We start from the raw sequence: 134229 nt of genomic DNA, 5'->3' as shown, positions 1-134229 counted from the left end.
GTGTGTAAGCGCGCGTGTGTGCACACTGCTGAATGTGTAGGCCTCCTTGGCCCGTGCCCCCGCCCAGCACCCTTCCCACACTTGCGGGTGCCTGGGAGGGGGCCCGAGTGGGGGGGCCCGCGTGTGAGGGGCCCCGCCCGCCCGCACCGAGTCTGGAGGCTCCGAACATCAGGAGCACACACCAAGCATGAACGTGTGTCCATCTTGCCTAGTGTCCCTCCCTGCCAGGGCCTCCTCAGATGCCCTGGACTCATCAATAAACTCAGTTACAGGAATTTGTCTCAGGACTCTTGCATTTGGGATGAACGGGGATGGGGGGCTGGGGGGGAAATGGGGCGGGGGAACACGGGAAGGCACGGAGGGCTGCACACAGCGTGGGGGCAAACCATGGGCGGGGCCACGTGGAGGGGAGGGGGCGGCCTGGAGCCGGAACACAGAGTGGGGGGCTGCGGACACGAGGGGGGCGGGGCTCCTGTGGGAGGGGCGGCTGAGGGGGCCGGGACATAAGGAACCAGGCAAGCACCACGTGGGGGCTGGGGTGAGGGGCAGGGGGAACAAAGCGGGCCGTCAGCCCTGAGAGAGCCCCTCCCGCTCACGACGCCCAGGCCGCTCTGAGCTGCCGGGCAGAACCCCAAGGCCTGGTCTAGGAGGCTGCTTTCTAGAATCGTCCCAGGAGAGTGGGCTTGACGTGGGATCAGGCGAGCCACAGTACTGGCAGGAGGCGGGCCCCGCCTCCAGGAAGCCCACCGCCCCCACTCTCGTCCCCAGCCCTGCGCACTGGGCCGCGGCACAGCGGCCCCCCCACGTTCTCTGCTGTGGTGGAGCGGGGAGGGGGTGCTCAGGAGGCCACAGGCAGGAGATCCGTGGAATCTGCTCGGCTGCAGTGGGGGGCAGAGCGGGGCTGGGGGGTGAGCGCGCATCAGGCGGGCGACAGTGGGGTGCGTAGGAAGGGGTGAGGGTGACAGGGAAGAGGGGGTGCACAGAAAGAGCCTGCCTGGGGCTGCGTCCTGCTGGCGTCTGGCCTTGGGGGTGCGCCTGGGGTGACGGGCAGCCCCCATCTGCTGTCTGGGTGTGAGGCAGCAGCGGGCTGGGGCCGCCCCTCTGCCTCTGACCCCCTACCCCCACCCCAGGCTTCCCAGCTCCTGGGCGCCAGGCACAACGCTGGGAACCCTTGGAAGGAGGGCTGGGTCCTTGGCCCCTTCCCGTGCTCAGGGCAGTCAGGAAATGCCTTGCGGGCCGACTGACCGAGAGGAGATAGCAGAGGCCTGGGAGACCCCCAACGCGTGCCTTTCCCAGCGTCCGGGCGGCCGGCCCTTGGCTGCCCTGGCTCCAGCCCCGAGAGTCGCCCCCACCCCCACGCACTGCCCCCCCGCCCCCGGCTCCGTATCTGGCCTCTCGGGGCCCAGCTCCCCCCGAGGGGAGACGTGCAAATTCCAGGGCTGCAAGGGCGGACGGTCCCAGAGCAACCGGGCGGGTGGTCGGCATGGTGCACTGGGATGAAGGCGTTTCATGATGTGCTCGCCCATGGCGCACGTGGGGGGCTCCTGAGAGCCTCCTGCCACCTACCCCCGGGGGCTTTCATGGGCCCAAGCCGGCAGCTCGTGGGCAAGACCTGTCCCTCCCTGGGCCCATGGCCCGCTGGACTTGCCCCCATCGGTTTTGCCAGCAGGACAAAGAAATCCATCCTTGTAGTCTCTGAGAGCCAGTCTCCCCTGGAGCTCGGCAGAGCTGGCCTCAGAAGACAAAACCCAGTCTCCTGGGGCTGGAGGTGGTGTAGTGGGCGCCACAAGCGGCCGCAGGGGCCTCGAGAGTGACGGGCCGTGGCAGGGGTGAGCAGGGGGACCGGGGCTCTGAGCCCCTCCTGCTCACACCCGCTTTTCTGCTCCAGGCTGCCCCGGATCCTGAGGCTCAGCTGGGGGTGCAGGCGCTCCTCGCCAGGCCTGCCCAGGGAAACAACCCAGGCCCTCAGGCCCTGCCCGACCCCGCCTTGTCCACCCACCTCCTGCCCCGCAGACACCAGGCAGCGTCCACGCTGGCCGCCCCCCCACCGTCTACCCCACCGCCCCTGCTCTGCTTCCAGGCTGGTTGCCTGAGCAGCGATGAGGAGGCCCTGCAGGGGTGCAGGCAGCATGTGGGGAGGCCCGGGGTGGGCCTGGAGCCCTGCCGGGGCTGGAGAGCCGGTGGCCAGCGCAGCTCCCCTCTGGGGAGCAGGGACCCCAGGTTGAAATGTGTTTATCTCTGGCCCAGCCCTGCTTCCTGCCTTAGAGAAGGGGCCCAGAGGGGGCTGTGAGGCAAGCCGGGCCCCCACCCAAAGCCACCTTCAGATGCCCCTGCGCCGAGGTGGGTCCCCAGGCAAATAGGGGCTTGGATTCCATGCCCAAGCCTCGCAGGGGCCTCACACCTAGGCCAACCCGCAGTCACGCTGCTATGGCGCATTCAGGCTGAGCAGCCGTCCAGCCTCTGGCCTACGGAAAACAGGATTTCACACGTCTGTGTGCCCATGCTCCCGTGTCCACGCGTGTGTCCGTGTGTCTGTGGTCGACATGTACGCCCGTGTGTGTCCTTGTGTGTGTGTGTTCATCTCAGCACGTCCCTGTGGGCCTGTGTACCCGGCTCAGCTGTCTAGCTGTGTGCTCTCAGCATATATAGGCTTAACTGGCTGCCTCTCCGGGCTGTGTGTCCACAGGTCTTTGGATACAACATGAGTGAGGAGGGTTTCTGCTTGGGGTTGTTAACCAGGCCGGTCACGGTGGAGGGGCCCTGTCCAGTTAGGGGTGCTCTGTGGGGCCTACTGGCTTTTGCTTGGCCCTGGCTGCATATGTAGGCTTGAGCTGGGCCCAGATTTCATGACCTCTGGGCCCACCTTCAGGCCGAGATTGTGGACTCTGGGGGTGGGGTGGGGCCGGCCCTCCTTGTAGCCCTGAAAGGTGACAGGAGAATCTCCAGTGGTCCAAGAAGTGACACCCTACCAGAGCCAACGTCACATCTGGGGCCAGTGGACAGGTGTCCTGGGAGGCTCGGTGAGCAGGGTGGGCCTGCCACATGGCTTTGTCCCAGCCTGGACTCCAGGCTGCTCCAAGTGCAGGCGCAGCAGACACGGGCCTGGGCTGGAGGCTGGCAGGGCGATGCTCCTGGGGTGAGGGGGCCAGGAGGCTTGGCCCCTGCTCAGCCCCAGGACCGCATACCCGGCCTGGGCTCGGAGCCCTTTTCTGCAGCTCCTCCTGTGTTTGGGTCTCTCCATGTGTTGTACATTTGGAAAGACCCTGATGCTGGGAAAGACTGAGGGCAGGAGGAGAAGGGGACGACAGAGGACGAGATGGCTGGATGGGGTTTGGGTGGACTCTGGGAGTTGGTGATGGACAGGGAGGCCTGGCGTGCTGCAGTTCATGGAGTCGCAAAGAGTGGGACACGACTGAGCGACTGAACTAAAGTGAACTGATGCGTTGCACAGAGAAGCCCCCAAGCCAGGGGCCCCAGCAGAGAGTGCGTGACTCTGGAAAGGGCAGACAGAGGCGCTAGAAGGCGTGTGGTCAGCTCAGGCCTCCCCAGAGTCCATGGTGACCATGCTGGGCCGCAGCCCGGGCCACTTGCCCGCCTCCCTTCCCGGCCCCTCTCCCCGCACCTCTCCCAGACTGTGCCTGGTGACACGGCTGGCCCTTGGCCAGGGGTTGGGGGGGACCAGGGGGCCCCTTCCTGGAAGCCCACCTGCAGGCCGGCTTGCTGGGAAGGGCCCCTCCCCGCGGCCCCCCGCCCGCGCCGTTTCCTGGAAGCGGTCACTGAGGGTATTCTGTTCCTTGTCAGCACCATGTTGCATGAAGCAGACACCGTGCTCCAGCACGGAACACCTGGCCGGACACGAGCGGGCAGCTGGGGCTGCGGGGAGCGACGGGGGCCTGGGGCTGGGCCAGTGGGCCGTCCCAGCGCCCCCCGGCGGGGCCGTCCTGGGGGCCACGATGCTGCGGGCGCAGAGCTGAGGAGGGGGCAGGGGTGCAGGGGTCGGCAGGCCGCGGGTTCCCACGCTCTGCAGAGGCCTCAGCAGGCATGGAAGGCCTGCCAGGAGAGCCTGAGGGGGCGGAGGAGCGGGGTCAGGAAGCGGGGCCAGAGCGGTCACCCTGAACCGGGTAGGAAGAGGCCCCCGGAGGGAGGGGAGGAAGGGGAGGACAGCAGGCTGGGAAAAGCGCTCCTGGGGACAAGGAACCAGGAGGGGCCAGACGGGTGGGTGCCAGGAACAGGGCGGTCATGGCCGTGAGGGGACTCTGGGGACCCTGAGTCGCCAGGGGACTGGGCCGGGCCTGGGCGAGCTGTGTGCCGGGGGCACGGGGCTCACCTGACGAGCTGCGAGCAGGGTGGGGGGCCTAGGCAGGGCTGCGGGACTGGGCTGGGGACATGGAGCAGGCATAGATGTTCCAGAGAGATGCTACAGAGTGTGGTCTCGGGGCCCGTGACCTGCAGGGAGCTCCAGAAGATGGAGGAGGGTCCATGGGGTCAGGGGTGCTGCAGGGGCAGGGGGGGGCTCAGGGCCTCAGATCCGAGGACAGAGCAGACTCAGGACACGGGCGTCCCCACACTTCCCCGCCCTCCTGGGCATCTCTCACGTGTGGGCAGGAGACAAGGCTCGGGGGAGAAGAGCATCCCTTGGGTTTATTCAGGTGGCTTTCAGACTCTGCCCCATGCGTGGCGGGGCCCACGGGGTGCAGAGCAGCGCACACAGAGCCCTGGGGGCGCCCCGCTGGCCGGGAGTGACATCACCTCTATGCCAACACCGAGGAGCCGACAGCTTCCCGCCGGGCTTTATGGAGCGGGACCTGCCTGGCCCGGGCCTCCACCCACACCCCACGACACACACACACTGGCCCACTGTTCTGGGGTCTGGGGTCTGGGGGCCCCCAGGGCTCCACAGGGCTGCCTGTTCCTGCATCCGCTCCCCAGACCTTGGTGCTCCCCAGCAGAGAGCATGAGGGAGAGTGTGGCCTGGCCTCCACCTTCACCTCCCTCTGTCCAGAGAGACCTCTTAGATGGGCCTCAGGCCCAGCGTGGCACAGCGGGCTCCAGTGGGCCCCTTCCAACACCGGCTGGGCCCCCACAGACCTCAGAGAAGCCAGAAGGGACCAGCCTGTCCCGGCCCCTAGCTCTGGTGGACACCCAGCCTCAGACTGGGGGCCCCGAGGGGAGGGGGGAGAGCCACCATGGGGACAGCCGGCCCACCCAGCTTGCTGACGCCCCTGCAAGTGAGACCTCTGGGGCCTCCTCTGGGGTCGGGGGGCTGGCCGGCCCTCTGCAGCCAAGCCCCCCGTCTCCGGGAAAGTGTGGGGAGGCCCGGGACACAGGCAGGGCAGCGCCTGGCCCAGAACCCTTGTGTGTGACAGGACCCCTCAACAGAGGGGAGGCAGACTCTGCCAGGTTAGGGGACCCTAGAAGGCCTGGGGTCTGGAGGCCTGGCCTCAGAAACAGGCCGGACTTCCTCCATTCCAGGCCCCCGGCTGCCACACCGCCATGCAGGCCTGCGAAGGGCTTGGATTTAAAGCTTTTGCTCCACTAAGGTTACTCTTTCTTTCCCAAAGGTTTCTGGGACCCAGACAGGATGAGTTGGCCTAGCGTGGCTAGAGAAAGCCAGGCAGGAGGGCCCTCCCAATCCCAAGAGCCTGGTGGCCTGGGGCAGGCCCTGGAGCCCCCAGTCTGGGGTGGTGGACAGATGGGTGGGTGAGTGGCTGAGCGAGGCCGAGAAGGTGGGGGATGAGCAGGGAAGGGCTGGCGGGCGATAGGACGGCTCTGGGGCTCTCACCATCCAGGCCCAGCTCCACTCAGCAGCTTCCAGCCCCCGCCTCTCTGCCGTGTGCCCCCCGCCCCCCATCCCCGCCCACGGCCCTTCCTGAGACTGACCCTGAGCCCAGGGCTCACAGCCTGAATCCGTCTGTCCCTGCAGGCCCGCTGAGGGCCAGGGGCCTACAGCCTCTGCCCCCCGTTGGCCCGTCCGAGGGTGAACGACCTCACCTGGGACGTGGGGGCAGAGGGCATGTGTTCCAAGAGAGGCCCCCGAGGGGCACATGGCTGTTTGCAGGTCGGGAGGTGCCTGAGATAAAGAGGCTGTTTCTCCAGTGGGCTCGGAGCCAGAGGGGGCCGTGGGGCCGCCCCAGCCAAGGCCAGGCCGCTGCCTCAGGCGCCCCTCTGTGTGGAGCCCCGGGGGGAGCAGGAAGGGGTGGTTGCACAAGCGGACCCACGCTTGCCAACCAGGGGGACCAGTCCTGCCTCCCCCAGCAGCAGCCAGGCCTTCCCCCGGCTCCCAGGAAGCCCCCGCCCCGCAGCCGGCTAAGAGGGTCTCAGAGTATTAGCCTCCCACATGTGGGAGCCTGTCATGCGACGACTTAATTAAGGACAAATTTCACGGGTCCTGGATTTGGTGGGCACGGCCCCTGCCCACCGGGGCTGACACCCCGGGCCAGGGGAGGGGGCTGAAGGGGCTGGGGAGTGGGAGGCTCCAGGCCCGCAGGAGGGAGGCCGGGACGCTGGGATTAAGGGCTGACATGATGTGCCTGTCACGGATAAGTGCTTGTGTAGAGGAGGGGCGGTGGGGGGCTGGGTGGGAAGCGGGCAGGAGGGGTCTGCAGGAAATGGGCTCAAGAGCCAACCCTGCCCACCCGGCCGGCCGGCCTGGGAGCCTCTGGAGCGGCAAGAAGGCCTCGGGTCTGGAAGCAGACCCCCACCACAGGCCTCCACAGCCATCATGCGGGGGCCCGGGGAGCCACCCACACTTCCGCTCCGAGCCGAGCGTGGGGCCCAGCCGAGCCAGCCGGACGCCGTGCTCAGCCCTCCCGGGGGAGGCTGGGGCTGGTAGGAAGAGGCCGGCCGGAGGGCCGCGGCTGCCCAGCCTGGAGGGAGCCCACGGGTCAGGACGGGCCCCAGACGTCCCCGCTCCCTCGCCATCCATCACGGAGCTGTCACCCAGGAACGTGCTCCAGACGCGCTCCCCTCGGGAGGAGGCCCCAGGCAGGCTCCGGTCCCCCGCCCGCCCCCTCAGCACACACCCGCGCTCTGTGAACACGGTGCCCCCTTCCCAGCCTGGGCCCGTGACCCTGCTCTCATCGTGGACGTGGGCCCCCGCACAGTCCCAGCCTTCCCCCAAGGAGCCCTGGCCTCCTCCTGCTCGCTGGCGGCCTTGGTGGTGGTGGGGAGGCACCCACAGATCCAGACCGTGCTCCCCAAGCCTCGAGAGCAGGCAGCCAGTCCAGCCTGAGCCAAGAGCAAACAGCCCACCACGTCCAAAATGGCAGTACTGTTGCTCAGGGTATGCCCGCTGCTCTCGGGCCGGCCAGCCTGGGGAACAGCCCTTGAGCCCTGCCTCCCCCGGGCTGGGTCAGCTCGGGGGGCGGCAGAGGCCCAGGGTTGGTCCCACACTGAGCAGCCTCTGCCCAGGATCTCTGCCCAGAAACAAAGTAAGCCAGGGTTGAGGATGGAGGGGGAGAGGCCCAAGGGGGTGCTGGGCAACGTCTCTGAACTGGGGGGTTTCCTTGAAAAGGGGATGCCCCCGGCTGACCCTCAGCCCCTGCGACCTGGCCCCTGGTGGACAGAAGCTGCCCGCCTGCTGGGGGCGGCTGTGGGTCTGGTTTGCAGTCCCCCTAGGCCCTCACCCCTGGCACACCACACACAGTCTCCCTCTTTTTCAACACTTGCCCTCGGCAGACAACCAGCTTGGGCAGCCCGACCCTCCCTCAGCCAGCCCCGTGAGAGCACCCACTCAGCCTGGCCCGAGTCCTCTGTCCCCTCTGGGTCTGGTCACTCCAGACCAGGGGCACCCCATGAGGGATAGACCCAGCCCCTGCCCACCCCTGCCCACTGGGTGGAGGTGCTACTGGGTGGTCTGGGGAGACTTCCTGGGAGAGGGGCCGGGGGTCCCAGACTCAGGGTGACTCTGGTCTCCAGATGCCAGTTAGGAGTGTGCTTTGGCCTGCGGCCCCCGCCGCCAGAACCTCAGGCAGGCCTCGGGGAACGGTGTCTGCACTAACAGGAAGCTTCTCCTGCACACCAACTGCTGCCTTGGATTCCACAGGGAGGGGAGAGGACCCTGCACCCCACAGACCCTGAGGGGACCAGTAGGACGTGGGTGAAACTTGTTTGGACCCCACCTCTGGCTTTGTGTGCACTTGTGGGTGGGGGGGTCATCGCAGGCCCGGAGGGACAAACTCCAGCAGGAAGACAGCCCAGGAGTGTGAGCGCGTGAGAGGGGCCTGGGGGTGGACGGGGAGCAGAGGAGAAACCTCCTGGAAGGTCAAAGGCTCCCACGGCCGTGCCGAGAGAGGCGGGCTCTGTGTCATCCCACCACCCGCGGCCCACTCCCCGGCCCTGGCAGAGGGGGCGGGTCGGGCGGGCGAGGAGCGCGTGGTCCCTGGGTGCAGCCCCCAGACAAAGTCCTGGGCACTGACCTCCGAGCTCAAACAGGGCCGGTGGGGCCAGGCCCACCCCGGACGGACAGGCGGTCAGGGTCAGCACGTCTGCAGCGGAGGGAAGCGTGCAAAGTTGCTCTGGGGGTGGACAGGCAGCCTGTCGGCCACCTCGCCTCCCATGTCCCTCACACTGCGTCTAGCCCAAGGGTCTCCTGGCGTGGGGTGGGGGTCTCCTGCTGCCCGTGCCCCCAGAACAGCCCAGCTTCACGCTGTCACAGCAGTGCGGTGTCTGGGGGACACGGTGGGCCACGCCCCTCGACTCTTACCCAGGAGGACCCTCTCTTTCTGAGGCCTACTGCTCTGCTCAGCAGGGGCCCTGGGTTCCGTCCGGTGGGGAGGGCCTTGCAGCCGGGTTCCCAGCTCCCTGGGGTGCGGGGGAGGCACATAGCATCTCCATGCAGCATCGGGGCCATGAGGCCCCCCAGTAAGTGCCACCCCAGGCAGCTTCCCCAGGGGGTGCACAGCCTGCGAGCAGGCCGAGGTGGGCCCATGCACCAAAGCTGGCTCCCTTTTCCCCCGGCCTGTCCAGCCAGGGGGAGAAGCGGGTGTGTGTGGGAGAGGCAAGTGAGCACCGTTTCTAGACGCCGCAGGGCCACGGCAGGGTTCCAAGCCATCAGGCCGGCGGGGGTCCACACGCCCCCCAGACTGACAGCCCAGGGCTTGCTCACAGCTGCCCAGCGTGTCACAGCATGACCGTCCTGTGGGCAGTGGGCAGCGGGCAGGTGAGAGAGATGTGACGCCCAGAGGTCATGGTTTGGCCTAGGTTCAGATGACCCTGGGAAGGTGGGAGCTGGCATGGGTTCCAGGAGGAGAAAGTGTGGTTGCCCTAGCGGAGGCTGTGCTTGGCAGGGGGTTTGGTGGAGGGCAGCCCCCAGGAAGCCCAGAGCCTTCAGGTTCTGGAGCTCAGGAAGGAGCCTCCTACCCCCATTCACTGAAAATCCAAGAGCAGAGGTGGCAGCGGGTGGGGATCTGGGCCCCCCAGAGCCCGGGGCGTGTAGGTAACAGAGAGGTGTCAGGCCTCCGGGAACCCCAGGCAGCCCCTGGGCAGTGAGACTAGCTGGGCCTGCCTGGACCTGCCCTGGGACGAGGGAGACCCCCCTCTTTCCTGGCCACCTCCCCAGCCCTGGGTGCCCACGGGGGCACCCAGCCTCTGGAGCCATCTGTACGGTCAGGGAGGCCCCACCCTGGTGGGCCTTCTCAGTGGCAGGGCCCGTTCCGGGAGGCGGGGGGGCCAACCTGGCTGGAAGACCCTGGCCACCTGGACCCCCGGACGCTGCCTGCCTGCTGCTGCTCCCTGGGGACCTGGGGCAATCAGAGAAACGCTAGCAACACTGTTTATTTTCAAATGACACTTTTTAAGAAAAACAGCCTCACCCAAATGCTTGGCCCCGAGTCTGGAATGCGAGAGACCAACAGCTGTCCCCCCTCCCCAGCCCTCCGGGTGGGGGCAGGGGCGGGGGCCGTCCTGGGGGATGCCGTGTGCACGCGGGCACGGCGTGGAGCCGGCCCTGGGCCCCGGCCCTCCTCAGGCTCCCGTGCCCTCGTGGCCCCGACGCCCCTGGAGACCCAGCAGGGTGAGCTTGTCTTGGCCAGCCCACAGGCCCCAGCGCCCCAGGCCCGGAGCTCTCAGACACTCGCTCCAGCTCCTGTGTGCTCACATCCCACGCCCGGGGGAGCTGCAAGCTTCCAGTCCTGCTGGGCTCCCAGCCTGTGTCCACCACGGCCTGCAGCCTGACACAACCCTCTCTGCCCTCCAAGCCCGCACCTCCAGGAAGCCCCTGGGAAGAGCTCAGGAGGGCCTGTTCCCGGTGGGTAACTGGCAAATCCTTAGCCCCACAATCCGCCGCCTGCAGCAAGGCCCTGCCCACAGGCCCTCAGGCAGAGGCTGACCAGTCGGGCACACTGGGGCCCGCTGGCTCCACGGCTCCCGTCCTCGATGATTTCCAGGAGCCCCTCCCCAGCTGGCCCTTGTCCCCCAGGTGTGACCTCCACCCATAGGCCATGGGCTGGTCTGGAGTCCCACTGGGTGGCAGCGACTCAGTGAGGTGGCCCAGGGCCTGGGGCTGCTCCTGACCGGTGCTGAGTCCCTCCTGGAACCTGCTTCCAAATCTGGCTTCCGTGAGGCCCTCTGGCCCTTTCCGCCCTGCAGCGCCCAGCTCTTCCAGAGGATGCCCATGGTCTGGGGAGGGGTCCAGGGTGCTAGAGGGAGGCCCATGGAGCTGCCAAGGCTCCCTGGCAACCAGCCTTCCCTCCCCGGGGAGGAGACTGGCCCCTGGGTCCCCAACAACCCACCGCAGAGGGGCGGAGGCGCCCAGCTCTGCCCTAAACCATGGCTTCCGGCCTTGCAGCCCACAAGGCACTAAAGGCCAGCAGGTCCTGGGACATCAAAGGCCCCGGGAAGCTCATTGTATTGAATTAAGTATAAATGAGCCCGAGGCATGTGGCTTGCATTTCCCACAATTACCCTGCCCTGGGAGGGCTGCTGGGCTGGGGCAGGCTGGACCGGCTGGTGCCCAGGAACCCGCCCGCAGGGCCCCACTGCGGCCCCTTGCCCCTGGGGGACGCCCAGGACGGGGCATAAAGAAGCCCTGTAATGCGGACCCCATTTTGACCCATGAAGAGAGAGGACCAAAGGCCAGGATGGGTTGGGGGGGCCCCACACTCTGGGGCCCCTGCCCACACAGGTGGGCAGCACGAAACCTCCGCCGGGCCTGGTGCCCTCTGAGCCCAGGCTGGCCTCTGGGGTCGCCTCACACTGAGTTTCCCACCCTTGTCTGAGCACAGCGACCAGTGTGCCCTGCACTCAGGGCCACGGGGGACAGAGCGGGAACCCCTCCTGCTCCCCTTGGGGGAGCGGGCAGGCAGGCAGGCGCCGGGATACGGGGGCAGGGCCTTTTCCCAGGCACCTCTGGAGAACCGAGCGGCCGGGAGGGGTGGGCAGGGAGAGGAGGCCAGTGAGGACACAGGAGGGGGCCCGGGAGTCAGTGACCCAGGGGATTGTCTGCCGGGTCTCTGCAAAGCTGGCTGAGCAAACGCCAGAGCCAGGGGTCAGGGGTCAGGGAGACATGGCTGGCGGCCCCTGCGGGCCCCCTCTCCCTTTTCTGGAAAAAGCTTGTTTTCCAGGTCAAAATCCAACTCCGGATCCGCCCCCTCAGGGTCGGATGTTCCGGGCGGCCTGGTGGTCCTGGCGCCCTGCTCCTCCCCTCTCCCCATCCCCTGGGCCTGCAATCCGCGTGGTCACTGGTCCTGGGGGCCCTCTGTCCCCAGGAGAGGAGCCCGCCTCTGCCTGCGGGGGCGGTGTGGTTTTCTGCGGCTCTAGGGCTGCAGATTAGCTCAGGCCTGGCGGGGGGCAGCTGGAATCTCACATCCCAGTGCTGCCTCCGTGGCCCAGGGACGATCTGGTTTATGTAGGGTCATCAAAGCCCTGGCCGCCATGCTTGGTTCACTCTAGAGGGAAGCGGCGCCTCCCTGAGACCCCCCGAGAGGGGACGGGGCTGGTCCAGGCAAGCCGATGAAGCTGGTGCCGGCCAGCAGTGGGGGGCGCGGGTGATGGAGGAGGTGCCCCAAGCCCCCCGGGGCCCCCACGAGCAGCTGCTGGGCTTAGCCAAGGCCCCACTCCCCCTGGTGTGAATACCCACCACAATTAATCACGGAGGGCTTAGCCCAGGGCTGGCCGAACCTGTCAGCCGGCTCCAAGCGGCAGGGCCAGCTGCTGTTCCAAGGGTTCCCAGGGGCCAGACCCACCAGACAGCGGCCTTAGCTCCCCCCTCTTACCGGAGGGGCGCCCCCACTGAGGGCCCAAACTGGGGGGGCTCCAGCCCTTGAGGAGAGGGCTGGAGAGGAGACAGAGCTGGTGAAGGAGGCGGTCAGCGGGGTTCAGCCTTGCGTGCCAAGGACCCCACGCCCCGAACGCCCAGGGCCCGTCTCAAGCCAGGGCAGCCTGCGGGAGCAGACCAGGTCCAGGGTCCAGCCCCAGCAGCCTGGGGTCGAAGGTGTCCGATGAGATGCCAGCAGGAGGGGGCCAGCTGAGGGATGGGGACAGCTGCCCCCTTGGCTCGCCCGCATGGACGGGCCGCCTTCTCCCGCCGGAGCCCCGGCCGCCCCATCCGTCATAGCCCACCCAGGACTGCGTCCACCCCCCTCCTCCTCCTAATCCCCCGGCCGGCATCTTCCCAGTGCTCCAAGCAGTTGGACACATTTTCCAAATTCTCGGGCCACTGATGCTTCCTCCTCAAATTCCTCACCCCCCCCACCCCACCCCCGCCATGGGAAAGGCCGCGGTGCCCGGACACTTGCTCATCTTGGCCCAGGGAGGGGGAGGAGCAGCTGGCCGGGTCCGGCAGCTGTGAGGTGCGGGGGTGCCAAGGAGAAGAGCCCAGATTACGGGGGCGTCATGGGAAAGCTGCAAGGAGATGCTCCCCAGACCCCTCCTGCCCACAGCCCCGTTCCGCTCCTTCACAGGATTTCTGGCCTCCGAGTGGCCCCTGAGGGAGGCAGATGGGGCTCCTACAGGAACCACTGCGTCCAGCTGGCCACAGGCTCTGCCCCGAGCGTCCATCCGCCTGGGCAGAGCTACCTGGCTCAGGGCACGGGGACCAGCCCTGACTCCCACTCGTGGGACCCGGGATGGGCCAGCCAGCCCTGACACAGCCTGCAGGCAGGCTCCACAGACGGGGCCCTGGATGCATGGAGGGGGCCTCCCGCGGGGCCAGGCGCCCTCCTGGAAGGGGTAGCACGTGGTCTGGGCCACAGGTGTGCACAGGGCAGGCACTGCTGGGGGCTGTGACCACCCCCCAACTCAGGCCCAGCTCGAGGGTTCCGGGGCCCGGAGGACATATTTGCACAGGCACAGCTGGCAGTGATGTGCCCGACCCTGCAGCCCAGGGTGGGCTCCCTGCCGACGACAGGGGAGCAGGAGGGGCCCGACTGCAGACCCCAGGCCTCCTCTTGCACGTTTTTCCAGGCCCGCCCTGGTCTCCATCAGCCCAAAGTTGCACAACAACTCTGGATCCATCTGAAGTTGCAAGGCCAGCACTTTTCTGCTGGACGGCGGCCCGGGGTGGGCTGCAGCAATGCTCAGGTCTCGGGCCGCAGGCAGCGGCCCCTACATGGGCCTGGACCCTGGGCCTCCCCCGGGCTGGCTGGCCCCCCCTCGCTCAGCTCCCAGCGCTTCCACCTCGCAGCTCCATCTTGACCCTCTTCAGCAGCCATTTTCTAACTCTTCCTGTAATAAAAATCAGAATTCCATCTCCTGACTACTGGACAGAACCCTGAGGCAGTGTGGCATGGTGTCCACCTGGGCTGACTTCGACCTGCACCGGGCCACCTGAAATCTGCGTCCTGTGACCCCCTCGCCCTTGTTCGGGCAGGGAACCCTCTCCTCCTGCCTTTCTGAACTTCTCAGAGTGTCCCCCCCTCAACCCAGACTCTTTCCACATACACCCTGCAGGCCTAGTCAGTGCACCCAGATACTTTTCTGGAGGACAAATCCTCTATTTCCTGGGGGACGTGCAGAGGGAGCCCCGAGTGTGTCCCCACGTCCCACCCATCAGCGGCAGCTGCTGGCCTGGGCCCAGGCTGGGCCACTCTGAGCAGGCAGCGTGAGAGGAGACTCCCCGTGGGGTCAGGTGGAGCGGGTCCAGCGGCCCCAGGGCCAGGCCAGTGGGACACCCCCTTGCTGCTCAGGGGTGCTGCTCTCTGGGGAGGGTGGCGCCTACAGACAGTCCAGAGCGCATCTGTGTCACAGCCCCATGAGCGGTCTTTGCTTTATTGGGGTGAAATGTATGTAACAGAAGCTGTGCTGGGCTCATCTGTCAGGGCTGGGGTGGCGGCGGGAACCCTCCCATGTCTGGGCAGCCATCACCACCGCTCTGGGCTCTTCCAGCAGCGCCTTGACTCACCTGGCCTGCTGGAACCTCACCCAGGGAGGCAGACAGGGAGGGAGGCCGGTCAGTGTCACCTCCTCAGGGGCCACATGAGACAGAAATGTCAACTAGTCTCCCCTAGTCCCCAGGCTGGGTCATGGCGGCAGGACCCCAGGGGGATAGACCAGGGGGACATAGTGCAGGGGCCCACATCCGGAGGCAGGGGCCAAGCGACCCACTGCCGGATGAGGCTGGGGCCCGGCTGCCCACCTGCCGGCCAGAGGGTCGGCCACACGGCCCTGCCAGCAAAGGGGGGTCTCGCCTTGCAGCCGCTGGCTGTCATTAGCTGCTCCGGGGCAGGAGGTGGGCCCTGCAGCCAGCGAGGATCCAGGCTCGCAAGGGGCCACCTGGACCTCATTACCGTAAGCGGTCAGGTCTGAGAGTTGGGGGGGGACAGCCGGCCCCGCCCACACCCCTCCAAGCCCACACTGCAGCGGCTCTGTCATGGAGTAAAACAGAACCAGGCCCATCTCAGAGCCCCAGGAGGGTCCTGTGTGGGAGGCCGCGCCCAGCAGGGGACAGACCAGCATGGGCTGGAGGGGTGCGTTCGGGGGCGGTGAGCGCAGACTCTGGCCCGACCCTTGGGGTCCCTTTGGCAGCCCGCCCCCACCCCCCAAGGACCTGCAGTATTCGGCAGTTTACGCCACCATCAACGTCCTGTTTCTGACAGGTGGGAGGGTGGGAAGGGCCACAGTGCCCTTCCCGCCCACCTCACCCTGGGAAGGACCCTCCTGTCTCTCCCCCATCTCGCATCACTCCAGGAAGCCTCCAGCATGGGAGGGAGCCGGGAGAGTGCAAGGGGGACTCTGGGGCCCCCAGTCAGGCAACCCAAGACCCCAGCTCTGCAGCTGCAGGAGTTCCGAGTGCCCAGATCCCCTTGAGGTGAACTTCAGCTGACAGGAGATGCCTGGGTCCCAGGCGGGAAGGGGCCGGGGTCTGGGGAGGCTTGCAACTCCGGCACCCACGTGGAGCGGATATGCCCGGGAGGAAGGACCCTCAGGGCTGGGGACGGAGCGGCGGCCAAGAGAGGTCCTGGGAACTGGCTCAGAGGTGCACGCAGAGGGTCGCCACGCATCCCATCCCTCCGAACGAGCCCTCCTGGCTGACGACAGGAATATGCAAGACGGGGCCGCGGGGGCCTGCGGGCGTGGCGGTGAGGGCGTGGTGTGCCGTGGTGGGAGCGTGGCGTGGTGGGGGAAACGTGGCGTGGCAGTGGGAGCATGGCATGGCAGGGGGTGTGGCGAGACAAGGGGCGAGGCGTGGCAGATGGGGACGAGGCGTAGTGAGGCCGTGGTGCGTTGGGGCATGCCGTGCCATGGTGGGGGCGTGGCGCGGTGATGGGCGTGGCATGGCGGGTGGGGGCGTGGCACGGTGGTGGGGACGTGGCATGGTGGGTGGGGGCATGGCGTGGCGCGGGGCGTGGCGTGGTGGGGGGTGTGGCATGGTGGGGGGGCGTGGCGTGGCGATGGGGGCCTGGCGTGATGGGGGCGTGGTGTGCCGTGGTGGGGGCGTGGCGGCCTCCGAGCCCGCTAAGAAGAGGGATGGGAGCGCGGCCGGGCTCCTGGCATCGCCACCTCCGTGTTTGTACCCACTGAGCAAATATACACTAAATGAGACTCAAACAGGCACAGCCAAAGGAACGGCCGATTCTGTCCTTTCTTCTTAATCCCTTTGGCTTAGGGTTTCCCGGCCTGGACAGCCTGTCCGAGGGGAAGGCTGCCCAAGGGCACCCGGGCATCCGTCCGCGGACATTCAGGCAGTGACCAATCCCCGGCCGTCCTGGCATGCGCCCTGCATCGTGGGCCATTTCCCAGCCGGCCAGTGGGGAGAAGGCACTGTGGGTCCCCGGGTCTTGGTGAGATGGTCAAGGATGGACCTGTGATGGAGACCGGCGTGCGGCCATGTCCATGCGTGAAGAAGGCACTTGGGTTTGGACGGAGGACATCTTTGCCGTCCCTTCGGCCAAACCATGAAAAGCAACCCTCTCCCCCCATCCCCCAGCACCAAGCCGGAGACCACCTTGGGCTGGAGCCCAGCACGGCCACCGCCTCGTCTCGGCTATCCAGCTTGGGACAGGTCAGTTCCCAGATGTCCAGGCTGGAGCTAGTCCTTGAAGAGCCTCAGGTCCAGGCTGGCACAAGAGGGCCAGGTGAGGGCCTCTGTGGGCTCTAAGGATGTGACCGGGGGTGCTGGGGTGCCTGCTCTGGAGGGGGTGATGCCTGCCCTCGGCCATCGCTCCCTGAAGGAGAGTCCCAGAGTCCCACGTGGAGGCGGCCGCCCCTCTGTCAGCCCCCAGCTGGGACCCTGGCACCCAAGTATCCAGCCGTGGCCCCTGGGGGAGCTCAGCCCCACCCCGAATCAGGAAGTGTCCCCAGTCCCACGCAGTGTCAGCCTGTTTCCCCCCAGCCTGGCTTCCAGGAGGTAGGGAATGCAGCTGGTCCTCCAGAGGCTCCCTGGTCCCAGAAGGCTGGTCTATTCCACCCTCTCACACCCTGCTCCCACTGGACAAGTGGACCGCTGCCACAGGCCTTGCGTGGAGTCTAATCGGCCTCGGGGATAAGCAGACGCCATCAGGGAAAGGTCCCTGTGCCCCTCACCCTATTTCCTGAGTCCCCAACCCCACGGGGCTGGGGGGTCTGATTTAAGCAAATCATTAGCACCAGCTGAACAAAGGCGCTGGGGGTCGGGGCCCAGCCCTCCACCTTCGTCCTGCGCACCACCCCCCGCCCCCACTTGCTGCCCCGACTTGGGCCTTGAACGCCACAGTCCTGTGCATTTTGTGGGGTTTCTCCAGACAGCGTCCAGCCCCAGCTCCATGGACACAGACCGTCCCCTCAGGTGAGAGAACAGAGGCCCAGAGAGAAGGGGCCCGTGGCCTGGTGCGGTGGGGTCCGCAGTGGGCTGCAGGGCTGGGGCCCCGCTGGCCCTGAGGGCAGTGCTGTGCCACCCTGGTCAAGTGGAGGGTCCTGGGAAAGGGGCGAGGGTGAGGGGGCAGCTCTGGGTCTCTAGAAGTCTCCTCAGTGTCTCCTCTGTCTCTTCTGATTGAGCGACTCGACACCACCTGGCCCTTGGGATGAGGCCCCCTTCATCCGGACCCCGGTCCCCACACCCTGCCCTCAGCCTGGGAGGGAACACGGGGCAGCTCTGGAGACCAGTATCTGTCCATAACCCCGCCTTCCCCGCCCCAACCCCCATGTTGCCCAGGGACACCCCAGCCTCTGACGGGGCTGCCATGAGGGCCGAATGTGGCCAGGGACTCCCAGCCCGTCGCACGTCCCCCACCTCCACTGACAACCTCCGAGATACACACATCTCTTCCAGCTTTGTGTCTGCCGCTGGACGGGACCCCCGCTGCCCATGTGGATGGCAGGGGACGGGGGCGCCAAGGGCCCCCACAGCCACACACGGCTGCACAAAATGGCTCCCATCTTGCTTCCTCAGCAAGAAGGAAGATGCTGCTCTTTGGATGGACGGCTGCTGCCCACCCCGTGCCCAGCCCCTCCTCTCCCCTGGAGTGGCCGTCAGGACGCTCTTCCCTCGGCCACGGGGCTCTGTTCCCCGCCCCTCCCCACCCCAAGTCCTCTGCCTCTTTCAGGCTCGCGTTTGTCCCCTTCCCCAAGGCCCCGAGCTCTCTCTCCCCCAAATCCTTCCTCTTCTCCTCCACGTCCCCTTGTCCCCACGGAACACCCTCTGCCCTTCCCGAGCTCTCTCTCACACATGGTGCAGTTTCTGTCTGGCCTCCTGGCTCCCTCCTCTCCCCAGAGGTGCTCCGGGCCACCCCGAAACTCTCACCCCCTTCCTGCTCTGCCTCCCAGAGCAGCGGGAGGGCAGCAGGCGAGAAAGATGTAGTGAGACTCTGAGCTGTGACGGTGGTGGCCTAGGGGTCCTGGGGGTCGAGGTTGCTGACTGATGCCCAAGGAAGCCATGCCGGCGGGTGGGGACGGGTGCGTAAGCCATGGGGGCCAGGGGGTTTCTCTGTGGAACTGCTGGATGGAGAACCTCAGCCAGGGGCGGCTGCAGCCTGTCCTGGGACAGGGGCGGGTCTCACCTGGCGGGGCCGTGTCTGTCCTGGGCAAGTGAGTGGTCACCGCACTGGGGCCTGAGCATCTCAGGAGGGGCAGCTGAGCCCTGGCGGCTGTGGGGACCTTGTGAGTTTGGCCGAGGCCACCACGTTCCGGCGCCGGGTGAGGGCGTGCTGCCGCTCACTGCCACGTGACCCTGGGGCCCCGCTGAATTGCTCATGAGCCTCAGAACCTCGGTGGGATTGGACTTGGGGTCCCTGGAAAGGCAAGGGCACTGGGGATCCAGAAATAACGCGGTCCCCCAGCCAGCAGGGCCACGGCCTTACTCGAACAGGTCTTCCCGTCCCAAGAGACCTGCTGCCTTTGTCTGGATCCTGTTCCTGGGAGCCACGGCCGCCTGTGGGGCTCCAGGCGGGCCCAGGTGCCCTCCTCCCAGGGCTCGCCTGCCTCTCTCTGCAGCCTGGCCAGCGGGTGAAGGGGGTGGGTGCAGTGGGGAAGAGGGTGCCCTGGCCACTTTGCTCCCCCCAGGAGTGGGGGAGGGTCTTGGGGTGGCCAGGAGGGGCGAGGAGAGACAAGAACCCCAGAGAAGCGTGGCGGGAGGGCACCGGGGAAGATGGCTGGGCCGTTTGCTGCGTGCGGGGTTTGTAGCGAGCGCGGAGCTCTGAGCCCACAGGCCGGGCCCAGAGGGGACAGGAAGGAGGCGGCTGCCCGGCCCCGGGCACTGCTGCCCCGTCTCCCATTTCCAGGGCACCGGGGCCACCAGCCCTGGCGGCTCTGTGCCTGGGGCGGGCATGCCTGGTCACTCGGCCGGGCTGTCCGCGTCACCAGGGAGAGGGTTGAACGTCGACCCTGCGTCAGACGTCCCGGGCGGGTCCCTCACTCAGGCCTCCTCCAAGACCCTGCTCCAAGCACCTTTCCCCTGGGAGCTGAGGGAGGAGGAAGGAAGCGGATGGAGCCGGAGGCCCTGCCGGCCCCGAGGGCACCTTCCCACGTGCCCCCCCTCCTGCCCGTCCTCTGCCCCCAGTTCTCACGGGGCCCCCTCCTGATGGAGGAAGGCTTGACCTCAGGGCTAACTGGCGCCTGGAAGACGGGAGCTGAAGGGCAGGGCTCGGCCCCAAGGCAGGGTGGGGGCACTGGGGGGGCTCGCAGAGCAGCCCAGAGGCAAACCCCCAGGGTCTTCCTGCAGGAGGAGGCCTGGTGGGCACGGGAAGGGCCCGAGCATGCCCCAGTGGTCACTCTCAGTGGGTCACCGCGGTGAGAGTGGGCAGCACTGGGGCAGGAAGTCGAGAAGGGCCAGGAGCTACAGGGCCGGGAGGCGGGTCCGTCAGGGACCCCGAGGGAGAAAGAGGGGAGGGCTGGGACCACAGATGGGTGAGCTCATCTGGAGATGAGGTGAGGGCAGCGTGCTGGACCTCGGGGAGACCTCTTCTGTGTGCTGGCCGTGTCTGGGGCCGCGGGGAGGTCCCAAGAGGGAAGGGGGTCTCGGATCAAGCCCGATAATTCCATTCCCCGAGGAACAGGCTGTGAGGGGCAGGACGGAAGGCCCAAGAGGGACCCTGGCTGTAGAGGAGCGGCTGGGGAACCCAGGGCGGCGGGCTGGGCAGGGTGGGGGCCCCTCCGTCTCACCAGGAGGGGTGTGCGGGGCTCGGTGGGGTTGGAAGGAGGCTCCTGGGAGAGGGACTGCACCTGAGGCTGCCCCTCACCCTCGGGGGAGCGGGCAGGGGCCCAGAAGGCACAGGGCCACGTCCCAAGAGGGAGCAGGCCCACAGGCCGAGGACGCGGGCCTGGCCGACGTTGAGGATGCTCAGGACGTGGGGAGCCCATCTGGACTCGGGCCCCAGAGGCGCCGGCTGGCCTGCGGGCGATGAGGGAGCCCCTCTGCTCAGAGCTCTGGAGCTCGGGTGGGGCTGGACCAGCGGAGCCCGCAGCCCCCAGCCCACCCCGGCTGGCTGCCCCACCCCCACCTCCTGCCCGCCACCCGCCCTGGGCCTTCTGGATCCCATCAGGTGTCACAGCCGTCCGGCTGGGACATAATGAGGCAGGCCGGGGTCAGTGGGTGACCTCTAGTGGGCCCGACGTTCGGAAATCCCCAGATCGAAACGACCCAACCCACGAGTTTGAGACTAGGTTTCCCAAGTAGGCCCTTCAGCCTCCCGAAGACACAGTTGGGCAGGAACGCTTTCTGTAGCGGGGACCCCGACCACCGGGGCACAGCGCGGTCTCCAGCCCGAGGCTCCCTCAGCACACCTCTCCTGGGGCGGGGGGCGGGGGGTATAGGACAGCTGGCTGCCTGCATCCCGTGCAAACGCGAGTGTGGCCTCCTGGGGCTGGCGCCCAGGATGAAGAACAAGGTGCGATGCTAAAGCCCTGCAACCTCACGCCACCCCAGGCATCCACCCCGAGTCCAGGGACCGGCAGCTGGCAGGACTCGGGGGGCTGCAGGGGTTCTGGCCGTAGCCGAGCCCCAGCGAGGAGGTTTGTGTGGCCGGAATCCATAACTCAAGTTTGGGGAGGGGGAGGGGCGGCGCGGCAGGGAGCGAGACTTGACGGATGGCAAGTCCCTCCCACCCCCAGGTTCAAAGTCATTTTTTAGCAGACTTAACATCCTTCTTGTCCTCCCCTCCAGGTGTTATTTGGGGGAAAAAAAAACTTTTCAAACTACATGCTGAAAACTTCAGCATGAAAATTTAATGTCAGAAACACCATAATCTCTTTCCCAGAGATAAGACGCAGCCGTGCAAGGAGGGCTGAACTCGAGCCCTTAACCCGGAGCACCGACGCAGGCCGGAAGGCAGAGGCTGGGGGCCGGCTGGGGCTGGGGAGGGGGCTGAGCCCGGGCCCTCAGTGGCCAGGCGTCCACACGGCGGGCACGCTTGAGCACGATGGGAAACGCATGTGGCTGCTGGCTGCCCTGCTGGACGCGCCTGTGGCCACGGAGGCTCGGACGTCCTGTGATGCCTCAGCCCCTGCGTCAGACCCTGTTTTAGCCTCGCGCAGGGTTCAGGTTGCCGACAGCTGGGCCGGGAAGGGCAGCACAGCCGTCACCGCACACGACCTTTCCGAGCAGGGCCTGGCTCCCTCCTGGCCAACAGCGCCGCCCGTGGGGGGCATGACGCACGCACAGTTGAGAGACACCGTCTCCCACCCGAGCCCTGGCGCTGGGTCCACCCAGGCCGTCAGCCCTCCAGGGGTCCAGCCTGGGTGCGGCGGGTGCAGGGGCTCTGGGCTGCCCTGGTCGGCCCAGGTGTCAGCCTGCTGGGGGGCATGGAAGATGCCCCAGGCTGCCCAGACCATTGGCACACTCCCCACTTTGCAGAAAAGACCCCTCTAGGTGGTCCCCAGCGGTCTCTGCCCTGAACCAAAGCCTCCTCTTCAGCCCTTGGCCAATCAATGCCCAGGTCACTGCTCAGGCCAGGCCAGCACCCCAGAAAGGCGGGTGGGTGCTCCTTGGGCGTGTGGGTGCCAAGCCCCGGGCCGCATTCCTGGGGAGGGGGCTGTAGGAAAGGGCTTCTCTTGGGGGACAGGGCCCCCAGGCTGAACACTGGCCCCGAACGCACTCAGGGTGTGACACTGCGGCCTCGCCAGGCGGCCACCCTGGGACTCCCCCTACTCCAGGCATGCTCGGATGGCCCAGGATCCTGACAGCCTGAGTGGCAGGGGGACCTGCATTGGGATCACTGCATCCCTATTTTAACGGAAGGAGAGGCAGAGTGCTGGGAAGGAGCTTATCCATGAGCCATGGGGCCCAAAAGCCCCCGGAATCTGAGTTTGAAGCAAGCCAGGCCCCTTTCTTGACAAAGAGACAAGCCCCAACATTCTGGGGTGCCCTGAACCTGGGGGGCCTGGCCACCTGGCTCCAGCCCCTCAGCCCTGGTGCCCTGGCCCCCGAGTGGCTCCGGGCTCTGGGCCAGGCGGGGCAGGGCTGGGATGGGGTGCGCACATCCCAGGGCAGGGCTGGAGCGAGGCCAGCCTGCAAGCTCCTTCTCCCAAACTTGGCAGTGTCTCTCCGAGTGTCCCACCCCTCGAGGGGACGACCAGGAGTCAGGGGGCCACTCTGTTTGGGGCTGTTTGCAGCCCCTCCCGGAGTTGCCATGGCAACGACACGGGGTGCGGCCGGGGAGCCATACCTCAGAGGTGACTAAGTGTGTGTGTTCCTCCCGTTATAGCGCCCGGCGCCCCCCGCCCCCCACCTCGGGATGCACACACCTCGGGCCCCGGCCCCCTGCAAGAATGTTCCATGAGCCCCGTGGGCAAGCATGTGGCCCGCATGCCAGGCCCAGCGCGCCCGGCCGGCGCCTGGCCCCCTCCTGCCCCCGGGTCACCGCGCGGCCTGCGGCCTCTTCCTTGTTGCTCTGGGTCCCAGCTTCCTGCTGTGAGGGCCTTCCTGGTTCCCTACCCCTCTGTCCCTGCATACGGACCCCGGGCGACACTTCCCATCCTGCCTCCCTCCTGCCCCCCACGCCCTGTGGTCCCCCATGGCCTTGGTCCCAAGCCCGCCCCACAGTCAGTGGCCAGGGCTCCACCCAGGGCGGCGTCCAACACTCCGGCCTGCACAGGGTCTCTGGGTGGAGAGGAGAGATTGGGAGGACGTCGGCCGGCCCTGGGAATGGAGGCCAGGCCTGCCGCCAGGGCTTGGGGGTGGCCGGTGTGGTCACTTTTCGCTCCCCTCTGGGGGGCCTCTCTGGGGGCCCTTCCAGCACCCTGGCAAAGCCTGCATTCAGGGGAGCTGGGACCCGTTCCGGCCGGGGTCATCTTGACTGACGTGGACAGCTGCGACCCACCTCCCGAAGCTATTTGAATTTCAGCAGGAGCCGGGCGGGCTGGCACGCGGGCCTAGCATCCCGGCGGCAACTCGATATTTTCAGATAAAGGGCGTCGCTCACCACTCTCCTCACAGCTGCGGCTCCCCTTACCCCCTAAGCCCCAGAGGAGGCTCGGAACGCACAGTTTTCCTGTTTTGTACCAGCCGAGGGGCCAAGGTGGATTTAGCTGGGGTGAGGCCGGGGGACGGGGAAGCCGGGGACGCTCGGGAGGTGAGGACAGGCTGGGGACGGGAGTGGCAGCTGGTCTTAATCCCACTGGCCTCCTTCAGGACCGGCCCCGAGGGCCCCGTGCCCGACCGTTATTTTTAGGAGACACTTTGTACCACTCGGGCCATCTCTTCTTGGGGACACAGGACAAGCCCTATGTGCTCACGCAGCGGGCGGCCCCTGACCCAGGGAGACCTGGGTGCCGTGGAGGGGCGGGGCACGCCAGGTGTGGTCTCTGGGGACAAGCGACATGGCCCCCAGCACACTCAGCGGCACCTGCACCTCGGGAGGCGAGGGCTGGCGTCTGTCCTGAAGCCCCTCGAGGCCCGGGGGGAAGCCTGGCAGGGCGGTGGGAGGGGAAACTCATGAGCCCAGAGCTGAGGGACGCCTGGGGCCAAGGGAGACAGCAGGAAGGAGCCCAGGCACAGAGGGCCTTCTTAGGTGGAGGCAGAACCAACAGCAGCACGGAGTCCACTGAGGAAAAGCAGGGCGCCAGGCGGTTCCCCGGACCACAGGGCGGCGCAGCTGGGGCGCTGGGAGTGCCAGTGGCCGGCCGGGCAGCAGGCGGGAGCGTGAGGGGCTGGGGGCACCCCCAGGGACACTCTGTACGCGGGTTAGATTGCCCGCGGTCTGCAAGAGCAGAGTCCCTGGAAGTTGCTCTGGAGGGACCAGCAGCCAAGGCTCCGTGGGGGTCACGGGCCAGCGAGAAGGTCACGGGCCAGCGAGAAGGGATGTTTCTTAGACCAGCAGGACAGGTGGCGCTTCCAGGGCCATGTCTGATTCGGGGCCGCCACGCCGGGCGGTGACCAGGTGCCCACTTCCGGCACAGCCTCTCCCGACTGTCCCAGGCCTGGATGCCCCATGGGCCCTCCCACAGCTCCACTGACCTCCTGGGGCCTCTGCCGTGCCCACCCCGCCACTCCATGGCCATGTGCGGGAGTCACGCCCCAGGGCACCACACCTGGCAGGGACCCGGGGTACAGTGATGGGCAGCCGTGGGGACGGAGCCCTGGGCTGGGCAGGGGTCTGCAGGCAGACACGCATCCGGGTGGAGAAGGGTGTCGGAGAAGGACGAGGCTACAGCCCGGGCTTCCCGGCACCAAGGCCAGCAGCTCGGGGGGAGGGCCGGACGCCTGGGCCTCGAGGCCCTGACGCGCCAGAGCGAGGGGCCGCCCATCCCAGCACCCACGGCAGGCCTCAGTGGGGCTCGGAGCTGAGGGCCCACCCGCCGCGGTACCCCTCACTCAAACTCTCGCTCACACACGCGCACACACACCCGCATGATAAGCAGCCTTTCTCCCTCTGGCCTCACACGGCTCCCCCTCTGACCGCAGGCGTGGGGTTTTATTAGGGCTACAAATCAGATATCCCACGGTTTGGGGCTGACGCCGGTTTTTCTAAAAGTTATTTAGGGCTCTGGCCGCCAGCTAAGTCCAGAGAGACCCCAGCAGCAGCGTGAGCCGTCCCGGCTGTCAGGGCTCCGGCGTGGCCTGGGTGGGGGTGGTCTGTGAGGCCCACACCGCCTGCCTCCGATGGGACGCGAGGCTCAGCCCAGAGGCCGTCCTCCGAGGGCTGGCCTGCCAGGTGGTCGGCGGGCACCCTCCTGCCGCCTCTGTGTCCGCGGCCCAGAGGCTTGTCGCCAGGGTCTGTGGCCACGTGGCGTGCCACGGGGCTGGAGGAGGCACAGTGAGGGGGGCATCCAGAGAGCCGCTCCACATGCACATCAGGAGCGGGGCGGGGGCACAGAACCCCCCAACACCGTCGGTGCCGACTCCACAAGCATGCGGGCACTTGCGTGTTCTCCCGATCAAACAGCAGCATCTCCTGTTAGAGCCTGTGCTGTCCTCTCTGCCAGCTTCAGCAGCAGGAGGGCCGGCTCGGGGCAGAGGCTCGGGGCGTGAGCGGCTCCTGGGACTTGGGCTGGGAGGACTTAGGGATGGGTCACCCAGGAGGGCAGGCCAGAGGAAAGAGGGGCTGACTTTGTTTGGCGTGCAGAGTGGCCTGCTGGGTGCCCCAAACTGGGACGCTCCTCGAGGACACTCTTGGGAGTGCCTTCATGGAGACAGGAGCACCCACCCAGGGGAAAAGGAGGACCCCGGCGAGGTGACATGGAGGCCGGGTCTGAGGGCCCCCCTTGGAGGTCATGGGGGCCATGGGGTAGGGAGAGTCTGGGTGTGAGGGGCGCCCCGGCCCCAGCTCTGCAGAGGCAGGACCGGGGACACGCCTGCAGAGCTGGGCCCAGGCAGGGTGCAGATATGGGGGGGAAGGACAGGGTCTCCCGGGCGCCCTGGGGAGGAGAGCCGGCCGGCTTTCCTTCCCTCCGCCGCAGACTCAGGGGTCCAGACCCGCCTGAGGAGGCGGGGGCCAATCAAAGCCAGATGTGGGAGCAGCACAAGAAGTGTTGATCATTTTGAGCAGGGAAAGCCCTGGCCAGAGAAAGAACGAAGTGACCGGGGCAACAGGCGCTGGGGGCGATCGCAGGCACGAAAGAGCGACATGCGTGCCGGGCAGGGAGCCGGTGGCCCTGGGGTCCCTGCGTCTGCCTCGGGCTGTCCAGCCACACACGTGGGGCAAGGCTCCCCCTGGCCGGGGCGGGTGGGACGCTGGGAAGGAGACCCAGGCTCTGGGACATCCTGCCGTTTCTCCCAGGGAGCTGAGCGCCCCCAGACAAGCCGGGCGAAGTGGAGGAACTGCCCGGGGTGGGAGCACCCCGAGGATGGCAGGACACGCAGGGAGAGCCAGCGTGGCTCTGGGGGGAGGTGGGCACCTTTGTCAGGACGGGACTCGGCGTGGGTTACGAAGCTGAGGCAGGAGAAGAGGGCCGGAGCACACGTGGGGCTGGCAGGCCTTCCGAGGGCCGGAGCCAAGTGTGGTCTGCACCCGGGGTGTGGCACTGCAGGCAGGGAGAGGGGCCCGGGAATGCCGGCCCGGGGATGGCTGGAAGCCCCCTCCCCAGGCCAGCCCCCCGACCCTGCCCCTGGCCCAGTGGAGCTCCCAGGCCCCGGAGGTGGTGAGCTGGGGTGAAAACCCCATCCAGGCCTCTGCAGCCAGCCGCGGACTCAGCCCCTCTCCCCACAGCCTTTGGGGACTTTCAGAGGCTGATAAATAACCTGGGTGGTGGTGAGACAGGCCCGGCCTGCCGTGAAACATTCCAGGCTAAGCTCCCACCCCCCGAGCGGGGAGAACACGCACGCCGAGCACCCATGGGCAAACAGGACATGTGAAGTCCACTCCCGCACGCAGCGGAGTGTCCCTCAAGCTCAAAGAGGAAGGAAGCCCTGATACCTCCCGGCCTGGGTGGACCTGCAGGGCGTGACGGTGAGTGACAGAAGCCAGACACAGGAGATCATACCCGCCGGGACTCCACGGCCATGCCATGTCCAGACAGGCAGGTCCAGAGACAGAAAACAGACTCGTGTTGGCAGGGGCCGGGGCGGGTGCAGGGCTGCTCTGTGGGTGACACCAAACTGCTCAAAGTGATGTCAGCCATGGAGACACCCCCTCCTGAACACTCCGTGGAGGGGAGGATTGTAGGACTCGAACCGCACCTCCATAAAGCTGTTGGAAGCACAAAAGAACAACCCTGGTGGGCTCTTCCTTCCTGCGTGATATGAGGAGGGGGAGGCCTGGTCTTCGCAGCTGGGGGGCAGGAGCCACAGCCGCCATCCGCAGTGAAAACCGTGGCTGGGGGCCGAGGAGGCGGGGCCCACCCGGACCCCAGGCCGGGCTCTCCTGGGTGGCCTAGCCGACGTGCAGGACTGGGCGGCTGACCGGCCAGGGAGCACACACACTCAGGCCTTTGTGCATGGAGCTCAGAATTACACGGAAGTCGGGAGGGGGGGACCCCGCCAGAGGCCCACCGAGGCCCCTGATCTGATTTCTTTAGTCCCCTCTGTGTTTTAAGGCCTGGCAGGGGGCAGGGGGGGGGGCGCGGAGTCGTGGGGGGGGGCAGGCAAGGGCAACGGCTGTGTCCCTGTCCTGGGCCCCCCGGCGGGGCGGCCAGGGAGCCCACCCAGAGCACAGTGGACACAGCCTCCAACAGGCAGGCTTCCTTGGACTCAGGCAGGGGTCCCAGTGGCAGGAGGAGCAGTGAGGGGCCAGCCAAGCGGCGGGCACCTGCAGCGGGCGACTCCCACCACGTGCGTGGGTTGAGGACAGCGTGGGGCAGCCCCTGGGGGACCCTGGCCCTGGGAGAGGAAAACCAGACGCTGGCGGAGGGGCTGCCGCCAGATGGGTTTCCGCTCCATCCTGGCAGCCTTGCCTGGCGGGCGGGCCTCACCTGGAGCTGCTGGGGGGTCTGGGATGCATCCCGGGGGCCACGGGCCAGGCTTGCTGCAGCCGTAACTCAGCGGCAGAGGCCCGCGGACTCCAGGCAGGACCCAGCACTGCCCGAGGTGCCGAGAAAGTGGCTGCCCCAGCCCCCGCCCCCAGCCCCTCCCTTCGCGGGCTCGTGCGGTCACACAGTAGATGGGGTCTTGGGGGGCAGTGTGAAGGGCTCTCCCCGAGCGTCGGCCCAGGGTGCTCCCAGCAGGGCTGTCCCCACAGGGAAGGGAGTCCAGGTCCACTGCTGACGAGGACACCCCCCCCCACGAGGCTGACCAGCAGAGGCCCCAGCAGGCCCAGCCCAGGGGCTCCTGAGACCCCCGCAGGCCCTGTGTGTGGGGAGCAGAGGGGAACAAGCTGCGAGGCCTGCAGTCTGCAGCATTGCTGTCTCCCAGCTGTGGGGGGAAGTGGGAGCCGGGGTCTCGGAGAAGGCAGCATGGGGCCCGCATCCTGGGGCAGGGCCTCCCGAGGCGCCGGCTGTCTCGGTCAGCCTCCAGCCTGCAGCCGGCGAGGGGCGGGGGGGTCACACAGCCCCTTCTCCAGGCTCCGTGACGGGGGATGGGGCGGGCAGCCCCCCGGCCGAAGGCCCACTGGCTTCCTGTTCCTGCGCGGCCTGCAAGGCAACCCCCACTCCTGCCTGGCCACCCGCGCCCTGCCTGCCTCCCTCCCGCCTCTGTCCCAGCCGGCCCGTGGTCACGCCATCCCACCCGCCAGTCCTGGGGGTGCCGAGGAGACTGGGGGTGGGGGGCGGCCCCCTCCTCCGTGGCCGTGACCTGCCGATGCCGGGCCCTGGGGGATGTGGGGGCCCCCGCAAGCGCGGCGGCGGGCCGCCGGGCGGGGGGGCTCTGGGGGCCCGCATCCGGGGGCCGCCGGCTCTGGACGTGCAGCGGATGAAGGATGGGCTTCCTCCCCTGGCCTTGAGTCGGGGTCCTCGGGGCCGCGGGGCCCCATGAATTATCTCTCAGGAAAGCGCCGCTGCCTCTGCGCTCGGCCCCCTCCCGACTCCCCACCACGTTAAATCAGCGCTGAAGGCTGCAGCTTGCCTGGGCCTTCAGCCTCGGGCGAGGGGAGCTTCAAAGGCCCACGTGATGCCTCCGGGGTCCCTCGGGGCGGGGGAGGCCGACGGGCTGGCTCCCCACTGTCTTCCCCACGGAGGGAACGGCCCAGCCCCAGGACGGGCTTTGGGGACCCGGGAGGCCGCACAGGGGGTGGTCCCCAAGCCCTTGTGGCTTTTGCCCACCCCCCAACCCGGGGAGAACACAACCTGATTCCCAGAGCACCCGCGATGCCTCCCCGCTCATCTCCCAGACCCCCAGGCCCGCAGACACTCAGAGCCAGGCCCAGCTGACCCCCCGGGGGCACTCGAGGAGGCTTCCAGCGGCAGCCTGGTTCCAGGAGACACCATGCCGTGGGCAGCTCCTGGGCACCAGGCTCCTGGAGGCCCGGCCGCCTCTGCCCCCCGCCCCACGGTCCCCAGAACCCCTCCTTTCCTGCCTGCCCCTGGGTGCTGACCACTTCCCATCCGGGAGCCCTCGGCCGCAGCCAACTACCCAGCGGGGTCTGCTTCCTGCCGGGGACCCGCCTTGCTCTGGACTCAGCTCTGCGTCCTCTGGACCCCCGCCCTCCACGCCAAGACCCCCAACTGTGTCCCATGGGACCCCCCAGGCAGGCGGGCTCCCTCCCGTCACCCAGACCCTTGCCCTCAACACTCACTTTCTAATCCCCCACCACCAAACGGCATGAACACAGGCTTTTTAAATGGAGTGGCTCAGGGTGACTTCAGGGCCCGGGGCAGGCGGCCTCCCTGCCGCTGGGGGTTGCGGGGGGCAGTTCAGGGCCAGCCTGGCTCGTCCCAGGGCCTGCAGGAGGACACAGGCCTGCACACACAGCGGGTCCCTACGCGGGGCGGGGGCAGAGCACAGAGCACACAGGCCCGAACCGTCTCCACAAGCCGCACTTTATTTGAGCGTGATGGCTGGCTCCCGTCACAGGCCAAACCAGCTGGGGACACCCCCGCGCCGCGGGTCGGGGCTCTGACGTTGCTGCTGCTCCTCCAGCACCTGGTCCCGGAGGTCCTCGTCCGCGGAGCTGCCACCGGGCCGCTTCCCCTTGGGAAACAGATCTGGGAATGTGAAGGTCTGCCCGTGTGCCTGGGAAGAAAACAGACGGGCTCAGCCAGGGACCCCCGCGGGGAGGTCCCATCCACGGGGAGACTGAACTGCCCGCCCCACGCCTGCAGGACAGACGCACAGCCAGAAGACAGGTACACGGGCCAGGCCTCGGCCTTCGGCAGCAGAAGCCACTGCCGTGACAGGCCCTTTCTCACTGAGGCTGGCTCTTGGAGGAGTGTCTGCACTGGGGGAGTCTAGCAAAGCCCCTACTCCCGGCAGGAGCTGCCAGGCCAGGTTGCAGGCAAGGGGGCAAGGAAAACGGGCACAACTTGCGTCTGCTGCCTCCCCGGAACATTTCCTATCCGAAGCACCTACAGGCTTTCACCCACGTTAAAGACTAAGACCCCTCCCGGCTCAGCTCGGCAAACAAAAGACATGTAATATACAATGAAACGTACGTGCCAAGCAGGCCACAAATCAAGACCGGCTTTGCAAATTAACTGGTTTTACATCTTTCACTGAAAGTTCAGAATACAGGAGGGCCAGCTAAGTCCCAGCCTGGACCCCCAACACACGGCCGGGGTACACCAGCCCCGCCCTTCAGGGGGCCGGGGAGAGGAGGGGACCCCAATGGCGGGAAGTGAGGGGCCACCTCCGCACATGGCATGTAGCAAAGCGGCTCCAAAGATTGGGGGGGACCCCGGCGATATTCCCTGTGCCACACCGTCCACCTCTGGACGGGCAGAGAGGGATGGGGGGCCGGCACCCGGATCTGGAAAATTTTAGTAAGTAAAATCAGTGAAGTGAACTTGGTTCTTGGAGACCCTTGTTTTGTGAAGAAGTTTGGATTCGGGCAGGCGGCCAAGCGTGATCTGCAGCAGCCCACAGCGCCGGCCCCGAGAGTGGGGTGTTCACAAAGCCCGCTCACGCGGCGAGCGCAGGCCTTGAGCCATGAAAGGCCGCGCCTGTGCGCGCGGTAGCCCGCCTGCAGGAGGGGTCGCTTACACACTTCAAGACTCTCTTTCTTCTTCTTTAAAATACCAAAGGGCAACAGTTTACATGCAGGGCTGCTTGCCCAGAATGGGGGATTTATGTTTAATATACCGAGGTGATGCTGCTAGTTTTCTGAGGTGGGGAACCCAAAGTGACATTTTTAACTATAAATACAAAGACGGCAATCCGCAACAGCCTGGGAGGGATGGAGGGCGCCACGGAGAGTCCCCCACCGCCTCTCCCCACGACGGGGCTCCCTGCCTAGAGAAGGTCACCCTGTGCTTTCAGAAATAACACTCTCCACCCTCGTGAAGCTGATGAGCAGAAAAGCATAGGAGGGGGTGGGGGCCGAATCCAGATTTCTTTACAAAACGGGGGTCTCCAAGAACACGCAGCCTCTGTCCCTGGCAGGCTGCAGTTGCAGCTGGGGGCCGAGGCTCCTTGCTATGGGGTGACCCAGGCTCGCCAGCTCCCCAACTCTCCACCAGAAAGACATTTATTGGGTTGTGGGGGGAACTCTGGGACCCTCACTCTGTGACACCAGCTTTCTCAAAGCAGCCAACCCCACACGAGTCTGGGGACTTCACTCGTCCTTTTGGCCGACGCTCGGCATGCTCCACCATCAGCTCTGATGAGGGGCTAGGAGGGAGGCCTCCAAGCACCCGTGGGGGACAGAAAAGGGAGCCCTTCAGGGGGTGAGGGCCCAACCTCCCGGCCGGTTTCCAGGCAGAGATCTGCTGGAGTCAGCAGGGAGGGAGTCCGTTACGAATTTAATTTTGGAGCATAGGGAAGCGTGCCCGGTGGGGACGCGCTGGGATTTCACAGGGAAGAAAGGCGGCCGGGTGGCAGCTGCAGATACGCGGCTCGGCTTCCAGAGCGAGGTGGGGCCGGGAACGCTGGGGCTCGGATGACTCAAAAGCCACTTGTAACTATAGCCCCCGCTCAAGGGCCTCGTGGCGAATGCCGACATATGGGGTGTCAACCGGCTGCCATGACAAAGACAGATGGCCCGGCTGAACGCAGAGGACACAGGCGTCTTTATAAGGCCAACGGCTGCTCTCCCGGCCTGGATTGGCTGATTTTATGCACGGCAAATATTAGGCCAAATAATTACGGGGGCCCCCATTTAGAACAACTGTGACTGGTTTTCAGAAAAGCTGCCATGCTAACTGGGTCTTTCACCAAACTGCCTCCTAAGGCCCGAAACAGGGCCCTGGGCGGAGGCGTTTTCATAACACCACCACTGCCACCTAGCGGCCGGCCCGCGGGCGCCCGCCCGACCAGGCTGCTCACAGGGAAACGGAAGGGGTTGGCAGACCCCTGCCCCCACCCCACCCACGCCAGGGTTTCAGACGGCAGCTAGCCCTCCGTGCGCGGGTCCAAGGTCACCTGCCCCATCAGAGGGATCCCACCTGGAGCCCGTGTGCCTCGGTGCCGGCGGCCAAGGCTGCAGATCCTGACTCCAGGGGCTCTCTGTCTAGGGGCAGCTCAGGCCGGCAGGAAGGGCGGAGAGGGGCTTTGGAAACGTGGGTCTTAGTCTCACCAGCTCGGGGTTTCAGTCAGCAAAGGCTGAGCTGGGTGCTGGACCCCGCTCCCTCCCCCTGCCAGGCAGGAGACCATACGAGACCCTGGCCGGGGTCAGGGAAGGCAGACCCCACAGTCCAGTCCAGGGGAGAGGGGGTCAGTCAGGACCAGGACTCCCCAAGCGGTCTGCCCCGGAGACGGGGGCCCCTGCAGCCACCTCCACCCCAGGCACCGACCGCTCCCTGGCCTGGACGCTGGTTACTGTCTGAGCCGACCCCCAGGCCAGAGAGCCTGCTTCTGCCCTCAGCACATTCTCAGCTGGCCCCCGAGAAGTTCCCCAGAGCCCGCCCGGCCCCCGCCACCCCAGCTGAACTGCACCCCAGCTCCTCCGGGGGCTCCGTGCAGGTCAGAACCAAGGGCCAGCCTGGGCCTCGGGCTCCGCCCGCCCCGGGCACGGCGCGGCTGGGTGCTCACCAGCTGCACGTAGGCCACCTTATAGTCTGGCTGCTTTATCCTGACGTTCCTGTGATCCCTCCTCCTGTTGGAACCTGTCGGAAGCGGGAGAGACAGAAGCCTTCACTCCCAGCAAGCAGCTCTCAGCCCACTACCCCAGGAACCCGCTTTCTAGAAAGAGGGACACACGTGGGCACCCACTTCTGAGGGCAGCAGGCACACGCCTGTGGGCACCAGCCTTTGCTCGGTGCAAACCCAAACGGGCCTAAGACAACCGGAGAGCCGGCTTTCCCTCGGTGTCATGGAGGCTCTTGCAGCCTGACCTCCCTTCGACAGAGGGTCGTCATATTTACAACTAGGCAACCAGGGGCTGGGAAGCAGGGGTCAACAGGAAGGAATGAGAAAGCCCAGCAGAGTAACATGAGCACTTCGCGGACCGACGCCAGTGTGGGGGCGTCAGGCGGGGGCCCTGCTCTGAGAATTGAGCGGGAACCAGGCCTCCGAGTCCCAGCCCCGGGAAGGAGGCCCACTCTCCCCCGGCGGGCCTGTTTCCTCACATGCAGAGGACCACGTGCTAGAGGGGCTGACGGGGGCCAGGCCAGCGAGGCTGGCAGCCTCCCTGCTGAGCTCGGGGCGGAAGCCCCGGCCCGGGACCCACCGTGCTGCACCCTCGTCCGCACGGCAGCCACCGGCACATTGTAGACGCGCTCGAGGTAGTTCCTGAGGTCCACTCTGGTCATCCTGGGCAGGAGGGAAAGAGGGGGGCTCTGAGCAGGGTGGAGAAAGAAGCAGCCTGCCGGGCAGCGTAGCTGCTGAGTGCAGACACCGGGCGGGAGCTGGCCAGGGGGGCCGGGGCTGGGGCTGGGCCCTGCTGACTCTGCAGAGGCGTCTGGATGCGGCGACGTGGGGGTGACAGGGGACCAGCCCCCAGGACTCAGTCCTGTTGCCCTGCCTGGGGGCCAAGCTGACGAGCGGAGGGGAGGGACGGTCTGCGAGTGCCCTCTGGCTGCCGGGAGCCACCCGCTCCACAGCTGCCACCCTGTCCACGGCACCCACCCCCCACCCCCCCCCCCCGCAGGCATCTCCCAGAAAGGATGGCCAAGGCGGTGGCGGTGCTGTCCCCTCTGCCCGACAGGGCCCAGCCTCTCCTGCCCTGGCCTCCGAGGCAGACGGCATGACCCTCAGCTCCCATGGAGGCTCGAGCTGAGGCCAGAGCCCCGAGGCCTCAGCATGGGGTGCAGAGAATCTGTGTCTCCTCAGCAACGGGGGCCTCTGTGAAGCACCCACCCAAGGGCGGAGGCTTTGGGAGCCGGGGTCAGAGCCCAGCCTCCTGGGAAAGGCAGCCAGGCCGATGCAAGGAAAGAAGCCGGGTCTCTGAGGCTGGACTTCCCCAGGGTGGCGAGGAGCCCAAGGCACCCTTGTCCGAGGCTCTGCATACACCAGGCCTTGGTGCAGGGCTGCCTGTAGAGTTTTTGTGGTGGGAAGAACCTTGCTGTGAGCGGGATTCAGCAGCACCTCCAGAGTCGTGGGCCCCTCGGCCTGAATCCCTCTGGGGCGGGGGAGGCTTACTCCATGGGGATCCGGAACTGCACGGTATCCTCGGGCTGGGCCGTGCCGGGCCGCACCAGCTGGATGAAGAAGTTGGTGCGGAAAACCCGGAGCTGGGGGTTGCCCAGCTGGTACAGAGGGTACCTGCAAAGGGGGGGGGGTGGAGAGGGGTCATGTCAAACGCCCAGAACACGAGGCTCCCGGGACGCCCCGACAGGGTCCACAGGTCATCACGCCCACGGGGCTGAAGAGCCAAGGGGGCAGTCACCCTCAGGTCAGCCCTTCCCTCACCCGGTGTGGGGCAGCCAGTCCCGTCCCCAGGGCAGCGTGGCCTGTTGACCCTCGAGGTCGGCCTTTGGAAAGAACCAGTGAATGATTCACGAACAGACGACGTGCCCACCCTGCCCTGTCAAAAGGCTCAGAGTCACGTGTTTGTTCAAAGTGCCAGCCGCACAGGCACTCGGCCCCCGCATGGCTGTCCCCCCGGAACGGGCCCCCAGCTCCCTTCCGCTCAGGTGAGGTGGGATCAGTCAGAACCAGCTTAATCCGCACTGGCTCAGCCCCGGTGAGAGGACAAGGACAGGGCCACCTCCACCCCCGCCCCTGCTCCCCCTGTGCTGGAAGCGCCAGCTCATCCTTGACAAGAGTGAAGATCAAACGATAAAGGGCGAACAAACAAAGGGAAAACAAGATAAGGGGCTCAGGCGAGCAGTGTGTACAGGTCAGCGGTTACACGCTCACTGCCCACCTCCCTCACCCCTCAAACCCCCAAAGGGGGGCAGAGACATCTAGAATGCATGGGCAGCCACCACTTGGGCTCCACCCCACCCATTCCAACTGGACCTACGCCCCCATGGGCCTGGTGGGCGAGGAGGCCACACTGCCAACTGGACCCAACCAGGCCTCGGGGCTCATGGTCCAAGGAGGTGGGGGCCCAAGGTTGGCAGGGCCTGTGAGGGATCAGGGGTCCAGTGGGAGCCCAGGAGAGGTGTTTCGGTGGAGGGTGGGCACAGGGGCTGACGATGCCATCAAGGGTCCTGGTGACCAGTTTGCAGCATGGCACACGACCTCTGATCTGGGGGAGCAGCAAGCACAAGGGAAGGGGGGCCCAGTGAAGCCAAGTCTCATGATGCCTCTGGGCCTTACAACTCTGGGGAGTAGGACCGGGCCAGGGGCCGAGGTCCTGGGTGGGGCATCCTGAGGGTGGCAGGGCCTGGGGGCCCTGACACAGGCCGGGACGCTCGCGAGCAGACCAGCGCTGAGCTGAGTGCCAGCTGACGTTTACTGGGGTCTCCTCGTGACCCCGTCGCACGTGGCAGCTGCCGGGACACCAGCAGCAGCACCTCCCGACGGCAGAGCGTCGGGCGCGGGGCGGGCGGGCCGGCCCACGACCGAGCCTCGCCCTGTCCTCGTGGGGGCCGGGCCGGCGAGTGGCCACCGGGCTCGCCTCTTCCCCCTGGTGACCGGCCGTGTGCACTGCAGGGGCCACGGTCCGGGCCCCTGGGGAGCTGCCGGGGCGGGGGGCGCGCGCAGCCCGCGGGGCCCGAGGCCCGAGGCTGGCGCGGACCGGCCGCACCGACCTCCCGCCCGCCTTCGCCGAAGGCCAGGCTCGACTCCGGGGGAGGCCCGGGCCACGCGGGCCCCGCAACGACCCCCGCCCCGGGCCCGCCCCGCCCCCACGGGCGCCCAGACGCCGCGCGTCCTGCCTGGGCCCCGGGTCCCGAGTCCGCGGCCCGGGGCCCCGAGCCCAGCCTGGGGGCGGCCACGCCCCCGACCCCGCGCGCCGGGACCCCCACTCACAGCACGTTCCGCGCCATCGCCCGCTTCCGGGGCCGCGGGCGGAAGGAGGGGCGGGCCCAGGCCGGGCCCGCCCCCCGGCGCAGCGCCCCCTGGCGCCCGGGAGGACGCGCGCCGCCCGCACACCTGGGCCCCACCTGGGCCCCACCTGGGCCCCAAGCCCTGCACACTCAGCGCCCTACTTGTGCCCCGCAGCACACCCTCGTGCCACCAGGCCCATACGCCCTCCCTCCGCTCCGGAGCCCAGCGCACCAGTGGACCACCACGGATACCGCCACGGATGCCCCCAAGACTCCAGCCTAGTGCCCAGGGACACTGCTGGCCACTCACCACCCAGAGCCTGCCACCCTTCCAGCTGGTGGCCCAGGTGGGAGACTGGGGGAGTGGGGAAGGTGTGAATTCGTGGGAGGCCCCAGTCAGTAAGGGATCCGCCTGCCACTACAGGAGACCCAGGTTCAATCCCTCAGTTGGGAAGATCCCTTGGAGAAGAAAATGGCAACCACTCCAGTGTTCTTGCCGGGAGAATCCCACGGACAGAGGAGCCTGGTGGGCTACAGTCCATGGGGTGGAAAGAGCCGGACACCACTGAGCGGCTAAACCACCACCTCTCTCCACCTGGCCCCTGTGGCTGCCTCCCTCTGTCCTGGAACTCTACTGCCCCAGCCCAGTCCTTCCACCCCATGGCCAACTTCTCATGCCCTGAGACGACCCCCAGGGACCTTCAGCCATGCCTGCCCACCGCCCCCCCCAGCCTCCCTAAGGCCGTTGGCTTCTCCAGGCCGCAGCTGGCCCGCCCTGCTTCCAGCCTTGGCACAGCCCTCACTGGGGCCCCGTCACAGAGCGGGATCAGAGACCCTCTGTTGCTCCCCCCACCCCCATGTACGGGCAGACCCGGGGGGAGTGGGGCTCCAGGCTGGGGGCGGGACGGCAAGGAGGCAAGAGCAGGGGAGCCTGGGAGGGCACAGGGGCTGCTCCTGGGGGCCCCGGGGCGGGAAGGGCCTGGAGGGCCCCCCTCACTCTCATGCTTGGTGCTGGAGGCCCTAAGTGGGCTCTTCTAGGATGAAGAGACTGATGGTGGGTGCTGCTGCTGGAGGGCTCAGCTGTGAGTGGGGGGCGGCGTGCCTGCGGGGGAGGGCAGGGGAGGGCCGCAGCCAGGACCCAGCGAGGCTGATGGTGACTGTGGCAGGGCCCCGGAGGTGGGGAGAGGGCGGGAGCTGGAGGACGGGGGTCCCCCAACCTGGAGGCCGGGGAACTTTCTGTTTCATTTGTAAAGCTTTCACTAAGCAGCCACGTGCCAACCCAGAAGCCTCCATGTCGCTCCTAACGTGGCTGGAACACGCGGATGGGAGGCGGCGTGGGTCGGCGTCCTGCTGGACCTTGGTAGGCGACACTCTGATCAGTCAGGCTGAGAGCGCGGAGGTCCTCGATGGGGTCTCAACGGTGCGGACCCCACAACACTAGACCCCTTCTCTGATTGTCTGCCAGCTGGATTCTTCCCATTCCGGCCTGGGACCTGTGAATGTGAGGTGGGTGAGTCTCGACCCCCACAGCCCGGGAAGCCGGCGGGTGGCCTCCCACCCCGCTCCCCGCCATCCTTCCCCCAGCCTGGGTCATCACCTCCCCCCCTTCCTGAGCAACACACAGCTTTGGGGGCTGAGTCTGCCAAACAGAGGAGAGGATGCCAATTAAATTCAAAGCTCAGATAAACAACTGTCTTTATTGTTTTTTAATAGCGTCTTTAAAGAAAGATTTTAAGTTTATAGGGAAATTGCTGAGAAAGTCCAAAGGATTCCCATACACTCAGCTTCTCCCATAGCATTAACACTTACACTAACGTGACACGCATGTGGCAGCCGATGGAGCAACGCTAATATATTGTTATTAGCTAAAGTCCATAGTTGGCTTGGAGGTTCACTCTTGGTGGGCATTCTACAGGTTTTGCCAGATGTTCAGTGACATGTGTCCATGTGCCAGCACCTACGGGGAGAGTTGTTGCCCAGAAAACCCGCGGAGCGGCTCCTGTCCACCACGCTCCTGACCCCCGCAGCCGTGGGTTGTCCTGCTGTCTCCGTGGGTCTGCTTTGCCAGGCTGTCCTCTAGTTAGGGCCCCACGTGGTAGCCTTTGCAGACTGGCCTCTCTCTCTTGCATTTACGCTTCCTCTGCATCTCTTCACGGTTTCCCCGTGCCTTTCCCTTTAGAGCTGAATGACACTGCATCGGACGACCGAGGATGAGATGGCTGGATGGCATCACCGACTCGATGGACGTGAGTTTGAGTAAACTCCGTGAGTTGGTGATGGACAGGGAGGCCCGGCGTGCTGCAGTCCATGGGGTCGCAAAGAGTCGGACACGACTGAGCGGCTGAACAGAACTGACTTGATACACCATCACCTGATGTACTGCGGAAAGGTACCCACTCCCCCACTGAGGGGCATCTTGAGGCTTCCCCATGTTGGCCATGATGAATAAGCTGCCGGACTCATCCAGGAGCAGGTTTTTGCATGGACTGAAGTTTTCAGCTCTTTGGGGTTAGGAACCAAGGATCGCGGTGGCTGAACCGGGGTGGGTGTGTGTGCCGAGTCGTAGGACGCCGCCTCACGCTCCCACCAGCCACGAGGCGGTATCTGCTGGTGTTAGTGTTTCGGTTTGGGCCTTACAGATGTGTAGGGACATAGTTCTTTTATTTTAGGCAAACATTTTCATGTGTTAGATCTGACATCCTGACATGGGCCCCCCCACTCCAGAGCTTGGTGCCAGGGAGGCCCAGCAGTGGCCCAGGGGAGGAGGCGCCCCCACAGGCAGGTGAGGAAGAGGGTGGGCAGGAGCCTTCCCAGGGGGCAGCCTCCCCGCTGTGCTTTGCACGCCATACTGGGGAGCGGGGGCTTCTTCCTGAGAGTAGTGGGCGTCCCTGGAGGGCTCCAAGTTGGGCGGTGCGGCGGTGGGGTGGAAAGATAAGACGAGCCTGGAAGTGCCTTGGGGCTGCTGCTGAGAACCACAGTGCCTGAAAAAGATGCAAGAGTGAGACGCACTGGACCGGCTGGGGAAGGTGCGGGGAGCAGGGGGGCAGAGGTGGGAGGGGGCTGTGGTTTTACAGGAGGCCGTCAGAGAGCCTCACGGAGGAGCCGGCATTCCCAGGGCACGCAGAGGCTGCGTGCGAAGGCCCCCAGTCACGTGACACAGGCAGAGGGTGGGGTGGAGGGGCGAGCCCTGGGCCCGCAGGTCTCCCCAGGTTCACAGGCCCCGAGGCCGAGAGGGTCTCTCCCTCCTGGGGTCGGGGAGGGGGGCTTCATCACAGAATACAAATGAGTAAATCACTGGCCACTGACCGTGCGCTCACCCTCTGGCCTGTCTCGCCTCCTCGAGGCGGTGGGGGTCCTGGAGTCACTCCCGACTCAGGGTAGGCTCTCCTGCTGTCAGCTTCCTTCCCTGGGTCTTTTCCCAAAGCTTCCCTGTGAACGTCACCCCAGCAGCACAGAAAAGGGACTTGCTATGAGCATAAACGACTAGGCACCCATGTCTGCTTCACGACTCTCGGGAGTTTCAGGAGCTGGGGAGAAGACAGCAGGCGCTGTGACCAGTGATGCTGTCGTGGATCTCACTGCTGGGGGCTTCAGGGCAGGGAGGTGTGGGCCGGGGGCTGGGGGCAACACCAGACATACGGGTCTCATGAATCTCAGCATCACGGCCTGGTCTTGTAACCTGGGAGACTCCGAATGTTCCAGAAAGTTCCGAGGGCCATTCTGAAGAGGGAGGGGGAGCCCAGTACCCTCCGATGGAGGTACGTGCAGTCGAGCACACGTCTCGTGGAAGATGTTTGCAATGGTTCTCGTGCCTTTCTAGGCATGAGGAGATGCAGGAAGCCGGGTTTACAGCATGTTCTCCTGGAGCGCGGTCTGCAGGCCAGTCCTGCCAGCTTTCCCAGGGTGCCTCATCCTGCCCTTTGTCCTCAGCTCCTGCAGGGCGTGTTGCTGGCCAGCGCCGGTGGTGGGTGATGACTTCATTCCTGTAGAACTGGATGGTGGGCAACATTCCTTATTTTACAATCCCTTCCTCTTCCGTCTTCACTTCAGTCAAGTCTCCGAGGGCGCCGCGTGACCAGCCTGTTTCGTGGCGAGGATTTCCGTGACGGGTGGCTCGGGTTATGTGACTGCACTGGACCCTGTTACCCCAGGCCTCGGGACCCCCAGTCTGACTCCTCTGTCATGGGGCTGGGAAACGGGCCGCTCTTGCCGCTTCTTCCTGCCCCTAGAGTTTTACTCGGATACAGTGACTGATCTGACTGAACTGTCCGTCTGGTCAATCCTTTCAAGTCGTCTGTAGTCGTCATTCATTTTATCTGAGGCTCAATCGTGTTCTTTTTGATCAAAGAAACAATCGTCTTGTAAAATAGGCCGAATACACATAATATAACGAGGGGCGTTGATAAGGTCACGAGCGCGTCCTTAAGCTCAGAATGTCTGTTAGGCGTGGCCCTGTATCTCCCCCGGTCATCTGGCCAGTCTGTTCTGTACCAGTTGCTATCTTTAAGGGAAATGATACACTGCTCATAAAGTCCACCAAAGATGTCTGCACGTCCGAGGCCAGCGGTGGGCCATCATGACCCCTTACAGGATGGAGAAAGGAATGTTATCTTCTAAAGAGTTACATGGTTGACGTCAAGACAAGAAAAATAGATTTTTATGGTTGAGCAGGTATTCCTTTCCTTGGGGAGGTCTGGTTAATGCATAATGCAGATGCATAATGCCCGCCAGAGGGGAGCGGGGAGGCCAAAGGGCAGGGGAAAAAAAATGTCATGTTAAAATTTTCCTTGCCTTGCTTGAGAACTTGAATTTTTTTCCTCAGGTGTCTGCCGTCCATGTTGAGAGGTACTGGTGTGGCCTGGCTGGAGGACGTCCGCTGAGCCCCGCAGGTCTGTCCCCAGGAGGTCCTGGCACCGTTGTGGGACCAGGTGTCTGGCTTCCTGGAGGGTAGAGGGGTCGCCTCTCGCTGGGGTCTGCACACAAGCACCAGGGTCCTCAGCAGGGAGGGAGCGGGGGTGGGAGTCGTGGGGAGACTCGACGCCCCAGTTGTCTGCACTCGCACTTGCTTTGCACACCTTTCTGGCGTGTTGCTGGGTCACCCGTGTTTCTGACTCTGTCACCGGCCCATCATTTGCTCACGGTCCCCTCTGAGGCTCTGTGATGGGCTCTGGAGGTCCTGACCCCCAGCACCTCAGGACACAGCTGTGTTAGGAGCGGGGCCTTTGCCGAAGCAGTCAGGTGACAAGGCAGTCACTAGGGTGGGCCTGCTGCAGGGGGACCCGGGTCCTTGTGACAAGAGGTCAGGACACAGACAGATGCAGCAGGACGGCCCCGTGAAGACTCGGGGGAGCACGGCCATCTGCAGGCAGAGCAGGGAGTCTTCAGGAGGACCCAGCCCTGCCCACACCTGGGTCTCGGGTTTCAGCCTCCAGGAGAAAGACAATAAATGTCTGCTGTTGAAGCTGCCCAGGCCATGGGCCTTTGTCATGGTCACCTAGCAAACTAATGAAGGTGTTAATGTTTTCCTTATGGATTTCCAAGTGCATTTAATGTATTAATTGTATTACCCCCTCGGGGCTTCCCTGGTGGCTCAGTGGTAAAGAACCTGCCTGCCAACGCAGGAGACACAGGTTTAATCCCTGGACGGGAAAGATCCCCTGGAGAAGGAAATGGCAACCCACCCGAGTATTCTTGCCTGAGAAGTCCCACAGATAGAGGCACCTGGCGGGCTACAGTCCACAGGGTCACAAAGAGTCAGACACGACTTAGTGACTGAGCAGCAACAATCACCCCCTTGTCTGTCACATTTTAGCCCAAATATTTTCCTGCTTTTCTCATTTGCCATTTAGTCAAAGACAGCTCCGTTGAGGTGTAGTCGGCGTGTTAATGCAGTATACTGCCCGTTCTAAAACGGCCCAAGTGCTGACCTGTGCAGACACCGTGAGACCGTCACCCCCGTCAGGATGGCAGGCACGTCCGTCGCCTCTAAGAGTGTCCTCTGGGCCCTGCAGCCTCTCCCCTCACCCCTCCATGCTGTACCCCACCCCCAGTTCTTAATAACTAGCGGCTGTGTCCGTGTCCATTTTCTAGGGTTTTCTATAAATGGGAGTACGTAGCATGTACTCTTTCTTGCCTGACCTCTGTCTCCCAACATGACTATTTTGAGGTTCATCCGTGCCTTTTCATGCATCAGTGGGACATTCCTTCTGATTGCCATCGTATGGATACAAAAAGAATTTTGTTTATCCGTTCATCTGCTGATGGACATTTGGCTTGTTTCCAGTTTTTGTCAATTAAAAATAAAGCTGCTATTTACATTCATGTGAAAGTCTTTGTGAGGACAAACATTTCCTTTTCTCGTGGGGAAATGCCTAGAAGTGGGATTACAAGATCACATGTACACTTAACTTTTACAGAAAAAGAGCCGCTGCCAGACTGGGTTGCTTTATGCTTCCAGCAGAGACGTGGGGCCCCTCCTTGCTGGCCGTTTGGACGGTCAGTCTTTTTGACTTTAGCTTCTCTCCTAGAGTGATGTCCTGTGACTCCATTTTGCTTTTCCCCGGTAACCGATGGTGCCGGGCACTTTTCACATCCTGATTTGCCGTCCAATTATCTCGTTTGGTGAAGTGTCACTTCTAAGACTGCGTTTTCCCCATTTTCAAAAGTTGGTTTACTGTTGTGTTTTCAGAAAGTTCATTATCTACTCTGGATCAGCCCTTTATGAAATGTGTGCTTCGCAAAAAGTGGCTTATGCTTTCATTGTCTTTACAATGCCTTTTGAAGAGCACATTTTAAAATGTCTTGACGCATTTCAACTTATCCATTCTTTTTTTTTTTTTTTTAGGGCTCATGCTTTCCATATCGAATGTAGGAGACCTTCGCGTTGCCTGAATTCACAGAGATTCTCCCCTGAGTTTTTATGGCTCTAGTTTTACATGTAGGTCTATGATTCATTCACTTTGAGTTAATTTTTGGATGTAGTATGAGGTATAAATCCAAGTTCTCCTCCTCCTCCTCTTTTTTTTTCCTTCATTTGCTTGTGGATATCTGATTTATTGGAAAGGCTGTAACTTCTGCACTGAATTGGCCCTGCACCTGTGGATAATCAAGTTTTCCATGAATTAAGGAGTTTCTCCTTCCTGCTCTTCAGCCTACGTGGCTTTTTCTTCTTTCTTGATTGCACTAGCAAAAACCTCGAGTACAAAGTTGGATGGAAGTGGTGAGAGAAGACACTCTTGTCTTGCTCCTGGCTCAAGTGAGAAAACATTCAGTCTTAGACACGCTTGTTGGGCAGAGGAAGTTTTCCTGTATTCCTAAGTTTGCTGAGAGCTTTATTTATTTATTTTTTTAAAGAAATCAGGAATGGGTGTTGAATTTTGTCAAATGCTTTTTCTGCACCTACTGAGATGATTATATGGGTTTTATTTTTCAGTTTGTTAAAACGGTGAATTACTGACTGACTTTTAAATGTTGTCCCAGCCCTGCATTGCTGGGGTAAAGCACACTTGGTCTTGATGTTGTATCAACTTATACATATTGAGTTCTATTTGTAAAATTTTGTTTGGGACTTTTCTGTCTATGTTCATGAGAAATAGTGGCCTGTGATTTTCTCTTCTTGCACTGTCTTTGCTTTTGGTTATCAAGGCAACACTGGCTCATAGATGAGTCGACGTTTTTTTGTAGAATTTGTGCATTGTCGTTCAGTAGCTCAGTCGTGCCCAACTCTTTGTGACCCCGTGGACTGCAGCACATCAGGCTTCCCTTCCACGCTCAAACTCATGTCCATTGAGTCAGTGATGCCATCCAACCATCTCGCCCTCTGTCACTTCCTTCTCCTCCTGCCCTCAATTTTCCCAGCATCAGGGTCTTTTCCAGTGAATCAGCTCTTCACATTAGGTGGCCAAAGTATTGGAGCTTCAGAGTCAGCGTCAGTCCTTCCAATGAATATTCAGAGTTGATTTCCTTTAGGATTGATGTAATTGCTATTAGTTTTTCTTTAGCCGTTTGGTATAACCCACCAGGGAAACCATCTGGGTCTGGAGCTTTCTTTGTGGGAAGGTTTTAAGTTACACTTTCAATTCTTTAATAGATACAGAGTCATTCCGATTATCTTTGTTTGATTGGTCTTTGGTATTTTGTTTTGAAAGACACTTTCATCTCACTTGTTAGGTTTATTGTCATAAAGTTGTGCATAATATTTCCTTGGTTATTCTTTTAATAGCTGTACAATCTCTGTTGGGCTTCCCTGATAACTCAGTTGGTAAAGAATCCACCTACAATGCAGGAGACCCCAGTTCAGCTCCTGGAGAAGGGATAAGCTACCCACTCCAGTCTTTTGGGGCTTCCCTGGTGGCTCAGCTGGGAGAGCGTCTGCCTGCGATTCGGGAGGCCTGGGTTCGATCCCTGGGTTGGGAAGTTCCCCTGGAGAAGGGAAGGACTACCCACTCCAGTATTCTGGTCTGGAGAATTCCATGGAGAGCGACTTTCACACTCTGTATTGATGTCACCTCCTCGTTCCTGATGTCGGGCACTTCATCTCTCACTTTTCCTCTTTTCCTGATCTGGTTTATCAGTTTTTATTGGTATTCTCAAACAACAGAGTTCTGGGTTGGCTTTCCTGCTTTCTCTACTGTTCTTCTGTTTTCTGTTGCATCAACTTCTTCCTGGTCTGCATTATTTCCTTTCTCATGCTTACTTTGGGCTGATTTGCATTTCTTTTCCTATTTTTCTTAAGGCAGAAGCTGGGGTCACTGATTTCAGCGCTCGCTTGTTTTCCATGTAGGCGTTTTTTGCAGGAGAAATTCCGCCCTGAGTCCTGCTCTAACCGTTTTGCACAAGTTCCCATGTGCTGTCTTTATATTTTCATTCTGTTGAGAATCCTTCCTAATTTCCTTTTTGATTTTTCCTTGACTCACGGACTATTTAGAAGTGTGTGATTTAAATTCCAAATGTTTGAGAATTTCCCAAAGACTTTTTCCTGTTATTGATTTAAAATTTAATTCCATTATGGTCAAAGAATATAATTTATGTAACTTGAATCCTTCTCAACTTATTAAGCCTTGTTTAATGGCCCAGAACACGATCTGTATTGGTAAATGTTCCATGTGCACTTGGAAAGAATGTGTATTTGAATGGCATGCTCTATAAATGTCAATCAAGTCAAGTACTGCCCTAGTCTCCTAACTTCTTGCTGATTTTTCTGCACTAAACAATTAATCATTAATTTCCAATTAATTATTGATAGAGGGGTACTGAAGTCTCGGAGTGTAACTGTGCATGTCTACCCTGCCAGTTACAGCCCGTTTAGCTTTATGTATATTTCAGAGGTCTGTGATTCCTTTAACCTTTGTGTGTCTTTATACTTAAACCGTGCTTCTTGTAGGCAGGACACAGGAGGATTCTTCCTTCTTTAACCCCAGTATAACCATCTCTGCCTCTTAACTGGGGCGTTTAGACCAGCTGCACGTAACGTGCTTGACCGCGGAAGGAAGCAAGTGCACCGTTTCTCACCCGTGTTCTGTGGGTCCTGTCTCTTTCTCTCCCTCTTACCTCTTCTGCGTCAGTCGAGAGTTTTCTGAATTCCATTTTACCTCCTTTGCTGGGCCTTTCTGTGTTGCTGCTTTGGCTTTAAGGGGTTTGCAGTGCTGACTCCTTGCAGTTGTTTTTGATTGATTGGCTCTCCTCCTCCTTATGGCTCGCTTTTTCCTGCTTCTTTGCCTGTTTGCTAATTTTTGATCAGATGCCAGACATTGTGTGTTTTCCCCCTCGTTCGTGCAGGACCTCTTTCTACTCCTACAAACGTTCTGGAGCTTTGCTCTAGGGAGCAGTTAAGTCACCTGGCCATGATCTGATCCTCTCTGGTCTGGATTTTTTTGGGTTTGTAAGGTGGGCCTGGGGAAGTGCCCCATTCGGGGTTAACTGCCCCCAGGGTAATGCAGGAATTTTCCAAGTGCCCAAGGCCCCGTGAAGTGTCCATTTTCTGAGTCTGGTTGGTGGGAACGGACCCTGTTCCCAGCCCTGCCTGAGCAGTGGACATCGGCCCCCGCCCCTCCTGGTGGTTCTCTTCCAAGCCTTGAAGAATTTCCTCCGAGGCACGTGTTGCTCTTTACCCGACTGGGTGTGTGAGTGGGCCCCTCTGCGGGCCTCCAGGGCTCCCTACGCACGCACTCCTCTCCAGCACTCTGTGCCATGAACTTTCGTTGCCTGGGTCTCCCTGGACCCTCAGCTCTTTCTCATCAGTTCAAGGGTCCCACTGGGCTCCCCCCACTTCCCCTTCCTCTCGAGGAAGCAAGTTGAGCAATTCTGAGCCTGAAGCTTTTGCTTCTCATCTCCTAGGGACCGATGTTCTTAACTGTCTGATGTTTACTGTCCTGAAAAATAAACTGTTTCGTGTACATATATGGTTTCTTGATGATGTTGTTTTCTTTGGAGAGTTGCTCCAGGCAGGAGGATAAACGTGGTCCTTGTTTCTCCATCTTGCCCAGAAGCAAATGTCTGCCTTTTAATTTGGATGAGCATTTTTTGATATACAGAAACAAACCTTTTAAGCAATGAAATTTACTGAGTCTTTTCTTCTACGATACTTTCATTGTTTGTAAGCTTAGAAAACTGTTGCCAGGATGAAAGCAGATAAATACATACCTATATTTCTCTCTAGTTTTACTTTAAACTTTTTTTCCCTCACATACTGACCTTCTGTAACTCTCCTGGCTTCTGTTTTGATATTTGGTATATTTGGGCCTGGAGTAAAAAAATCTCATTACCCTTTTTCTCGTCCTGAATACATTTCTGATTTTTCTCAACCTCCTGATTAAATATCCTGCAACCTCTGACGGAGGTGCTGCCAGATTCTTACGGTTTCGTGGTCATCAGGATGATAGATGTTGTAGAATTGAAATAACGTGTGGGACCTACAGGAGAAGACGAGGGGCTGCACACCGCGGCCTGTGCCTGGCGCCTTTGCTGCTGCCGTGTGACCCTGGCATCAGCTCAGCCCACCCTGAACCCTGTTTGCTCTTCTGGAAAATGCAAGTGATGGGAGCGTTGCCTCCTGGGGCTCCTGTGAGGGTTTCCAGAGACAAAGGGGAGGCAGCTCTGCCTGGCTGCTGGTCTGCAGGGAGCCCTCCACACACATCAGATATGCTGCCTCCACTTCTGAAATCTGCTCTTAATTTTCAAAATTTTCTTGGCTCTTCCTGCCTATTTTTCCTTGTATGCGAATTTTAGGTTTGTCTTGCCAACTCCCTCCCCACCCCTGGCTCACCCCTCACCCCCAAATAAATCCTATCAGAATTTTGGTTGGAAATCTGGCGAACCTATACATGAATTTGGGAAGATCTGATGTTTGCAAACGTCCTACCCAAGAATGTGGCGTGTTTTCTCTTTCTCTCTTTTTCAGACTTCATGTTTTTATTTCTCATTAAAGTGTGTTGTTTTCTTCCTACAGATCCTGAACATTTCTGAAGAAGGTTTTAGCAAAGTATTTTTTATGTTCTTCGCACCCCCTCTCCTTTTTGTTTGAGAATAACATTTTTTAAAATTCTGCTTCATCTTATAACTGGTGGTTGCTAGAAAATCATAAAAATATTAATGTAAAATGTGTATTTTGCATCTGGCGCCTTTCCTGAATTCTCTCATCCATTCTGAGCTCTCTTCCGCTGGCTCTCTCGGGGCTCCTAGGAATGTGGTGTTTTGGTCTCCTCCTTTCCAGAAGTTGCGCATCTTGTTTCCGTTTAACATCTTTTGCATTGTCTTCAGCTTATGGAGCGGGGCTGAGCAGTAATGATGAAAGCGGGCGTCCTTGTTTGGTTCCTGTCTTGGGCTGTGGGTGCCTCTGCGTCCCACCGTCCAGGGTAGATAAAGGAAGTGCTTATTTATAATTTTCTATAGTTTATTGAGCTTGGTGTTTTGTTCTCAGAAATAAGGATTGACTTTCAGCAAAGATCCTTCCCCCGATGTTTAATGATCATGAACTATTTAAGACCTGCCAGAAACATAAATAAAAGTAGGAAGAACCTGCGTCTGCCGCCCACCACTTGGCTTAAGAAAGACGAAGGACGTGAGGAAGGGTCCCGGGGCTCTGAGTGACCCCTCACCAAAGAAGCCCTCCCCTGCAGAGGGGACCGTTCATCTGAGAGGTGCGTTCCTCACAGGCAGGCCTATGGAACTTATGTCCATGTATTGAACCACATTTGGGGAGTCCCATGGCCCTGTGTTTTTCCTCTGGTGCCTTTCTCAGAGCTCCCAGCACTGTTTGGGAACCTCTGCCAGGGCATGCATGCAGCTCTGGGTCATTGTTTCAACCGTGTCAACTCCACTCACAGATACTCCCCAGCAAGCCTCCTCTTGGTGGAGGATTGGAGCTGCTCTAATTTTCCGTAATTACCAACAAGAGTGTGCACTCAGCAGAAACCAGTGGGCCTTTGCAAGCTGCCCAGGGGCGGACAAATGAGTCTCCCAGGTCTCATCCTCCAACGCCTTCTCCCAGGATGAGCGAGCACGCTTCAGCGAACACCTCTCTCCCCAAGCCCAAGAGGGAGGTGCAGACAGGAGTCTTGTGAGACAGGGCCCCCCTCCTGGATCACGCCCCCAGATCACACCACCGACACGGGGCCTCCAGCGTTCCGGACACGATCAAGGCCACGCACCCCGCTTGTCCGGCCCTTTCATCTCTCTTGGTCTGGCAGAGGTCATCACTTTTTTGTTGCTCTTCTCAGTCACTTTATTAACTTTTCAGATGCCAGTGTCATAACATTCTTGTTTGTTTACAATTGAACATAACGTTGCCAGATAGCCATTCTTCTCTTAAGTAGCTGTGATGAAACCCTTGTTTTCACATGGTATTTCCTTGCTCCTCCACCCACGTTCATGGTAAACCCAAGTGTAAAAAGATTACAAACAGCAAACAAAGTGTATGCGTCCTCGTGTGAATGCTATATTTTGTAGCACCCAGCGTGCATCATTTACGTATTTTCACGGGCGTGTGGTTGGTTTATAAAATTGAGTCCATTACTGCTGTATAACAGTGATTCGGTTATACGTACGTACACATTCTTTTTCTTTTTAATATTCTCTTCCGTTATCTTTATCACAGGGTATTGTATACAGGTCCCTGTGCTACGCAGTAGGACCTTGTCATTCATTCGTTCTTTTTTGCCTTGAAGGATCGGTGACAGCTGTGAAGAGTCTGGGCCGGTTTTCTTGAAGAGGATCTCACAATCAAATTGGCTGGACAGTTTCTTCACGGTCAGACCCAGGCTGAACTTTGGGGCCAGAGTACGGCCTCAGTGGCGCTGGGTCCTCTGGGCTCTTCACGGCCAGGTGCCCGAGGCCTGAGGCTCTCGCTGGTGATGGTGCTGAGACTGATCACCAGCTTCAGATGAGGCTCACCAGTATTCTGTTTCCAGGTACAATTTTAACTTGAAAAATAATGGGAGAAATGTTCACCTCTAGGGTGCGAGGCGCTCATTCTGATTTAGCCTGAATTTTATGCTAAGGAAAGCAGCCTGTCAGTGGCCTATCAAACGTCCACTCGATGTCTGTTTCAATCTTTCAAGGACAGGGTGCACTGACCAGAAGGAGAGCATGTCCGTGTTAAAACAGAGATGAAGCACCTCCCTTCCTGGGACACCAGTGCTGCTCCTCCTTCAACAAGATGCCCTTCTGGGGGCCAAGGCCACGCTGACTCGCTGGGTGTGCGCTTAGTCCCCGAGTCGTGTCCGACTCTTTGCAGCCCCATGGACTGTGGCCTGCCAGGCTCCTCTGTCCATGGGATTTTCCAGGCGAGAACACTGGAGTGGGTAGCCATGCCCTTCTCCAGGGGGTCTTCCTGACCCAGGCATCCAACCTGGGTCTCCCTCATTGCAGGCAGATTCTTTACCATCTGAGCCACCGGGGAGGCCCATTTTATAGTAAAATGGAACTTTAAAAAAGAAGTGGGGAATTGTGCTACCAGCTCCCATCAGATGGGCAGCGCCCACAGGAGCCCTGGCTGGCTTCTATACCTGGAACAAATCCCGTCCTTGCCAGGCCTTGTCTGGCCCTAAAATGGCCTGGATGGGGACTCTGGATATTTCAAAATGGATTTTTTTTTTTTTGCACTTATAGTTAAAGAAGGCTAGCTCTGTAAAACATCCCTTTCTCAAGATTCTGACCCTGAGAGAACAGAAGTGCTCCTGGGAGGAAGCTTGGAGTTAGAGCTCTTATCACGCCCTTGAAATGCAAGCACAACCCCCATTGCTTGTGACTGTAGCCTTGGCTCAGCTGCTGCTGCTAAGTCACTTCAGTCGTGCTGACTCTGTCCTAGAAGAACATAAAACTGAAAAAAAACAAGGGGGAACTTTTAAATTGAATCAGGAAAACTATGAGATCTTTGTCTGTGTCTATCTGGATGTACGTACATCTTTGTATACTTATAAAAAGGGTCCTTTGTTACTTGTGGTTAATATTACCAAAATTAATTTGTAAAAGAGCTCTATTTAGATGACTTACAGTATAGGCTTCACTGGTGGCTCAGACAGTAAAGAATCTGCCTGCGACCTGGGCTTGATCCCTAGGTTGGGAAGACCCCCTGGAGAAGGGAAAGGCTACCCACTCCAGTACTCTTGCCTGGAGAAGCCCAAGAACTTAGGAGCCTGGTGGGCCACAGTCCTTGGGGTCGCAAAGAGCGACTGAACTGAACATACACACACGCACGAGTGCTTACACACTAAATGTGTAAATATTTCTAAATTAACAAAAAAACTAATCTAAGTTTTTAGAAGGAATCATGTGATATAGGATTGATCTTCAATAAATGAAGATAAATGTAAGTTGTTGGTTTGATTACCACAGGCATGTCCTTAGGGCCATGGACATTAAGTATAATTAAGAGAACAGACTTCTGGTTGCTGAGGGGGAGGGAGGTGGAGCAGGGATGGAGGGTGAGTTTGGGGTTAGCAGATGAAGACTATTATACAGAGAATGGATAGACAGCAAGGCCCTGCGGGCTAGCACAGGGGCTACATTCAATAGCCTATGATGAACCATTATGGAAAAGCATATTAGAAAAGAATCTGTGTGTGCGTATAACTGAGTCACTTTGCTGTGCAGCAGAGATTGGCGTAACACTGTAAATCAACTACACTTCATTTTAAACCTGAGGGGCTCCCCGGCAGTCCAGTGGTTAGGGCTCTGTGCCCCCAGTGGAAGGGGTGTGGGTCTGATCCCACATGCTGTGGGGTGCAGCCACAAACTTAAAACTTAAAAAATCAAGAAAAAGGATAATTGTGTTTTATGGTATGTCTACTTAAAAACAGATTCTCCAGATTTCGGTAGTTTGAAACTTTAGTTTTGCTGGATTACATTCAATGATGGGAATTCATGACACAGCCAGACCGCTTCCAACGGAGATACAGCGCTAAAACAAAACCGCTAAGCGAGTCCGAGTTTACCTGCTGCGTCTTCTTAGCAGAGAGAACTAAAGCTGTTTGCGTTTCCTGGACACACGTCTTATACCACACTGAGAAAATAAATCGTGCTGAGGGGGAACGGACGTTTCTAGAGGTTACAGAATAGGTTTACAAGTTTGCCAGGAGACATCGTGATGACGAATAGTTCACGATGGCTTGCTTCTTGGTTTTTGCTAAAGATTCAGGTTTTTTAAGGGCTACAAATTATAGTATATATGTAATTAAAGCTACTTTAACCCGGATGCCCATCGGCGGATGGACGGACAAAGAAGCTGTGGTACATACGCACGATGGGATATTACTCAGCCATAAAGATGAACACACTGGAGTCGGTTCTAATGAGGTGGATGAACCGAGAGCCTGTTACACAGAGTGAAGTAAGCCAGGAGAGGAAAACAACTATCGTATATCAACGCGGGTACGTGGAGTCCAGAAAGATGGTGCTGATGAAGCCTTCTCAGGGCAGCGGCGGAGATGCAGGTGTAGAGGGCAGACTGTGGGCCTAGAGGACGCGAGGGCGGGACGCGTGGACGGGGCAGGCGGGAGACGTGCACACCGCCACGCGTGAGGCCGGGGCTCAAGCCCGGCGCTCCAGGACGACCTGGAGGGGTGGGACGGAGGAGGTGGAGGGAGGGGACACACGTATGCCTGTGGCCAGCCCGTGTCGCCGTGCGGCAGAGACCAGACAGCGTTGTGAAGCAGTCGTCCCCCGGTTAAAAATAAATACATTTTTAAAAAGCTACTTTAAAAAGGGAAACATTTCAGCACACAAGGAGGAAACTACAAAGGAAAATAATAAGATGCATGTTTTCAGTAAAATAAGGTATGAAAAATGGCAATAAATTAAGGGCAAAGAGTGTGATGTTGTCCTGAAGAATTTCAAAGAGAGATTTTTGTGTGGCAGGAAGCAGCACAATATTGTAAAGCAAATATCCTTTAATTAAAGATAAATAAATTTAAAAAATAAAGATGTTAAACTAATTAGGCTTATTAGGATGTTAAATTACATGGGAAATATTATCAAACAAAGAACAACATTAAGCCTTCTTTATGTTATGTCTATATAAATATATTATACATTATGTGTTCCAGAAATTACATGAAATTCCTGGAAGCCTTGTGTGTCCTGACATAAAATGTTATCTGACATAAAAACTGAGGCTCCCACTGAAGGAGCTGAACCCAAGAATCAGGGTAAAAAAACAGAATCTGTAAAGTTTATGGCACGTGTAGACAAAGTCCACTCTGCGTCTACAAAACTCAGCCCTCGCCGTCAGACGTTTCCCATCCTGATGACCTTGTAAAATGGTAATAACCTGCTCCTGAATCAGAGAAACCAAGATGGTAAACAACCGCTGTAAATTAAGTGAACAATCAGGCTGTGGGAAACCCAAGACTGCCGCGTGCTTCCTCCCGTCTCCCTGACAAACCCTATTTTTCATTTGATGGAGTAAAACCTTCCCTTGACGCAAGGCTTATGGCCTCACGATGACAAAGAAACAGTTTAAGAATGTGTGTTCCTCTTGGCCTTTCCTTTCCACAATCTCCAGTAATCAAGGCTCCCGCTTCACTGGGCAAATCATACGAGTCTTAAAAACAACAAAAAAAGCCTCACAAACGTCTTGAAATTATCTGTATTCCTATCACCCTCAGTCATCAGGCGAGGTCAACAAAGCTAACGGAAAACCTGGACTCACACAGGACAAAAACTAACTACAGGCATTGAGTGACCTGATAAGTATGATTACAATTTTTATGACTTTTTGTTTGACATGTTACTGGCTTTTAATCTTTGTTTTCCAGATGTAAAAGAGCCTCTCCCCTTAAGCTTATTGTGACTGGAAACAATTTTGTGAATTACCACCTTTGTAAACAGAGTTGAAGCATTGATCTCTTCTCTCTACCTGATCCCTTCAGCATTAGGAAACTCGCAAGTGTCCAGCAGCCTTTCCGGGTGAACAGGAAGGCCACTTCCCGGCAGGCACAGCAACCTCAAAACTCTCTGGACCTCGAGAAGACAGGAGTCCACACAAACCTTTAGGTGCTGCTGGCAGAGTCTGGTGGCAAAGCTTTCCTGGCCACGGGAGGCCTTTGAGAAGTCCAATTTGAGATTCTTTATGAGTTAGTTTCAACACAGCCAAATTTGAAAGTGCCCATAACCTCAAAGAGGGCTTCCCTGGTAGCTCAGCTGCTAAAGAATCCACCTGCAATGTGGGAGAGCTGGGTTCGATCCCTGGGTTGGGAAGATCCCCTGGAGAAGGGGATCACTGCTGCCCACTCCAGTATTCTGCCCTGGAGAACTCTATGGACTGTGTAGTCCATGGGGTCACAGAGTCAGACGTGACTGAGCGCCTTTCACTTTAACCCCAAAGAAGACGTACTGTCGGTAAGCAGCACATGAAAAGGTGCTCACACCACCAGTAACCAGAGAAGCAGAAGTCAAACCCCGGTGAGACGTTGCCTCGCCCCCATCACCACGGCCATCGTCAAAAAGACCCCAGCGACAGTGGTTGGCAAAGACATGGCAGAAAGAGAGGCCTGGTTGGTGGAAATGTCAGTTGGTACAGCCACTATGCAGAACAGTATGGAGGCTCCTAAAAAAACTAAAAATAGAGCTTCCATGTAATTTAGCAATTCCACTTCTGGGTATATATCCACAGAATGAGAAGAGACACGTGCACCCCAGTGTTCGTAACAGCATTGTTTATGATATGAAAGCTACCCAAGTGTTCACCAGTAGGTGAGTGTCTGAAGACGGTGTGGGGTATGTATGTATTCTATATATTTAATATACACAGTGGAAGGTTTTGTTGTTGTTGTCGTGTCCGGCTCTCTTGTGACCCCGTGGACTGTAGCCTGCCAGGCTTCTCGTTCCATGGGGTTTCCCAAGCAAGAACACTGCAGTGGGCTACCATTTCCTTCTCCAGGGGGCTCTTCCTGACCCAGGGATTGAATCCACCTCTCCCACATTAGCAGGTGGATTCTTTACCACTGAGCCACCAGGGGAGCCCCCGTGGAATATTACTCAGCCATAAAAATGAACTTCTGCCATTTTTCAGCAATGTGGAGTAACTTAGAGAATCTTATGTTTAATGAAATAAGTCAGACAAAGAAAGACAAATAGTCTATGGCATCATCTTTATGTGGGACCTAAAAATACAGCAAATGAGTGTACATCACAAAACAGAAACAGATTCACAGATATAAGGAACAAATTAGTGGTTATCAGTGGGAAGAGGCGAGATAGAAGCATGGGGTTCAGAGGCACAGACTGCTGAGAATGCAGTGAATCACCAGGGTCTCCCCGGTAGTCCAGTAGTCGAGGCTCCGTGCGGCTCACGCAGGGCACCCAGGCTGGGCCCTGGTCAGGGAGCTGAGAATCCACTAGCTGTACAGTGTGGCAAAGAAAAAAGTGGAAAGCAGATAACCAACAGGGATATACTGTCCAGCGCAGGGAAATACAAGCACTATTTTTGATCACTGTGAGTGGAGTATAATCTATAGAAATGATGAATCACTATGCTGCCTACCTGAAACTAATATAATATTGCAAATCAACTAACCCTCAGTAAAAAAGAGAGCCTGTGTGTTCAATTAACTGTAGGTAAATAATCAGGCCACGTTTCTTGAAACCAGACTTATTTTTTGCAAACAGTCTTAATCTGCCTACACTTGATGGAAATAAGGATGATTTTAGAGACAAGACATGTTTCAACAGAATACCTTTGTGGATGCTAAGTTCTGGTGCTATTGTCTTTGAGGTTTGTTATTTTCTGCTTAAAACTCACTTCCTAAACGACTCCTTGCTACTGTGTCACAGTATTGTAAAGTTTAAGTAAATTATTAAAAGGATGTTCTAAGCTGCTTTCTGAGGCTGATTAACTTTGGATGAAGGTCAGACACCCTATGCCCCACACCCAGGAGATTGTGTAGACCGAAAAAGACATCATTTAAAGGACTTTCTCTCCAACCTGGATGGAAGAGCCCTCGCCAGGCACTCTTCACGGGCTCACGCACAGTGAGACTGAAGGGAATCGACTCCTGAGTTTGTATTTCCCACGTTACAAAGGCCTCTGCATCAGGCTGGTCTGCAGAGAGGACTGTTGACCTCGAACTCACCTTGAAACGGCCACCAGGACAAGAGCCTATGACTGCGGTGGGGACAGCTGCCCAGGAATCCGGGCCAGGCCTGCATGACCCACCCTGTTAATTCCGTTGAACTGCCATGCAAATGTCTGTCTCCCTAGCGAAGGAAGAAGTTATTGTTCTGGCTATGCTTTTACCCCAATTTCGGGATGGAAAGAAAATTCTTTGGTAAAGTTGTCAGTAAGTACCTCTAGGGCGAGCAAAGTAACTGACCATTGGACCTGTCATCGAATTCCTTGGTCAGCGCAAGACTGAGGTAGGCGTCTCATAGCAGCTGTCACTGACATTTCAGATGCTCCGCAGATAACCGCTCAGCTAGACAGACCTCCCTCTGGCCTGACCTTTCAGGTTCAAATTCTTCAGCATATGAATGTGTCCTCCTCTTGTCTGATATTTCCCTCTGTTCTTAAGAGACCGAGCACAACTTCCCTAGGACACCCCCAGCCCCACTCTGACCCTTTCTTAATTAACAAGTGTTGTCAAGAGAAAAACACAAGTAAATGAAGCCAGCAACTCCTCCTGTCAAACACCATCACAGATGGCGTTTGGAAAGACTGTGGAGGAAATGACCCATGGCTTAACACCGTGTTAACAAAACTCCCAATTAATGAGGCTATCAATGAGGGCTCTCGGGGAGGAATCATGCTCATTTCCCAGGGTTCTGTTTCACGTGTGGTGCTGGAAATGATCCACCTTGCCAAGGATGGGCACATAAACATCTCAACAGCTGGCAAACAGATTTATGGCCGCTGGCTTATTAAGTTCCCCCACTGTCAATACACAAGGAAATAAGCGGTCCTCCTCACTCTCCCCATTACAGAGTCAAGAGATCTGTGTCAGCAGGATACCAAGACAGTGGTGGCAAAGTCTCTTAGAAAAACGAATTCCTAACACAGGAATGTGTGTAAACATGATCAGAAACCCATCAGGCACCACTGGTCAAATAGCTGAGGAGGCTGCAAAAAGCATTGAAGCAAAACAGACATCCTTCCACTCCCTCGCCCGGGTCATATTAGATAACAGGGCTGCCCTGGATGCTGGCAGGACGGGGGGCGTCTGCGCTACGGAGAAAACTTCTTGTTACATTTACCTCCGGAGCAGCTGAGACTCGCCTAGAAGGAATTTCCCAAGATGTAAGAAAAACTGACCCCTTAAATGACCTGCTTAGCTGGCTCTTTGCAGGCATGAGCAATTTTTTCCCAGTCTGCTTTATAGATAATTATTATTTTCATAACATGTATTTATCAGTCTTTTCCTGTCAATCCGTTCATGACACAAGTCTACTGCTAAATGTTTATGTGACCGTTCAGCGTGGTTGATAAAATGCATAGCCTGTGAAATGTTTCCCCATTAGCAAGACTCTTTGCTTGTTTGCTGAGGCTGATTAGTGTCCACCCTACGCGGGTAGCTAAGCAAATCTCTACACACATGGAAATGGACAAAGAGGCCTAATGTGGGGGCAGGATGGACCAGGGTGGACAGTAAGCGTCCTGCCATCAAGGGGCAAATACTTGGTTACTGATGCTTTCTGCTGAGACATGTACAATCCAAGGAGAGAAATAATGAAAGTAATTTTGGCGTATTCAGGGTTGGGAGAAATGATTCCGGCTTATGCACGACTCAGTTTAAACTTTATGCTCAGTCACAACGGCCTGTTTGTGGCCTATGCCACAGGCACCGCGCATCTGCTTTAATCATTCGAGAAAAGGGCGTATTGACCAGAGGTAAAGAATGTCCATGTTACAGATAAAGACAAGCACTTCCTTCCCGGGGATGCCCACGCCGGCGCTCCTTTGGTGATAAGACCGCCTTCCCAGGCGCCAAGGCCGTCCTGACTCACTGCGTGCGTGCTGGTCTGTTTTTGCTCGAAACCTTGAAGGAATGTACCCCTGACTCGTTTGATGTTCTTTGTTCTGAGAAGACATAAAATGGGGCTGAAAAACACGCTTCCGGGCAGCGGTCTGTCAGCGTCATCCGAGAGGCTGCCTTCCGGGCTATAGTCCTCCGTTTGGCTCAGAATTCCTTTCCATGCCCATGGCAGATGGTGCGCATATTTCTGTCAGCCTAAGTCATCAGCAGGTGTGACGCGGAGACAGAGTGTTCTGTGCGCGCTGATTTTTCATCCAGGCGCGTCTGCAGCCAGTGCTGGCCTTTGCCTCAGTCAGGTATCACGTTAGAGGAGCCCCTCCGTCCAGCACTCCCTCTGCACTGATGGATCGCGTTCGTTCCTTCCCCTCCCTGGCATCTGTGTTCTGCTCATCTCGCTGGTCTGAGCTGACATCGGTGCTCATCTGTATTTGATTTTCCACTTGCTGTGATCGCTCAGGGTCTCTTTTCTGTGGCTGACTACTCCCAATTTGGCCCACTTTTCTGTGCAGTTGCTTGCCTTCCTGACGGTGTCCTCAAGTTCTTGCAGAGCGGTCCTCGGTGTCTGAGGGGGATTGGTTCTGAGACCCCACAGATATCAAAATGCAGGGATGGTTAAGTCCCTTATATAAAACAGTGACACGTCTGCACACACCCTACCTACATGCTCCCATGTTCTGCAGATCATCTCTACATTATTTATAATACCGAATACAATGGGAAGGGCTTCCCTGGTGGCTCAGTGGTAAAGGACCCCCCTGCCAGTGCAGGAGATGTGCAAGACACAGGTTCGAACCCATGGTAGAGAAGATCCCCTGCAGAAGGAAATGGCAACCCACTCCATCATTCTTGCCTGGGAAATCCCATGGACACAGGAGCCTGGCAGGGTTGCAAAGTGTCAGACACGACTTAGTGACTGAACCACAGCAACAGCAACAACTCAAGGTACATTTTGTGTGACTAGCTGTAAATAGGACATAATAGCTGCTGACATGCGGCGATGCAAACTTTGCTTTTGAGAACTTCCTGGAATGTTCTTTCCTGAGTATTTTCGATCTGAGGCAGGTTGAATCCAGAGGCAGACCTACTGTACACACTGAACACTAATTCTTCATCACCGGTGTGTGTGTTACAAATACCTCCTCCCAAGAGATGCCTTGTGTTTTCATTTGCGGTGTCTTTAAATGCAGAGAAGTTTATTTTTTTAAACCTTATTCTTGTTGAATGTATTGATCTTTTGTCTTACAGTTTGTGGAGTTTGTGCCTGTTTAAGACATTTTCCTTGATAGTTGAGCTTCCTGGTGATTCTCCTATACTTTTTTCTTAAAAGTTCAAATGTCTTCTTTATTAGATGTAGAGCTTTCGGTGACCAGGATTGAAACCCATCAATCCTGAAGGACATCAGTCCCGAATGTTCATTGGAAGGACTGATGCTGAGGCGCCAGGACTCTGGCCACCTGATGAGAAGAGCCAACTCACTGGAAAAGTCCCTGATTCTGGGAAACATTGAGGGCAGAAGGAGAAGGGGCGACAGAGGATGAGACGGTTGGATGGCATCACTGACCCAGTGGACGTGACTTTGAGCAAGCTCTGGGAGATGGTGAGGGACAGGGGAGCCTGCTGTGCTGCGGTCCACGGGGTCACAGCGAGTCAGACGCGAGGCAGTGACTGAACGCAAACCACCACGAGGGAGGGCAGTGCTGGTATTTGGGTTTGCTCCCAGTGGGTGTGCGGCTGTTTCAGCTGAGAAGAATGTTGCCCACCACCCAGTCCCACCTACAACACACCCTGGAAGGAATTCAATGCAGAGACCAGGAACGAGACACTCTGTGCTCTGGGGAAACAGGCAGAACAGGCCCTCAGTTAGTTAGACATTTTCAGGAGAAAATTTATGAACCCGGATTCTTGCGTCTCCTCATACTTAGAGAAGCACTAGAATTGTTAACTCAGATACCTGTTCCTCATGACCTTCAGCAACATTCTACCAAGACAGGAGCTTGGCTGCAGGGACCCTTGGACAAAATCACGGCTATACTGATCGCCAACCCCCAGCACTTGGGACCAGCTCCTCAGAGCTGCCGCGAGGCTGCTGCTCAGGCTGTGTGTGCGAGGTGTGTGTACACACGTACAACCGTGCACGCTCAGTTGTGTCCGACTCTCAAACCATGGACTGTAGCCCACAAGGCTCCTCCACCCCTGGGATTTCCCAGGCAAGAATACTGGAGGGGGGTTGCCATTTCCTACTCCAGGGGATCTTCCCGACCCAGGGATCCAACCCACGTCTCCTGCATTCTCGGGCTGATTCTTTACCACTGAGCCACGTGGGCCCCCAGTCCTTAGTAACCCCCAAATAAAACTGAAAGTCACAGATCATCTGTTGCAGGTTCCTGTTTCAGCCCACACGGCCCATCCTGTCCCCATTCCTTCTGCTACCACGCCTGTCCCGCCCATCAGGTTTCCCTGTGTGTGGGGCTCCACACTTCTGTGTCCATCGAGGAACACCCACTCCACCGGCTTAGAGGACCCAGCTTTACACGGAAGTGTAGCTGGTAGGAAAGATTCCCCCGACCTCAGTCTTCTGATGGCCAGGCCCTATTTCCTTCCACGGGAATTTTAGAATTAATGTCGGTTTATCTGGGAATCCATATTGGAATGTGGGTGAGTTGCCCTGAATTCACATATTAATTTAGGGATAATGAACATTTTAAAGATACTGCATCTTCCTCTCGTCGAGCAGGGGTGACCTTTCCAGGAATGTTGATCGTCTGCGATACTTTTCAACAAAGGGATTCTATTACCCCTCTATCTTGTGTGTCTTTTGTTAGATTTATTCTTATTGTGTTTCTTACATTTCTGTTCTAAATGACATCTGGGAACCTTACCTCCTGTTATTAACGTTCAATTTTTCTTTCCTGTGCTCACTGACACACATCCTAACCCTAAATTCTAAAACTTGTTGTTGCTCGGTCACTCAGTTGTGTCCAACTCTCTGCGGCCCCATGGACTGCGGCACACCAGGCTCCCCTGTCCTTCACCAACTCCCAGAGCTTGTTCATACTCACGTCCATTGAATCAGTGATGCCATCCAACCGTCTCATCTTCTGTCGTCCCCTTCTCCTGCCCTCAATCTTTCCAGCATTGGGAGCTTTTCCAATGAGTCAGTTCTTCACATCAGGTGGCCAAAGTATTGGAGCTTCGGCTTCAGCATCGGTTCATCTAACAATTATTAAGCATTGATTCCCTTTAGGATTGACTAGTATCGTCTTTCAGTCCAAGGGACTCTCAAGAGTCTTCTCCAACACCACATTTCAAAAGCATCAGTTCTTCAGTGTTCAGTCTTCTTTATGGTCCAAATATCATATCCATACGTGACTACTGAAAAAGCCATAGCTTTGACTATATGGACCTTTGTCGGCAAAGTAATGACTCTGCTTTTTAACATGCTGTCTAGCTTTGTCATAGCTTTTCTTCCAAGGAGCAAGTGTCTTTATATTTCATGACTACAGTCACCACATTCAGTGATTTTGGAGCCCAAGAAAATAAAGTCTGTTACTGTTTCCTTTGTTTCCCCATCTATTTGCCAGGAAGTGATGGGACCAGATGCCATGATCTTAGCTTCCTGAATGTTGAGTTTTGAGCCAGCTTTTTCACTCTCCTCTTTCACCTTCATCAAGAGGCTCTTTACTTCCTCTTTGCTTTCTGCCATAAGGGCAGTGTCATCTGCGTATCTGAGGTTATTGATATTTCTTCCTGCAATCCTCATTCCAGCCTGGCATTTCACATGATGTACTCTGCATATAAGTTAAATAAGCAGGGTGACAATATACAGCCTTGATGTCCTCCTTTCCCAGTTTGGAACCAGTCTGTTGTTCCATGTCCAGTTCTAACTGTTGCTTCCTGACCTCAGGAGGCAGGTCAGGTGGTCTAGTATTCCTGTCTCTTGAAGTATTTTCCACAGTTTGTGTGATCCACACAGTCAAAGGCTTTAGTGTAGTCAATGAAGCAGAAGTAGATGTCTTTCTGGAACTCTCTTGCTTTTTCTATGATGCAATGGATATTGTCAATTTGATTTCTGGTTCCTCTTTTTTTTTTTCCCCTAAATCCAGCTTGAACATCTGGAAGTTCATGATTCACGTACTGTTGAAGCCTGGCTTGGAGAATTTTAAGCATTATTTGCTAGCGTGTGAGATGAGTGCAGTTATGTGGTAGTGTGAACATTCTTTGGCATTGTCTTTCTTTGGGACTGGAAAGAAAACTGACCTTTTCCAGTCCTGCGACTACTGCTGAGTTTTCCCAATTTGATGGTATATTAAGTGCAGCACTTTCACAGCATCATCTTTTAGGATTTGAAATTGCTTAACTGGGATTCCATCATCTCCTCTAGCTTTGTTCGTAGTGATGCTTCCTAAGGCCCACTTGACTTTGAACTCCAGGATGTCTGGCTCTAGGTGAGTGATCACACCGTCGTGGTTATCTGGGTCATTAAGATCTTTCCTGTATAGTGCTTCTTTGCATTCTTGCCACCTGTTCTTAATCTCTTTTGCTTCTGTTAGGTCCATACAGTTTCTGTCCTTTATTGAGCCCATCTTTGCATGCAATGTTTCCTTGGCATCTCTAGTTTTCTTGAAGAGAGTTCTAGTCTTTCTCATTGTACTGTTTTCCTCTGTTTCTTTGCAATAATTACTTAGGAAGGCTTTCTTATCTCTCCTTGCTGTACTTTGGAACTCTGCATTCAGAGTTCCTTTGCCCTTCACTTCTCTTCTTTTCTCAACTACTTGTAAGGCCTCCTCAGACAACCATTTTGCCTTTTTGCATTTCTTTTTCTTGGGGATGGCTTTGATCACCGCCTGCTGTATAATGTCACAAACCTCCGTCCATAATTCTTCAGGCACTCTATTAGATCTAATCTGATAATTGAATCTATTTGTCTCTTCCATTCTATAACCATAAGGGATTTGATTTAGGTCACACCTGAATGGCCTGGTGGTTTTCCCTACTTTCTTCAATTTAAGTCTGAATTTTGCATAAGGAGTTCATGATCTGAAATGAGCCACAGTCAGCTTGTTTTTGCTTGTCTTTGTAGAGCTTCTCCATCTTTGGTTGCAAAGAATATAATCAATCTGATTTTGGTACTGACCATCTGGTGATGTCCATGTGTAGAGTTGCCTCTTGTGTTGTTGGAAGGAGGTGTTTGCTATGACCAGTGCATTCTGTTGGCAAAACTCTGTTACCCTTTGCCCTGCTTCATTCTGTACTCCAAGGTCAAACTTGCTTATTATTCCAGGTATCTCTTGACTTTCTACTTTTGCATTTCAGTCCCCTATGATGAAAAGGACATCTTTTTTTGATGTTAGTTCTAGAAGGTCTTCTATATCTTCATAGAACTATTCAACTTCAGCTTTTTCAGCATTACTGGTTGGGGCATAGACTTGGATCACTGTGATATTGAATGGTTTGCTTTGGAAACGAACAGAGATCATTCTGTCATTTTGGGGACTGCACCCAAGTACTGCATTTCGGACTCTTTTGTTGACCATAAGGGCTACTCCATTTCTTCTAAGGGATTCCTGTCCACAGTAGTAGATATAATGGTCATCTAAATTAAATTCACCCATCCCAGACCATTTTAGTTCACTAAATTTAGATTCCTAAAATGTCAATGTTCACTCTTGCCGTCTCCTCGTTTGACCACTTCCAATTTACCTTGATTCATGGGGCTAACATTCCAGGTTCCTATGCAATATTGATCTTTATAGCATTGGACTTTACTTCCATCACCAGTCACATCCACAACTTAAAATAGCAGTTTTCCTTGGTTTTCTTTATAGACAGTTATCTGATTGTGATGAACGGTCATTTCTCTGCAGGGATTAGTAGGCAAGAAAACAGGGAAGCTGACATTCCTGCCTTACTCCTGATCCTCTGGGTGATCTTCCAAGCGTCCACTATTAGGATGATTTGCTGTAGGGTTTTGGAAGACGCCTTCCTCAAGGTGAGGAAGTTGCCTTCTAGGTTGACTAAGGAGCCGTGGACCGTGCCCCGGAGCACCCAGTTTTCTTCCCAGCCTTTGAGTGGTTTATGTCTGTGTGTCATAAATTGTCACATTGCTCAGTTTTCTAGTATAAAATTATGTTTGCATTCAAGGGGATTCCCCCTTGGTCATGGTGTAGTTTTCTAAAGCTTTTGGTGGGGAGGGATTTCATCACTGGCTCAACATTTTTAACGTGAAATCAGCCTATTCAAGTTTCAAGCCTCAATGAAATAAGTTCGTCTCCCCTGGAAACTGACCATTGTATCTCATTTTCAAATATTGTATCACAGAAAAGGCATCATAGACTGCTCTGCCACGTCTGCCGCATGCTCCCTCTTCGTTTCAGCGTGGTCTGTGCCTTCTCCCTTTCCTGCCTGATCGTCTCGGTTTTCACACCAGACATTTTATCAGCCTCCTTCAGAAGAGCCAGGTTTTCACTTTGCTGACGTTCCCTGGTGACCTTGTCTATTTTACTGCCTTCTTCTGTCTTCCTTACTCACATCCATGCTTCTCTCCTCCTCGGGTTTTGTGTTTTGTTCGGTTGCTAACTTCTTGGCTGTGACGTTTCAGGGTTAGTCGCTCAGCCGTGTCTGACTCGTTGCAACCCCGTGGACTGTGGCCCGCCAGGCTCCTCTGTCCATGGGATTCTCCAGGCAAGAGCACTGGAGTGGGCTGCCAGTCCCTTCTCTAGGGGATCTTCCCAGCCCAGGGATCAAACCCAGATCTCCCGCATTGTGAACATGTTCTTTACCACTTGGGCCACCGGGAAGCCGTTTAACCCACTGCAAACATGGCTCTTCCCCTCCCTTTTCTAACAGAAGATGTCGGGCCTGACCTCTCACTGTAGGTCCCGAGTCGGCAGGATCTGTTCTGTGACGGTGCTCTAAGGTGCTTCCTAAGTGTCTTCCCCATCTCCTCTGGGATCCATCAACTATTCAGAGTGCATTTTTGCATTTCTAAACCTACGCTCATAAGCTGCCAGCCATCGGTTCTGACTGGCTGCAGAGGGCTGACTGTTCGCTGAGACATCCGTTAGAGCCTAAAGCTGCTGCAAAGCCCCGTCTATAGCCTGCTCCTGCCATGTTTCCCACGCACACTCTCCTTCAGAGGGACGGTGGCCGGTCGGCGTCCTTCAGTCGGGCCTAATTCTTCTGTTCGGAGCTCTCACACCCACCCCCACGCCTTCCATCTTCCTGACTCCCTGACCCCTAGATGTGCTTGAAACTCTCCTGCTCCCGTCCCCGACTTCTTCCTCCCCAGCGTTCCCACCATCTGTGACTCAGCTCACGTTGTTCTGAACCTACGCGATTCCGTGAGCTGAACCCCCCGCCCCCGTGTGCTGACTGCCTCCCCCCAGGGCAGCTCTCGTCCCGTCGTTCCTGTGCGACGTGGAGGGACAGTGCTGGGCTCGGGGGACCTCGCTGTTTGTTACATGGAGGTGCTGCTCACCCTCGAGTCCCCTGCTGCAGGAGGGCGCAGTGGCCGGGCGCAGAGTATTCACATCGACTGCACGTAGCCCTGTCGTGCGGGGGTGGGGTGCCCAAGGGTCTGTGGACGTGTGTGTGTGTGTTGGGGTGCACGCTGTGTATGGGCACGTACCATCCGGGTGGGCGAGCTCATTGTCGGGGGCCTGGCGCCCCACAGCAGCCTGAGCCGGGATGCTCCCCACTTCCCTCCACTCCGCAGAGCCCTCCCAGGGGGCCATCCGGGCTCGGCAGCTTCCTCCGTGAATACTTGGCTGAGCAAGGCTCTGTGTCTTGATCCAATTTTTGTGATTTATATTTTCCGTAATTCTACTTGGTCAGGCCTTTCAGACTTATTACACAGGGAGCACTCTGTTCTCGTATAATATAGAAAGAACGGTCTGTGTTGCCACGACTTCTCCCTGAGATGTGCTCTCCCCCCTCCCTGGGGCCGTGTGCACATCCCCTGCTCCAGGCTCCCTTCTGCCCTGTTTCTGGGGGACGTTCGTGCCCCAGGCCTGCCTTCTGGATGCTCTGCAAAAGCCAAGCTCTGTTGCCCCACACTGGCTTCAGAGCAGACCCGGGGGGGCTGGGGGCCAGCAGAGTGGGCTCGCACGCGGGGTGGGGACAGGGCGATGGTCTGCTGACACAAGCGGAAGCTGCTGGCAGAGCCCGTGGGCACCTGGGGCTCTCTGGGGCGTAGAAGACCACCGCCGGGGGTCTCCTGGGCCAACCCCTAGGTCAGCACCTGGATCCCTTGGGTCCCCAAGCTGCAGAGCAGCCCCCACGACGCCCTGCCCACCCGCAGGCCCCACTGATGAGCCAGCGCACACGCAGTGGAGGGGAGCCTGCTCGCTTTATTCGCAGGCCCCAGAGCATGGACGCAGTGAGGACAGGGACGCGGGGAGCCCCTGGGGGCCGGGCGCCGCTGCGTGGACCCCCGGGCTGAGGGCCTCTGCCTCTGGGAACCTCCTTGGCCGCTCTACTTCCAGCGCCCGCCGACTTTGCCCTTGGGCGCGGTCCCGGCCTTCTTGCTGCTGTAAATGGGAAGCAAGTTGGTCTTGAGCATGAGGGAGTCTGGGACCCTAGCCGACCCCTTCCCCAGCCCCCAGCAGACCCCAGACCCTGGCAGCTCGGCCCAGCCCAGCCCTAGCAGCCCAGCGGCATCCCCAGCCCTGGTCCAGCCACAGTGACTCACCTGTGCCTGCCCACGCGGGCCTGGGTGACTTTGTACCGGGGGCATTAGTGAGGTTAAGGGGGTGCTGGCAAGAGCTGGGCCCCTCTCCCTCCCTTCCCCACCTGAGGGACTCAGGGCACGGGGCCTTATGTCAGGCAGACCCGAGCCTTCCCGGGCAGCTGTCCCTGCTGGTAGCCGCCTTTCTCCCAGTAACTCTGGCCTGAAAAGAGCCGGGCCCCCCACCCCCCGGCCAGGATGGGCAGGGGCAGCGGGCGGCTCCGGTTCCTCACTCCAGGCCAGCAGTCCAGCCTGACAGACTCGGGACCTGGGAGGCCTCCGTCTTGTTCTAGAATCTCAGCCCCTCGGTCACCAGTGAGAACAGGACCTCGGGCGACGGGGGTCCTCAGGAGCCCACCCCATCTGTCTCAGCCCTGTGCGCAGCAGGCAGCCAGGAGCTGGCGGGGAGCCAGGCCGCCAGGGGGCGGTCATCCGCACTCTTCATGGGCAGCTTCAGGCTGGAATGGGCCCTGTGGCTCCCAAGGCTTCAGCGGGAAGCCTGGCTCTGAGGACCCTGCTCACAGCCCGGGTCCCTCAGCGGAAGCCAGCCTGAGAGCCCTTTGGACCACACACATGCACACACTTGCACGCTCATGCACACACAGACACCTAGCCAAGTGACCCGTAAGAACCCCGGCCTCACACCACAGAGCCCGGGGCGGAGGGCGTGCGCTTTTGCCAGCCCTCTCTGCAGCCCTTGGGGTGGCCCCAGCTCAGCCTCCAGTCTCGGGCAGTGAACCCCAGCAGGCGACACCTGGGCCCACGTGCTCCAGCCCTTCCTGACAGCTGCTGCAAAGGGTCCCATGGACCCAGCAGGCTCATCAACCCCAGACCAGGGGTCTCACGCCAGGCTGTGCAGGGGCTGCTGAGTCCCTGCGCAGGTCACCCTGGGGATGGGGGAGACAGGAGGCTGCAGGTCCGGGGTACAGGGCCCAACATGCTGGCCCAAGGGACCGGCTGGTTAGTCCTGTTACTGCTCTGCTGAGGGCCGCCTGCCACCAGCACAGGCTAACATCTCCGGGCCCCTGGGGGCAGTGGCAGCCGACCCCGTGAGGCTGCGTGCCTGGCGCAGAGCATGGGGCGGGCAGGGCTACTCACTGCTTCTGGGCCTGGTCGATGCGGCTCCTGAGGTTGGTGATCTGCAAACAACACAGGGGACTTACCTGTACATCTGCACAGGGCCAGGCTGCATGATGGCCTCCTGCCCGCAGGCCCCTCGGCGGCCCTGGAAGGCCTCAGTGCTCTTACTGTGTCCTGGCTCCTTTGGTCTGGAGGAGCTTAGACTTGTGTCTCTGACTTACTCTTGGTGGACTGAGCTGGACACCTGGGCCATGACACACCACAGCGCCAGAGCTGGCCACTTACCTGCCCACCTCTGCGGGATGTGGGGCAGGGCACGGGTCGGAGGTGGGCTCGCAAGTACAGCCCCCGCCTGGCCGCTGGAGCTCAGAGCCCCGTGGCCATCTCACTCCCTGGCCCAGCTGCTCCCTCCTGCTGACCGCCCGGGGGAGGCTCAGGAGGCAAGGGCCAGCCTCTGCTGCCGACGAAGGGCAGCGGGTCAGCCTCGGAAGCCCCCAGGTGGCAGGCAAGGGGGAGGAGGCGGGCGGGAGGACCCAGGGACGTCCTCCAGGGTCTCCGTGCCCGCTGCCGCCGACACCCGCAACGACCCAGGTTTCCGCCATGCGCAAGGCCCGCCGTGCATGAACACTAGAGCCTGGTCCGGGGGGACCCCGGCGACTTACAACTTGGCCAGCATCTCCACTCTGGCCCGGACGTTCATGATCTAGAAAGACCGAGATGGTTAGGGGGCAGGGTGGGTGGCCAAGGCTTCGGTACCCTGTGTGTCGGGGCCAGCCTGGTCCGAGGCCCTCGAGGCTCTCCAAGCTCCCAGGGACCACTGTGCACACTGTGTCAGGGCCTGCTCTCCTGGCTCAGCACGAGTGCGGCCAGTCTGGACCCTCTGAAGCCCATTTCCAGAGCCAACTGGGAGCACTGGCACAGAGAGTGGTGCCCCTCACCTGGTCCCCTGGGGGAGGGTCTTTCCCCAGAGGGAGGTGGGGAAATTGAAGTGCAGGAGGACCAGGCAACCCACCCAAAGACCCCAGGCTCCTGAGAAGGAGACAGAACTCCTCCAGCTGTCAACACTGGTCACCCACACCCTCTGTCTCAGGGGCCAGTGGGAGAGGGGCCCTGAGAGTGGACGGTCCTCCTCAGGGGACACCGGAGGCTGGAGGGAAGGGTCTGTCGCGGGTCTATCATCAGGGTCCATACCCAGCCCCACCCCCGGCCTGTGCTGACTCCAAGGCGGTTGTCTACCCAGGGCTGCCGACCTGAGCTGTGAGCCCAGGGTGGAGGAGGCACCGGCCAGGCCTGCTCCCCAGCTCTGAGTCCCCAGGGCTGGCCTGGCTGGAACTTGGGTTTGCAGAGGAGGCTGGGTGAGGCAGAACCCCCTCCCCAGAGGAACTCAGTGCCCCCCTGGTGGGCTCAGGACATCAGGTCTCCAGACCCCTGCCCCAAAACAAGGGCACTCTGCCCCACCGCACCCCCCGCTGGCCCTGAGCGCCGTGCTGACGTGAGGCCAGCCTGGGCAGGGCCCCCCGCAGGGCAGGGGCCTTGGTCGGGGTCCGGGGACTCGGTGCCCGCCAGCGGGTGAGGCCAAGGACACCACACTCACATCGTATTTCTGGCGCTTCAGCTTCTCCCCGTACTCGAACTTGTCGGTCTCCAGCTGGTACAGGGTGTCCCAGAGCTCCTTGGCCTTGTCCCTGGGGGGCAGCCGTGGGTGAGGGGCTGGCGGGTCAGCCCCGGCAGGAGGGTCTGGGCGCCACCCCCTGCCCCGGTGGACCGTCACCTGAGCTTGTCCTCGCTGAGGTGGTCGATGTTGAGGGGCTTCCTCCGCTCGGCCAGGACCTTCTTCTTCATCTCCCGGGCCGTCTGCTTCTTGCCTCTCTTCTGGTCTGCCTGCGGGGACGCGGAAGGGGGCGCGTCGAGCCGGCCCCGGGCCGCGGTGGGCAGCGTGGCCCCGCACCTGTGCTCACCTTGGCCAGGTAGCTGCTGTAGTTGGCGCCCATGGAGGACAGGGCCTTCTTCTTCTTCAGGTCGTCCTCAGCCCTCCTCTTGGCGTCTTCCTCCTCCCGCCGGGCCTTCTCCTCCTGCGGGGACACCCCCGCCCCCAACCAAGACCTCAGCGCAGCGGTCGAGGACCTGCTTGGGCTGGGAACCTTCTGGAAGGTCCCGGTCCCTGTCGGGTCTGCCCTCTCACAGGGGTTCTGCGGGGCGGGGGGAACTTGGCTGATGGTCTGGGTTCCTAGGCCAGTGTTGAGGGGAATGTCAGAAATGGGGAGGCCCGGGAGCCTGGGGGCCGGGCGGGGGGCCAGGCTGGGTGGGGGGCTGCCTCACCGCCAGTCTGTTCTGGCGTTCCCGCTCCTTCTCCGCCCGGATCCTCTGCTGCTCGGCTCTCTCTGCTCGGCGTTTCTCCTGAGGCCGGAGGGGAGCGGGTCAGCCTGGCCTGGCTCTCCCCTGGACCCCCGGCCACATCCACCAGCCTGCCCTCCGCCCAGGGCACAGGACTGGACTCCGCAGGACTGGACTCACGATTCTCTCCTTGAGGGCAACCAGCTCCTCCTCCTCCTTCTTCCGAGCCTCAAAGTGGCTGTCGATGAGAGCCTGGAGCTCCATGAGGTCTTTGTTCTGGCGCTTCTTCTGGATGTCCTGTGGGGACAGGCCCATCACACCCGCCCTCCTCTCGAACTTTGGGCTGCCTGCTCCCTCAGCCATGGGGTCAGAGTGGTACCCTCCTTGTGGCTGAGTCCAGGCCATGCAGAGCCCTGAGGTCAGTGAGCACCCCTATGGACTACCTCTGACTTGGCCTCATTGTTAAGCCCAGAGATGCCTGGGTGGGTTGGACAGAGAGGAAATCGGGGAACGAGGCAGTCTGATGGATACATAGATGGAGGGGTGGGTGAATGGGTGTAACAGTGAGTGGGGGATGATGAGCGAGTAGATGGGAGTGGATGGATGAGTGGATGGACAGATGGGAGGAGGCACAGATCGATGATGGATAGTTGGGTGGGTGATTGGATGGATGGGGAGAGATGGGGACATGGGGAGATGGATGAGTGGGGAGGAAGGAAGAAAGGTGTTATTCCCAGACGAGTTCCCTCTGATCCGGGAATGAATCACAGCAGGATTGCGTGGAACTAGGAAGCCCCAGTTCTGGCTGCTCTAGAGGATGTGACCTTCTCAGGCTTAGCCTGGAGCTGAAGGCTGGGGTTCTGGGGAGACTGTGTAAACCTGGGTCCCTTAAACTTACATCGAAGTCGACTTTCTCCCCTTCCGGGATCTTAGGAGCAGTGAGTCTGAAGAAGAGAGAGGGGCTCATGAGTACAGTGAGCAGGTCCCCACCATGACGGTTGACTAGACCCAACCTGGCCTGGCCCCAGGCTGGCCCTCCTGCCCTTCATCCTGGCACCCAGTTGAGGGCATATGGCCTGATCTTGTTCTTATCAACTATATAGCCCACAGTCCCCAGAGTGGCTTGACCCTTCTAGAAGTTTACAGCCTCTTGGTGTCCTTCTGTCTTGCCCACTCCTGGGCCTCTCAAGGGCTGTTTCAGCCCTGCTCACCCTTGCTCTCTTTCTCAAACAAAAGAAGGCAAGGCGGCCACCATAGACCGTTCCCGGGTCTTTGGCCTCTGCGGTCAGGAACGGCCATCTCGGCTGACCCTTTGCGTTTCTCTGGTCACTCTTTGACCTCTCTTTCTGGGGACCCAGAGGAGGGAGTGCTGGGCAGAACGCACACCGTGCGGAGGAGAAATGAGATCCCTCTCGAATCCCTCCGGCCGGGACGGCCATGGCCCTCCCTCTCCCCCCATACATCTCAGACTGAGCAAAGAGTTAAATCCACAAGAGAAACAAGAGCTTCTTCAAAAAAGAAGAGAGTGGGACTGAACGTGGATCGGCATGCTGGCGAGGGAAGCGATTTTCTGAGCTCACAAGGTCCCACTCAGGCAAAGATGGCCAGAGGAGTCCATACAAATGAAAAACTTATGGAAAAAGGCACAGCGTGGAAGGGGGGGAAAACCAGACTAGAAAAATATTTTCAGCAAATACAGAGAAGACTTATATCCTTATGCAAACCGATGATTAAGAAAACATAGAGACGCCCCCGCCGTTAGATAAATGGGCAGAGGGTGAACGCTAGCAGCTCCCCGAGAAGAAAGACCACCAGTCAACACACGTGGGAGAGGCTCCCGAGCCATCAAAGGAATGTGAACGAAAACAAGCCAGAGAGGCCGTTTCTCATCCACCCGTCAGAGGCTCCGTGTGCAGGCACGTCGCGGGCCCGGGCATGCGGTGTGGAGACCGCGCTGGCCGCCCTCGTGGAAGCCTTTTGGCAGAGGACATCAAAAGCCTTAAGAACGTTCCTACTCTTTGACCCAGTAATTCCATTCTGGGAATGCGGCCTAGGGAAATAACCCGAAAGACAGAAAATGCTTTCCACCCAGCGTTATTTATGATAGTAAAATATTGGGGAAAGCCTTAATATCCTGCAATAGAGGAATGGTTAGGAAAATTATGGTTTGTCCAATTGATGGAATATTATGTGGCCATTCAAAATATTTAAGAAGACTATGTAAAAACATGGAAAAATACTTAGGAACAGCGCTGTATTTTAGAAAAGCAGAATTCAAGTCTGTATAGACAAGACGATGTTTGAAAAACAGCTCAGAGTTTCAATCCTTTTTTCCGAGTCCTATGCATGGAAAAAGAGTAGGAAGAAATAAGCCTTTTTATTTCTTTCTCCTCTTTTCCGCAGTCTGGCTGGCGGGGTAGGAGAGTTATAGATGATTTTTTTTTCACTGGACTTTTACGTATTTTCCAAATTTTCCTTAATGAGGTGTTTTATTTTCATAATGAAAACACAAACATTTTTTTAAAACTAGAAAATATCTTGTGACCCGGCAGCTTTCTTTAAAATTGCTGAAAAATAAAGTGTAACGGATGGAAATGGGCTGGCTACACATTCACATATTTCCAGTCCTCTGTGGAGAGTCCGCAGGGCTCCCCTAAGTGGGAGCGAGCACTTGGCCTGCGCTCAGAGGCGCTGACACGCCTTCCCCTGCAGAGCAGGGGAGGCGCGTGTCCCCCGAGGACGGGGGGTGAAGCACGTACAGAGGGCCGTGGGCTCACATGTACTTATCAGAAACAGAAAATCAGGAACGCCAGATTAAAACAAGAAACCTCTGAACCACTAGCACGCGAGACAAATGAGTGAGAGAAAGCCTCTTTGAACGAGGTCGAAGCTTCCCCCGGGGGCTCAAGGTCCCCACGAAGGGGAGGACTGGGGCTCCGGTCAAGGCTTTGTTCCCAGGCGGGTTTCAAGGCCGAGAGCCTCCCTGCCAGCACCCCACCGCTCACATCGAGGGCCCCGGGAGATGCGGGGGGCAGTGTGGCCAGGAGGGTGGGCACCGGAAAGGGCCACAGGGGCTCCACGGGGCCTCCCTCTCTGTGCCCAACTCCCCCGACTTCCTGCCCCCTCTCTTCCTTCGCCCAGGGCCTCCTCCTGCAGGAAGCCATCCTTTCTAGTCTGCATGGTCCGGGCATGGACTGGACCTCCAGAGTCCATCCCTACCGTCCCCAGGGTGAAGCCTGCCCCGGAGGAGTGCACCAGCTGCCCTGAGACCCCGTTCCCTGGGCGAGCCTCACCCTGAATCCAGGACCCCGAATTTAGGAGCAAACGAGTGGCTGTGGCCCCTCAAGGGTTTGGGTCCCCAGGGCCTAACGAGCTTCACGGCCTCTCTCGCGGGACCGGGCCCCGTCCGAGTGCCAGGCCTCACAGGCCCCCCTCGCCCGGCCCAGCCCTGCACTCACCTGGGTCTCGGCTTCTCCTCTGGTCAGCAGGGTGGCGTCAGGGGGAGAGAGGAGACCGAGAGACCAGGTGAGAGGGCAGCTCGCTCAGCCCACAGGTCCCCGCGCGCCTGACCGGGGCCCCCTACAGTGAACCTGCCCTCCCTGCCCGCCAGGGGCTGGGGACTTGCCCCCCCAGGGCCCATACGCGGGAGCCCCTGTGGGCTCTGAGGAGGAGAGTGGGTGCAGGGCCCAGGGCAGGGCCAGTGGAGAGGAGAGACGGGGTCCCGGGGTGCCACACCCTCGGGGCAGAGACAAGACTGAGGTTGGGGGCCGGGTGGAGGAAGCACCTTCCTGCCCGCCTCCTGACGTGCCCGCTGGGCCCCTGCTGACCCCCGAGTGTCAGTGTGGGGCGGAAGCTCAGGACATTACAGAGCTAAGCCCCGCGGCAGACGCAGCTCGAAGCAGCAAGGCCTGGCCCTCGGAGGCCCCGGCGTCAGACGAGCAGGACGGGCGGGTGGGCAGGCGGCCGAGCAGAGGCACGGAGAGCCCTCGAGACAGACCCCGGGCGGGCGGGCGGGCCTCTCTGCCAGGGTCTGTCCAGACTCCACGCGGGCACCGCGTGCGGCCAGGGGCCTGGCCTTACCTGCCTGGTCCTCCCAGTCCTCCTGCTCCGCGTCTTCGGGCGGAAGCGCACATGCAAGAGAAAGCGGCGGGGCGCGGGCGCGGGCTGGGGGCGGGCAGCCGGGCACGCCCGGACCCGCTTCCCCCGGGTGGATGCTGGCCTGGGCCCCGTCGGTGACCCTGCTGAGGGCTGCAGGGCTTCTGTCTGGGAGGGTCTGGGAGAGCTAACTGCGGGGCCAGGATGCCCGGGAGACCCCCAGCCCCAGAAGGCCAGCGGTAGCTGGAGGGGCCGCCGGGGGCCCGTGGGTGCTGGCTGCGGGCTTCCTTAAGCCTTTCCACTGGGGGTGGCCTCCCTGGAAGAAAAGCTATGACACACCTCGACCCTGATGCTGGTCAAGACTGGGGCCTCAGACCTGCGGAAGCCTGGCTAGTTGAGGTCCCAAGCCAAGGGGACGAGAGCGCTGAGGCTCAGCCCCGAGGGGCGCAGGAGCTTGGATCAGCTCGGCCCTGCGGGCCAGGCGCCTGCCCCTGCTCCTGGGCTTCTGGTGGCGGGGACAGGGCGGTCCACGTTGAGCTGCCGGTGCCCCGTCTTGGAGGCCTGGCCAGGGCGGGTGGGCTGTGGTCAGGGTCTCCCTTGCATCCCCTTCCTAAGCGCGCGGATCCCTAGGTTGCTTAGCAACCGGCCTGCACTTGCGCAGCCTCCTGCGCCTACTGGGGCTGCTCGGCTTCCAGGTGGGCCTGGCGTCAATGCCCCCCACCCCCCGGCACCTGGTGGGGGACTGGGAGGGGGGCGAGGAGCGGGGGCGGCAAAGCGCCAGGCGGCAAAGCTCCCGGCCGGCGGGCAAGCAGGACGCGAGCTGGCATCCCCAGCCTGCCTGTCTGTTGGTCTGTCAGCCCCAGGCCTGGTTCCAGGGTAGCCTGGTGGCCTCCCGGCCCTCGGGCCCCGCCGGCCCCTTGTTTTGCAGGGGGTCCCCCCAAGGCCCCTGGAGGGGAGACAGTTTGGAGCCTGTGCTCTGGGTGCAGGCCCCGTGAGGAGGCCCTCTGCGGCCCCGCGAGGGCCATGTGAAGGCGGGGGGCTCTGACTTGGGCCCCGATGGCTCCACTCAGGGGCCCCCGGCGCTTCCAGGCCCGTGGGCCCCCACCTCAGCCTCAGCCTGACTTTCTGCTTCACCCCACTTGCCTTCCCACTGTTCCCTCCTCGCCACGACTTCTCCGCTCTGCCTTCCTTGCTGTCTGGGGCCCTGCCTCTCCCCCTCTGCCCTTCTCCACCTAGCCTGGTGGGTCCAGGGGGTCCCAATGGACCCCAGTACCATCCTCCCAGCACCCCTCTGTCAGGCCCTTCGGGCCTGGCCACCCCACCTTCCCGCGGTGACCCCGGGCGGAGCCTCACCCCCTCAGCCCTGAACGCTCGCTGCCTGTCAGCCGTCTGACACCCTCTGTCAGCCACCCTCCCCATCCCTGGCCTAAGCGTCCCACCAGGCCCCAGCCCTCCGGACGGCAGCGGGGAGGGTCAGGCAGGCGCAGGGGTGCTCAGGCCTCAGCAGGGGATGGGGAGCGAGCGTACCTTCTTGGACTTCCTCTGTAGAAGCAGCACCGGGGGGGTGGGGGGGGGGAGAGAGAACCACTGTGAACCTCAGGCAGAGGCTGAGGGCGGGCGGTGGGCAAGCAGGTGAGTGGGTTATGTGGCCCCTCTTGTTCCTTGTTGGCCAGGCTGCGGCTCACACCCACACACACCCCGTGTGCACACGCACCCACACGGGACTGAAGTCATGGCACATACCTGGTTCATGAACTTCATGGACTAAGGAGGGCCATGGAACAAGAGGCAACGCGTGGGTCAGAGGTCAAAGGAGAAAGGATCCCGGGTTAATGGAAACAGCCGGTCGCCACGGGAGGGTCAGTGGCCGAGGCCCGGGGGTGGGGAGCGTGCGGGGAGTGAGCGAGACAAGGTCAATGTTGGCCGGGGCAGCGCCCCCCGTCCTGTCCCTGCCTGCCCCCGGGCTTCGCTTATCTCAGGGCACGCCTGTTGCTTGAGGGGCCACTGGGGTCCTGCCTCGCTTGGCCACCCCGCCCCGCGCCACTTCCCACCTCCTTCAGGCCCCCGAGGACTTCCATGGGCGCAGGGCTGTGGCCTGGAGGGTGGCCCCCCAGGGCCTGGAAGGGAAGCTTCCTACCGGCCCAAGGCCGGGGCACCCATTGCCTTTTCTCTCTGTGCCCACGGAGGAGCCTGAGTGTTGGGTACCAGCTCTCAGCTGCCCTGACTGCTGCGCCAACCCCAGGGTTCCCAACCCTCCCACTCCCCAGTCCCGCCCCTGACCCGGGAGGGAGCTCCCTGGGGCAGGCTAGAGGGGGCCCGTGCGGGGCACTGCTGCCTGGCTGGGGGCACAGACTGCAGGGGCTTTTCCACCATCGCCCTGGGCTGCCCCGAGACCCCCGTGGAGGGGTCAGGTGCCGAGGACTCTCAGGTACCCAGCTTGGGGCAGGAGGCAGGCCTCAGGGATGCCCCCGGGACAGCTAGGTCTCATTTGGTCCAGCGGTCTCCTCACTGACCCACCCTTCCTGGGCTAGGGGGCGCCTGGGCCCATGTCGGGGGGTCAGTGCTGGCCCTTCGGGGGGCCGGCCCACTCTGGTCAAGCATTGGCCGTGGTTAGTGGGTTACATGGGGGCCACATGTGGGGGCCCCTTGGCTGGCTGGCACCTCACCGCCCCCTCCCCGGCCTGCTGTGCCACAGCCAGCCCCGGGCCCCACATGGGGCCCAGAAGTCCTGCGTCCACGTACCTTCCTCGTGGACCTCAGGGACTTCTGCAGGTGGGGGGGGCGCTGGGTGTGCAGGGGTGGAAGGAGAGAGGAGAGGTTAGGCCGGGAGCGCACTGCACGCCCTTAGAGGGTGGGGCACGCGGGGTCACGGGACAGAAGGTTGGCGGGTGGCTGGGGGCTGGGGTCTTGGACCCCACTTACCTTCCTCCTGGGCCTCTTCTGCAGTGGGAACCAAAGGGAGCAGAAGGGAGAGAGGGAATGAGACAGTCGTTAGGGGCCAAGCACGGGGCGGCCGGGAAGGGAGGAGCCCCAGGGAGGGGGATCGCGGGCAGTGGGCGCTCCAGGCACCAGAGAGGCTGGCAGACATCGCAGGCCCGCAGGGCCTCTGCAGCGCAGCCTGCTCCGGGTCCTGGGGGTCCCGCCCTCCCCTTTCCTTGGGGAGCGGGTGCTGGACTGAGGTGTCTGTACTCCGGAGGGTTTCGCTAAGTAACGGACCCTGAAGGTCCCAGAGGTGGGGACAGGTGTTAGGGGAAAACCCAGACGGGTGTGGGCTGGCATCCTCAGGGGGCCCGGCGGTGGGCGGCAGAGGCAGGCACTGGAGAAGCCCACTTGGGGGACCTGCCCACACGACCCATCGACTTCCCCTGGGAGGGCACCGCCCGGGACTGTGGTTCCCTCTCAGAAAGAAGTCTCTCCACCTTTTCAGCAGAAAAAAGAAGAGTTTTGCTCGTGTTGTTAGGGTAGCCAAGTGTTTTCAAAATAGTTTCAAAACCCAGCGCTCAGAACACCCCACAGGAGAGCCGGCCCAACGGAGCTCGAGAGAGCCTGGCCGCGGCAGAGCAAGGCCCGGGGTGCCCATCGGGCCTGCGGATCACCCCGCACACTCTTCCCGGGGCTGGGCTCCCCGCCTGCAGGGGCTCGACCCACCGGGAGGGGCCTCCTGACCCACCTGGGGTCCCCATTCCCAGAGGGAGGGAGAGGGGGAGAGCTGGGAGAGACAGGGACAGAGAGACAGAGAGACACAGAGAGGCAGAGCGAGAGGCAGGTGGGCGCACACCAGGCTTGCTGTTAGTGTCTTCATGACCAAATCCCAGCTAACCTCACACACCAGGGCTACCGTGAGATTATTACGTATAAGTGATACATAATAATGCAGGAGTATTAATGAACAATTAATGACCGCCTCTCAATGGAGGGAAGAGGCGGCTGTTAGGGGTGCAGGAGGTGGGGATTAATGACCACGGAGGTGGACGGTTAATGGGTGAGCTGGGCGGGGGCCTGGGGTGCGAGGGCGCCTGGGGGTCACCTCTGTTACCTTCCTCCTCGTACTCTTCTGCAAGGGGGTAGAACAAAGGAGAGGAAGCGGTTAGAGGGCGGGGGGCCAGCCTGGACAGAGGCGGGGGCCAGCCTGCCCTTCGCCCCCTGTCAGGGGAGGACCGCGAAGACGCAGAGGCTCGTGGGCAGGGCTCTGAGCCTCGAAGGCCTGGTCCTGCAGTGGGAGCGCGGTCTCCCCTCTGCAAGCAGGGTGTCACGGGGCAGGGTGTCCATGGGCTGGGCTGGGGATCTGTCCTCTGAAAAGAGGTGCAGGGGCAGGGGTGGGGGCCTGCTTGCAGAGGGGCATCCACATGCCCGCAGCTTCTGGGGGGCTCCCCGGGCCAGGCGCTGGCTGCGGGTGGAGAGCCCCGTCCCACCTCGGCTTTCTGTTTAGAGCCGATGCAGAGAGAGTCTGGCGTCCACACTTACCCTCCACGTGCTCGCTGTGGGGAGAAGGGGAGTGGTGAGGGGTCAGTTCTTTGCAGGGAGGGGGGGTCTCCTCTGGCCTCTGAGCACACGAGGCCCGGGGGTCTTGAAGCTGGCGGATACTCACACTTCCTCGTCCGACATGGCGGCTGGGTGCTTTCTGCAGGGGGTGGGGGGAGACAGGGTGTGAGTGAGGAGTTGCCTGGGTCTCGAGGTGCAGGAATGTGGGGGTGGGCTCAGCGAGCCAACTGTGGGGGGCCATCCTTGCACAGGGGTCGAGGGCCAGCTCCCTGGCCTGGGCGGGCTGCACCCGCGCAGGGCCTCCTCGGCAGGCTGCCTTGCTTCCTCCGAGGCCCCAGGCCCCCAGCCCTCTTCGCCCCAGATCCGATCCCCCTCCGCCCCCCTTCCGGGCCTGGCTCCGGCCTGCTGCCTGGAATCCTGGAGCTGGGCGGGAGCTGGGAGGTGGTGGCTGGGCCGACATGCTCTCTGCAGCGTTCCCCAAGGAGGATCATCCAGAAAGCACGCGGCTGAGCAGGCTGGGGCGGGGGGCCCTTCCTGGCAGCTCCGGGCCCCAGCGAGGCCCTGCTGAGGTTGCTCAAAACCTCCCTCTTGGCGGTCTCTGCTCTTCGGTCTAGATGGTGGGGCGGGAGAGGAGGGGGCTCCCAGGCAGCCTCTGAATTGCAGAGCTTGGCTCCTCAGAATGGGCCACGTGGACCTTCCCTGGCCTGCCCGCCTGCCGTCCCCACAAGGCCCACTCCACGGGAATGAGCCATGCTGCCTTCTCCCACTCACGGTTTCCCATGAGGATGCTGCGTCCTCTGATGGGGGCACCCAGGGATTCCTTGGGTTCCCTCACGGCCCTCTGCAGAGCCCTTTTCAAAATCACGAGAGAGTACTAGGCATCCATTCCCTCCCATCTCCTGTTGCCCCAGCAGACTGAGCCCTGAGCTCACCGGGATGGGTCTGGTTTGTTTCTGAATGTCCACGCGGCCACCCCTCCCCAGCCTGGCGCCCCTGTCAGGCCCACATGCCTTCTGAGAACTGAGCGAACAACCCCGTTCCTTCTCAGCCTGCTTTCCCAGGCCCCAAAGACGCTCTTGAATTTGTCAACGTCTGCAAAGAAGCTCTTGCCCGGGCCTGGCTGTGTGCATCCAGGTGCGGCCGGCTCTGGGCCAGCGCGCTCGGGGACCATCTCTCCGTGAGCTGGCCTCCGTGCAGGCCTGAGGCAGCCAGGGCCTGGGAACACTCGGGGCAGCTGCATCAGAATGTTGGCCCGGGGTTTTGAAAAACAGAGTTCATGACAACACGCTACAGCCCACTTGAAGACAATAGTTCTGGTCCCCCCGGGAGCTTTGTATAAGAAAAACACCAGTTCATCATCGAAAAATGCATTTACATCGCATTGCTAAGGTGGGAACAGTTTTCCGAAGCCTCTGTCAAGAATGTTAATTTTCCCAAAGCAATTTAAGCTCCATGCAAAATTAACCAGCGGATGGGTCTCTGCTAACCCCCTCCAGGAAGCCAAGCGGCGCTTTCCCAGCCTGTTCTCCCTTCCTGGGGCTCTGCTGCCCCCTCAAGTCACAGCCTCCTGCTTCCTCCAGCACACTGCTCCCACGGCCCTCCATGAGCCCTGTCCCTGGGTGCCGGGCCCCCGCCCCACCCAGGCTGCCGTCATGCCCTGGCTGTGCCCACCTCTCCCCCTGGCAGCGCCTGACACCTGTCACCGCCTTGAGAGGGGTGGTCATGGCTGGCGTCCAGGGTGGGTTATTTTTAAGGAGTCAGTGGCAGCTGAGGCGTCCAGAAATAGGCACCCAGATTAGCCAAGACACCTCTGCCCAGAAACCCAAGATGTTGGGAGGGGGGCTGCGAACATCCACCGGCTCAGGTCTTGGCCCGCCCACCCCTCAGTCAGCTCCCCTGCAGGCCCTGCGCCCTCTTGTCTTCTGGGCCGGAGGACTCCGTCCTGCACCCCAGGCAGGGTGCCCACCCTCCAAACAGGGAAACTGAGGGCCCTCGGGGCCCCTGCTGCTCTGCCCAGTGAAGCCCTGGGGGTGACACCGCAGCTCCTCCGTACCCCCCATCCCCTGCCGCTGGGGAGGGGCCCGGGGTGGGGTGTGCTTGGGGGCAGGGTGGCATTTCGACAGCTGAGAAGGAAACCAGCTGTCCATTTCATGTCCTGCCCTCAGAGGGGCCATTGTGCAAACAGCCTCTGAGGTCACTGCTCCTCGGGGACCCCTCCTCCTTCCTTCCTTCCCAAGTGACAAGGGGGGGGGTGGGGTGGGCGGGGAGCCAGGAGGCCCTGCCGCTCGCTCGCCGTGGGACCCTGACCCTCTTCCATGACCCCCGGGCCCCCGCCGTCCCGTGTGGCTGTGGCTCCCCAGCCGTCTCCTCCCAGAATGGTCGAGGGCACCAGAAAGGTTGCTGCCTAGCGAGGGCGCCCCGTCCCATGACGTCAGGAGGATGGCTGGGCCCCAGCCCCAGGGGGCACAGGAAAGGCGGTGGGGGCGCCGGGGCTGGGGAGCTCGGGCCGGGGCTCCTGGGAGCACGTGCTTCTCTGCCCAGGCCGAGGTGGGCGGGCGGAACAGATGCCGGCTGCCCGCTCCTCCCTCTGCCGGCTGCCCTGCTCCTCCCGTCCTGTCCACTCCTGGCCTTGGCCACTGGACACTGACTCCCGGGCTGCAGGGGTCCTGGCCGCCCACTTGCACAGACCTGCTCTGCAGGGCATCACACAAGCCCCACCCTCGTCTTCGTCTTTACGGATGGCGGCGTCGGGGGCAGTGGCCGCTGGGCCGAGAGCCTGAGCCCCCGAGGAAACGCTGGCCAAGGCCAACTGGGCAGCAGTGGTCCCAGCGCAGCGGGTGGCCTTGAAGCCTGGACAAAGCCCCTTTTTTGCCTCTTCAACCCACATCCTCAGCTCTCTCTAGCTGTCTGCCTGGGGACTGCCCCCTGGGCCTTCCAGGGGTCCCCCTTCTTCCTCCCTCTTGGCCCTCCCCAGATCCTGTGCTTGGGTATAAAACAGCTTCTTCTACATCCAGTGTTCAGTGAATGTGACCCCACAGTGCCCACATCCCAGACCCTCGAGACCCCGGGGTGGCTTCCTGGTGTCTCTGAGATGCTGTGCTTAGAGTGGAGAGGCTGGAAGGCGTGGTGTCCGTGTCCGGGGACCCCAGGCCGCCAGCACACAGCAGGCCGGCCCAGGCCCGGGGCTGCCCGTGGTTCTACTGACCTGCGGCTGGGTCTGGAGAGACGGGCAGGAGCTCGCTGTGGACAGGACCGGCTCAGGCACTGCCCGCCGGCCGCGCGCCCTCGAGTTATAGTGACATTCGATCTTGCCTGGCAGCCCATTGGCCGGGCTCGGTGGCCGGGCGCGTGCGGGCGGACAGGGCCGTGCCCCAAGGCCCCCGACCAAGTATGGGAATAGCAGAGGAGGCCCAAGGAGGGGGCTGCATCCGAAGAGTCAGGGGCGCCCTCCTCCCCCGCCAAGTGTCAGCTTCTATTTTTACTCCCCCGACAGCGGGCACATTCTTGATGGGCTGAGGAGGGTGAAGAAGGTGTTGGGTGGCTCTGAGGAGGCAGCCAAGGACTCTCCTTGGGCCTGGCTGGATTGGAGTCCCCAGGGCTGGGGCCCTGACTTCCCAGGCAGCTGCCCCTCCCTCCAAGGAGTTGCCCAGAGAGGGGGTCCTCTCAGGAAGGGGGTCTGCTGTCTGTCCAGCCAGGCCCCGGGCCCACCCAGCCTCCTCGTCGGAGGGGCCGGCCTGAGGTCTCCGCACCCTCGTGGAATGGAGGGCCTGAGTCCTCGGCCAGGCCCCCAGTGGGTTGGAGCCCATTTAGTGGCCAGACCAGGTCCCCTGGGTGACGCGCTGAGGACACACAGCATCAGCAGGCGAGCGAGATGCTTGCCCGCGTCTGACGCACAGGGTCTGGCACCTCCCGGTGCCAGGGGCCACATCTCTGCAGTCGGCCCAGGAGCTCCCACCTCGGGGTCCAGATCTTGCGGGTCTCCTGCCCACAGGCTGGGCTCCGCATGCTGCCCATGGCGGGCTCCACCACTCGCCCGTGGAGCCCGCTGTTTCTCTCCTCACGACTCCAGGCGGCACCGTCCAGTCGGCAGACGTCGTGCCCACAGCCTCCTACGGTCCCTCGTGGGCCAGTAAGGCCACATGCTCCTCTGGGTCTGCCCCTTGGGTAGGGGAGCCGAGATGCAGAGCAGGGGAGAGGGGCCTGAAAGATCCAAGAGGCTCGGTGGGGCCGTGGTTGCTCCGAGGATGCTGGCCTGACCCAGAGCCGAGGCTGGTGGGCCAGGGGCCAGGCCGGGGGGTGGTCCCCAGCAGACTCAGATGAGGGTCCTGTCCTCCGGAGGCTGAGGGCCAGGGGTGTCAGGACGGCCGCCCTCACACCCCAGCCCTGGAGCCCCCTGGCTCTGCGCCCTGCTCCGGTCCCCCAAGCCTTCTGGAAGGTTTCCCTCAGCACCTCATCCAATTTCTGCAAGCCGGAGATAAGGCCGTGGGGCTCGAGACAGGCAGGGTGGGCCCGCCATCCTCAGCCAGGGGGTGGATGGAGCCCCCATCCTGTCCGCCCCCCAAGAGCCCCTGGGGGTGGGGAGCCCCCGAAGCCAGAGGCGCCGGGTTGTCCTGCCTCCCTCGCAGGGACTCTGAACCCCTCCTCCAGCCCGGATCCTGGGACAGGCCACACACAGCGCTGACCCTGGGATAATAATGCTGACCAACTCTATGTCCAGCAGGCCCAGCCGTAAAGACACATCTGAATGAGAGCCCTGGGCTGCTCTTGGGGGCCCCCTGCCCCATCTGCTCCCCATGGTGGGGGCTGCTAGCCCTTCTCAGGCGGGCACCCCATGCTCTGCTGACAGTGACCCCATCCCCCTGGACACAGATGCAGGGAGACGCTGGGGTGAGCACAGTAGGGGCTCGTGTGCGTCTGGCCCCACCGGCCGCTGGTGCCCGGAGCAGCTGGCCACACCTCGCCCAGGCCTGGGGCGTCTTTACCCGCAGGTGGGCACTCATCAGCCCTGCAGTGACCCTGCTCGGCCAGCAGAGGAGGGTGGCTGCCCGCTCAGCGGCCTTGGCCTTGGCAGGAGCGCGCCCATGAGCAGGCAGCGCCAGAGAGCGGGCGCTGAGGTCAGAGGGACACGGCAGGTTTTATTTTGGGTATCGGCGACCTCCCTCTTGGGGCGCCAGGCCGGGGGTACTGCAGGACGGCGTCGAGCGGGTGCTGCTGTACGGCCGCCGGCTGCCCAGGGCCTGCAACAGGTAACCCACACCCCATGTGCCAGGCCAGGAGGAGGGGGCAGGGCTGGGCTCCCCCTGGGCCTGGGGACCTGGGCTGGAGGCACGGACTGGGCGGCCCAGCCCAGGGCTGCAGCAAGGGATTGACTGAACCCCAGGAAGAGTTTGAGGGCTGACGGGGCAGGGCCTTGGCCCAGGGACAGAGTAGGGTGGGCTGGGGTGGGCTTCTCAAGCAAGCAAAGCTGAGCTGAGCCACGGAGCAGGGAGGAGGCTGTGGGGGGCCTGTTCCCCCTCAGGTTCCTGCAGGGTTGGCCCCCAGCTGTGTGGGGGAGGGCAAGGGCCCCCCATGTGCATGGTTGGGGATGGCGGGGCCCAGAGACCTTGAACCTCGCCTGGTAGCCCTGAGCTGACCTGGGTGCCCACTCCAGTGCCAGTCTGAGCTCCCAGTCAGCCCAGCCCATGGGCTCAGGCCCTGCCAGGCCCCAGATAGAAGCCGCTGACACAGCACTTCGGGGTGAGCCCTTCCCAGCCTGGGCGGCCACCTCCACATACCCCAAGCGCTTCTGAGGGCTCTGTAGTGGGTCGCTGGTTTGCGCTGTGTGGGGCTGGCACTCCGTGCTCAGAGCTGGGGAGCAGGGGGCTGCCTGGGGGGCCACTGAGGCAGTCAAGATGGAGGGCAGAGGCTGGACACCGGGTGGTGGCCCCTCTGAGCCTCTTGACCGCTGCGGTGGGCAGGCCCTGACAATGCTGCCACAGCAGAGGAGACAAGCCCTGGATTCCTGCCCCTGAGGCCAGGACCCTGAGAGGGGCTGGGCTGAGTGTGGGCTGAGTGGCCGGCTGCTTCTCCTGCCCCGCCCTGCCCACCCCTTGGCCCTCGGGGCCCCACTCGCTGACCAGTGACCAAGGGGGCCACCTCTGCCTGTGGCCCTCGTAACGTCCCATCCAGCCGGGTGGACGAGAAGCCCTCCTTCCCTGGGAGATGCCCCCCCAGCTGGTGGGCACAGCCCTGGACGCCCTCTCGGAGGGGCCATGGGCGACAGGCCATGTGACGTGCCCAGGTTCTAGCCCTCCTGGCCCGCCCGTATCTGTGCTCCCCTTCAGGAGACCTCAGAAAACGGGCTCTGAGCAGACCCAGGCCTGGGACGCCAGAGGGCCAGGGGGCCTGCTCTTCAAAGGGGCTCCCCTGACACGGAGGGCAGCAGGGCCCCACAGTGGGCCCGCATGCAGGCCGGGGGGCGGGCACGGGCCCGGAAGGACAGCCCCAGCCTGCACCCCACCCCCGCCCATCCATGCACTCGGTGCCGGCTCACGCCACAGTCGCCTTCTGCTCCCCTCCCTCCTTCACTCCCGCCTCCCATCGCCTGCCCATCCGTCTACCCGCCCGCCTGTCCTCCCCGCCGGTGCCCCTGAAGCAGGCATGGTCTGACTGCCTTGTCTCTTCTGCCGTCTACTCTGCACAGTGGTGTTTTTGCCATCTACCTCTCATCCTTCTATAGGCCCGCCCTCCACCTGCTCTTTATCCGGCCATCCATCACCCAAGGAGGCCCCACCTCTCTTGTTTCCACACCAGTCCATCTGCTACCCATCCCCTCCTCCTTCTATCTATCTGTCCGTCAACCTTGACCCTCCATCCATCCATTCATCCACCCACTGACCTCTCCCTCCCTCCCCATGCATCCATCCATCCATCCATCCATCCCTCCATCTGTCCATCAACCTTGACCCTCCATCCATCCATTCATCCACTCACCTACCTCTCCTTCCCTCCCCATCCATCCGTCTGTCAACCTTAACCCTCCTTCCATCCATCCCTCCCTCCATCGCTCCCTCCACCTATCTATCCATCCCTCCATCTGTCCATGCGTCTTAACCCTCCATCCGTCCATCATCCACCATCCATCATCCACCTATCCACCAAATCTCCTGGGTACCGGGATGGGGATAACCCTAAGGAACGTCTCGTCCTCAGAGGAGGCCGAGCCTAGGGGCGCAGTGGCATGTGCCCGGTCTCGGGGGCTGCAGACTCTGGGGGCAAGCGCCACAGATGCGCCGGAGGAGGACTGAGCCCACTGTCAGCTGCACCCTGACTTTGGCCGCCACACCCCTCAGACCCCAAAGCCCCACGCGCAGAAGGCTACTGGACAGGACAGGGACCAAGTCTGAAGGAAGACAAGAGGCTTGAACCCCACCACTGGGCAAGGTGGATGGCCCTTCCAGACAGCCATGCTCCCTCCCCGCCCCCGTCAGTGAGCCCAGAGAGCCAGCACGTGGAGATACATGGAAGCTTTACTGGACAGGGTGGAGGGGCTGCCAGTGGGGGGCGGGGGGCAATGCAGGCAGGGCAGGGGTTGTGGCTCTTGACCTGGAGACCCCGGCACGTGGCCGCTCCCAGCACTGACGGCGCCTTCCCTGGGAGCTTGCGGCTTCCCTGGAGGGCGTCCCTTCACCAACCAACAGCCAGAGTTCCTCTCCTCCTGGAACTGTGGGGGGCAGTGAGTGCCATGTTGGAGGGCGAGGTCGGAGGGCCCCGCAGCAAGAGCTGCCAGGGTTTCGGGGCGAAGGCAGGCGTGAGAAGCAGCTTCTTCGGCAAGGTCGGGTTCGGGGGGCGGGGGGGGCGGATCTGGCCGGGTTCTCCCCTGGGCGTGCGGACGGGGAAGCAGGACCTGCTGCTGCCTGTGCCCTGCTCCTGGGAAAGCTGAAACACACATGGGGAGGTGGGGGGGGGGCGGCGTCAGGCGCAGCCCAGGAGGGCCCACCACCCTGCCCGCTGCGGCCTGCAGCCTCTCTCTGGGGGCCGCTCTTCCAACCCCTCCGGCTGCCAGGAGCAGCCTCCCTGGTCCCCTTCCAACTTGGAGGCTGGCTCCCGACGCTGCCGCCTGGACCCTGCTCAGGGTGCAGGGTGGAAGGACTCGGCCTGGGCACCCCGCTCTTCCCTAGGAGGTCCTAGTCCTCCAGTTGCAGGCAGCAGCCAGGAGCAGACCCCTTCCCGGGCCCCCCAGCTCCTGCCTGACAGAGAGGCTCCGCGGCCGCAGCCCTGGCCTCCCCCTTCCCAGCCAGTGGCCCCCGCTCTGCCCGGGCGCCATCCGTCAACGTCCCTGTGAGCACGTGGCGCCCACAAAGCAGGGCGGGTGGCTTGGCCGGGACCAGCCCGCCGGGAGGCCTGCGGGAACATCCCGTTTAGCCGGAGCTCGGCGGGAGCAGCTCCCGCCTCCGCCCAGCCGACCGCTCGGGACGCTGCCCCTGCCTCCCGGCCGCTGGCCGCCACCTCGCCGCGGCTCGCAGCGGACGCGCCTGTGGTCAGCCCGGCGACGGCGAGGCGGCTCTCACGGTTGTGGGCGGCCGCCCCTCCTGCCTCTGCGGGCGGCCGGCCCAGCACGTGCCCCAGCTTAGCGCCCGCCCGTGGGTCTCCCGGCCCGGCCCCTCTGCGTGCCCACCAGGCACCTTGGGCCGCGGTGGGCTCACTTCTAGTCTGGGGGTGATGTTGGGGCCGCCCCCTTGATGGATGCTGCACACATGCCGCCTAGAGTGCACCTGGGGGCCCCCTGCAGACGAGGGGGCCGTGTGCCCCCCTCAGGGGCGGGACCTGCGGGCAGAGGGCTGGGATCACCGCCACCTCCTTCCCGCCCCAGGGAGCAGTGATGTTCATCTCAGCTGCCTCCGTGGCCCCTGGGACGGCTGGGCCGTGCCGCCCGGGGCCCCCTGGACCACCACCACCTCTGCTGCCCAAGCCGGGAAAGGACAACCTGCGCCTGCAGAAGCTCCTGAGGAAGGCGGCCCGGAAGAGGATGGGCGGGGGTGGGCCCCCCGCTCCGCCCGGGGCTTTCCGCACCTCCCTGTCCCCCGTGAGCGAGGCCAGCCGTGACCAGGAGGCCCCGAGCCCACGTCCCATGGAGGCCCCGCGTCCAGCTGAGCTCCCGCACCCCACCGAGGCCCCACGCCCCACCGAGGCCCTGCATCCCAGGGAGGCCCCACGCCCAGCCAACGCCCTGCATCCCACAGAGGCCCCACGTCTGGCCGAAGCCCTGCGTCCCCTGGAGGCCCCGCATCCGGTGGAGGTCCCGCGTCCAGCAGAGGCCATGCGTCCCTCTGACACCCCGCACCCCACTGACGCCCACCATCCGGCTGAGGCCCCACACCCTGCCGAGGCCCCAGTGGCTGTGGCCGCCACACCCCGCTGCCCCCCGACCCCTGTCATCCACCACGTAGCCTCCCCCACACAGAGGTCCACGTTCTCCTTCAGCCTCGCCCAGCGCAGGAGCCTGGCTTCCCACTTCAGGGCCATGGGCCCCCAGCTCACAGCCCTGGCCCCGGAACCCGCGCGGTGCCCCAGCGGCTTCACCCAGGTAGTGGCCCCTGCAGTGAGGGGCAGCCACGTCAGCCAAGTGCGTGTCCGACTGGCGCCATCCCCGCAGGGCGGGACCCCCGAGCCCCCCCCGGCAGCCCCCCAGGATCAGCACATGGCCCCCTGCCCTCCCGGGGCTCAGCCCCTGATCCCCGTGGCCCACATCCGCCCATTGCCCACTGGGACGCAGGTGGCCAGTCCCTGGCCTGCGGCATCCCCAGTGCCCAGGCCTCCCTCTGGCCTGCAGGCCTCGGTGCCCAGGGAGGCTGGCACCCGGGTGGTGGTGCCCATCACCCCCACCTACCGCTCGCCGGGACCCTCGCCTTTCAGGCCAGGCTCTGGGACCCCCAAACCTGGGCGCCTGGAGGAGCCCCCCACAGCTGGCCCTGCCACTGAGGCTGAGAGAGTCTCCAGCTCCCGCGGGGCCTCGCCCCCCGCCCCGCTGGCAGGCCCCCACCCCTGCCCGGCCCCCAGAGCCGCAGCCAGGCCCCAGCTCAGCGGCTGGATGCGCCTCAAGAAGCAGCTACTGGAGGAGCCGGAGGAGCCCAAGTTCCCAGGGCCGGAGCCCAGCCCGGGGCAGGTGGACCAGGGCGAGACCACCCTTGCCAGCCTGGAGCCCCGGCCCCCCGCCTCCCGGGCCTCCAAGATGTGGGACGCGGTGCTCTACCGCGTGTCCGTGGCCGAGTCCCGCAGTGGCCAGGCGGGGCCTGGAGCTGGGGTGTGCACCCTGGCCGGTCTCAGGCGCCTGCCCTTCCTTTACCGGCCTCGCTTCAACGCCCGGAAGCTGCAGGAGGTGGCTGCCCGACCCCATCCTGTGACCTCCCCAGTCCTGGTCCTGAACCCCCAGCCCAAGAACTTCAACCGGACGGCGGCTGGCTGGAGGCTGCACTGAACAGCTGGGTGACCCCAGGGCTGTGGGGTGGACAAGAGGGGCTGAGTGTCCAGCTGGGAAACTGAAGCTGTTCAAGAGAAGAACCCGGCGGCCTGGGGGTCCGGAGGGGCGGTGGGGCGGACGGGAGCAGGAAGGACCACAGCGGGAGAAGGGGGTTAAGCAGGAGGCGGGTTTGGATGGTGCAGAGGAGCAGAGAGAGGTCTGCTTTGCGGTAGAGTGTGGGGGCTTTGGGGGTGAACTTCTGGGGAGGCAGACAGTTCAGGAGGCGACCTCGAGGTCAGGGTTGTCTGAGTAACCTCGCAGGGCAGGGCCAGCCTGGGCGTCTGCACAGGGCTTGGGGCAGGGGCTGCAGGGGGCGGTCACCAGCAGAGCCTGGAGGGGCCGTGGCTGCTCAGGAGGGTCTGCCCGGCTCCAGGGAGCTGGGCTGGGTTTAACCCCGGGAGCTCCGGGTGGTGAGTCCTGACACGTGCCGGGACAAGGACTCTGGGGCCGCTCCCTTCTGCCTAGAAAGTGGGGGAGACTTGCATCTCCGTGGGGGTGGGTAGTGGCTGGGGGCTTGGGCTTGGGCGGGGTCGCCTCCGTGGGCTGCCCTGGCGGCTGTGCCGCCCGAGGACAGGGCCCTGGCCAGCGCTGGGAGCAGGTCGAGGCCCGGGGGGGGAGCCGGCCCCTCACTGCCGCCCTGTGCTGTGGCTTCTGCTCCCCCAGACTGAGGGCCGAGTTTAGGGGGGATTTGCTGATGAGACAGGAGGTGGGTCTCAGCCTCGAGGCTGGATGAGGAGACTGGGGGAGAGCAGCCTGGCCCAGCAGCAAGGACCAGCCGTGGCCTGGACAGGTGGGGAAGGGGGCCCAGGGCCTCATACAGCCGTGGGGCCCGCACTGTGCCCTCAGAGGGGGTCTGACTCAGGACCACTGGGGCTCTGACCAGCAGTGGGGGAGAAACACGGAGGTGCTGTGGGCAGGACTCGGCAGGGAAGGAGGTGGTTGGCAGGGGGACGTGACGGGAGCTGTACATGGATCCTGGGACCCAGGCCACTAATAAAAGTGTGCATGACCACGCTGCGGTTGTCTTTCTGCCTCCACCAGGCGATGGGGCGGGCGGTAGCCACAGGAGCAGCTCCCACTGAGATAACAGGGAGCGCCCAAGGTTCTGGCCCCTCCGAGACCCTGAGCCCACTGATGGGCGGGAACCGAGCCTCCAGGACTCCCCTTCCGGCCACGCTCGCCCTGCAGTGCCCTGGAAGGCCTCGCCTGCCCAAGCGGTGCAGACAGGGCATCATGGCTCCTCCCAGAAGGGAGTCAGAGCTTTGTCAGGGGGAGCGGGGCAGGACCCCAGGACGGGGGTGGGCAGGGGGACCAGAGGGGCAGGCTCCGGCCGGCTCTGAGCCGGGCGCTCTGCCCTCAGGAGCCTCCTCCTGGCTTCTGCCACCAGGCGCCCGGGCGGCAAATTTCAGGCACAACACATCACACGCGGGCCGCTGCTGCGGACTCACCAGACAGAGAGGCCTAGGGCGCCGAGCCCTCGTCCACAAGCACCTTCTCGTACTTCCCGTGTCCGGCGGCCACAAACTTGTACCTCTTCCCAGACGGGGTGCTCTGCCAGGAAGAAGGCCCGGGGCCAAGGTGAGAGCCGTGGAGGGAGACAGCCGCTCTCCCAGCCCACCCACTGGACTCGCCCCCTGCGTCTGCCGCCTTCCGACGCACCTTGACCGTAGACGAAGTCTTGGGGCCTCCTTTCTGCTCCCAGAGATCCCGCTTGCTCATGTCTCCGGCCACAATATCCTTGGGGCAGAAGGAAGCCGCGTCGCTGCGGGCCCCCGCTGGGGGAGCTGGGAGCCCCGGGCACGTCACCCGCCGGCCTCGCAGGTCCAGGGCCGCAGGGCCGGCCCACGTGCCCCCTTGCGGGGAGCGCCCACGGAGGAGGCCCGGAAGCCGCGCCCCCAGCCCTCCCCAGGGACCAGGCCGGCCACCACGGGCCCTGCAGCCCGCTCTTCAGCCCGGACGGCCCGCGCTTGCTGTGCCGAGGGGGCCCGGCTCCGCCCCAGGATGGACGCCTACCTTGCAGGGGGCGGACTTGGCGGCCGACTGAGCCTGCACCTCTCCCGTCTCCCAGCGGCTCTTAGTGCTCGCCACAGCCATGCTGGGCAGCTCGATGGAGGGCTGGCGGGTGAGCTTGGGGGTCCTGCCTGCGATCTGCAGAGGAGACAGGACCATCCTCGCTCTGCTCGGGCATGGGGTTGGAGGAGCAGGGCTTGAACGGAAGGGCCTTGGTGGATGGAGTGATGGTTGGGTGGATGGGAGTTAGTTGGGTGAAAGGGTATACAGGTTGTATGGAGGTGTGTGGGTCGGGGTGAGTGGCGTTGGTTGCATAGAAGAACGTCCATTGAACAAAGAAATTGGGTGGAAAGACAGTGGCTGAATGCAGGGGGATTGGTTGGATGGAGGGGAGCAGATTGTATGGAAGGGTGTTAGTTGGATAGAGGGGTGTGGAATTAGAGGAGGGACATTGGTTACATGGAGAGGTGTTGGTTGGATAGAGGAACATGGAGGGCCATCGCTTGAATGGAAAAGTGTTGGTTGGATGGAAGGATGTTGGCTGGACACAGTGGCATTGGTTGGCTGGAGGGTCATTGGTTGGATAAAGGGGTGTTGATTGCAAGGAGTGGTGTAGATTGGATGGAAGAGAGAGTTGAATAAACAGCGTGTTAGTTGGATGGGGGTGGTGGGGGTGGGGGTAGGATCAATGGAGGAACCTTGGTTGGATGGATAAAGGGCTAGATGGAAGCATGTGGAAGGGTGGAGTAGTGTTGGTCGGATGAAAGATGGTTAGTTGAATAAAAGGGTGTTATTTGGCTGGGGGCTGTAGGATCAGTGGAGGGACTCTGGCTGGATGGAGCAAGGGCTCAGCAGAAAGTGCGGGCGCCTGTACCCACCTCGACGGCCTGGGTGTACTGCTCCAGCCGCTCATCAATCTTGGAGATGGGCAGGGCCGGCTGGGACTTCCTCACGCTGTTACTGGAGGAGAGAAGGGTCTTGCCCAGGAGCCCTCACTCAGCTTCTGGGCCTCACCCTGAGCAGCCGCCACAGCTCTCTCAGGCCCCAGATCTCCACCTCATGGACCCCCTCTTCAGCCTTCCCCTGGAGAACCCTGGGTCCTGCTCCCCTGGAGGACCCTGGGGCCTGCCTCCCCTTGGAGAACACTGCATCCTTCTTCCCCTGGAGAACTCTGGGTCCTGTGCCCCTGGAGAACCCTGGGTCCTGCCTTCCCCTGGAGAACTCTGGGGCCTGCTTCCCCTGGAGAACCCTGGGTCCTGCTCCCCCTGGAGAACCTTAGGTCCTGCCTCCCCTTGGAGAACCCTGGGTCCTGCTCCCCTGGAGGACCCTGGGGCCTGGCTTCCCCTGGAGAACCCTGGGTCCTGCTTCCCCTGGAGAACCCTGGGTTCTGCCTCCCCTTGGAGAACACTGGGTCCTGCTTCCCTTGGAGAACCCTGGGGCCTGCCTTCCCTTTGAGAGAACCCTGGGTTCTGCTTCCTCTGGAGAGAACCCTGGGGCCTGCTTCCCCTGGAGAACCCTGGGGCCTGCCTCCCCTTGGAGAACCCTGGGTCCTGCCTTCCCTTGGAGAACTCTGGGGCCTGCTTCCCCTGGAGAACACTGGGTCCTGTGCCCCTGGAGAACTCTGGGGCCTGGCTTCCCCTGGAGAACCCTGGGTCCTGCCTTCCCCTGGAGAACTCTGGGTCCTGTGCCCCTGGAGAACCCTGGGTCCTGCCTCCCCTGGAGAACACTGGGTCCTGCTCCCCTGGAGAACCCTGGGCCCTGCTCCCCTGGAGAACCCTGGGTCCTGCCTCCCCTTGGAGAACCCTGGGTCCTGCTCCCCTGGAGAACCCTAGGTCCTGCCTCTCCTGGAGAACCCTGGGTCCTGCTTCCCCTGGAGAACCCTGGGTCCTGCTCCCCTGGAGAACCCTGGGTCCTGCCTCCCCTTGGAGAACCCTGGAGCCTGCCTCCCCTTGGAGAACACTGGGTCCTTCTTCCCCTGGAGAACCCTGGGCCCTGCTCCCCTGGAGAACCCTGGGCCCTGCTCCCCTGGAGAACCCTAGGTCCTGCCTCCCCTTGAAGAACCCTGGGTCCTTCTTCCCCTGGAGAACACTGGGTCCTGCCTAGGAAGCAGCCAGACATACCTCTTCTTAATGGAGCGGTTCAGGGACTCGGTCCTGTCACTGAGCTGTGGAGGGCAGGCGGAGATGGAGCCTCTGAAGCCGGAGCGGGGCCCAGAGCCCCCGCCCCGCAGCTGCTCCCCCTGCGTGCCGCGCCCCCCTCCCAGTCCCACGGCCCAGCTTATGCCCATCACAGGCCCTGCCAAACACCGCATGGCAGGGATTCAGCAGCCTGTGCAGGACAGAAGGCAAGGCATTGGTGCTTAACCTACTTTGGTACTGGGGCTCAGGGGAGGCGAGCCCACTTCGGTCCCCTCCAAGACCAGGGGGCTGGGTGTCCTGGGCTGCCGGCAGCTCTGGTGCTGGGAGCAGAACGTCCGGAGTTAGGGCTGGACCACCGCCCCCTCGCCCCCGCTCCTGCCCGCCCAGGGCCCCGGCGGACACTGCCCCTCCCTGGGCCTCCTAAGGTCCTCTCCCGCCCTGACATGCTCTGGTTCTGAGTTCTCTGCCACAGGAGCTGGTGAGTCCAGGAAGGTGCTGCTCCATCCCACGGTCCCCAGCCCCACCGCCTTCTAGGGCTGCAGGGGCTGTTGTCTGCAGGCGGGGTGATGGCTCCCTCTGGGCCGTCCCGTGAGGCCCACAGGGCATGCGGACAGCAGAGAAAGAATCAGCCCGGGGCCAGAGTGCCACCCAGACCTGTGGGAGCCCCCACACCTGTGCCTCTGCCTCCTTGGTCTCCGCCAGCCCTGGGCTGCCCTGCATGGGCTCCTGGGGCCCGCTGGGCTCTGAAGCCTCTGGTGCCAGCCCCTCCCGGGGCTCTGAGTCAGGGCTCAGATGCAGCTCCTCCAGACAGACCTCAGCTGGACTCAGCTTGTCACCACCCTGGCTCCCAGAGGTGCCCTGGCGGGGCCTGTGGTTGTGGGGGAGGCAATCCGATCAGTCAGATGTCATCCGATGGTTTGTTTTGAGGGCCTCCCCAGGTCCGAGCCTTGGTTTCCCCGTCTGTAAGTCGGGACCCTCAGACCAGCCGAGTGCCAAGGAATCCCAAGACCCTGGTGTCTTTGGGAAGTGAGGCCAAGGACCTCAGCGCCTGCCCCGTGGTGACCAGTGACCACTGCCCCATGGACAGAGGGCCACTGGCTCACTGAGGCTACTCCCAGGCCCCAGGCCGGGCCTGTGTCCTGCTTGTCAGCGTCCGCCTGGTCGGCCTAGGCGGGGTCCCTGCTCCTGCCTGCTCTGTGTGGGGGCGACAGGCCTGGGCGTCCAGTGGGCCTGAGGAGGGGTCTGAGGGGGGTTTGGGGGCTGGTGCAGTGGTAGACGAGGAAAGAACTGGGGTCACAGCTGGGACCACAGCCCAGAGGAGCGGGCCGGACACGGCTGGCTGGGGGCAGGGGAGGCCAGCCGCTGGCAGCCCATGCGGGTCTGCATTTGAGCGGGACTGAACCTGGAGAAGAAGATGGGAAATTCTCGCATTTTCCATGATTTCAGGCCCCTTGGTGTTCGTGCCAGCCAAGACCCAGACCCACCACCCAAGGTGCGCCGGGGTCGGAGCCAGCAGCAGGCTCACAGAGGCCCATTCAGCCCCGGCTGCGGGCGGCCAGGCAGGTGCGGGGGGCAGGGAGGCCTGGCGCCCAGGAGGGTCCACAGAAGAGCCATAGTGCCCCCTGCTGGTGGCCAGGCAGCCAGGGACAAAGGGAGCTGGCGACCACTCCAAGAGCAGTGGAGGTGGGCCTCCCTGCTGCCCCCGACCCCAGCTCAGAAATGCAGGGTGCTCCCCAACTCGCAGAGATGAGGGGAACCGAGGCCTGGAGGGTGGTCCTGGCCAGAGGGCCACAGCAGGACCAGGGCCCCGCCAGGCAGCCAGCTCTGGGTGTGGGGGCCGCTTGCAGGAGCACAAGGGGTGACTGAGTGATGGCGGGGGGCGGTCTTAGTGAGAGCTCGGGCTCTTAGGGACCTCGGGGTGGGGGGGACCGGAGATGGCCCGGGGAGGGGGCCAGGGCCCCAAGCATGGAGCTTCCAAGCCCATCTGGGCCCTGGCCACGGCCAAGGGCCTGGAGCCCGGCTCAGAGCCCCCTGAGGCGGGTGGGGGCGAGGCCCCCTTCCCCCGCCGGCCCCGGTTCAGCTCTGTGCATCTGGAAAGCTTGTCCCCCAGGCCGCCTCGAACATCTGGAAATACCTGCTCCCCTCCGTGGGAACAGAGCGCGCCGCCCCCAGGGAGGAAGGGGCCCGGGGGCGCGGGGCCTCCCTGACGTCAGCGGGCTGCACACGTGCTGATCGGGCCGCAGCTGGTCTGGACGGGCCGGGGCCCTGGGAGCCCGGAGTGAGCCCCACCCGCCGCCCCCGTCTCGCTCTCTTCCTCCTCCTGCCCCCACAGCCGCAGGGGCGTTTTGGGGGGCTGCTGGGGAGGGGTGCAGAGGGCACAGGCCAGACGCAGGTAAGGGGGCTGGAGGGAGCCCGCCGCCCCCAGGCTGTGACCCCCACTTGCCTGTCGTCCTCCTGCGTCCCCTCCAGACTCTCGCCCCGAGAGGGGTCCCCGGCATCCGGGGCCTCCCCAGCCCCCCAGTGCTGCTGCCGTTGCTGCTCTGGCTTCTGGGACCAGTCGCCAAAGCCCTCATCCTCGTCCAGCTCAGGAGCCTCCGAGGGCTGCGGGCTGAGGCTGGAAGAGCAAGCAGGATCTCAGGGCCGGGCTGAAAGTGGGCCGGGGGCTCTCAGACCCTGGGCGCCAAGCGTGGGAGACCCCGTCTGCACAGACGCAGCACTCCACTGCTGGGCCGGGCCTCCCCCACCAGTCTGGGGCTCCCCGAGTGCTGGGCTGAGCCTCCCCCATCAGTCTGGGGCTCCCCGAGTGCTGGGCCAGCCTCCCCCACCAGTCTGGGGCTCCCCGAGTGCTGGGCTGGGCCTCCCCCATCAGTCTGGGGCTCCCCGAGTGTTGGGCTGGCCTCCCCCATCAGTCTGGGGCTCCCCGAGTGCTGGGCCGGGCCTCCCCCACCAGTCTGGGGCTCCCCGAGTGCTGGGCTGAGCCTCCCCCATCAGTCTGGGGCTCCCCGAGTGCTGGGCCAGCCTCCCCCACCAGTCTGGGGCTCCCCGAGTGCTGGGCTGAGCCTCCCCCATCAGTCTGGGGCTCCCCGAGTGTTGGGCTGGGCCTCCCCCACCAGTCTGGGGCTCCCCGAGTGCTGGGCTGAGCCTCCCCCATCAGTCTGGGGCTCCCCGAGTGCTGGGCCAGCCTCCCCCACCAGTCTGGGGCTCCCCGAGTGCTGGGCTGAGCCTCCCCCATCAGTCTGGGGCTCCCCGAGTGCTGGGCCGGCCTCCCCCATCAGTCTGGGGCTCCCCGAGTGCTGGGCTGAGCCTCCCCCATCAGTCTGGGGCTCCCCGAGTGCTGGGCTGAGCCTCCCCCATCAGTCTGGGGCTCCCCGAGTGCTGGGCCGGCCTCCCCCACCAGTCTGGGGCTCCCCGAGTGCTGGGCTGAGCCTCCCCCATCAGTCTGGGGCTCCCCGAGTGCTGGGCTGAGCCTCCCCCATTAGTCTGGGGCTCCCCGAGTGCTGAGCCGGGCCTCTCCCATCAGTCTGGGGCTCCCCGAGTGTTGGGCCGGCCTCCCCCATCAGTCTGGGGCTCCCCGAGTGCTGGGCCGGGCCTCCCCCCTCAGCCTGGGGTCTCCAAGTATGGGTGAGGAGCCCCCCTCTGCTCCCTCAGCTGAGCCAGCAGGGTCTGGCACCAGGCTGCTTCCCTGGGCAGCGGGGTGAGCCCCGCACCCTGTTCCCTGCTTCAGGCTGGAGTCCCCGGCCACGGTGGTCTCTGCCTGCTAGGACGGGACCTGGCTCGAAGGGCCTTGACCGCTACAACACACCACCCCACCCATAGCTGCTGACTCAGAGAAAATGGAACGAAACAGGGCCAGGAGGAGGGGGGGACATTATTGGAAAAACAGCCCAGCCCAGCCACAGCGGCCTCCCGGGCCCCGGGAGGGGACGAGCCGGCCTCGGCCGCCAACTTGGACGTGGCCTCTGTGAGTCACTGGCTGCGAGGAGTGGGGCAGGGGGCTCGGGGCCCAGGGCCCCACAGCTGCGCTCAGAATCGGTCCAAGCAGGGGGACCACGCAGGGGGACGGGGGCTGAGTCAGGGCCCCGGGAGGCTGGTGGGGAGGGGGCAGCGGCCCACGTGCAGCAGTGCTCCCTGGCCCCCGGCACTGCAGTGACCCTCACCCCGAGGACATCCCCACCGTGCCCAGGTTCCGGGGCAGCCCTCCCCCTGCCTCCTTGTCCCCTCTGCTCTGGGGTCTCCAGCCCTGGGGGGGTCCTGATGCCCAGAAGCCCCCTCTGCCCAGCAGGGCAGGACGGGTGAGCTGGTGGGGGGCGGCTCACAGCTTCTCCTGCTCCGACTGCTCTGGGGACGGGCTTCCTTCGTCTTCGTCTTGAGCCCGAAGCTGCCGCTCCGTGTCGCGCCGGTGCTGCTCACAGGCGGCCTCCTCCTCATCCTCCACACTCCACTGAGCGGCGAGCCTGGGGGCACGAGAAGGGGTCAACTGGGGGCCCCCGCCTCCCACCCAAGCAGGCCCGCTGGGGACCCTCGAGGCCTCAGTTTCCCCATTTCTAAAGCGGAGACCACGAGAGAGGGTCAGGAAGGTGCCTTCGGCTAGTGGAGCTGGCCTCTGGACGTCCACGTGCCTCCTGGTGATGAGGGGTCTACAGTCAGATGGGCCTGGGGAGCCCCAGGGACGGGGACAGGCCCTCCGCCCCTGCCAGCAGCATGGCTCCCTGGCCCTCATCACAGCCGGACACTGGCCAGTGCAGCTCTGGCTCCAGGCAGGGCCTGGTGGCACCTCACCTCCAGCCGAGGTGCAAAGAGCTGGCTGTGGCCGCTGGACAGCTGGTGTCCCTCCTTCTCCCTGAGTCAAGTGGCCATAGCCTCGGTCAGTCAGGCACTGGTAGCCTGGGCGGGTCAGGTCAGAGGCAGCCCAGCCCCTCAGGAGACCCTCTTGGGCAGGGGGCGATCATTCCTGCCCCCCCCCAACCATGAGTAAAAGGCATCGGGAGAGGGAGGCCCTATTAAAGGATCTGGGAGGGGCTGCCCTCAGCTGGGGCCTGAACCCCTCAGCCCACTCAGGGCCACCCTCTACCTCAGGCCCCGGTGCAGGCTCACTCCAGACCGCGCTGTCCATGAGAAACTGAGGCCCACGCGGAGCCAGGCCCCGGAGAGCTTCCTCCCGCAGGCCTGCTGAGCCCGTGTTCCCAGGGTCCCTCACCCAGGCTACACAAGGAGGCCTGAGACTGGGGGCCTGGGGCCTGGCCACCCCGGCCCTGGCCCAGCAGCTCTCGAGTTGCTGGCACCTAGAAGGCACCCAGCCTGCCGGCCCTGGCTCCCCCAGAACCCGAGAGGAGGGTCCTGGGTCTCCCAAGCCAGGGTCTCAGCGCCTCCCTGCTGTGTCCCCCGCCTGACCCCACAGCCCGCTCCTTCAGGGCCCCGTCCCCTGGCCAGGGTGGGCCGGCTCTGTGGTCTCGGCAGGCCTGCCAACACATGATCTAATCTCTCCTAGGTCTCCCCGGAGCTTCCTAGACAAAAGCCAGGCCCCTCCACAGCCCCAGCTCCAGGCCCACTCCCCCCCGCGGCAGCCGCAGGGGACCCCAGCCGTGCAAACCAGCCTCCCGCTCAGACCTCAGCGCCCCCCGCCCGCCTACCCCCGCGCCTCGAAGTGCCTTCGACTCCCCCCCTGAGCTCCAGGGAGCCCCTAATCCCCCACACCTGGCCCCATCACACGGCCAGCGGAGCCAGCCTCCCGCCCCAGGCCCTCGGCGGGGGCTGGGGGCCACGTCCTGTCAGGGGGAAGAGCCTGGGTGATCCTGAAGATGAGGGGCCGGGGTCCAGGGGTCCTCCCTCCCGTGAGCACCCACAGTCCCCAGGCTGAGGGTGGGAGGCGAGCGGGGCCGGGCCCCCGGCCGTGGGATGGAGAGGTGTCCATAGACCCCTCCTGGAGGCGCTGGGGCTGGGGTGCTCCTCGGAGGGGCGAGACCAGCCATGGGCCCCCTGGCTGCTGCGCACACGCACCCATGGTGTGTTCGTGTGGGGCTGAATGTGTGTGCGTGGGCCCCGGTGGGGGGCTGAATGCACCCAGGTGGGGCCTCTCTCAGGCTGTAACTCCAGCCCCCTCCCCGAGCCTCAGGAACCCTTCGCCGGCACAGCTAAGTGCAGAGGCCACGCAGACTGCTCACCCACAGCCGGGCCATGTGTCCTGGCCACCAGGCCCCACGCCGCCCGTACCCCATCCTGGTCCCAGGCCCGCCAGCACGACGGGCCTGTCTGCCACACACACACACGTGCACACACGGCAGGAAGGCACACAGTGGGTGCACGCACCTCCTCCTAAGCCGGACCCTCGGGCCCACGTGGGTCCCAGCACCCCACGCCGGGGTCCACGTGCCACAAGACCCAGGCCCAAGAACCAGGTGAGAGCCAGGTGGCAGGCCGGGCCCCCCAGCCCAGCCAGGGTGCCCCAGAGCATGTTTACTGTTCCCGCCATCGTCCTGACAACGGCCCTGGCCCGAGGCCAAGGCATGTTTTCTGAGAACTGCGCTCCTGAGAAGAGGCCCCTCCGAAGGTCAGCCCTGCTCCCGGCGGTCCGCACGTGACTCCCCAGCCCTCGGGCAGAGACAGACCGGGGGACGCAGGGTAGGGGGCTCGGGGGCTCCCCACAGCCCCTGCTGGGGGAGAGGCCGCGCTGCCCCGGGCCCTGACCCGTGGCGCGGGCCCCTTCCCTCCGGCCCCCCTCCCTCCACCCCAGGATGTGAGTCATGGGGCCCGGGCCCCTCCCATGACCTCACCCCCTCGCTGTTCCGCAGCTGGGCCGCATTCTGGGAACTGAGAGGGGGGCGGCTCTCCTGGGGTGGGGTGGGGGCCTCTGGCCTGGGAAGGCGCCCCCGGCCGGCGGCCCAGACCCCTTGGCACGCCAGGCGGAGCTGTCAGGATGCTGGCGCGGCCGCCCGTGGCCCTGGCTCGGCCCGCGCGCAGCTGCGAGGGATTTGGTGTTCCTGCACAAACGCAATTATCTCCTTCCTGCGTCTGCTCTGGCTCCGGGCGCGCCCAGGGCTCAGCCCCAGGGGCCGCGGAACGGGGCTCCGCTCCCCAGCCCGGTCACGCTCCACTAAGCAGCCTCGCCCCTCCAGGCGCATGAGCATGTACAGGCCCCGTTCTCAGCGGGGGTCCCCAAGTCCAGCAGCTGCCCCCGCTGGCCACGTCCACCACCTTGGGGGCCCCTCCTCCCCTTCCTCCGAAGCCCCCTGGTCTCCACCAAGGCTCCGGCGATGCCAGGCCTGCTCTGGTCTCCCCGGCCTGCCTGGCGGCTCCAGAAGGCAGTCAAGCCTCGGTCCTGTCTCAGCTCTGCCCCCTGCAGGCAGCTCCTGTCTGCCCCCCACCTTCCGCCCATCTCTGGGCCCTAAAGCTCAGCTCAGAGTCCTGGGAAGGCCCAGGGGCTTAGCTGGGGGCCTGGGGCCCGGGGCTCAAGGGACAATGGCCAGGCTGGGCCAGGCTGACGTGGGGGGCCTTTCCTTCTAGAGACCCGCAAAGTACCCGCCTGACCACTGTCCCCTGGACACCACGGGTGGGAATCCTGGGGAGCTGGGATGGTCAGCCTGTGTGCCTGTGACCACCAAGGCGTCCGGTCCCGTCAAGTGACCCCCTTCCCCGGGCTTTCGTTCGCCCAGGTGGATGCCGCAGAGCAACTGGTGCCTCAAGTGACCGCAGAGCCCATGTGTGCAAGTGACAGAGGTGGAAGGACTCGGAGGCCACTCAGCCCGCTTCCAGGCTGGGGGGCTGCACGCGCCCCCAGCCAGATGGTCCAGAGGAGGGGCGGGGCCAGCCGGGGGGCTCGAGACGGGGCGGGAGGCTGGGCAGCACCTGCGCCCCATGACCCGAGGGGAGCCGCTCCCTGGGTGTAGCTCAGGGAGGGTCCGCGGGGGCCCAGGGTGCCACGGCAGCATGAGGGCTGAGCCCGGAGCACGCGGGAGCCCCGAGCAGGTGGTGGCACACGGTGAGGGCGACTGCCCCGGTGGGGGCTGGCATGGAGCGGCGGGTCACCGGGCCCCCACCCTCCTGACCACCCTGGTGCGGGTCCAGCCCCTCCTGGCCCACCCCCCACCCCCAGCAGCACCTTCCTGGTGTGTCTGTGCTGCGCCTTAGACCTGGGAGGCACCCCACAGAGCCAGCCCCGAGCCCTGCTCAGGGACGCTCAGCAGGTGGCCTTGCGCTTGGGTCTGGAGGATGAGAGCAGGGGTCTGAGAGCGGGCCTCGGAGGCTGAGGGAAAAGCAGAGATGGGGGGGGGACGGGAGAGCTGAGTGGCCAGGCTGGGGCAGGGGGGTGGGGGTTGTGCCTGGGGGGCGATGCCCTTGTCCCCTGGGGAGAGTCAGGTGAGCCCACAGCGGCACAGGTGGTGTCAGACCAGCATTTGGGAAGGAGGCCCAGCTGGGCTGCGAGGAAGGGGCAGACGTGGTGGGGAGCTGGCGGGTGGAAGGCGGAAGGACTACAAGGCAAAGGGGCAGGCGTCCAGAGGCCCCCGGAGGGGGGACGCGGGAACCCGGGAGGGGTCAGCCTGGGGGTCGCCAAGGCAGGCCTGGGGGCCTCCGGGATCTCAGAGAGACAGGGCAGTGGGGAGGGAGGCAGATGGGGTGCCCCGGCCTACCCGGGGATAAGCAGCCCCTACGGCGGCCGGAGGAACCGGAGAGCGATAAGCTGGGGGTGCCAACTCCTCGTGACCGCAGGCAGAGCCCCTCCTGCCACCCTCCCTCCGGCCCCGCCCACCCCACGGGCACCTCCAGGGCCTGCTGTCCACAGCTGAGGCCCAGCTGGCAACACCAGCCGCCACTGGGGGCCTCGGGGTGCCCCCTCTGCTGGGGTGCAGGGTGCCAGCTCTTCCTGACTCTCCCCACGGCTGTGCCCCCAGCACTGGGGGGCAAGACCTGGAGCAGGACTCAGGGGCGGGGGGCCGCGGGGGGTCCAGGCAAGATTGAGTGCAGAGGCTAAGCTGTGGGCCCAGGGATACCGAGGGTTCCGAGCAGGGGACAGCAGGTGGGCAGCCTGTTGCCGCCCTTGGGGTGACCAGGGAGGCCTCAGGGGTGCGGAAGGTGGGCTGTTGCCCCCCCGGGGGTGGGGAGGGCCCAGGCCGCCTCAGGAGGGGCAGCTGCCGGCCCCTGGGGAGGAGCTGTAACTCTGCCTCTCTGACCCTCCTCCCAAGCCAGACCCCAGGCCCAGTCTCCAGCTCCCCAGCTGTGAAAAGGGATGTTGACCCCACTTGGCAAGGTGAGAACTGAGGACAGCCCTGGCCAGGTGGGCCCAGCTCCCGCTCCTCACGGCTGGCACTATGGCAGACCCTGTCCCCAAGAAGGAGGCTGAAGTGCCCTCATGGGTCCGGGCTTCCCACCACGACCCCACCCACAGCATGTCCTCTTGGCCCCGTGGGCAGGTCACATCTGGGAAGCCTCCCTGGAGGAGGAGGCATCAGCTTGCAAACTAGCTTCCCCGCAGCCACAGAGAGAATGGCACCACAGAGGTGCAGACTGTGGGTGCAGGAGGGGCTGCCACGTCTCCAGGGCACCCAGCCTGCACCCCCGGTGTGTGGGGGGCACAGCTGCAACCTCTGGGAGCCCAAAGCTCACGGGAGAGAGGCCAGCCCTGCAGGGCTTCCACAGCACCCGAGGGCAGCCTAGGGACAGAGGCAGAGCGACCTGCCCTCCCCAGGACCTTGGCTGCCCCGCCTGAGGGAGTGGAGGGCCCTCTGCCCTGGGGAGGAGGCCAGAGCAGTCTGTGGACTGGCCCCTTCCCCGCCAGCACCCCCAGCCCAGACGCCCCCCAGCACTGGCCCCTGTGGACTGGCCCCTTCCCCGCCAGCACCCCCAGCCCAGACGCCCCCCAGCACTGGCCCCTGTGGATGGGCCCCTTCCCCGCCAGCACCCCCAGCCCAGACGCCCCCCAGCACTGGCCCCCTCCCCCGCAGTGCCCCCGGTCCAGAGCCCACCCCAGCACTGGCCCCTCCCCTTGGGCACCGCTGCCTCTCAGAGCCCAGGTGGAGCCTCCCTGCCTGTCACCCTCCATCCTCCCGCAGGGGGCGGCACACGGTGGCCTTTCGCTTGGGGGACCCCTGGCTGCCTGCCCACCCGGAGCCCCCAAAGCCTCGGACCCCCTTCTGCATGACTTTCCAGCCAGCCCCTCGGGCAAACTAAGGAGGAGTCACCCCTGCCTTAGCCTTCCAGCCCCAGGGCCCCCCCAAGCCCAGTCCCCACCCCACGCCTCCTCTAGGCCGTTACCCCACTGACACCTGGGCCCCCTCTGCCGTCTCCAGGCAGGACGGCTCCACTGCCGAGGTCTCAGCAGACTCAGTGCCCACTTACAGCTGAAGATGGGGCAGGCGTGAGGCTGCAGGGCCTGTGGTCTCCCTGGGAAGGTGGGAGAGGGGACCACAGCTGCCCGGCACCGCCCCGGCCTCTCGCCCCGGCCGGGACCCCCAGACAACACCCCAGCATTTGCTACCTGCTCCATCACCTCCCTCCAGCCAGCGCAGCCCGCTCTCCCGGCCTGCCGGGGTCTCCCTCCCCCCTTCTATTTAGTCAGCACTCTATTTAGTCAGGTGTTGGGGACCCAGCGATGGGTGAGATGCCCTCGCTGCCCTTAGAGGACGCAGGAAAGCCCATGTTGGCCCCACAGCATGGCTCCAGGGCCTCAGAAGAGGACCCCTGTTCTGAGCTTCATTTAGGGGGGCATCCTCTCAGATGAAGGACCCTGTGCCTGCACCCAGCCTGGAGGGACAAGGGGCCATGGTGGGAGGAGGCCCTTGGGAGGGGGCGGGTTAGCAAGTAGACAGTGGTGCCCGGGAGACACGACGTTGGTCGCGGCCAAGGGGCCTGCAGATGGGCGGGTGTGGGCCTCAGAGCTGGGATCCCCATGGCCCTGCCTCTGCCCGTCCATCCTCCCCAGAGCCCAGGGGGAGGCCCACCCCTCCCGGGGGACGCACAGTCCTGGTGCCTCCTGGGGGCTGCTCCCTGGTCCTCGCCCCTCCAGGAGAGCGCTGTGGGAGGGGCCTCTGTCCCCGTGGATGGGGCTCCCTGCTCCTGCCCCAGCCCCCCATCTGGAGCTGCTTGCCATTCCCGGGGGGTGGCTGCCTGGCTGCTGCCCACTGCCTGCGAGGCAGCAGTGCCAGAGGTGTAAGACCCCCGGCCCCAGACTCTGGACAAGACCCCGGCCCCCTCTTAACAGCCACTGCCCACTGTCCTGCTGCCTGAGGCTCCTGCCGTACTCTTCACCCCAGACCCAGGACCCATGCAGCTCCTGGGGGTCCGGGCTCTGATGCTGGCAGGTGGGGGCACCGCAGGTCAGGCCTACCCACCACATTGCCGTCCCTAGAGCTGTCCAGGCAGGCCAGGCAGACTCCCACCAGCCACCCGGACACCCGAATGGTGAGGGTGTCCTGTCCTGATGGGAATCGGGCACCCCAGGTGCTCAGGCTCCCGTCGAAGGGTGTCTGTGACCTTCCCTGTGGGGGCTTCACCCACCCCTACAGCTTGGCCACACGTGACCCTGGAAGACCCTGCCAAGAGTGGGAAGTGGGCACTCGGGCCCTGAGCCTCCAGATGCCAGGCTTCCCCTCTGACCCCCAGGCCGGGCTCCCCGGCACCCAGCCCGTCACCTCCCCTGGCTGCACGCCCTACCTCTCGTGATGCGCTCCGTGCCCAGCCTCCGTGCCACGGTGCTCCCACGCCTCTGCCCCTGTCGGCTCTCACCAGCCTGCCCGTCTGGGCTGGGGGTGCGCGGCAGGGCTGAGGCTGCTCCTTCCTCTGCCCCGCGCCCCGCACGCCTGGGTCCCTCCTTTCTCCTCCGAGTCACTGACCACAGCGCTGCAGGGGCCTGGCCCTGGGCCGAGGCAGCCCAGGAGACCTCCCCGGGCGCCCCCGCCCCACCCTTCAGTGAGTCGCCCTGCCCACCCCCACGCCTACACACCGCCTCGCCCGGGCCGACTTCCCGGGGGACGGGCCTGGGGGGCCGCCCGCCCGCCCAGCACCCCCACCGAGCAGCAGCTCCAGCTGCAGCCCCGGGACCGGCCCGGTCTCCTCCTGGTGCTGGACAGCCCTCCAGGAGAGCCGGACGCTCCCAAGCCAGCTGGGACTGCCTGGCACAGACCTCGGAGCGCTCACGAGGCCAGGCTTTGGCACGCTCCGGGACACGCGACCGGTGGCTGGCACCGGCTGGAGCCTCTGCCACCCCTCCCGTCTCCTGCTTGGTGCCACGGGTCCACCTCCCACTCCCCAACGCCCCCACACACGACTCTGCCCGCAGTCGATGCTAAAGGGGCTCATGTGCTCAGCAGAGTCCAGGGGTCTGCCTGTCGTTTAAACTCGGCTGCCCCCCTGGGGGGCAGGCACAGCCTGGCACGGGCCGCCTGTCTGTCTGCTTCCGGCTTGGCCTTCCTGCAGGGCCCTGGGGCCCCAAGCATGTGGAGCAGCGGGACCCTCGCTGTCTCTGCCACCAGAGCCTCTGCCCGGCCCCCAGCCCCTCCTCCAAAGGACACCTTGTCCCTGACCCCTCGGGGTGGGTCATTCAGGGGGTGGGGGGCTTTGCCACCGAACTGGCCCTAATGCTCGCTTTGCCCTGCCACCCCAGATTCGCGTCCTCTGACCCTGCAGACCCCATGGCCTGTGCCCCAGGGCAGGGACAAGACCCCACCTCCCTGAGCCTCAGACTCTGTCCACGTAGATGGGGGCCTGGAGCCAGCCTCCACCAGCCTGCAGGACCTGCCCTGGCCCTCTGCCCACCAAGGGCTCCGCCAGGATCTGGGGGCTATGCCGGGATGGCCCCATTAGAGGGGCAAAGTGACCCCTCCACGGGCAAGGAAACCGAGGCGCAGACTCACTGGGGGTCCCCCATCCCGGGAGACACAGCTGGGGTCCCAACTCCACAGTCCCCATTCAGCACCCAGGCAGTCTCGCCCAAGGGCGGGAGGGGCCCCTGACCCCCACCCTCCGCACGGTGGGCTTTTCTCTGTGTGCTCCCCCACTCCCATCCTGCTCTCGCCGGCCTGCCCCGCCCGCCTTCCCGGCTGGCCAGGGCTGCCCCCACCTCCTGCACTCGCACACACACTGCCTGGCCCGGGGTCCTGGGACCCCTCGAGCACCCCGTCTCCCGCCCCAAGCGGCCCCTCCTTTGCGGCCTCCCCGTCCTCTTGCTCACGGCCCTGTGCCCCCTGACCCCTCCTGTTCCCACTCACTCTCTGTCTTCACGGAGGTCCCGCTGCCCCCACCCTGCCTGGTCCATCTCTCCGCTCCTATCTGCTCCCGTCATCCAACAGGACAGGAGCCCTGGGACCGCAGGGCACACAGCGCCTGGCTGCAGCTTCCCCTCCATGGCCTCAGAACTGCCCTGCGTGTCGTGGGCAGCGGCCAGCCCTCACAGCCCCATGCCCTCGCCTTCCTGGGCGGACCAGAGTCTGTCCCCCTCAGCGGCTGCACGTGGCCAGGGCCCCAACACCCCACCAGTCCACAGGCCGCCTGGGGTTCTTGTCCTGAACCGTCACCTACAGGGGGTCAGCCCCCCCCCACCAACCTGCACTGAGCTGCTCCAAGCCCCAGGAGATGCCCCCAGGGTCCACATCCCATCTGGCCATCTCTGATACCCAGGAGCCATGAGGCGCTCTCCTGAGGCTCCCGGGGAGACGGGGTGCCAGCCCCAGGTGCCCGGCACGCTGGCCGCGCTCACTGGCTGCTCTGACCCCAGCTGGTCTGCAGGTCAGGGCTGGAGCCTGGCCTCAGCCTCGGCACTCTGGGCTCTGGCCCTGACTGCCTGCCCAGGGGCTGGGCTGCTCCATCCCCGTACCCCCTCCTGCTGGCTCACCAGGCTCCTGGGACAGGACTCGCTCTGAACGCCAGACCACCTGCAGCCGGAACAGCACCACCCCCCGGGCACCCAGCCCTGCCAGGGCAGGGGCCGCCCACCCCCAGACGCGGGGCCCTGAGTGGGCTTGAGGCAGCCCCGCCCCGCGCACGCTGTGGTTTGCAGGCCTGGCTTTTCCCAGTGCCCTCGGGCCAGCTCGGCAGGCAGTGGCCACATTCCCTGCCCTCTGGCCGCCCCTCAGGGCCTCCTGGGCCAGGCTTCCTCAGGCGGGAGAGCCGGGCGTGGGAATGACCGGCGCGTCCGAGACGGATGTGCGCTGAGCGCGGCGGACAGCCTGCCCCACGGGTCTCCCTGGGCAGACTGGGAGCCACCCGGCCCTGTATCAGCTCAGCCTCGCCTTACAAGGCCAGGCCCTGGATGGCTGCATGGCCCACAGGATGCCCTGAGTCCAAGAGTCCTCTGGAAGTGCATGGGCCCAGGGACCCTGGCTGTCCCTGACGGTCTACCGCATGGGCCAGGCCTGAGATGGGCCTGAGGCGGGCACTGAGACCCCCAGGGGCTGTTGGAGGGTTGGGGGTAACTCCCTGCCACCTGGGAAGGGGCAGAGCTTGGCATGGGCGCACAGCAGGGGAAGGGGGTGAGCCCCGGGGTCCCGGCCCCCCAGCCTGAAGCCTCCTGCTGGCTCTCTACACAGCCTCGCGGCCGCAGCCAGGACAAGCCAGGCTTCGCTGAGGATCCGGGTGGATTCAGCTGCCCGGCACCCTGGCCGCAGCTGGCCCAGCACACCCTCCCAGCGCTCGTGACAGCGACGTCCGGGGCCCTCTGCGGCCCCGCCCCTTGCTCCCAGGCATCCTGGGGGAGGGCCCAGGGTGACCCGCCTGGTGAGGCGGGTGGCTGCCCACTCGTGAGGGCACCTGTGGTGTCGCAGCCTCTGTGAGTCTGGTTCTGTCGCCCTCCAAAGGCGAGGGCCTGCCAGCCAGAAGCCTCTTAGGTTCGGAGTTTGGAGTGGCATCCACACGGGCGTGCAGGTATCAGGGCCCACGTGCACTGGGTCAGGGCCTAGAGGGCATGCAGGCCTGTGCCATCGGCCGGGTGGACAGACTATCTCCGCCACCGTTCACAAGGGACCTCCCCGCCCCCCACGGCAGGCGTTCCCAGGGGGTTCAGAGGCAGGCTGCCCTCTGTCCCCGCCCCAGCCGGTCACCCACAGGCCCGCCTTCGCCGTCTAGGTCTGTGGGGCTCACACCCAGGCCTGCCTGTGCACTCGGCCCCGCTGCACCGTCCAAGCTCCAGCAGCACCTCCAGCGTGCCCCGGCATGCCCTGGGCAGCGACCTGGCACTGGGTTTGGGGATGAAGCCAAAGAAACACCTGGATGACAGGTGTGCATACAGGCAGGCCCTGCCACGCCCCACCGCGCTGGACAATGTCCCTCCTGGCCTGTTTCCCCGCTTGTTACAGGCTTGTTACTGCTGGACCTCCAGGACCGACAGGCACCCCTTCACCCCCGGGCCGCAAGCTGGGCACAGGAGGACAGTGGCGACTCCTCCCAGCTGCCCAGGATTCCTCCCCGAGACGCGCCTGAGGGGCCCCTGGTGAGTGGCACCAGGGAGGCCAGCAGAGCCAGCAACGGGCAGGTGTGAAGCCAGGGCGGACCCTCGAGGGTCTGCCTGCTCGGCGAGCTCCGCTGGCACGCAAGCACTCTGCGTGGCCCCGACTCTGGCCTTGTGGCCCTCAGGCCTGGCCGGGCGGGTTGGGGAGAGAGCCATGCCTGTGTCTGCAGAGACCCCGTGAGCCGGAGCGGGACGGGCCAGGGTTCCCGGCTCCGCTCAGAGGCTGCGGAGCCCACCCGCACACCTCGCCCCTGCCCCATCCCAAGTCAGGGCCACAGTGGACCTGGGGTGCTGAGGAACACCCATGTCCCCAGGAGCGAGCAGTTTGCCCAGGGAGAATAGGCTGTCAGGAGGCGGGGAGCAGGCCAGCAGCCCTGTGGAAGCGGGAGGCCCTCCCTGCTCGGGAGAAGCAGAGGCGGGCTAGGTGGAGAAAGCCGCGTTTCCCCGGCCTCGGTGCCTGGAAGGGTGGAGGAGGAGAAGGGCATTGTGGGCGGCTCACAGGGACGTGAGGCGAGGCCCCAGCGCTGCGGGGGCTCTGAGCCCACCCGTGGCCCTTCGCTTCTGCTTGCTCTCCAGGACTCTGTGAGGCAGGCGCCGCGATGCCCCACTGTGCAGAGCAGGAGACTGAGGCTCAGGAGGGCAGGGCGCTGGCCCCAAGCCCACAGACGCCGACCCGGCTTCTGCCTGTGGAGCCCGGACTCCAAGCGTGCACGCGGCCCGCGGTGCCTGCCCCCGGGCCAGGTGCGCCAGGGGCCGGCCAGGGCGGGGGACGTGGGGCCAAGTCCAGCTTCACCCTCTACAAAGTAAGGGGTGACCTGATGGTCCCCGGGGCCAGCAGGACCAGGGGAGGTGGGGGATGCCTCACTGGGGTCGTGCTTGTCACCGGAGGGGGTGCGGAGCTGGTGGCAGGACACAGCGGCGGAGGAGACGGTGGGCAGGCGGGCGGGTGCCCACACACACGGGTCGGAGCCGCAGGCGCCCGGGGAGGCACCCGCGGGCACCCTGCCCTGCCCTCCACGCCCCGGCCTGGGCGGAGGGACCTACCTCAGGAGGCTCTCCCGGCCCTGTTTCCTAGAACTTCTCCTCAGGAGCGCAGAGCTGCTCATGATGCTTGTGGGTGCCCGGCTGCCCGGCGACCTGGCCTGACCCCCGCCCTGGGGCCAGAGGCTGCGGCTGCTTCTTCAGAGGCTGCTTCCCGCTGCCCTGGCTCCTCCTGCCCTGGGACCCTCTGCCCTCCTCTCTCTACCCACCCGACGCCCTTCTTGCTCTGTCTCTCCCTCTGTCTGGCCGGCTGGTCTCCGGCTCTGACACCCCCTCTCTGCTCCTCTCTCTGTCTGCAGGTCTGTGACCCTCCATCCGTCTGTCCTGGCCTTTCTGGCCCCTGGGGGTCACCTGGGTGGGCTGCCCGCTGGCTGCCCCAGGCACCCCAAATGGCCCTGTCTGCACGGCCTCATGGGCTCCGGGGCTCCAGGCCTCTCTCCTGCACCAGGACACTCAGCAGCTGCTTCACGTTGGTCCCCCGCAGCCCCCTTCTCCACCCGCCTCGGCCTCGTCCACCTCCATCCCCTGGCTCCTTCTGAGACTAGTAAAAATGTCAGAGGGAAACCCTCGCCACGCGGCAGCCTGGGGCCTGAGCAAGACCTGGGAGGCCTGTGCTGGGCAGGCGGCCGCCCCCCGCCTCCTGGTGCCCCCTCCTGCCCTCGCCCCCCTGCCAGCCACCCCCCGCCTCCTGGTGCCCCCTGCCCCTGTGCCCCGGCCCCCATCCTCGCCCACCTCTCGGGGCCTGGCCCTGGCCTTCTGCTCCCTGCCCTCGCCCCCCGCCCGGCCGTCCCAGGCCAGGCCCCGCCGCCTCCTGCTCGATGCCCTCCGGCCCCCTGGCCCCACAGCCTCCTCTCTCCCCACTGGTGTCTCTCAATCTCTGTCTCCCTCCCTCCTCCTCCTCCCTCCTCCCGTCCGTCCTCCCTACCCTCCTCCTGTCCCTCCCCGGTCTCCATGTTCCCTTTGCTTCTTCCCAGCCCTCTGCTCCTGTTATCACCTCGAGGGGCAGGCCAGGGCACCCCAGGAATGCCGTCGGCTCCCCGGTAGGGAGGCTGCTGCCCACCCCTGCCTCTGACAGACGGCCCCAGGCGGCTCAGGGCACCGAGGCTCCTGAGGCCACTGCAGGCTCGCCCGTCGGGGCGGGACAGCCGTGCTCCCCACCAGTGGCCAGTGGCACGAGGTCAGCGCGGTGGCCTGGCCGGCAGCCCCCCTTGCCCCCCGGGCTCTGGCCGAGGCCCCAGGAGCAGCAGCCCAGCCCACTGTTCCTCCGGTTGGGCTGAGGCGCCCCTGGTGACTCACTGCGGAGCGCAGCGGGCAACTGGCCTGACCGGGGAGGGCCCAACCCAGCTCGCCCTCTGGGAGTCACCGAGGGCCAGCTCCGGGCCGGGCCGCCTCGTATCCAGCAGCTCCCTAGGCTCACCCATGCCCTCGACCACCCTGAGAAGCAGATGCCACCGTAGACCCGTGCCCCAGGTGGGAAGACCAAGGCTCAGACTGGTACCTGAGGTCAGGGCCCAGCAGAGCCAGAACCAAGCCCACCGGGAGCCTGCCAGCCACCCCAGCGCCACTCCACGGCCTCTGCCTCCCTAACTTGTCTGATCTCTGGTTGCACCGGGCTGCTGGGGCTGGGAGCTCCTGCGGATGTGCGAGGGGACGAAGAGTAAGGTTGGGATCAGACCAAAGAGTGGGTGGACGTGGGGTGAATCCCCGTGTGTTGGAGGAAGCAGCAGCCTTCGGAGAGACTCCACGTGGGCCACGGGTCCTCAGTAACCCGGTGTGGTGCTGGCCGCTGGAGACTTTGCGGTGGGCCCTCGGGCTCAGACCGGCCCCCACGCATCAGGCTGCGTCCTGTGACCCACCGCCTCCCTTGCACAAGCCAGGAGGGGCTGGAGACTGTGCGGGGTGTGCTGTAGAGGCCGCTGTGCCCGCTGTGCGTCCCAGCCCCTAGCCAGAGATGCAGAGACCCCCAGATGCTGGTGGGGCGAGGAGGAAGGGGGAGAGGGGGACGGCAGGGCTGGGCTGCGGGCTGAGCCAGATCACCCCGGGAAAGGAAGCTTGCGTTTGGTTCCCATCTCAGCTGGCCATATCCTCCTTGCCCCCTGCTCTTAGTTCTGGAATCCCAGCCACAGCCAGCCAGGAATGAAATGTGCCAAAGCATATTTCGGTTCAAAAGAAGGAAAAATATTTCCACAGGGGAAAGGGCTGCCTTGGGGTGGTGGGAGTTTCCTGTCCCTGAAACTTAAATAGAATTGCACAATTACTTATTGGACTGATGGGTGGGAGGGATTAATAGCAAGAGTAGAACTTGAAATGCCGCGGCGAGGGCTCACAGTTTCACAACCAGGGCGTGTCCCAACAGGAACCACAGGGCAGAGCACCTGACGTCAGCTTCGCCGCTTCTCTCCATCCATCCATCCGTCCCCCTGTCCATGTGTCCTCTGTCCATCATCCTTCCATCCATCCATCCTCCACCATCTATCATCCATCCATCATCTACCTATTCATCTGTCCATCCATCTTCCGTTCAACATCAATCCATCCATACTCAATCCATCCATCACCTATCCATCCATGCCCCATAAGTCCATCCATCCATGTACTTAAAGGTCTTAATGTAAACATGTAAAACCCTTAAAAGAAGCATTTAGCTGGTATCCCTCCATTCTGAACAAAATAACTGCTGAGCATATGTCAATTACTATTATCCATGCGTTCACCAATTTGTATATCCGTTTGCCCTGGTACCCAGCTGGTGAACTATTTGCTGTTCTGTTATACATCCTTCTCTCTCTCTAAACATTCTATTGCACTTACATTCATTTAATATCAGTATTTCGCTATCTTTCCCATTCGTAGCTCCATTTATACATCTGCCTATCCATCCATCCGTATGCCCACCCACCCTCCCACCTAGCAAGTCCTCATCCACTCGTGCATGAGAACATATGTGTTTGTCCTCTCGTGTACGTACTTGGGCTTCCCTGGTGGCACAGTGGTAAAGAACCCACCTGCCAGTACAGGAGATGCAGGAGGTGTGCATTCAGCCCCTGGATCTGGACGATCCCCTGGAGTAGGAACTGTCAACCTACCCCAGCATTCTTGCCTGGAAAACTCCATGGGCAGAGGAGCCTGGTGGGCTACAGTCCATCAGGGTTGCAAAGAACTGGACACAACTGAGCGACCGAGTATGCACCCACACACACGCATATTTATCCATTATTTTCCCCATCAGTTCAGTTCAGTTGCTCAGTCATGTCCGACTCTGCGACCCCATGAATAGCAGCACGCCAGGCCTCCCTGTCCATCGTCAACTCCCGGAGTTTACCCAAACTCATGTCCATCGAGTCGGTGATGCTGTCCAGCCATCTCATCCTCTGTCATCCCCTTCTCCTGCCTTCAATCTTTCCCTGCATCAGGGTCTTCTAATGAGTCTGCTCTTTGCATCAGGTGGCCAAAGTACTGGAGTTTCAGCTTCAGCATCAGTCCTTCCAATGAACACCCAGGACTGATCTCCTTCAGAATGCAGTGGTTGGATCAAAAGCATCAATTCTTCAGCGCTCAGCTTTCTTCAAAGTCCAACTCTCACATCCATACATGACCACTGGAAAAACCATAGCCTTAACTATACGGACCTTTGTTGGCAAAGTAATATCTCTACTTTTCAATATGTTATCTAGGTTGGTCATAACTTTCCTTCCAAGGAGCAAGTGTCTTTTAATTTTGTGGCTGCAATCCCCATCTGCAGTGATTTTGGAGCCCCAAAAAATTAAGTCTGCCACTGTTTCCACTGTTTCCCCATCTATTTCCCATGAAGTGATGGGACCAGATGCCATGAACTTCGTTTTCTGAATGCTGAGCTTTAAGCCAACCTTTTCACTCTCCTCTTTCACTTTCATCAAGAGGCTCTTTAGTTCCTCTTCACTTTCTGCCATAAGGGTGGTGTCATCTGCGTATCTGAGGTTATTGATATTTCTTCCAGCAATCCTGATTCCAGCCTGTGATTTGTCAACCCCAGCATTTTGCATGATATACTCTGCCTATCATGTATGGATATGAAAGTTGGACCATAAAGAAAGCTGAGTGCAGAAGAATTGATGCTTTTGAACTGTGGTGTTGGAGAAGACTCTTGAGAGTCCCTTGGACTATAAGGAGAGCCAACGAGTCAATCCTAAAGGACACCAGTCCTGAATATTTATTGAAAGGGCTGGTGCTGAAGCTGAAACTCCAATACTTTGGCCACCTGATGCGAAGAGCCAACTCATTAGAAAAGACCCTGATGCTGGGAAAGATTGAAGGCAGGAGGAGAAGGGGACAACAGAGGATGAGATGGTTGGATGGCATCACTGACTCGATGGACATGAGTTTGAGTAAATTCCGGGAATTGGTGATGGACAGGGAAGCCTGGCATGCTGCAGTCGATGGGGTCGAAAAGAGTCGGACACGACTGAGTGACTGAACTGAATTGAATAAGTTAAATAAGTAGGGTGACGATAAACAGCCTTAACATACTTCTTTCCCAATTTTGAATCAATCAGCTGTTCCGTGTAAGGTTCTAACTGTTGTTTCTTGACCTGCACACAGGTTTCTCAGGAGACAGATGAGGTGGTCTGGTGTTCCCATCTCTTTAAGGATTTTCCAGTTGGTTGTGATCTACACAGTTAAAGGCTTTTTTGTAGTCAATGAAGCAGAAGTAGATGTTCTTATGGAATTCCTTGCTTTCTCTATGATCCAACAGGTAGCAATTTGATTTCTGGTTCCTCTGCCATTTCTAAACCCAGCTTTTACATCTGGAAGTTCTCAGTACACATAATGCTCAGCCCTAGCTTGAAAGGTTTTGAGCGTGACCTCACTGTCATGGAAATGAGTGCGGTTGTCCAGTAGTTCGAGCATTCTTTGGCACTGTCCTTCTTTGGGACTAGAATGAAAACTGACCTTTCCAGTCCTGTGGCCACAGGGGCTTTTCAAATTTGATGGCATATTGAGTGCAGCACTTTAACAACACCATCTTTTAGGATTTGAAACAGTTCAACTGGAATTCCATCACCTCCACTAGCTTCGTTCGTAGTGATGATTCCTAAGGCCCGCTTGACTTCACACTCCAGGATGTCTGACTCTAGGTAAGTGATCACACCATCGTGATTATCTGAGTCGTTAAGAACTTTTTTGTACAGTTTTTCTGTGCATCCTTGCCACCTCTTCTTAATATATTCTGCTTCTGTCAGGGCCATACCGTTCTGTCCTTTATTGAGCCCATCTTTGCATGAAATGTTCCCTTGGTATCTCTAATTTTCTTGAGGAGATCTCCAGTCTTTCCCATTCTGTTGTTTTCCTCTATTTCTTTGTACTGATCACTGAAGAAGGCTTTCTTATCTCCTTGCTATTCTTTGGAACTCCGCATTCAGATGGGTATATCTTTCCTTTCCTCCTTTGCCTTTTGCTTCTCTTCTTTTCTCAGCTATTTGTAAGGCGTCCTCAGATTACCATTTGCCTTCTTGGATTTCTTTTTCTTTGGGATGATTTTGGTCACCACCTCCTGTACAATGTTATGAACCTCTGTCCATAGTTCTTTAGGCACTCGGTCTATCAGATCTAATCCCTTGAATCTATTTGTCACTTCCACTGTGTAATCATAAGGGATTTGGTTTAGGTCAATCCTGAATGACCTATTGGTCATAGCTGCATGGCTTACTTTCTTCAATTTAAGCCTGAATTTTGCAGTAAGGAGCTAATGATCTGAGCTTCAGTTAGCTTGAGGTCTTGTTTTGCTGACTGTAGAGAACGTCTCCATTTTTGGCTGCAAAGAATATGACCAATCTGATTTTGGTATCGACCATTTGGTGATATCCATGTGTAGAATTGTCTCTTGTGTTGTTGGAAAAGGGTGTTTGCTATGACCAGTGTATTCTTTTGACAAAATTCTGTTAGCCTTTGCCCTGCTTTATTTTGTACTTGAAGATCAAACCTGCCTGTTAGTCCGTGTATCTTTTGGCTTCCTACTTCTGCATTCCAATCCCCTGTAAAGAAAAGGACATCTTTTCTTGGTGTCAGTGCTAACTGGTCAACTTCAGCTTCTTCAGCATCAGTGGTTGGGGCATGGATGTGGTTAGGGCATAGTGTGATGTTGAACGGTTTGCCTTGGAAATGAACCAAGAGCATTCTGTCATTTTTGAAATTGCACCCAAGTACTGCATTTCAGACTTTTTTGTTGACCATGAGGGCTACTCCATTTCTTCTAGAGATTCTTGCCCACAGTAGTAGACCTAACGGTCATTTGAATTAAATTTGCCACTCATAGAAATCTACCAGTTGTCTATATCCATCTGCATGTATCTGTCCAGTTATTTATCTATAACGTTACATTCATTTACCCATACACTAATGCCATTCCTACGTCTATCTGCAAACTCATCCACCCATCATCTATCTACCTATCCATTCATTCACACATCTATCCACGCACTCATCCACCCACCATCTACCCATCCATCCACCCGTAATTTACCCATCCATTTAATCAACTTCCATCTCCCCACCTATTCATTCATCCATCCACCCACCCATGATCAATCCATCTTTACATCCAGCTATCCAGCCATCTACCTACCCACCAATCAATCCACACATCATCCATCCATCCAGACATCCCTCCGTTCATGCATTTATCAGTCTACTCATTCGCTCATCCATCCATCCATCCGTCCATCCATCCATCCATCCATCCATCCACCCACCCATCCAACTGTTCTCTCATCCATAAATCACTTATTCCTTCTCTCCGTCCCCTCATTCACCCATCGTCCACATGTCCATTCATCCCACCATCCCTCCTCTCGACATCCATCTATCCACCCACTCTTCATCCACTCATCCAACCACCATCCACCCAGCCAGCCAGCCCACCATTCTGCACCCGTTCATCCACCCACCCATTTACCCAACCCCCACTCATCCACTCAGCCGTTCATTCATCCATTCACCTATTCACTCATCTGTCCGTCCATCTGTCCTTCCATCCACCTATTCACTCATCATCTGCTTACCCATCATCCATTTATTCATCCACCCCTCATCCTTCCATCCACCCATTCACTCATCCATTCACTTATCCATCCATCCATCTACCCACCTACCCACCATTTATCTATCCACCCATCCATCCACACCTCTATCCTTTTACCCACCACCCATCCATGTACTCCTCACTCATCCATCCATCCCTCCGTCCACCTATTATCCATCTATTCATCCATCCACCAGCTAGTTGTTCCTGCTTCCTACCTTTCCTTTCATTTATACTTTTCTCTTGTTGAGTCTTTTTATCCTTTTTTCTTTCTTCTGTGACTAAGACGTGGTTCATAAACTTGTGGCTATAGAAGATAAAGGCGCATACCCTCTCCCCAGTAAGGTTAGTGCCACAACAGAACTTAAATAGGGACTGGGGAGGGAGGGGTCTGTCCTCTTGTTTAGCCATTCTCACACACACACGCGCACACACACACATGCACGCTTACAGAGCTGTGTCTCAGTGAAAGGTGCGTCGGGGACTTCCCCGGTGGTCCAGGGGTTAAGATTCCGCCTTGCAGTGCGGGGGTCACGGGTCCAGGGACTAAGATCCCACATGCTGCAGAGTAACGAAGTCCACACTGCAGCTACTGAGCCCCAGGCCCCGGAGCCCATGTGCTGCCTGGGGAGTCCGTGCACCAGAACGAAAGATTCACATGATCACTGAAGATCCTGCGTGCTGCCACTAAGCCCAGTAAAGCCAGATCAGTGAACTTTTTAAAAAAAAGATGTACCAGACAGTGAGAGTCCGTGAGGGATGGCGTGTGAAGGGGCGTCAGGGCTGGTGGTCTCAGTGGCAGTGGCCCCTGGGTGACTGCGGTGCAGCAGTGTTCCTGGGAGCTCGTCTCTCATGTATGCCTCAGTCAAGCAAGGGCAGAGGGGCCCGCGTGCTGTGGTGGGAATCCCGTGAGGCTGGGCTTTGGGGAGGGGCTGGGACCAGGAGAAAGGCCCGCTCTTTCCAGATCCCGCTAGAACCAACTGGCTGGGTCCATCTGTCCCAAGTCCCACTTCTGTTTTAAAGAGGAGAGGGTGCGTGGGCAGCCTTGGGACCCAGAAGGGAAGCCGTCTGCAGAGCAGGTCCTCTCCCGGAGGGGCACAGACCCCTTTGGAGTGAGGGGCTGTGTTTTCCCCCAGGGGACGGAAAGGAGCAGCGTCTGAGGCCCCACCTCCCAGGCACAGGGTCAGGCAGCGACCCTCCCAGTCTTCACTCACCCGGGGGACAGTGGGGAGGCTGAGGCTGCACCCCCCGAACTCCCTGCCAGCTCTGCCTGCTGACCACTGTGTCCTCCCGCCCCCGGCTCTGGCCCTGCTCCAGGCTCCTGTGGGGCGAGGCGCACCCAGCTCCCAGGTTCCCAGACAGCCGCTCCCCACCAGCCAGGGGACCAGACAGTGCTCCCTCCTCCACCCACCCGCTCCCACCTTCCTGGCTCAGAGGCGGGGAGCTGACAGACGGGCCTGACCCCAGGAAAGGGCCAGGGCTTTCCTCTCCCATCACCCCCCACCCCTTATCTGCCTGTGTCTGGCACTGCAGGGCCGTGCTGGCCGGTGAGGAGGCCTGATTTTCCCCATCCCCTTATCTCCTGTAAACTCCACACCCTCACAGGCCGGCCCAGCCCCCTCCCTCCAGGCTCGCGTGTGTGAGGGGAGGTGTGAGGGGCTTCCCTCTGGCTGAGCTTTCCCAGGGCCTGTACCCCGCCTGTGCCTTCCCTGCTGGGTCTCCACTCATCATGGCATCGAGTCTGACTCAGGCTTGGGGAGGTTTGGGAACTGCCCTCACTGGTGGCCTTGTGGCCCAGGCCCCCTCCCCACCCACTTCTCCAAGAAGGCCTTGAGCAGCCAGTGGAAAGAGGACCCCGAGATGCACAGGCCTGGGGCTGGGCCTGGGGGAGAAGCTGTGGGCACCTCTCCAGGGGGCCCTGGAGAGGACCTGCTCTCCCTGCCGGTGCTGAACCCCATCTCTGCTTTGGGGGTGGACCCCAGGGTGTCTTCTGAATTGTGCTGTATTTGGGGTGGCTCTCCACGTCCCAGAAAACTCAGGAGGCACCAGTGTGCGGGATTTCTGAGGGCCTCTGAGGGCATCCCAGCCAGCTCTGGGTCCCCCTGACTCCTCACTGGATCTCAGGGGGCCTGGACCCCGGCAGGAAAGCAGATGCTCAGAGCTGGTGCCCAGATGCCCTCCAGCAGTGGGTGCAGCCCTCAAGCCTCAGCTCTGCCTGTGGAAAGGGGGCCCTGGCACTGGCCTGCCTGGCTGGGCAGTGAGCATCTTGGTTTCCAGTGCTCAACGAGGCCGGTTCAGGGTGTGAGTGAAGACTGTGCCCTTGAGGAAACTGAGACCTCGGGGTGGGGTGCAGTCACCCCAGAAAGTCCCAGGCCAGGTGCAGCAGTTGGTGCCATCTGCCCTGGGGTTTGGGGCCCACCCAGCCCCTGCCCTGGGTCAGAACCCAGGAAGGCAAAGGCAATGCTCAGGGCTGGCCCGGGGGGCTTCTTGCCGCTGCCCAGGGGGCCTGGCCCTCGCTCTGGGCCCTCCGAGAAGTGCTGCGGCAGAGGTGGGCCAGGGGGCTTCTTGCCACTGCCCAGGGGGCTGGCCCTCGCTCTGGGCCCTGCGAGGGGTGCTGCTGCAGAGGCGGGCTGGGGTGGGGGGCGTGGGGGGAGGCCAGCTCCGCTTTGACCCACGGTACCCCTCTGGCAGGGGCCGCCAATCCTGGCCCCAAGACCCCCCTGGTTCTGCCCTTGCGGCTCCAGGATTGTTCTCTGAGGAGGCAGATGGGGACCAGGAAGGGGGTGGGGAGGCAGGGAAGGGTTTCCGGCTTCCCAAGTCTGCAGGGTGGGCCCTGCAGTGACTTCCCCAAGTGTGTGAGAAGGTCCTCTCCCTCCCCCGCACCGAGGAGGGGATGTGAAGGGTCCAGATGGAGGCGGGAGGAGGCGCAGAAGGAAGGCATCCATCATCTGCGCTGAGCTCAGCCTTCCCACTCCCCTGGGAAATTTCCGGGCGCCCGAGACCCCTGACCTGGGGGAGGAGGAGATGAGGCCCACCTGGGGGTCCTGAGGCCTGACCCAGCTCTGACTGCCGCCCCCGGATCTGGGCCGGAGGCCGGGAGAGGAGCCCCAGTGTGTGGCCCCCATCCCTCCGCCCCATCAGCCCGCGCAGTTGAGGGGGGCCGTCCGCCTTCCTGAGCGGGCTTTGGCGCCACTCGCTGCTCCAGGCCGTGTACCCAACTGTATCAGGTGGTGCTGGGCCTGCCGGGAGGGCAAGTGGGTGACAGGGACAGTCGTGGGATGCCTGGGGGTCCCCACCCAGGGCCTCTCCGGTACCACGGGCCCCTCCCACCCTGGCTCCCTTGGCCGGACGGACATGTCCGAGGCCTCCGGGCCAGCTCAGCCCTTCCTCCACTGCACGCTGCCTCATGGGGACCAGCGGCCTTTGTCCTGCAGATCCTGCAGTGCAGAGGGCAGGCTCGACAGGGCCTGTAGAGACAGATGGCCCAGAGAGGGGGCCTGCAGGCTGTCCCCCCGCCACCCGCCTGCCCCCTGAGCTGGGCACATGGAGCAGTGAGGGGGCAGCGTCACCTGGGTGGGGGTCACACCCTATCTGGAGGGGGACAGTGGCCTGGGGGTCAGGGACACACCCGCTCACCCTATCCCAGCCCTGCCCGAGGAGGGGACAGACCCAAGCTCTACGTGGGCCCCCACTGTGGGCAGTGGCGGATGCAAAGGGAACCTGGGGTAGGGGCCACCCGGGGAGGGGAGCTCAGAGGAAACTTTGGAAGCCTGGAGAGGGAGTGAGGCTGCCAGGGAGGTTGAGGAGGGTCCTGTTCAAAGGACCCTGTTCAAAAAATCCCTGCAATGATTCCGGCACCTTCCAGAATGCGGAAGGGCTGGGAAGGCCAGGCTGTGGGGCAGTGAGGGCCGTGTAACCGGGGCAGCAGTGGCCACCCCGGGGTATGGATCATGCTGCTCCGTGGCACACGGTTCCACCGGTGGAAAGACGTGGTCCCATGGCTTGTGGACAAAGAGCGTGGCCAGGGAAGGGGCAGGGGTCTGCAGGCCACCCTGTGTCCCAGGCAATAGGGGAGGCGCAGGGCTGCAGCTCGGGATGCCGGGGAGGTGGGGAGGGGCCCGGGATGCTGCCTGCGGGTGGCGGCAGGCACAGGGAGGACCAGCGTGCTCCGGCCTGGCCTCGGGGAGGGCTCCCAGGTGTCTGGGGTGGTTTGAGGCAGCCGGTCTCGTGCTAGAGCAGTCGGAGGGGACGGCTTGCCCTGGACCCACCGACCTGATGGCTCTGCTGTGGGCGGCCAGTGGGGGCTGGGAGACAGACCTTGGCCATCTCTGAGCTCTGCTCTCTGTCCCAGCAGACCCTGGCCCTCCGGGGGGCTCCCGGGAGGGGCTTCCCAGCTGCAGGTCCCCTGCCTAGGCGTCGGGGACTTCTCTGTCACCCCAGACAGAAAAATCCCCGCTTCCCTTCGTCACCTTGTGAAGCGAGAACCGCCCCTCCCACCCCCCCCGCCCTGGGTCTCAGTTTCATTCTGAAAGGTCAGGACGTGCACTGTGCCAGGGGGTGGATGTTGGGGGCGCCCAGCTCCTGGGCAGGGGGTGTCTCTGGACTGGTCCTCCCTCCAAGTGCCCGACAGACCCCGAGCCCCAGGGACAGGCCCCGGCAAGCCGCCCAGCCCGGGGCTAGTGGCCATTGCCTCCGTTGCCCCCTCTCGTCCGCGTGTGCGACAGCTGAGGAGAGGGGTCAAGGATGGGGCCAAGAAGTGGGCAGGCCCCTGCCAGGCTGCACAAGTCGTGCCCTTCTATGGGCATGCGGCGGCCGGAGGTGCATGGGAGCCCGGGCCGGGTGGCGTTGACGTGAAGAGCCGTTCCCGAGCGAGGACACAGCTGTTCCCATCACCTGCTCCATGCGGCGTGCTGGCCCCGCAGGAGGACGGGCTGCCTCCTTGGGGCGCCAAGCCTGGGTCATGCCTCTCTCCCCTCCTCTATGGCAAGCGGCGGCATCCCCCGGCTACCCTGACAGCCCAGGGCGGGCAGGTGCGCCCTGACCCCCCCAGACCCCAGCTGCCCCTGCCCCCCAGGACTCAGCCCCACGCCCCCACCCAGGGGTCCCCTGGAACTCGGCCGGGAGGAGACGCCCTCGCACCGCCTCCACCTGCCTGTGCGTGCGCCTCACCATCAGCTCCAGCATCCCTTCCTCCTCAATAAATGCATCATCGTGGAACCGGGTACCACTGCCTCCAGCCTCCCATGGGAGAGCTGGGGGCAGCATCCACTCTGCAAGGAAGCCCTGCGGCCGCGGGGAGCCCAGCCTATGGTGGCTTGGCCAGTGGGGGTCCTAGTGGGCCGGCTGGCTCTCCCTTCGCCCACCCCCTGCAGTGGCTCTGGAGCAAGTCGGGGGTGGCTGGTCAGGTCCACTTCAGTCCTGTGGCTTTGAGCGTCTCACCCCTTCCCTCTGCTCCTTCCTTTCTGCCATCCTCCCGCTGGGCCCGTGGTCTCTCTCCACACGGCTGCCCACGCCTCAACCATTTGTCTGCCCACAAGCCCTGGCCACTCCTGTGTGCAGCCCCTGCACCCTAGGACAGTCAGACCCCCACAGCCAGGGACCCTGCCTACCCCCATCTCAGGTGGGGGTGCTCCACAGAGCCCGAAGGCCTCATGCAGGTGCCTGGGTCGCCAGCGTCCCTTCCCATCTCCGGCTGTGCCCACATGCAGCCCACCCAAAGCCCCGCCTGCCGGACACTCAGACACGGCAGTGGTCTCTGCCTCCTCACCCCCAGCGGAGCAGGGCGGCCTGGGAGAGGGCCTGGTCAGACTCCCAGCACAGGCTTCGAGGCTCCCGAGGCTGAGCACCCCCTCTTGGCCAGGCCTCCTGGACAGGACCCACCCCACCTCCTGCCCTCACAGTCTCCGCCCTGCCTGCCCTAGGCCCGGGCTCTTCCCTGGGCGTCCAGCCCGCCTGGAGCCCAGTTCGCATCCCGCTGGCGGGTGGGTGAACCCCCCTTTCCCAGCGAGGCCCAGCTGCAGCATTAGACGGAAGAGGCATCTAGCTGCCCGGGCGAGGTGGGGACAGGGACCCAGGAAGACGCCCTGCAGCCTGTGAGCCGCATCCGGACCCGCGGTGCCACAGACCTCGGGTTAAGCGCAGCCCCACAACATGCAGATGCAAAGGCTTGTGCGGGCCTGGGCGTGTGTGTGGCCCGGCCGGGCCTTACCCTGTGTCTTCTTCCGCCAGCAGCTCCCGCCGCTCCTCGGAGCCGGGGTGGCCGGGAGCCTCCGCCATCGGTCCTCACTGTGCGTGTGAGCTGCAGCTCTGGGCGCTTCCTGGGGCGGCCGCCCTGGAGCCCCCACCCCCAGCCAGGTTTCACTTCCCCCTTCCGGCTGCAGGTTGAGGTTTGGAGCGCATCGGGGCTGGGGTTGGGGTGTTGTTTTCTAATCTGTTGCTGCAAGAGGAGAAGAGAAAAAAAACACGAGTCACCAGGAAGCGTTAAGCAAGTTGCAGGGGCCTGGAGGGCCCGGAGGCGGAGGTGAGGCTCAGGTGCAGGGTGTGGGGGCTGGGACCCCGCACGGGAACCCCCCACCCACCCGCAGTCCCGGCCTCGAAGTCCACCTCTGCACGGCTGCTGTTCCCAGGCAGAGGGCAGGGCCCGGTCCCGAAGCCTCCACGGGAAGCCTGCTGACCTCCCCGGGTGGCATCTCCTGGGTGCACGCCCAGAGCATGGTCCCCTTTCCCGAGCCTTGGGCCATCGGCTGGCTCACCCCTCGTTGGTCCCTGCTCTCCAGACTTCTGGGGCCCAGCCTGAGCTGCCCTGCCTACAGGTGCCCCCTCACCCACCCCCGTGTTTGCTCACAGTTTTCTTGACTTTCCTCAACTGTCGGGGCCTCTCTGTTGCCCCTGGACTCTGCCAGGCCCCGTGGCCGGGGGACTCGGGACTGGCCCGCACCACCAAGCTTTCACCAGACCCTGGGGCCCTCCACAGCGTGTCCTCTCTGCCCATCCCCACCCTCGAAGGCCCAGAAACAACGGGTCCCTCCTGTGGGGGGTTGCACTGTGTCCCCAAATCTGTAGGCTGGAGTCCCGCTGGCCAGCACCCTAGAACGGGACCTTATTTGGAAATAGGGTCATTGTAGATGCAATCAGTTAAGATGAGGTCACTAGGTCATAATTCAGGATGACTGATGTCTGTACAGAAAGGGGAAACTTGGAGGCAGGCTCTGGCCTGTCGGGAGACGCCAACTGAAGATGAAAGCGAGGTGGGGGTGGTGCGTCTCAAACCGAAAAGCCCCAGGAAACCACCAGCCACTGGGGAGGGGCCAGGAGGAGCCCCTGTGACAACTGGGTCCCCACCTTCGGGCTCCAGGACAGGAGGTGTGGGAGCCGCTCCAGGAGCTCACACCCCTGCCTCCTGCTGTGTGTCCAGCAAAGAGGCCCCAACACTTGCTGAAGCCAGAGGGTGAGAGACACCCTGCTTCCACGCCTGGGAGGTGGGGGCCCATGGCAGCCGCGCCCGAGGGTGCCCCGGGGCTCTGGGGCCCATGGGGGCAGCATCCCCTCGCTCACCAGGTTTCTCCTCCTTGGCTGCATCTCGCTCTGCCACCCTCTCCCCTCCTGAGGTCCAGCTCCTGCCCTGAGGTTCTGCCCGACCCCGCGTTCAGCTGTCCCCCATGTCCCGGGGCCGGCCAGTTGCTGACCATGCCTCCAGCCTCCCTTGCTCCCTTCACCCCGTTTCTGCGTGCGTGTGCTCGAACCTCACAGCGCCAGGCAGAAATGCCCCAGGCCCACCTACCTCACACCTCCACCCCCTCCTCCACTCTGCCAGGTCCAGCCCGTGTGCGAGAGGCAGACGGCACCCCTGGTGACCCAGCGTCCGAGTCCGAGGGCCCCTATGCCCCACTTGGGGGCAGGTGAGGAGAGCTGGCCTTCCTCGGAAGAGCTCAGGGTCCACCCAGGAAGCAGACATGCCATCGATCACACAGACTCCAGAGGGGCCTTCAGGAGGCAGAGGCCACGCTCAGCCCCTGCTCGCTTCCAGCCCAGCGCAGTCTCCAGCGACACGAAGAAGGACTGGGGCAACAATGAGTCCTGCGGGAGGGTGGGGTGGGTACCAGGGAGGCCTCTAGCCCCTGAGGTGCTGAGCCGAGGTGTGCAGGTCCTGAGGGGCTGGCTGGGAGGAGGTCTGGGCGAGGCAGACGGGGGCAGAAGGGCCCAGGTGCGCTGACTCTGCCTGTGGGACGCCCAGGCAGACCGCCCCGGGGAGGCTGGGCCACGGACGAGGTGGCCTCTGAGGCCCAGGTGAGGCCTGGGGAAAGCAGGGTCAGGACCACACCCTCCAATGACCCGGTGATGAGACGCTGGGGGCGCAGGTGGTGAATGAGAGAGTGGGTGGGGAGAGTGAGGAGCAGGGGTCAAAATCAGGGAAGTGGTCGGCGGAGGGCCAGGTCAAGGCAGAAGAGGGTGATGCAGGTCTGATCCGGTGGGAGTGCTGACGGTGTCCTTGTAGGAAGAGGTGGTCAGGGCTCAGACACACTCAGAGGGCGACCCTGGAGGACGCGGGGAGGGGACGGCCATCCGCACACCCAGGAGAGGGGCCTCAGGAGGCAAGCCCCGCCCGCACCTGGATCTGGGATTCTGGCTTCCAGGCCTGGAGACGTGAATCTTGCTGTTGGACTTGCCGGGCTGTGCTTCACCTTTGTCGGTGCCCTGGACGCTGACTCAGGGACTTGCCAGCCAGGGAAGGAAGGAGTGGCTGTAAGAAACAGCCCCACACCTCGGGGCTCAGCGCCGAGAGTGCTTCACTCTCAGCCCCATCCAGTGGGAGGGGAGGGGGCCCGCACTCATCCTGGGGCCCCAGGCCCCTCCTCTGAGGGCCTCGGAGTACCGGCTGCAGGGGAGGAGTGGAGAGACCATGAGAGAGGCGGGGGACGGGGGTTGAGAAGTCGGGGCTCCTGGAGGTGCTGGGGACCCAGGCATGGCATGGGTGAGCACAGACAGGAGGTGGGAGAAGGTCGGGTCTCAGGAGGGTCTGGAACGGATGCCAACTGCAGAAACCCCAGCAGAGGCGTCTGTGGGGTCTGTGTAGGTGTGGGCACAGCAGGGGCACAGCAGGGAGATGCTGGGAGAGAGACGGTCGGCGGTGAGCAGGCCGGACGGAGGCCCGGGGTCTCCAGCTGCACGGTGACCTCCTCCTGCTCTCAGGCTTCCTCGCGCACGCTGGGAGGGCTTTACTCGGGAGAGGCTTCAGGGTTTGGTGGTGCAGCTCCCCCGACCCCGTGCTCCCACATCAGGTGAGCTGGGCCCTGGGGTCCTGGCCTGGGGACAGAAAGGGCCAGGGAGTCTGCAAGGGGGGAGCGGGGGCAGGCCAGAGGGAGGCCAGGGAGGATGACCGTCGGGCAGACAGGGTGTGTCCACACTGAGCAGTTGCACCGAGAGGCCAGGTCAGGTGGGGGCCCAGGAGCGGCAGGTGGGCTACAGGAGCCATCGGAGACAGGTGAGGGTTGAGAAGACAGGGGAACAGATAAGGGTGTCTGTGCACGCACACGACCCCTGATGGGGGCTGGGGGTCAGGCCGAGGGGTGTGGCTGGGACCCCTGGGCACCTGGCTGGGTCTCCCTGCAAGGGAGGCAGCTTCCATGAGCCTGGAATTGCCAGAAAGCCAAAGAATGTTCAAACCACCGTCCAGTTGCACTCATTTCACGTGCTAGCAAGGCCATGCTCAAAGTCCTCCAAGCTAGGCTTTAGCAGTATGTAAACCAAAAACTTCCAGATGTATGAGCTTTAGAAAAGGCAGAGGAACCAGAGATCAAATTGCCGACATTCGTTGGATAATAGAAAAAGCACAGGAATTCCAGAAAAACATCTACTTCTGCTTCATTGACTACAAGAAGGCCTTAGACTGTGTGGATCACAACAAACTGTGGAAAATTCTTCAAGAGATGAAACTAACAGACCACCTTATCTGTCTCCTAAGAAACCTGCATGCAGATCAAGAAGTAACAGTTAGAACTGGACATGGAACAACAGACTGGTTAAAAATCAGGAAAGGAGTACATCAAGGCTGTATGTTGTCACCCTCCTTATTTAACTTATATTCTGAGTACATCATGTGAAATGCTGGGCTGGATGAAGCACAAGCTGGAATCAGGATTGCCTGGAGAAATATCAACAACCTCAGATATGCAGATGATACCACTCTAATGGCAGGAAGAGAAGAAGAGCTAAAGAGTGTCTTGATGAGGGTGAAAGAGGAGGGTAAAAAAGCTGACTTAAAACTCAACATCAAAAAATGAAGACCGTGGCATCCAGCCCCACCTCTTCATGGCAAATAGAAGGGTGGGAGAAGCAGTGGCCAGTTTTGTTTTCTTGGGCTTGAAATCACCACAGATGGTGACTGCAGCCATGAAATTAGAAGACGCTTGCTTGTTTAAAGCAAACGTATAACAAACCTAGACAGTGTGATTGAAAAGCAGAGACATCACTTTGCTGACGAAGATCTGAATAGTCAAAGCTATGGTTTTTCAAATAGTCATGTATGGATGTGAGAGTTGGACCATAAAGAAGGCCGAACACCGAAGAACTGATGCTTTCAAACTGTGGTGTGGAGAAGACTCTTGAGAGTCCCTTGGAAATCAACCCTGAACATTCATTATAAGAACTGATGCTGAAGCTAAAACTCCAATACTTTGGCCGCCTGACGCAAAGAGACATCCTGTTGGAAAAGACCTGATGCTGGGAAAGATTGAAGGCAAAAGGAGAAGGGGAGGGCAGAGGATGAGATGGTTGGATGGCATCACCAACTCAATGGACATGAGTTTAAACAAACTCCAGGAGATAGAGGAGAACAGGAGAGCCTGGCGTGCTGCAGTCCACGGGGTCCCTAAGAGTTGGACATGGCTGAGCGACGGAACGAGAACCTCAAGGAGCAGACCTCTGGAAGGAGAAGCTGTGAGGAGGAGGAAGGCCCCCAGGCTGGCCGTGAAGGATTCCACGTGGAGGGTCCACGGTAACACCATTAGAGTGGTATCATCTTCGTATCTGAGGTTATTGATATTTGTCCCAGACATCTTGATTCACAGCGAGGGAAGGCCATCTGAGGGTCTTCCCCAGGCCCCCAGGACAACGGAGGACGAAGGCCAGGAGTCCAGCAAGGATGTTGGTGATGGGGTGGTCGGGAGTGGGGGCCAGACATGAGCAGAGCCTTGGGGACCCAGTGTGGACAGCAGGCATGCAAACTCTTGCCCCAGCTGAGGGTATCTCCCCTCTACACAAGGTCATCATGGCCCAGACCGTGTGCCCTCAGCCCCGAGGGCTCACCGAAGGCTTCTTAGCGGAGTCCAGGACAGAGAGATCTCCCGGCCTGGCGCTGAGGCAGGTGCGTCATGGAGCAGTGACTGGGGAAGCTGGGAAGACTCCCAGAAGGAGTCAGAGCTCCGTCCTCACCTGTCCGTCCTGTGAAGCAGGTATACTCACCTGCAAACCCATTTCATAGTTGGGTAAACCGAGGCCAAGCTGTTGTGAGGCAGAGTGAGTGGAGGTTAGGGAGGAGGGTGACAAGGAGGCCCAGGGCTGGAACTGGAGGGGGAGCAGGTCTGGGCGCAGATGAAGCTGGTATTTGGGGGCCGGGGGGACAGATGTGGACAGGTTGCCAGGGGCTAAGCTAAGGAGGTGCAGCCCCGTGGGACCCCCGGTGGACGCCCCTCTGCTTTCCCTTGGCCGGGTGAGGTGCAGGTGAAGGGGGCGGGAAGCCTGCCTCAGGTGCAGAGAACGCAGGGGCCACAGCCCGTCCTAGTCCACAGGGCTCTGTCCCCTCCCGAGTGGCCCCTGGCAGCGCCTGTCGCCGAGGCTGGCACCTCCTGCCCTGCCTTGTCTCCTCGGCCCACCGCACTCGCCCGACCTGCTGAAGAAGGGTGGGCCCGGGACCCTCCCGAGACCCCTGTCTGGGTCCCCCACCTCCCACCATCAGGTGACGGATTTATTTTCTTGGGCTCCAAGATCACTGCAGATGGTGACTGCAGCCATGAAACTGAAAGGTGCTTATTCCTTGAAAGAAAAGCTAGACAAACCTAGACAGGGTATTAAAAAGCAGAGATATCACTTTCTCAACAAAGATCTATATAGTCAAAGCTATGGTTTTTCCAGCAGTCATGTACTGATGTGAGAGTCAGACCATGAAGAAGGCTGAGTGACGAACAATTGATGCTTTCAAACTGTGGTGTTGGAGAAGACTTTTGAGAGTCCCTCGGACAGCAGGGAGACCAAACCAGTCAATCCTAAAGGAAATTAGTACTGAATATTCATTGGAAGGACTGAAGCATCAGTACTTTGGTCACCTGATGCAAAGAGCCGACACACTGGAAAAGACCCTGATACTGGGAAAGAGAAGGGGGCAACAGAGAACGAGATGGTTGGATGGCATCACTGACTTGATGGACATGAATTTGAGCAAAGTCCAGGAGACAGTGAAGGACAGGGCAGCCTGGCGTGCTGCAGTCCATGGGGTCTCAAAGAGTCAGGTACAGCAGAGCAACTGAAGAACAACCATTTTGCCATTGTTTAAGAGTTTTCTTGGTTTGACTTTTTTTTTTTTTTTAACGGTTTAATTGGGAGGAAATTATTTCAAGCAGGCAGAAAAGTTTTAAGGCTGACCCTCAGAGCCCCTGCGCATCCTGAGCTCCGCCACCTGCCATCTCTCTGTCCCTCTTCCAGCCTCCTCTACTCCTGAGGACTCACGGTCTCTTTCCTAAAACAGGAGCAGCCCTCTCCCCTGACCATAGCGCAGACTCGACCTCAGTCCACCGCCGAGCGCTGACTGGCCACCACGTGCCTGCCGACCACCTCCCCTCACTTGCTGTGCTCTGTCTTCGCTCTGCCGTTTTCCTTTCTGACCCCCAGAAGGTCCTGGGTCTCTGTGCACCCACGGCCCCTGGGCTCAGCCGTCCGCCCCTGAGCCCTGGTCACTTCCTGGAGGCTGGTGTAGGGACCGAGGCCCTGGTGTCTGGGCACCCTCGCAAGGGCAGGATGGAGCAAGCTGCAAGCCCAAACCCGTACACACCCCGCACCACCAGGGAGCACCCAGCCAGTCTCCGCCAGCCTCACCCGGACCCCCGGCCCAGCTGAGCCAGGTCCCCCGGGACTTGCCGTGGCTGCGTCCCTCCCTGACCTCCAGCATCACCCCCGGGTGGGCACGTCCTCTGCACGTCTTGCTGCCCTCCTCCTGCCCTCGGGGCTCCTTCTGGGCAGCGCCCAGCTTGGGCGTTCTAGGAGTCGCTGCCTCTCCCCATCCGTTGCCAGGGACCTTGCCCAGAGCTGAGGACGCTGAGACCCTGTCTTCAGCCCGGGCCCCTGTGCCCAGCTGTCTGTCTGGAAGCAGCCACGTGCTCCCCCCGCAGAGCCAGCCCCACAGCCGCTCTGGGCACAGGCCTGGGTGCCCCGTCTCCCTGGTCCGCCACGTCCTGGGGGCTCTGCCTCTCGAATCTCTCTGCACCCAAAGCCGCTCTCCCCCCGCCCCCAGGGGGTGACAGCGGCTCCCATCCTGCCTCGACCGTTCTCCACGCTGCAGAGAACTTTCTAGAAGGCAGAGCCCTCAATACTTGCCCGCTGCTGGACTATGTGCTTCCTGGATTGGGCCCATGTCCACACGGCTAGTGAGGTCACCCAGGGGTGCCACCCTCAGGGGGTCGCAAGGGGTGTGGGGCCAGCCAAGCTGCGTTGGGTGGGTGTCTGCCGGTTTGGCTCAGTTCCCGTGGCCCTCTGTACCCATAAGTCTGGGGGCTTCCCAGGTGGCTCAGACTGTTAAGAGTTCACCTCCAATGCAGATGTGGCTTCGATCCCTGGGTTGAGAAGACCCCTGGAGGAGGGCATGGCTACCCACTCCAGTATTCTTCCCTGGAGAATTCCGTGAACAGAGGAGCCTGGCGGGCTACACGCCAGCGGGTCCCGCAGAGTTGGACCCAAGTGAGCGCACACACCCGTAAATCTACTGCCCTGCCCCAAGCGCCACGTCACGCCCACTGCCCCCAGCCCAGGGAGTCACCCTCTGGAACCTCGTGTTTGGCATTTGCTTGCAAGAAGATCATTCCCCAAACCCACCAGAGTAGGTCCCACCTGTGGGGGCTGCATCCCTGGGGGGCCCCGCCCTCAGCCCCGCGGGGTGGGGGGCAGGTACCGCCTCCGCCCTGGGAGCTCTGGCCACCGCAGCCCACCCAGTCCTGGAGCCCACTGCCTGCCACCTGCCCGTGCTGGGCTCCGCACTCGGTGAGCAGCCTCCCGCCGTCGGGAGCGCCAGCGCTGGGCCCGCCCCGAGTCACAGGGTAGCCAAGCAGGAGGGCCCACAGGAAGGTGCTCGCAGGACGGAGCCCGGTCCCCGCGCTGCAGCAGCAGGACCGGGCAGCAGGACTGGCCAAGGCCTCGGGCGGGCTGACGTCCCTCCCTCAAGGCTCAAGGCTCCGGGGCCCTGCACATCAGTCATGGGGGCCTCCCAAGGGCAAGGGCAGGGTGGACAGCCACTCCATCACCACTGCGGCCTGGCCTCCCCACCAGAGATCTGAGTGCGGGGCCTTCGCGGACCACGCCGTCATCCCTCAAGAGGAGGCTGAAGGCGGCCTTGCTGTGACAGTCCTGTCTGGGCCTGCCAGGGTCATCGTCCCTGATGTGGGGGTGGACAGGGCCGGGGCAGGCAGGAAGGAGGGCCAGGCCTCCTGCTGGGCCTAGAGAGGGCCGGCTTGTTCCGTCACCAGTTTCCAGGGGGAGACAGACCCCAGCCCCTTGAGGCCCCCAGGGGTCTGGTCCAGGACCGCCCCCCAAGCCCCTGTGGGGGCCTGGGGCCTGGGGCCTGGGAAAGGGCAGCTGGTAGGAATGGGCTGCGTGCACGGGGAGGGAGGCCCCCCAGGCTCCTGCGTGGACCAGGGCCTCAAGGACAGTGTCTCTGGGCCCCGAGGGGGCCTCTGTGACGACAGCAACAACAGACGCACGCTCATCTCAGGGTGTCGCTCTGAAAGGGCGAGGAGGAAGGAGGAGGGCTACTGGCCTGGAGACGGCCCTCCCAGGACAGCCGGGACCCCCAAAGCCCGCGTGTGGCTCCCCAGTGCCAAGCCCCGGCACCGTCTGAGGGCCTTCCCAGGGCGGCCTGTCGCCAGGGCGGCGCCGGACCAGGGCAGGGAGGCGCAGGCGTGGGGATTGGAATCCTTTATTGACAGGCGCCAAGTCAGCCTCAGGGCCCCCCGCGGGCTGCAGGGCTGCTGGGCGGTGGCCGGGGGTGAGGGGCCTAGGACTCGGTCTCGAACATCTTCTTGCGGCCCTCCATGCCCGACTTCTCCTCGATGTTCTTCCTCCAGTCGCCCACGTCCCGCAGGTCGCGCTCCTGCAGGTGGGACAGGGCTCAGGCCGGCGCCCCGCCTCCCTGACCCCCACGTCCGGCCCTGCAGGCAGGCCCCCGGGCTGAGCCTGCCGCCGCTGGCGGGGCACCCTACCTTCTCGGTGTCCTCCTTCTTGACCTGCTTGAGGTTAGCCCGCAGGTCCATGCACACCTTGTGCTTGGAGCCCAGCAGTGCCTTCAGCATGGCATCGGCAGACATGCGCACGCGTCGCAGTGGGGGCCGCTTGAACTTGCCCCTCAGGTCGAACAGCTTCTGGTTCATGTCCTCCAGCTGCAGGGCAGGCAGCACGGCTGGGCGGGCGGGCGTTGGGGACTGGGTCCCGCCACCAGGGCACCCGCGTCCCGGGCCCCATGCGCCTTCCCCGCCGTCAGGGCGCCCACGCCCCGGGCCCACGCGCCTTCCCAGCCCCTCGGGCGGGCGTCGGGGATGGGTTCTGCCGCCAGGGCAGCTGCGCCCCAGGCCCCATGCGCCTTCCCCGCCATCAGGGTGCCCGCGCCCCTGGGTCCCGCCGTCAGGGCGCCCGCGCCCCAGGCCCACACGCTGTCCCTGCCCTCACCTCCTTGGTGCTCTTCTGCACCCTTATCTCCATGTCATACTTCTCCTCCTCGGCCGCGTCGATCTTGGCGTGCAGCTGCCTGCAGAGCTCCTGGCGGCGGAGGTCGCGGGTGGGTGGGCAGGCGACCCCATGCTTGGCATCCACCCGCCCTGACCACCCCGCTCGTCCTCCCGACCCAGGGGGAGGCCGGGCCAGGCCGGGGACGGGGCCCACGATGCGGGGGGCCCTGGGTACCTGCACTTCAGACATGGAGCCGGGCAGGTGCAACGGCGGGCAGTGCTCCGACAGGTAGTTCTGCTTCTCCGCCTCCCGGCGGCCCTCCTCCTTCTCCAGCTCGGTGGCCGCGATCTGCAGCATGACGCTCTGGGGGTGGGGTGGCGGGCAGCGGGCAGTGAGGGGCGCAGCTGGCCAGGCCACCGAGCCCCCGGGCCGCCCTCCCCGGGCCGGCACCTACCTTCAGGTGCTGCCTGCGGGCCGTGATGGCCCTGTGGCGTTTCTGCAGGGCAGGGGAGAGGAGGCGCAGTCAGGGCCAGCCGGTGGGGGGTCCCAGCACTCCGCACCCCTTCCTGCCCACCCGGCCAGCCCTGCGTCCTGCCCGAGGTACAGCGGGGCCTGGGCCTGGTGGGGAGACACCAGCCCGGGACACGAGGCCGCATTGGTGACCCTTTGCTGGGGCAGCCCTTCTGGTGGGGAGGGCTGGGGTCTGGAGAAGAGACTTCAGACAGGAAGGGCGAGAGGAGGGCAAGGGAGACCCTCGGGCACCAGGGGTGGGGGCGGGGTGCAGCCATGAGAAAGAAGAAGCGACTCCCCGGTGACCAGGCCGCAGCCCCACTTCCCCTGGCCCGTGGGAGGGGCCAGAGAAGAGGCACTTCCTCTGTTTGCCAGTGTCTTGGTGGGTGGGGTGGGGCAGTGTCACCCGCAGGGTGACAGGCAGTCTCTCTGGGCCTTGGAGCTCCAGCTTCAGGCCTGTCCTGACTTGAGGGTCCCACCCCCTCAGCGTTTTACCCCAAAGCCGGTACTCACCTCCTCACTGTCCCCAGAGGGCGGGCGGGGGGTGGGGGAGAGAGAAGAGAGGTTAGGGCCATGGGGCTGTGTGATGGGACGGGTGGGCACACGGGATGGCCAGGTGGGGACATGCGGAGACCCCCACCCAGCACTGGGGGGTGGGGGCCCTGGGGGCAGCGGGCTGAGGGTTACACTTACTCCCCCATCGTGCGCTCCTGAGCTGATAGCCTGCGGGAGAGAAAGGTGGGGGGTCAGGGCCCCTGCCCGCCTGCCCTATACCCAGTGGGGCCAGGAGAGCACCAACCCGCCCCCCACCCCCACCTCCTTCAGGGCCACGTCTTGGAATTCCCCAGGGCGGGGAGGTGGGTGGGCAGTAAGAGGAGAAAGTGTGCCCGAAATGTCCCCGCGGGCCTGGAGTTGCTGCAGCTGTCCCCACGGGAGGGTGGGTCTGGCCAGCACAGGTGGCCGCCTGAGCCGCCGGTTATTTTTAACTCTGCTCCTTCGGCTTCTGGCCCAAGTGCATACAAGATGCTGCCCCCCGGCAGGGCCTGGGGTCCCTCACACTGTGAAGTCCCCTTCCCACAGCCCACAGCTGAGGCCTGGCTGTCACCGTGCCGTCCAGGACCCCATGCCACGCCAGCCCCCTCCAGAGGCATCTCCCTGCAGCCCTCTGCTCTGCAGAAGCCCTCAGACCCCGGACCCCCACCCTGGCCCTGGAGAAGTCCCTCTGCGAGCGCGCCCCAGACACGCCCGTGCTGGCCTCGGC

At 62.0% G+C, this 134229-nt stretch overlaps 6 protein-coding genes and 2 long non-coding RNA genes across 65 annotated transcripts in view; 3 read left to right on the top strand and 5 right to left on the bottom strand.

Annotated features, from left to right (window-relative positions):
- The window catches only part of LOC147341684 (uncharacterized), a 2659-nt gene extending 2384 nt beyond the window's left edge, over positions 1–275 (top strand). For both annotated transcript variants that reach the window (XR_015157592.1, XM_086383844.1), the window contains exon 5: positions 1–275. This exon is cut by the window's left edge and continues 304 nt beyond it. The gene's annotated coding sequence lies outside the window, so the exon portion shown is untranslated.
- Positions 276–29673: 29398 nt separating this feature from the next.
- On the bottom strand, positions 29674–36200 carry MRPL23 (mitochondrial ribosomal protein L23). 6 transcript variants are annotated; one of them, XM_086383829.1, is made up of 6 exons: positions 35214–35398; positions 34658–34772; positions 34106–34510; positions 33477–33559; positions 32840–32913; positions 29674–29887 (listed from the first exon to the last, which is right to left on the bottom strand). In XM_086383829.1, exons 1-5 carry the CDS (start codon positions 35279–35281, stop codon positions 32859–32861), a joined length of 726 nt encoding a protein of 241 aa, XP_086239955.1. In that variant the 5' UTR covers positions 35282–35398; the 3' UTR covers positions 29674–29887; positions 32840–32858. The 6 variants fall into 6 exon arrangements, with proteins under 6 accessions (XP_086239955.1, XP_086239956.1, XP_086239959.1 ...); XM_086383830.1 differs by having other exon boundaries at positions 34307–34510; positions 35214–35236; XM_086383833.1 differs by having other exon boundaries at positions 34388–34510; positions 35214–35236.
- Positions 36201–37853: 1653 nt separating this feature from the next.
- LOC147341682 (uncharacterized) lies at positions 37854–40007 on the bottom strand. The gene is made up of 2 exons (XR_015157602.1): positions 39490–40007; positions 37854–39164 (listed from the first exon to the last, which is right to left on the bottom strand). It is a non-coding gene; the product is annotated as an uncharacterized LOC147341682 (long non-coding RNA).
- Positions 38365–55497, top strand: LOC147341681 (uncharacterized). Of its 6 annotated transcripts, XR_015157594.1 has the most exons (8): positions 38365–38572; positions 40114–40181; positions 40692–40854; positions 41006–41072; positions 42600–42678; positions 43028–43120; positions 49347–49589; positions 53436–55497. It is a non-coding gene; the product is annotated as an uncharacterized LOC147341681 (long non-coding RNA). The 6 variants fall into 6 exon arrangements; XR_015157596.1 differs by lacking the exons at positions 38365–38572; positions 40114–40181; positions 42600–42678; positions 53436–55497 and adding an exon at positions 49740–50993 and having other exon boundaries at positions 40691–40854; XR_015157593.1 differs by lacking the exons at positions 38365–38572; positions 40114–40181; positions 42600–42678 and having other exon boundaries at positions 40717–40854.
- Positions 55498–65975: 10478 nt separating this feature from the next.
- TNNT3 (troponin T3, fast skeletal type) lies at positions 65976–81629 on the bottom strand. 33 transcript variants are annotated; one of them, XR_015157580.1, is made up of 17 exons: positions 79135–79275; positions 78470–78502; positions 78346–78359; positions 77909–77935; positions 76804–76821; positions 76624–76665; positions 75625–75645; positions 75409–75423; positions 73245–73263; positions 70685–70730; positions 69967–70083; positions 69772–69849; positions 69411–69524; positions 69224–69333; positions 69047–69137; positions 68115–68155; positions 65976–66175 (listed from the first exon to the last, which is right to left on the bottom strand). XR_015157580.1 is itself a non-coding variant. In XM_086383807.1 (17 exons), the coding sequence occupies exons 2-17, from the start codon at positions 78484–78486 to the stop codon at positions 66121–66123; spliced, it is 825 nt and encodes a 274-aa protein (XP_086239933.1). In that variant the 5' UTR covers positions 78487–78502; positions 81569–81629; the 3' UTR covers positions 65976–66120. The 33 variants fall into 33 exon arrangements, 20 of the variants coding, with proteins under 20 accessions (XP_086239933.1, XP_086239932.1, XP_086239935.1 ...); XR_015157579.1 differs by lacking the exon at positions 68115–68155 and adding an exon at positions 67471–67511; XR_015157581.1 differs by lacking the exon at positions 68115–68155 and adding an exon at positions 67471–67511 and having other exon boundaries at positions 77918–77935.
- Positions 81630–83444: 1815 nt separating this feature from the next.
- Positions 83445–89875, top strand: PRR33 (proline rich 33). Its single transcript, XM_086383787.1, has 2 exons — positions 83445–83609; positions 87215–89875. The coding sequence occupies exons 1-2, from the start codon at positions 83445–83447 to the stop codon at positions 88817–88819; spliced, it is 1770 nt and encodes a 589-aa protein (XP_086239913.1). The 3' UTR covers positions 88820–89875.
- LSP1 (lymphocyte specific protein 1) lies at positions 85854–122832 on the bottom strand. Of its 15 annotated transcripts, none has more exons than XM_086383794.1 (11): positions 122746–122832; positions 97326–97463; positions 95453–95623; positions 93682–93877; positions 93240–93329; positions 92992–93035; positions 91750–91831; positions 90875–91009; positions 90521–90598; positions 90310–90412; positions 85854–86280 (listed from the first exon to the last, which is right to left on the bottom strand). In XM_086383794.1, the coding sequence occupies exons 1-10, from the start codon at positions 122811–122813 to the stop codon at positions 90323–90325; spliced, it is 1092 nt and encodes a 363-aa protein (XP_086239920.1). In that variant the 5' UTR covers positions 122814–122832; the 3' UTR covers positions 85854–86280; positions 90310–90322. The 15 variants fall into 15 exon arrangements, 13 of the variants coding, with proteins under 13 accessions (XP_086239920.1, XP_086239921.1, XP_086239919.1 ...); XM_086383795.1 differs by lacking the exon at positions 122746–122832 and adding an exon at positions 109484–109858; XM_086383793.1 differs by lacking the exon at positions 122746–122832 and adding an exon at positions 106206–106432.
- An 8864-nt stretch (positions 122833–131696) lies between these two features.
- TNNI2 (troponin I2, fast skeletal type) lies at positions 131697–132956 on the bottom strand. Its single transcript, XM_086383841.1, has 5 exons — positions 132913–132956; positions 132693–132821; positions 132459–132548; positions 131996–132172; positions 131697–131886 (listed from the first exon to the last, which is right to left on the bottom strand). The coding sequence occupies exons 2-5, from the start codon at positions 132813–132815 to the stop codon at positions 131791–131793; spliced, it is 486 nt and encodes a 161-aa protein (XP_086239967.1). The 5' UTR covers positions 132816–132821; positions 132913–132956; the 3' UTR covers positions 131697–131790.
- Positions 132957–134229: the final 1273 nt, after the last annotated feature.

This window comes from Bos grunniens, chromosome 29 (genome assembly GCF_055505025.1).
Source record: "Bos grunniens cultivar Pamir isolate PY7600 chromosome 29, Bosgru_T2T1.0, whole genome shotgun sequence".
Taxonomy (NCBI): domain Eukaryota; kingdom Metazoa; phylum Chordata; class Mammalia; order Artiodactyla; family Bovidae; genus Bos; species Bos grunniens.
Note: the sequence above shows the minus strand (reverse complement) of the source record. Positions and strands in the feature narration are given on the sequence as shown.

Bases quoted from the DNA above. Each gene is read 5' to 3' on its own strand.
- MRPL23 (XM_086383829.1), bottom strand. From the start codon at position 35,281: ATGAGCCCCGAGGCCTGGTTGGGTCCAGTTGGCAGTGTGGCCTCCTCG. The intron at 34,773-35,213 runs GTAGGTCCAGTT...GCCTTTTGACAG, and splicing joins CCCACCAGGCCCATGGGGGC to GGCAGGGTGGGCACGTCGTC. The intron at 32,914-33,476 runs GTGGGTCCCGGG...CGCTTCCGACAG, and splicing joins GCGGACGAGGGTGCAGCACG to GTTCCAACAGGAGGAGGGAT.
- TNNT3 (XM_086383807.1), bottom strand. The intron at 70,084-70,684 runs GTAAGTTTAAGG...CTGTCCCCACAG, and splicing joins GGGAGAAAGTCGACTTCGAT to GACATCCAGAAGAAGCGCCA. The intron at 68,156-69,046 runs GTGAGTGTGGTG...CGGTCTTTCTAG, and splicing joins TGAAGCGCCAGAAATACGAT to ATCATGAACGTCCGGGCCAG.
- PRR33 (XM_086383787.1), top strand. From the start codon at position 83,445: ATGAGCAGGCAGCGCCAGAGAGCGGGCGCTGAGGTCAGAGGGACACGG. The intron at 83,610-87,214 runs GTAACCCACACC...TTCCCGCCCCAG, and splicing joins CTGCCCAGGGCCTGCAACAG to GGAGCAGTGATGTTCATCTC.
- LSP1 (XM_086383791.1), bottom strand. From the start codon at position 105,297: ATGAGCCCCTTTAGCATCGACTGCGGGCAGAGTCGTGTGTGGGGGCGT. The intron at 91,010-91,749 runs GTGGGTACAGGC...TCTCCTCTGCAG, and splicing joins AGTACACCCAGGCCGTCGAG to ATCGCAGGCAGGACCCCCAA. The intron at 90,413-90,520 runs GTGCGTCGGAAG...TCTTCCTGGCAG, and splicing joins AGACTTCGTCTACGGTCAAG to AGCACCCCGTCTGGGAAGAG.
- TNNI2 (XM_086383841.1), bottom strand. From the start codon at position 132,815: ATGCTGCAGATCGCGGCCACCGAGCTGGAGAAGGAGGAGGGCCGCCGG. The intron at 132,549-132,692 runs GTACCCAGGGCC...CTCCGCCGCCAG, and splicing joins GCTCCATGTCTGAAGTGCAG to GAGCTCTGCAGGCAGCTGCA. The intron at 132,173-132,458 runs GTGAGGGCAGGG...CCTGCCCTGCAG, and splicing joins TGCAGAAGAGCACCAAGGAG to CTGGAGGACATGAACCAGAA.